The 142142-nt window shown below is 50.8% G+C and overlaps 5 protein-coding genes across 5 annotated transcripts; 2 read left to right on the top strand and 3 right to left on the bottom strand.

The window, feature by feature from the left end:
* Positions 1–23748: 23748 nt before the first annotated feature.
* On the bottom strand, positions 23749–24564 carry UBXN10 (UBX domain protein 10; the record flags this gene model as incomplete). Its single annotated transcript, XM_080801909.1, has 1 exon — positions 23749–24564. One exon carries the CDS (start codon positions 24562–24564, stop codon positions 23749–23751), a length of 816 nt encoding a protein of 271 aa, XP_080658035.1.
* Positions 24565–36189: 11625 nt separating this feature from the next.
* On the top strand, positions 36190–48432 carry PLA2G2C (phospholipase A2 group IIC; the record flags this gene model as incomplete). The annotated part of the gene is made up of 4 exons (XM_080802532.1): positions 36190–36229; positions 38137–38281; positions 39949–40052; positions 48263–48432. The coding sequence occupies 4 exons, from the start codon at positions 36190–36192 to the stop codon at positions 48430–48432; spliced, it is 459 nt and encodes a 152-aa protein (XP_080658658.1).
* A 17266-nt stretch (positions 48433–65698) lies between these two features.
* On the bottom strand, positions 65699–73170 carry PLA2G2F (phospholipase A2 group IIF; the record flags this gene model as incomplete). The annotated part of the gene is made up of 5 exons (XM_080801735.1): positions 65699–65910; positions 67998–68107; positions 69048–69192; positions 72331–72383; positions 73055–73170. 5 exons carry the CDS (start codon positions 73168–73170, stop codon positions 65699–65701), a joined length of 636 nt encoding a protein of 211 aa, XP_080657861.1.
* A 16106-nt stretch (positions 73171–89276) lies between these two features.
* On the top strand, positions 89277–94518 carry LOC308342230 (group IID secretory phospholipase A2-like; the record flags this gene model as incomplete). Its single annotated transcript, XM_080802531.1, has 4 exons — positions 89277–89364; positions 91966–92110; positions 92758–92864; positions 94373–94518. The coding sequence occupies 4 exons, from the start codon at positions 89277–89279 to the stop codon at positions 94516–94518; spliced, it is 486 nt and encodes a 161-aa protein (XP_080658657.1).
* Positions 94519–113902: 19384 nt separating this feature from the next.
* On the bottom strand, positions 113903–122507 carry LOC308342233 (phospholipase A2 group V-like). The gene is made up of 5 exons (XM_080802535.1): positions 122275–122507; positions 119536–119594; positions 118264–118408; positions 116024–116130; positions 113903–115320 (listed from the first exon to the last, which is right to left on the bottom strand). Exons 2-5 carry the CDS (start codon positions 119582–119584, stop codon positions 115199–115201), a joined length of 423 nt encoding a protein of 140 aa, XP_080658661.1. The 5' UTR covers positions 119585–119594; positions 122275–122507; the 3' UTR covers positions 113903–115198.
* Positions 122508–142142: the final 19635 nt, after the last annotated feature.

The raw sequence follows: 142142 nt of genomic DNA on the forward strand, positions 1-142142 counted from the left end.
ATTTTTATTTTATTCTTTATACATCCCGTATTTTTTAACTTTGCATAATACACATTAAAAACTTCAATGTAAATTTTATTGTTATTGTTATTGTAAGTTTCATTATTGTTATTGTTAAATGTTACTTAACAAAGATTAGGACATAATCTCATAGCTTCATGGAGGTGATAGCGGTAGAATTTTTAAATTCAAAATTGGTAGCAAGGGATAGCCGTTGGGTATTAATGTTTAGCACTTACATAACATTTCTTGGGAGGCTTTTCGGGTGTTTTATAGCACCTGAGCTCTCATTTTCATACCATCCTGTATGGTAGGCAACAGGAGTTGTAATGATTTTGTGCACTGAAAAAAAAAAAGCAGGTGCAAAATGAAGACTGCATTTTGCTTGCTTCTACAGATGTTTTTAAGCTGCTAGATTGGACCCTCTGTGAGGACATATGGCCACTGCTCCTTGTTCACAGACCCATAGGTGGTCAGGATCTGCAGGAGACCTAGAAATAGCATGTAGTCCCCTACCTCGAAAAGAGGAGACGGAGATAGAAGAGTGAGCTTGCCTAGAGTTTGGAAAGCTAATTCCCACGCCTTCTTCCTCAGCATGGAGAATGTTCTAGAGCTTTTGGTCTCATATATAATGTTATTCCTGCTGAAGCCCTTTAAAAGAGAAAGGGGTGGGGCATCTGGGTGGCTCAGTTGGTTAAGCATCAGACTCTCCCAGTGTCGGCTCAGGTCATGATCTCAGGTCGTAAGAGCGAGCCCCTCATTGGGCTCTATGCTGGGCATGGAGTCTGCTTGGGATTCTCTTGCTCTCCCTCTCCCTCTGCCCCTCCCCCCACTTGCTCTCTAAATTAAAAAAAAGAGAGAGAGAGAGGGAGGGAGGGAGAGAGAGAAAGGAGGGACACTGAATGATTGAGGATTGAATTGGAGGTGGGGTAGAAGGAAGGCTCTTGGCAGCTGGAGAAAGTGGCCCTAATTCCTGCTGGTTGAATTCGAACCAGGTCCAAGCGTCTGGCGCTCTTCTGGTCCTCTTGTGACAGTCAGACGACCCGAGCTCCTCCTCTATGCTCCGCCTCCCCCACCCCTGCTGTCCCAGTCTCCCAAATTTCTCTGTCCCTGGTGTCTCTAGGACACTGGCCCATCTATGATAACTTTCAACTTCGGGGGTCAGGGTATAAAAGAATTTGAAGCCATTCTCCCTCCCAGTTCCCAGAGAGAGTCCTCCTCAAATTCGGAGGAGGCAAATACACACATTCCCGACAGTTACCATCTCTGACATCTCCATCAGTCCTTACGGGAGGATGGACTTTCTCCCATCGCACTCACCCGTTTGCAGGGACTCCAGGGAGGGCAAATGTTAGTGCAGTCATGCTGCTTTGGGAGTTCAGTAAACACCTGGTTTTGAATGGAGGTTCTCCCTCCTGACTCTGAGTTTCTTCGGAGAACAAAAGAAGGTAATGGGAACAGCAGTCACTACGTGAGTCAGGAGGGGGTATGCTTTGTGGCAGTAACAAGGAAATCTGGAAATCCCCGTGGCTTAATGAGGCAACCATGGATTTTCTCCCACCTTCTTGCAAAATCTGTGTATCATCTGGACACTTCTCCATCTGGTGACTCTGGGAGGCAGGTGCCCTCCATCTACCCTCTCAATATGTGGCTTCCAGGGTCACCGGGTCAGAGAAGAGAGAGCTAGAAAGTCATGGACTGGTTTCTGGACACATGTGACTTCCATTCATATCTTATTAACTCAGACTGGCCGCGGGGCTTTGCTTAACTGCCGGGGGATTGGCCGTTTCGGACACATGGACTTCTGAGTGAGTGCCAGGTGTCTCTGCTGCCTGCCTGCCCTCAGCAGAGCTGCTCCTGTGGGCCAGGCAACGTTGTAAATGCTTCACCGGTTCACCCCATTCGATCTTCAATCTTAGGAAGTAATCGCTAATACCTCCATTATACGGATGAGAAACTGAGCCACAGAGAGGTCAAGGCAACCAGAGCATCCCAGCTGGTAAGGGACGGAGCCAGGACTTAAAGCCGGAGTCTGACTTTCAGGACCTTGAGTGCTGAACCTCGGCACTGATTATCTCCCTAATAATATTTCTCTTGGAGGGGAGGGGGGATTTCTGTACGATTATAGGCGATGTCAATAAAACGCAGCGTCTGACATGTGATAGTTAATCACAGATGGCAGCGACTTCTGTCATGACTACTGTGGGCTACCTCAAATCCTTTCTGAGTCAAGGCAGGTTATAAATAGATGACGACGGGATAGAGCTTTATTAAAAGGTATCTCGTTCATCCTGGCATCTGGGGTTGCAGGGAATGCTTTAATAGAACCTTGCAGAGAAGTATCAAGTAATTACCATTGTATGGAAGTATTTTAGCAAGCTGTGCCCATTCTTACCCTGCAAGGGCATGAAAGCAAAGTTTACATTTTAATTACTGGCCTGCCATGTCTCATTACTGGGATCTGCAAGGCTGCTCTGAGCAAAATTTAAGGACACAACAGTAGTTTACTTTGTATTTGTTTTAATTAACCGTCAGGGCTGGTCTTGACTTGTCCTGTAGGTAGTTACAACAAAAATATTGTGTTGCAAGGTGATGTCTGAATCCCTTTTGCGGCCAGAAGTATATTTGATGTTGAAGTGACTCCCCTGTCTCATTCCTGCCCTGTGTTAATTGATGGCACCCCTGCCCTTTATCAGGAAGCCCCAGCCGCTGGAGACAGCCGGGTGTACAGTGAGCAGGAAGCCCTGCCCCGAGAAGAGGGACGGTTTGGAATTCTCTAGATTTGCACAGACCAGTAAAGGATATTATTGAGATTATAGAAGGACTGGGGCAGTGAATGGCGTGCATAAAGCCGTGTGGTTACGGCAGGTGGGACCATTCCTCCCTGCCAGGTGGGAGACGGAAGGCAGACTCTTGGTACTTGAGAAAGATTTCTAATTCTTCCCTAATTCTGGGCACTGGGCGATGGCCCCTTCTTATTTCTCAGCTTCTTTCAGAGGCCCAGGTTCTGCCATGGATAGCAGCTCACCGTCTCTGACAAAGGAAGGTGCGCCCTCCTGGGAATCGCTCACTCTCTGAGTTTAATCCCTGTGCTAGGCAATGGGCCAGGAGAGGAAGGTAAGGAGACACCGCCCCAGCACCAACCACACACAGACAGGTAAACAATAAGCTAAGTGAGACTGAACTTCAAATGTGCTCCATGGAGACACGGGGGGGGGGGGGGGGGGAGACATGCAGAGGCGGGGACCAACTAACTCTGAGGATTGGGGTAAGGATCGCTGAATCATGTCTGTGGGTGCTTCCTTGCCCTTTGAGACTAATCGGAACCCGACGATGTTACTATTTCTAAGAACTAAATGGGTCGCGTTCGGTAACGTAATTTCCCAGTATCATTTTAGTTTAGGCTGAGTATCCTTCTTCGGATCAGGTAGTGACAATTTTGGCATTGGAAACTATGTGAGCCCGATATTGGAAAAATATCGACAGGTTTCTTGAAGGAAGAATTCTGCAAAATAGCATGAATTCTATGCCTGCAACTACACCGAATTAGCCAGGTATATGGCCAGCATCCAGGTGGGAATACGCACGGGGAAAGTACATATTTTATAGTGGTAAGATTATGAATTAATATTTTATGAAATGGATTTCCTATGTAATATGGCCTTCGACTTGAGGAGAGAAGAACCAATAATTATTCTGTTATATCCCAAACATTGCATCTTTTAAAAATCAATGGGAAAATCATCAATGGTGAGGTTCAGAAAGGGAATCTTTAAATACAACTCAAGAACAGTCACTCTTTTTTTTTTTTTTTAAGATTTTATTTATTTGACAGAGAGAGATCACAAGTAGGCAGAGAGGCAGGCAGAGAGAGAGAGAGAGGAAGAAGCAGGCTCCCCACCTAGCAGAGAGCCCAATGTGGGACTCGATCCCAGGACCCCGAGATCACGACCTGAGCCAAAGGCAGAGGTTTAGCTCACTGAGCCACCCAGGCGCCCCAAGAACAGTCACTCTTGATGGAAATTCTGACCTTTGGGCAGAGGGCTTGAAAAAGGGTTTTAGAAAACCGAAACACCTTTTTAGGGAAATGCAGGAAGATTTTTAGGTATCAGGAGCTCCTGATCATCAGGGATTTGCTATTGATATATTTTTTAATACATCAGAACAAAACTAAGAACACTCTAACTTTAATAAGAAAGAAAAATTCCCCCACTATGGCACAAATGGCATACACAAAACTATGTTTCTATTTGTTCTTTATCTCATAATATTTGCCCACATACCTGCACAAAATTTAACATAGCTTTAGACACTGTACTGGTTTTGTCCTCCTCCCGCAAAAGACTGTAAGTAATTTTATCCGATACTGCATTGTTTCAGATTCTCTAGAAAGGACTTACTGGCTACATTTTAAAACGTGGTTCTCCTGGAACATTTGTTGAATTAAGCTATTTGACATCTCTTTAAAAAAAAAATAAAAAGCAAGTTTATAGTTGAAAGAATGTCAGTCTTATCTTTGACTTGAACAGATATGCAGGAAGGTGCTGGTCACAGGGGACCTGGACACTGTCAGCTCAGAGGGGATGCACCCTAAGGTTCTTTTTAAGCGGAGTCTTTGAGCTGCGAGGCTGACATTCTAGAAGGCAGAGCCTCAAAGGGAGGTCCAGCACAGAGTTTGCACCAGAATCCTCTGGGACTCTGTCCTGGCAAAAACAGCAAATACATGTGGGAACAAGGGCGACACTGTGGGGATCAGAGGCTTGGACCTGCCTAGCCTGCCCAACCCTAACCAGAACATTTTCCCTTTAAAACCAAGTTGCTTTTTGAAATACAAGCTCCGGACCAGTTCCTGTTCTGTCCTGATTCAACCTGCAAAGCCCAATTGCACCATCTCTGCCTGGTCCTGGCAGAGCAGTACCACCCTTGCCTTTGCAGGGCTCCCAGAGTGAAACTACCCAGCAAATGGATTAATACCCACCAGACTGGGCCAGGTCCAGCAACAGCAATTGGAGGCACAGTGCCATCTAGTGGAAAAGGGAAGAAAAGCCCCTCTCTGGTGCTTTTTTTTTTTTTTTTTAATTAGCAGAGTGTCATTGAAATAGACCAAAGAATCAGCTGTCCTCCTTTGATATCAAAGAAGCTTGAGAACCAGAGAAGGAAATGGGCTTCCCAAATGTCACACAGCCAGCCAGAGGCAGCTCCAAGATTACAGAATCTCGTCGGTCGAGCCTTGGTTCCGCCCTCTTGTAGCTGTAGATAACCACAGTAAAGAAATGAGAAGATAAACGAGCTTCTAGTGTCTGTTAGGTGGCATTTGAGACCTCTGCTGAGGTGGAAGGGAACACAGGTGGGGACCTCCGTTATTTTCTGTCCTATAGAAGCCTTGGCCGCACTCTCTCAGGGCTGGGTGCAAGGCTAGAACAAAGTCAGTTGTCCATCTTGCTGGCCCTGCCTCCCCAAAATCTATCCTGAAACTCTGCACGGAATAAGGCCACAACCATGACAATGTGTGACGGAGTAGGAGATGCCACAGGTTACCTGTACCCCGAGGGGAGAAGAGAAAGAGGGGAAGGCAGCCATCCCCATCCCTTCCCAAGCTCTTGCCCTCCTGTCCACTCTTTTGAGAGCCCAGGAAAAGCTTGCATCTCTGATCTCAAGCCTACTTCCCTCTCCCACCTTTTAGAAATTCCCTGCAAGCCTGTGTTCCCGGGTGCCCAGATGCACAGGCTACCCAGATCCCAGCAAAGGGATGGGGTGGAGGAGGGGGCGCAGGACCCCTGTTTCCTGTGCTCTAGGGACTGCCTGACCCCGGTTAAAGCAGATTGCCAGGAGGAACCACACACCATGTGGGCTTCTCAGCCAGTCTCCAGCTAAAAGGCATGTACACGGAGTAGCCTGTTACCCACGATTGTGGAAACCGCACGCTGCATTATTCAGTGTCAGTGTGAGGGATGGAGGGAAAGGTGAACGCCGATGCCTAACTTCATTCCCTCAAAATAAAATCCTAAATGTTGACTCGAAACATATGGCTATGCCTTGGGATAAATCTTTGTCTAGTTTCTCATCCTAAAACAGCAGAAAGATTTCTTGACTGTATTCTCTTCTTTCTGAGTCTGGGCCTTCCCTAGACTCCTGGACTGTCATCATTCCAGCCAGAAGGTTGAGCTTGTCCTGCTCCGAACCGAAGATTCCTGGCAGAGTCCTGAGTAGTGAACGTGAGTATCAAGGGTGCGCTGTTAACATTTAAATGTGTTCCTCTCATTTAATTTCTTTTTTTTAAAGATTTTATTTATTTATTTGACAGATCACAAGTAGGCAGAGAGGCAGGCAGAGGGAGAGGAGAAGCAGGCTCCCTGCTGAGCAGAGAGCCCGATGCGGGGCTCGATCCCAAGACCCTGGGATCATGACCTGAGCTGAAGACAGAGGCTTTAACCCACTGAGCCACCCAGGCACCCCTCATTTAATTTCTTCATAGTCGATTAGAGTAGGGGAACTTTTCATGCTGCTTTGCTTTTCTAACCCAGGGCATCAGACTCAGGGAATTTTGTGGACTGGAATGCCCCAAACTGGCCAGGATCCGACAAAACCTTCAGCGCCCAGGGCACTGGCTGAGTCCCAGTGCGGCATCGCATGGCCTGGTTTACCCCAGGACAAGGGTTCTGAGGTCTCTGGATGATGGGACAGCCTCTGGACGCGAGCTCCGAAGGTCTGCTGCCTGGCGGCTCCCGGAACAGAAAGCCCTCCCCGCCCCCACCCCCAGGGAGGTCCCGCTGCCACCTGCTTCTGCAGCCTCTCCACTGTCCCTGTCCTGCCCTCCATCATTAATTCTCTTCCAGAGCGCTTGGTTAAAGCTGGCCTTTGTTGCAGCATCCAGGACTCTGTTGAGATGCAGACGCAGACAGCCCTTGCTTTCCAGCCCGACACATCCCTGCCAAAGAGGCTGTAAAGAAGACCTTCATGATGCAGACTGTATTTTCCCACAGGAACACTTATAATTGGGGTGCCTTGCTCGCCAGAGGCCTCGCACCAAACGGATCGCAGTGACATCCGGCAGCCTGTCCTAAAAGCCAGTAAGTCCCCGAACCTCTGTAATCATCCACCAGAAGAGAATCTCTGACTCGACTTTTTCTATGGATTCTGGCGGGGCCTCGGCTCATTACTCAATGTTTCTGAACTGACCTGTCCCTCCCCAGCCGCACACGCCGCAGCCCCTTCCTTTCCTCTCCTGGCCTTGATCTTGAGGCCGCGAGCCCCCTAGTTGTGCCGCACGGGGCTGGCTCTTCTTTCTTCACTGAATCCCTTTAACAAAAAGGCCTTTGAACACTTCACAATGTCCTCTGCCCTCCTTTGCCTCCAGTCCCGCATTGGCACTGTGCACATGGCGGCGGGGAGCCCTCCAGCCGGTCACAACAGTGTCCCTCCCCAAGGTGTTGAATTTGGACCATGATTAGCATGTAAAAAAAAAGTTCCTACATAATGCACATATAGGTCAGAGCCCTAAAGCAGCCGGATATACCCCAAGTCCACGATGCCTGAAGGTCAATAGGACGCATTCGTTTATTCCAAAGATGGGATTGATTTCTTTCTGTGTGCCAGGCATTTCCCAAGGCACTCGGGACATAGCTGTGAATAAAGCAGATAAAAACCCACATGGGGCTCTAGAGGGGAAGACATAAATGACATTTGTCCAATGAGTCGAAAGACCGTTGGCTCCGGCGTCAGGAAGCCTCGGGAGCCAGCCAGATGCTGTTTCCACTAATCAGCCAAGTCACTTCTCCCTCTCTGATCTGGTCTCCTCCTCCGGAGAAGGGAAAGACTCAACTCCGTCCTGAGTAAGGACTTGCACCTGAGACTTATCTAAAAGCACTTTGCTTTGTGACCCTCCTTATACTGGAGAGTTTTGGGCTTCCCAGCCGAGAGAGAAGAGCTCCCCTGCCTCTCCTTAAGTGAGGCATTCAACCAACTTCCCTTTCTGCCTCGCAGAGTTCTTTCCTGCTTTGATTGTTCTTTGGTCTTTAGAAAGCACAGAACCTCTCCATCAAGTTCACCCGCCTGCCCCCTGTCTTACGCGCCCCACCGCCGTATTCTCCCTTCTCCGTGACCATGGGGTCGCAAGCATTCGTCAAGAATGATCAAAGGATCCCATCTTCAAAGATGGTTTTTGTGAGTGGGATGCCTCTTTGGGGCCACTGGGATGCCTTTGGCGGGGGGAGTGTCTGTTCCCCCTGAGCATGCCCAAGGAAGCCAGTGAACAGATCAGAGGGAGGCATGCAGTACAGTTGGTGCAACAGAACCACTGGAAACCAATTAACAGCCTGGAAACCAGAGGAAGGATGGTGGCCAAAGGACAGGCCCCCCGCAGTAAACAATTACCAGTGTGGGCAGGGATGGCAATGTAGGTCAGCTCTCAGCCAGCAAATAGTTTCACCAGTGCAAACTGTGAATCCCTTCTGGAAGCAGAATCTAGGTAAAGGTTTTCTTTCTATATTTGGGCAGATGACCACCTGGACGCCTTGCAACTCCCCTTGGTTTCGAGACAGCTGGCCTTGGCTTCCACCTCCCCTCCACAAGAAAATGGCTCAGGGGCCTTTTCAACCTTGACCTTCTGGTTGGTGATCGCACAAGAGAGAGCTAGATTTTGCCTTAGAGACCAGGTCTGGACAGGGGGCCCGTATTGCACTCCGGGAGTCTGACCACACTGGATCAGAATACGGGCCTGGTGGATCCTTTCCTGTGTTCTCCAGAGCATGCCTTTCAGCGTGTAAAGGCGTGGTAAAGATTTACCAGTTCTAGATTAATGTCTGGGGAACCCTAAAGTTAACAGCCACACTCCAGCTCTAAGGCCAATTGTGGCAGGGGTTTGGTCAAGCAGAAACAGGAGATGCTGGGGTTCAGGTCCAGTCCCACAAGCAGTTCGGGACCCACACGCAGGGGCTTGGGTGCACAGGGTCCCTGAGACACTGAGCTCCTAACTTGGCATGTACACAGGCTTCTACGGTATACAGAGTGCTCCTGCATTTATTTACTTTCTCTTTGGTTCCTCAGATCCGTTCTGGAAAGCGGGCAGAGCAAGCGTCAACATCAGCCCCACTGTGCAGAGGAGGCCGAGATTCACAAAGGCTCTAGGCATCTGTTTGCTGAGCTGGTACGTGATGGTCAGGACTGGAGGGTGGGTGGGGGGGTCTCCTAGGGCTGAGGCCAGGGGTTCTTCTAAACACCGCAGTGTGTTGGGGTGTCTTCTGAGAGCCCTGGGTCAGGCATTTCTGCTATCTCTCTCCGCCTCACGTTAGGCAACACCTCAGGTTTACCAGTAAGCCGTGGAGGCTGATCTTGACACTACTTGGGGGAGGCACATGGCCCAACTTTCCCTCGGAGGCCAGAGCCACAGAATCCCGATGGGCGTTTTTCTCAGCAGTTCCTGACTCTGCTTCAAGACCAGAGAGGAAACTTCTTCCCCTAAATACCCAGGGCTCCCCAGGGAAGCCAGAGTTGTCATATGCCAAGGGCCTCAGAGACTCTCCTCTCTGGTCCCCACTCTGGCGTAGCTTTGCCCTGCGGCCATTTTCCTCACTGACACCCTTTGGCCTCTAAATCACGTGCAAGGGTTGACCGAACCCCGAGATCCTCTCATTCTCAGGCACTGGATGGGGCAGCTCTCTGGCATACGGCCCCAGAGACGGTTGGACTTTCTGCTGGCCTTTTCACAGAGGAACAAAGAAATGTTCTCCTTCCCCAACTTGGCAACACAAGTCTCCACCCATGAAGACACCTGCTAACGGCGAGTCGTGCAGCATTTCTTAAAATGGTACATGAGAAAGTTTGCAAAAGTAGTTGTTTAGAATCCTTCTGCTCTTAGTTAACTTTGCTGGCTGAGACGTCTTCCTAAGTTAGTAACAGTAGAATCGTGCAGGACTCACCTCCAATTGGCCAGACCAGCGGTAGCTCACACCAGCTCCCCTCCCCCAATACCGTTCCGTGCGGCAAACGCTGGACATGAACCAGTTTGCTTCCAAGTCACTCTCTAGGGCCTCAATAGAGAGGGGTGAATGTTAGGGGGGAAGGAATTCATTGTGCACCTGTAGAGTTCATTGTCTTTTTAAAACCACGACTTGGGGGGCATAACCAATGAGCGCACTGTGAAGACCACAGACCACCTCATTCAACATTAGAGTCACTTCTCAGGTTGGGCACAAGTGAAAGTCCCCAAAGAAAGGCCAATTAATGAAAAACTTTAATTTTTTAATATGACAAATATTCAGCAGATATTTTTGGTAGACAAAGAGCATGTACTAGAGGCCTTCAGAAAAGCCACTCTGGGGACGCCTGGGTGGCTCAGTGGGTTAAAGCCTCTGCCTTCGGCTCAGGTCATGATCCCGGGGTCCTGGGATCCAGCCCCGCATGGGGTTCTCTGCTCAGTGGGGAGTCTGCTTCCTCCTCTCTCTCTGCCTGCTTCTCTGCCTACCTGTGATCTCTGTCAAATAAATAAATAAAATCTTTAAAAAAAAAAAAAAGAAAAGCCACTCTGATTTCTGGTGGGATGCGGAGGGATGTGAGAGAGGTGGGAGGAAGAGATCTCTCTACGTGATGTACTCTGTTATCAAAACAGAGCAGCTGGTTGGGGATTTCAGGGTTCTGATGATTCTGAACTGGTTCTCCCTTCTCTGCGGGAACTCTTTTCTGTCAATCTGGCTTTTGCTGGCCCTTCTAGAGCCTGTCTCTAGGATGATCATGGGGTTAAAAGAAAGAATCCACCTGACTAAGCTTAGCTGTTTAAGGTAGTCATTGCCCGCCTTATTCATAATGTTGGCATCAGGGGAGACGTGTCCCTTTCTGCGAATGGGGAAACAGAGGCAGAGGTCAGGGAGGCCTGCTGCCGTGACCACACAAGGTCTCAGCCGCACTCAGGCTTATCTTCACAGGCAGGTAGGGTCGGCATGACCGTGGTGGATTAACCCGTGCTACAGGGAGGGCGGCTGCCCTGGGGGTCTGGTTCCACTGCCGCCCCGCCCCCTCTCTGTGCAGGCTGGCGTCCAGATTGTGCCAAGACAGGGATGCTGACCCGCCAGCATGGCTATAAATGCAGAAGCACCACGCTGCCCATTATAATAAAGAACCTTAATAACTGCCTAGTGGCTTGGAGTAAGGCCACGTTTGATGCTGCCACGGCCTTGGCTCAGACCTTCCAAACCCACGCTCCTGCTTCTAGGCTGTCTGACCCTCAGCTACCTTTCCTATGGCCACCAAGAGGTCCTTCTAGAACCAGCTTCTGATCTGGGACATGATACACTCCTGTTTAAAGGGCCGGTTCTCCTTTGCCTGGAGGGTGCAGCCCCCCCCTCCTCAGCAGGGCCTGTGGAGCCCTTTACCACCCCCTCACCTCCCAGTGTCCCAGGAGGATCCTCCAGGCATGCCGATGTCTTCATTCCCGGCAGAGCAGGCCCTTCCCTGACTCCGAACTTCCGCACATGTTCTTCCCACTGCCTGAAGGCTGTTCCCTTCCTGCTTCTCGGCCTGGCAAATACCTCTTTGGTCCTTCAAGACTCAGCAGCAGGGCGAGCCCCTCTGTGTGGCCTTTCTTGACTTTCTCGGGCAAAGGTTCCCACACTCTCCTGGGAGCAGGAGCCTCCTGCCTGGTGTAGGCAACTAGGTGTTCAACGATTCACTCGAGAGCGGGCCCCTGGTTCCCGCCACCCGGCAGGTCAGCACCAGGCTCAGGCCCCGCGGAACGGTGTAGCCCCGCCGTGGAAAACATTCTTCCAGATGGGGCACAGGCTCTCTGTGTCAGCCTCCTTAGGGGACATGGTCAGCCTTGGCACCAGAAATCGTCCTAGACATGGAAATTGTGGAATTGATTAGGAGACATTAAATGTCATTAAATGTCTCATCATTGCTGTGATGACAACGCGGAGAAACACCCAGAAGGGAATGGAAGCGCTGTCTGAACTCGGGTAGGGGTTCCCGGGGCAGGGGTGGGGGGACGGAGCGAAGGTGTCCTTCCTACCAGACTGGAGACCGGCACCCTTCCTCCCGCAGCCCACCCACCCTCTGCCACCTCCGTCCCCGGTCATCACTGAGCATGGGAGCCACCCTGCACTGGCCAAGGTCACATTCTGAATTCCCACCTGCCTCGTCCAGGCACTGGCTGGGATGACGTCTACCTCAGAAGAACATCCCGAAGATCAAAGGAGGGTCTACCTGTGAAGCTCTTAGTGGACACAAAGCAGGGCTCAGTCCCATCCCTCCCCCCACCCCCGCCCCGCCCCGCCCCGCCGCGCCCCGCCCCATCCCAGCTGCAGCAGCGACGGGGGAGGAGGTTCTCAGCCGCAGCACAGAGAGGGGTCAGGCCAGAGGCGGGTGCGCTTGTGCTCCTCAGGAAAAAGCTCTGCCCTCAGACACCTCCGAGCCAGGGGCTGCGGGAATCTGAACTCACGTCGGTGTTCCGGTGTTCGGGGACGATCTGCAGGGGCGGGGCCTTTGCCGCACATTTCTGGTCGGCGTCCAAGTGTCCACCTGATTTACTCACGGAGGGGGGGCGCGGGGGAAGCCTGGCCTGTGACCGGCGGCCCCCCTCTTCCAGGCAGCTCGGCAGGTGGCGCTGTGGAGTGACAGAAGGGCCTGCGGCAGGGTGGGGGACAAGTTGGGAGGGGGGAGGGGCGGGGCAGGCTGGGGATAGACCCCGCCCCCTGCTGGGGGAGCATCCTTCCGCTCCAGATGACATTTGAGCTCAGGCCGGTCTCCGCCGTGTTCTTTGCTGTTGACAAGAGGGGTCACCAGGCGCCACATCCAGTTCTAGGGGCTTCGTGTGTCAGTCTGCTCAATTCTCACAACACTGGGAGTTCAGTACACTAAAAACCCTGGGAAACTGAGGCAGAGAGGGGCGCAATCCTTGCCCCAGCTGTCCTGGCCGGCAGGTGGGAGGGCTAGGATTGAGCCCAGGGGATCTGGCCCGAGGATGCCTGTTCTTCAACACGCACCGCCCTGCACACAGAGCTCATTTTGCCCCAGCGGTGATATAACTCTCGTGGCGCCGGCTACCTCTGGCTGAGGTGAAGTCAGCGGCTCTGGCGTGCAGAAGAGACTCCGGGAAGCCGGGGGTTCCACTCCCTCTGGTACCTTCCACTTGCCATCTTCAAGACACCCTAACCCAGTGGGCCGGGGGGTGCCCTTGGATGTGGGACATCCATTCATTTATTCAATGCACGTTTAGCAGTCAGGCAGGGGGTAGCAGGGATCCAGATAGGCAAGGTCCCAGACCTTGTATTGGGGTTGGGAAAACAGCTAATAAACAAACAAGAAAAATTCAGGTAATCCTAAAAAGGGAAGGAGAGGAACGACAGGTGAATGAGGCAGAGATTGAATGGTATTGGGTGGTGGGCGGGGGGGGGGGAGGGGAGGGCTGACAGCCTGGCACAGCAGGGAGATCATTCTGTATGGGTCGTTCGGTATAGATTTTAAACTAAATATGTCCTAATTCTGTGATCTTCGGGCTGAGAAAATGTCATCTGCCTTGTACAGAGAGCTCTATACACACCCACCTGTCCAGCTCCCTCTCTGGTTGTAGGACCGGTCTGGGCACAGGCTAGGCATTAAATAAGGGACGACTTGTACCTGGGAGGGTCTGGAGCTTGGTCAGGCTGTCTGTGCGCCTGCTTGCTCACCTGGCCCCAGGTGCAGATGCTGCGGGAACGCAGTCCCATTCAGGCTGGGTCACTGGGCTCAGCCTGGGCTCAGAGAGCTCAAGGGCAATCACTAACCTTGAACCTCAGATTTGAGGGGTTTGCAGGAAGGAGCCTGTTCATGCTTTCAGTTTGGCAGCTTTTAAATCTTCAGTTATAAGTCATCAAGCCCCCACCCCCGGTGCGCTGTGGAGTCGGAGAGTTGGAAAGATCCTGAAAGATGGCCCAGCCTCTGTCTTCAGACAGGGAATGTGTGAACCACCCCGGGCCCAAAGCCCCATTTCTCTTCTTGGATATATCCAAAGATGGAGGTCACAGGTGGCGGGGGGGGGGGGGGCTCTAATGTTACCAGGGTTACACTCTGCTTCAGGTCGACTCTTTAAGCCCAGGTCACAGTATTTTCATTCATTCAAAAACAGAGTTCCTGAAAGAGGCCTAATGAAGGGCCACTAGAATATTTGATGACTAATATGGTGGCTGTCTCAGCTGCAGACCAGGCTTCTGTTCTTGTGAAAATGCGAAATATTTAGAGAACAGGAGCCCACCTGTCTCCACGGCCCTTCCTGCTAAGAATATATTATCTCGATTAAGGCAAGGAGAGGCGTGGGCTGCTCTATGTGCCTGAGGACCAAGCAGATGGACTGAACCAACCTGCGTTGGCCAGCTCTACACAGAGCACTCGTGAGGACACTGTAAATTCTGTCTCGTTCACTGGGGACGGCACGATGATGGGACACATCGCCGTGAACCAGCTGAAGGGCGCGGATGAGCCAAATGACCCAAGTTAGCCTAACACCTTTGATGCTAAGCGGTTGTTTGGTTTCAAAAGCAGGATCTTCCACGGTTTCATCTGGGGGAGGTGGGCACCCACCATGTGCAGGGCCCGTTGCCAGATGCCCAGTGCAGGCCGAGGTGGAACGAGTCGTGGGCTGCTGTCGAAGGGCCTCGCGGTCTGGAGAAAGAGGCCAGCTTTGTGCCCATCCTAGGAGAGAGCTCCTGCCTTGGCTGGTTCTCTCCTACGCATCCCTCTGAGCCTCAGCTCCCTCTTTCCAGAACCTTCCTCCATCCTCAATCTGTGCTTCCCTAGCATCCTTTCATGTATTCATTAATCCCACAAGCACTTAATGAGCGCCTGCTGTATGTCCATTGCTGCGGAGACTGGTGCACTCATCCCATGAGGCTCTAGTTTTCTGGACGACTGCCTGGAGGTCCTGGAGGCCAGGGAGCACGTCTTCACCCTTGCGCCCCCAGGACCTGCCCAGAGCAGCTGCGCAGTGAACATCTGTGGAACACATGAAGACAGCAAATAGCAAGGATATTAGGTGGGTGGTTCCTAGAATAAAGACAAGCATTTGCACATGTGTTTACAGATGTCACCCTTTCTCAGTAAACATTACGTCATCTGATTCTTCTCAACAGCCCCTTGGGAAACAGTTGTTTGCGTTTGTGGTTGGGAAGGCTGAGGCAGCGAGTGACCCACTCCGTGGAACATGGCACTTTTGGTGCCGAGTCCTGTGCTCTCTGAACTCCACACAGGACTGTTTCTTCTCTGAGAACCTGAGGGGGGTAATGAGCTGGGACAGCTCAGGGCAGGGAGAAGCTTCCCTTCCCGCAGAAGCTGAGCTGACGCTGGGACCGGGCAGCTCCTAACAAGTCGGGGGGTGGGGGGTTGGCTCTGTGAGGAGGAAGCCCCAGGGGATATTTGAGAGCAGGCCTGCCCTGGGGCGTGGGTCCAGAGGCCTGGCCTGCTGGAACAGAGATGAAGAGACTCAGAGACCATAGGTGTTAGCAGGGACCTGGACACACCTAGCCCCTCCCAGCAGTTCTGAGACTGCTGACCCTTAGCACTGGGGGAGTTTCTAAATCCATGCTTCCTAGCTTCCAACCCCCGAGTCTTTAATTCAGAAGATCTAGAGCAGATCATTTTAAAAAGCTCTAGAGGCGGGGGGATGGAGGGATGGTGCTGGGTGGCTCAGTTGGTTGAGCATCTGCCTTCGTCTCCAGTCATGATTCCCGGGTCCTGGAATCGAGTCCTGAGTCAGGCTCCCTGCTTCTCCCTTTCCCTCTGTCCTCCCCCCGCTTGTATTCTGTGTTCTCTCTCTATATATATATAAAATAAATAAATAAAATCTTAAAAAAGAAAAAAAAGGCTCTAGAGCCTTCTAGATGCTGAGTCCCCCATTTCCAGTCATGCTCTCTGTAGGTTCCCAGTGCTCCCAGTCTGGCCTTTGCCTCAGTCTGCCTCTCCCACCTCTTCCTGCCCTCTTTTAAAACCCAAATTAAAAGACATTAGGAGACAGTGGCTGACTAGCCCAGGTCCTCAGATGGGTACCCAACAAATGGGTAGCTCCGTTTGTTGTAAATCAGTAAGGCCATTTTCTGCCACTATTGTACTCAGTGGGTTTCAGACTATTGCGAAATGAAGTAAAAGACTAGTATAGTACTTACTGCATATGGTGTATGTATTTCTTGTTTACATGATTCTTCCCACTAGATTGGAAAATCCTTGAGAGCAAAGACCTATCTGATTCATCTTTACGCCCCACCTCAATGCATGTGCGCGGCTAATTTGCTGGCTCAATGAAAAGATATGCACTTAACTAAGATTTGATTCAGGAAAATCCAACATGCACAGAGTTCTGTTCATGACTATATGTATTTTTTAAAAGTGTAATACTTGTATCAGGTAAATGCATTTATTAATTAACAGGAATATTGAGAACAAAGAAATTTATCTCTCTGCCCACCATCAGCTTGGCTTTAACTGCCCCAGGTTATGACAACAAATTCACTGCACCTTGGGTTTTTCGCTTTAATGTCAAAATTATGCTGAAAGACACGTGAGATGTTTAATATTAAATAGCAATCAAAAATGTGCAAAATTAGAAAAAACTTTTTTTTTAAATTTTCAACCAATAAAGGTAAGGAACATTATATCCCAAGCAGTAGCTGGTGGTACCGTGATGAAACGTAAGATGCTTGTTATATGATCCTTTGAAAGCAATGTAAAATCCACAAGGTGTTGTTTTGTTTTCTTTTGCTTTTTGGGTGATTTGACCTACCAATCCTATTTCGGGAAACTGTCCTAAAGAAATCATTCAAAAGATTTTAAAAACATAGATGCAGTTTCAAGCATCGATTTCTATAGCAAAAGCTGGAAACATAGAAATGTTCCACAACAGGGAAATGGCTTAATAAATTACAGTACAGCGACATGTTGAAATATTATTCAGCCTTAAAATAATTAGGGAGACTGGAGAAATTTGAAGAAAAAAAAAAAAAAGAACCTAAAACCGCTGTGTTTGTTCGGGTTGCAAATGTTAAATGTATGTGCACCTGCCAGCAAGGGAGTGATGTGCAAAATCAATTTCATCCTTAGGAAAGAAATAACATATGCCAAAATATTAATAACAATGGATCTCTGACTGAAAGAATTGTCGGGGACTTTTATTTTCCTCTTCAATCTTCTCTATATTTTCTAAGTTTTGCATTAAAAAAAAAAAAGAGGTATGTGTTTTGTTTGGGGGACAGAGCGTCATGGATTCTGTAAGAGCTTCTCCTGCCTGGAAAAATGATTGAGGGTGATGATGATGATGCACATTATGGGTTAGCATTTCCTTTAGTACTGTTTTTGCAATAAAAGTAAGTACTACTTCCTTTTAAGATCTGTTTATTTGAAAAAGAGAGAGCACAAACAGGAGCGGCACAGGGAGAGAGAGCATCTCAAGCGAACGCCATGCCGAGTGCGGAGCCCGATACGGGGCTCGATCCCGTGACCCTGAGATCACCACCTGAGCCGAAATCAAGAGTCAAATGCTTAACCAACTGCACCACCCCGGCGCCCCGAAAAGTAAGTACTCCTTTTTTAAAAAGTGAAGGGATGATCCTCCCAGCAGCTGACGGCCTCTCGTGACATCTGCGGCTACCCCTCTGGTCTTCATGCCTCCCTTGGATGACAGAAGTTGTAGCTTCTACTTGGGCTTCCACTGGCACCCTTTGCCTGTTCTCAGCACAGCAGTCAGATTGCTGATTTGAAGACACGTCCGGTGCCGACTCCTCTGCTCAGCACCCTGTGGTGGCTCCCCATTTTACCCAGCGACGGTGCCTGTGAGGTCCCCTGTGATCTGTTTCCCCACCCCCATGTCTGATGGCTCCACCTTCCCTCACTCCAGCCACCCTGCCCGGGACCCTTCCTCTAAGAGGCTGGATGTACTCACTCCTTAGGGCCTCTGCAGCCCCTCTGCCAGGAACAAGGTTCCCCCACCTTTCCTCCTCCCACCCACCCCCCACCCCCTCACCTCCTGCAAGTTCTGCACCCAGACGCCATCGTCAGTTAGGTCGACATTGACCACCATGGGATGTCTCGTCCTCTACCCCACCCCCATGCTCTGCAGATCCCCCTTACCTTGCTCTGTTTTTCATCACATGTATCCCTTTCCACCACATTGCATTATTTATTCCTTATTGTTCTTTTCTGTATCCCCACATTAATTAATGTGTAACCTCCATATGGGCAGGGACTTTCGCTCTGCTCTGTTCTGTTCATTGATAGACCTAACGGGTACCTGGCATATAGATTCTTAGTATATACTTGTTGAATGAAATTGTTACAGATGATTTGAAGAAGACAATTAGGACCCGCTGGGAGCTCCATTAAGACAGCAAAGAGTGGGGCCCCCGGGTGGCTCAGTCGGTTAAGTGTCTGCCTTCAGTTCAGGTCGTGATCCCAGGGTCCTGGGATCGAGTCCTGTGTTGGGCTCCCTTCTCAGTGGGGAGTCTGCTTCTCCTTCTGCCCCTCCCTCCCCCGCTCTTGTGTGCTCTCTAATAAATAAATCTTAAAAAAAAAAAAGTAGAAGGCAAAGAGCAAGGTGAGGCCCAGGCTGGTTTGGGGAAACTCATAAACCCTCCAGAGTTTAGATCCAAGGCTTCTGGACATGGTATACTTAAATCTGATCTAGGTGGGCACTGCAGGGTCCCAAAGCTGGGTGCAGGGCTGGAGAGGGGGGAGGCAGGTCATTCCCAGACTCTACTTCCCCGCTGGCAGCAGGAGAGTTGCTGCCGTTTCCCCATGGTTTGTCGGCAGTGGCTGGCCACTCTGGGCACCAGTGCGCTGGGGCTGGAGCCCAACTCAGGGTGTCGTCAGTGGCACCCGCCAACCAGAGCAGACCTGGCTCTCCCTCACGGGGCAGATGCCAGGACGCGCCGCCGTCCTCAGCTGCTCACAAAAAGGACCAAGGGCGGGGAGCCTGGGTGGCTCAGTGGGTTAAAGCCTCTGCCTTCGGCTCCGGGCATGATCTCAGAGTCCTGGGATCGAGCCCCACATCGGGCTTTCTGCTCAGCGGGGAGCCTGATTCCCCCCGCCTGCCTCTCTGCCTACTTGTGATTGCTCTCTGTCAAATAAATAAAATCTTTAAAAAAAAAAAAAAAAAAAGGACCAAGGCCTTACAGCACAGATCTCCTCATTGTAAAAAAAAAAAAAAAGGTGGGTACGAAAATCTTGAAATTTGGAAGCTTTGTTAATTAGGTTGGAGGACAGTGGTTTTCTTTGCCCTCCCAATGCATCCCAAGTCAGCTGCTGGGTTTGAATAAACAGAATGGAGGCAGGCAGGAAAGGGAGGAAGGGGATATAAACAATGCATTTTTTTTTTACTGGAACCAATTGAATAAGAAACCTTGGTCAGGAATCATACCCCAAGAGTTAGATGGTGATTCATTGACATTCAGCGAAATAATATCTCCAGTTGCATCTCTTCTCAATTAAAGCAATCAGTGGCTTTCGGATTCTCTGTACACCTTCTCCAAAAACACTCACACACTTCTTTCCTATGGATATGTTTGCTGGTCAGTGCTTTCTCCCGGCCCAAGCACATATTCCCGGCTGACGTGTCTGTCTGCTCATTTTTGCAGGAACGGCCCCCCGTGGTGATATGGTCAAGTGATGTCCACTTGGGTGAATCCCCAAAACTATCTTGCCTTTTCTTCCCCCCTTAACTGATAATGTGTCCAGAATCTGACACCTCCCACGTTATCTACGGCTGCTGTTCTGGCCCAAGTTAGCTCCGTCTCTCCCCTCGTCACTGGCAATGGCCAGAGCTGGTCTTCCGTCTCCCACTCTGATCCCCACGATCAACTCTCAACACAGCGCCCAGAGTGCTCCGCCCTCCCCCAGCACAGCAGACCTTCTGAGCGAGACTTGCTTAATTCTGCCCATGAGCAGTTGTCCTATCCGCGGTTCAGCCTCCTGGGATAGGATTCAAGTGTGTCCAAAAAATACCTCCGGAGATTTGATCGTCCACATAAATCACTCGGGACCGTTGCTGCTTCCTCCGTGGCTTGAAGGTCTAGGAACACAGAGGGGCATCGGAGAGGGCTGCCGGACCCTGCCCTCACCAGGGAAGGAGAACGCCGTATCACCAATGTAGACCCAAAACAAAACAGCCAATTTTATTTGTACAACGTGAGTTACTGTCTTGTGTGTTGGTGAGTCACCCCAAGTCTGCTCTGCTTGGATTTTGCCAACTCCTCCGCCTTGGCCTCTGACCTTGGCTGGATTTGGGCTGGTTCTGGCTCGGGGCGAGGGTGAACGGGGTCCAAACCTTGCACTTGACAGTGGTGCGTTGCCTCGTGCACAACGGAAACTGATGTTCCTGCGCTTGCTTGGCAGACTGACTCCAGATGGAGGCTGAAGTTGAATCATCTAGTTTCCTTTGCAGCTCTGTTTAAAAGGTAGGAAAGTAGATCCTCTTACCATGTGAAAGTCTCGTCTGAGATACACTTCAGACTACAGGAAACCATGCACCCTTTTATCTCAACTTACTGAAAAACTGTGTAAAGAGATTCTTTTTTTTTTTTTTTTTTTGCCACTTGGGTCAGCGTGGTTTTATTTGACACGAGAAACGCACTCGAAATGGTGGTAAAGTGCTTGGACAAAAGCAAAACTTAGTTCCCGGTACACCTCCTTTTGTAATGCATGCCTGGGACAGTGATCGGTCACTAGACTTTAAGGTTTTTCATGGTAATGGAAACCTCGAGGCTTGTCTACGTTTCTTCGCTTCTGGGGTATTTCTGTGGGATCTCTGGAGTGACTACCGGCCCACGGTCACGTTCACCTGCACCTCTTCATCAGGACTGCCCTGCCTTGCCGGCTGTTGGCTGGGTCCCCAGGTACTTTCAGGGCAAGGACTGTTGTGTTAAAACCACCTGCCATCTGTTGGTGAAAAGTTTTTGGATTCTAAATGATGAGTCACTTATGTCTCCTGCTGTTCCTTCTGCTGCCAGAACTAATTTACCTCTTGGACTGTGTCAGGGGAGATGCTGGGAAAACTGGTCTTGAAGCTTTGTCCTACGCAAAGTTCACGTCCCTAATGACCACTCTTCCTGGTGCCATCGCTAGAAAGGTGGGGAGGACTCGCCTTTGCATTTCCACAAGGCGACGGGGAGACAGCAACAGCCTGTTTGCTCCTCACTCCAGGGTCCTTCGTGGGTAAATCTACAGCCCCTCACTTCGGTCGGGCTCTCAACTCCCGAGATGGTTTTACGCTTCCTTGTTGATGGTCCCTTGGTGGGACGCCAATGCCGGTCACCCGTGTGTGACACAGGGTAGGCCCTCAGTGACCACTGGTTCGATGAATGAGTAAGGTCTGTGACTACAAAGCAGTCACCCAAGGCCACCCATTAGACAGGGGTGCCCACGTGACAGTGCCACCTGCAAAGTCACCTCTCTGATAGAGAGGTGGCTCTTGCCAACTTCCAAAGGAGAACACTCGGAATGATTCAGGAGACTCTTGCCATAGAGAGCTTGCTGCGATCCTGTAACCTGAAAGCAAGAGCTATGGGAAGGGTGGGGACCCGGGGTGCCTGGGGACGAGGACTTGGATTTAACAGCAGAGCTCAGTGTTTTCCCAAGAAGGTGAGGTTGGTGAGCCCCTCTGTCCGCTGGAGCACAGGGGCCGGAGTCCTGCGTGAAAACAGAAGGTGTTTCTCCGCTGACTTGGCTTCACACAAATCAATTTTTATTGTGTCGTCATCCTTTTGTCCAAAAAAAAAAAAAAGTTTATCAAGGTGGCTCAAATCTAGCTCTATTCTCATGTCCTAAGATACCCTAAAATATTTCTATGTTTCATGCCTTCCACTTTTTTTTTTGCCACCCCCAAATTCCAAGCTGAATTACAGCAGCAAAGCCCTAAGTGCAGAAGATTCTAGCTCTCTCCAGCATGCTCTGTTTCACTGAAGTTTTCTACAGATTTCCTGCCTAGAGAAATTACCGAGTCCCAGGTGGGTGGGATTTTATTCTTACCACAGAGTAGGTGTGATTTTGCGGGAGGCTCTTCCCCCAGCCTCCTAGGATCAGAGGCAGATATGCACCCAGGTCCTGGGTGGGAGGTAAAAAGCTCCTGTACTGAGAGTACCAGGCTCGACGCCGCCCCCCCCCCCACCAAGTCCCTTCCACCATGGTCGCTGGTTGGGAGAGGTGGTCAACTGCGTGGGCCTGCCCAAGGTCCAGCAAGTCCCAGCTGACCTTTGCAACTGAGTTGGTATTAGGAAATCGGACCACACGTTCTGAAAGAACCCACTCTTGAGTGATCTGGGTGGTGTGGGATGTAGAAGGACAAGACGAGCCTTCTTTAGAGGAAACGATGTTGGCGTTAATCTCTGCGGCTGAGTATCAAGTTGCTGGATGTAACATTTCCAGCCGCCTTGCTTATCTAGGTACGAGGCGCACTTGCTGCTGAGGCCACCACGCTGATAGCCTTCTGGAACTCCTGCCTTCTCTGTGTACCCAGGAGCAGGGAGGGCGCCTCGGTACACAGCACTCCGTGATGGCAGAGCTCTTGAGGGACCGGGTCCCCTACTCTGAATGGTGGTTTGGCCACAAAGAGGATCCTGATGAGAGCTGGAGGTCTTGCCGAAATCCCAACACAAGAGGACTCTGGCAAGTTGTCCACATCACCACTTCAGAGTTGGAAAGCCAAGACCCCGTGGTCTTCAGCCCGGCTTGGGCTAAAGCATTCAGACGTACCACGTGCCAATCAGACAGACACGTGGGCACAAGGTCTCTCGGCATGGATGCAGCCAAGTGAGGCCCAACAGAGGAACCCTTGTCTTCCCTGAGGTTCCAAAATCACAAAACAGGGGCACCGCTGTCCCCGCTCCAGGGAGTCTCTGTTGGAAGGAGGTGAAACACTGAGACCACGTCTCCACACCCCGATAAGCCAATGGGGCCTTCAGTGTAAACTTGTACTGTTCGTACGGTTTAAAAACAAAAAGATTCCATGAGTGACAAAAGCGAAGGAAATCAGAGTGCACTGGTTTTTCTCAGTTTGGGAAGACTGTGGCATGCAGAGAGTAGCTACCGATGTTTGCAAACCTACTTATTCTCTATTTAAAAGTGGCTACTTGGCTAATCCATGGTTGTGGAAGCTATGCTTTCTAGCTCCCGGACTATTTCAGAAACGTTGATGTGTTGGGGGATTTGTATTAGCGAAAGACCTGTTCTCTCCTCTGAAGCCACATCACACATACTGTAATCCCCAAGAAACTCTAGCCGCCCGAGCCCAGCAAAGAGGCTGCTTCCAAGATAGTGTCAACTGCCTGTTTCTTAAAGATGTTTGCAAGAAATACAAATGCCAGTTCGACATTTCCTGAGCCCTGGTTATTTACCAGACTTGAATCCTCTCTGGGAAGTATTTAATCCTGCATCAAATACAGAAAGGCAAACCATTGGCTTCAAGAGAGGGAGAGTTCATTTGTAAAGGCAAGCGGGTGCTCCAGAAAGGACCCAGACCTCGGGGAAGGGGGAGACCTGGTCACGGTGGTTTCAGGAACAGCCCTGGTAACTTGCCAGTTCACTCCAGTGCTGGAGGGAATTTAACAACTGGAAGAGAACCTTCTCGGTGTGCTTGGCGCATGTGCAAATTTCACTCCTGCAGAGGAGAGGCTGTGAAGGTGGGTCGCAAGGATCACAGCCGCCCCGGGTTCACTCGGCACTTGGGACTGAGCTGCCTGGAAGGCCACAGCAGCCAAGCGTGCTCCTTGCTCAGAGACCCAGGACCCCAGCTAGGGGGCTGGGGACTCAGGGCTCCCCCACCCCTTCTTCCTGAGAGATGCCCAGCACCGACTTGTGGGGGATTTTGCACTCCTGCAGGGATCTGGTGAGGTCAGAGAACCGTCTCCTGGGCACTTCCATGGTTTCAATGCTGCAGGGCTGGTAGCTGGCCTGGTTCTTGTCCTCGGCCACAGCGACAACCGTCTGTAAGGCGTCGGTGGGCCGGAAATGGTGAACGAACCTTCGGCCCGATGGTGACCTGACGGCCAGCAGCAGCCTGGGCTCTCGATCTGACGGCTCCTCCGGGTCCCCCGCCCTGGGGGAGGTCTGTCTCCTGGTCCTGACGACGACTTTCCTCTCTGGGGAGCAAGCTGGAGCTCTGGGCTCTTCTTCACTCGTCTTCATGGTGCCGCTCAGCTGCAGAGAGCCGGCCTGTTTCACCACTGTTTCCACAGACCCCTCCTCCAGGGTCCTCCTGTTGATGGAAGGGAGGACTGGGTATTTATTGAGGGAGGAGGAAGCGCCAGCCGGCACCTGCTGCAGCAGCTCGGGGATCTCGCCGGGAGCTCCCTGGTTTGGAGACCTGGGTGCGCAGGCTCCCGGCCTCTGGCCGCCGGGTGGCTCGCAGGGGATGGCTGGAGGCAGGGAGGCCAGCGCGCGGTGAGGACCCGGCTCTGTGCCCTGCGGTCTGTGCGGGCTCGGCCGCGTCCGTCCCTTGGCGGACTTGGGCCTGAGGACGTGCATGTTCGCCGAGTCTGGCTGCCAGATGAAGCCGTCAGCGGCCGTGCCGCCTGCAGTGCTGTGTTCAGGGGGGGCTATGTTCACAGGGGCCTCGGTGGCCATGGCTTCTCAAGACCCCTAAGGAAGCAGGAGAGAAGAGAAGCCATGGGTTATACTTCCCGGGACTCCCGCCTCCAAGCCGGTCACCCCCGGGGCCAGAATCAGTGCCAACTGGCCGGGAGTCTGGGGCTTGTCTCTGGATTTCCGGCGTGGGCGAGGGGCACCGGGTGCCACACATTCCTTCACAACCTCAGTCATTTCAACCACTCGGAAAAATCAGTGAACCAAGAGTGAGGGGAGACAGGTGTCAAGCCCACCAGTAAAGAGATATTTTCAATGAGGAATAATTGCCATGAGGAAAATAAACAAAATAGGCACCAGCGAGTGACTTGGTTTGGGGGTGGGGGTGGATGCTTATTCTTTTGGGTTCAGGGAGGGGGCACCGTTGCTGATCTCAGCCCTTTGGCCAGAACTCACAGGGAGGAACACAGGTTCTAGACCAGGGGTCAGCAAACCTTTTCTGTAAATGGCCAGATAGCCAATATTTTCAGTTTTGCCAGCCACGGGGTCTGTCACACAACTCCACAACTCTGCCCGCGGGGTGTGACAGCCACCACAGACAGCAGGTGAATGAACGGGGGTGGCTGTGTGCCCATATGTCTTCGTTTGTGGACACTGACACTTGAATTTCGTATCACTTTCATGGGGATCAAAAGATTCCTCTTCTTTCCATTTTCCCCCCAACCATTAGAAGGTACAAAATCTATTCTTAGCCCACAAGCCACACAAAACTGGCAGTGGGCCATCGTGTACCAAACCGGGTCTTAGACCAGCTCCATAGGGGACGCTGGGCACGAGGTCATCCCACAGGTGTAGGAACCAGATCACTTGCTCTGTGCTCACAAAGCCACCTATTGGCAGAGTCTGGACTTGAACCCAGGTCTTGTGACCCCCGGTCCTGTTCTGGAGGGCCGGGCTTCACATTCTGTCTTCCTAGCTACCTGGAGAACCCTCTGAGGGCCTCTGTATGTGCGTCTCCCCCTGGGGGTGCTCGTGCATGCTAGCAAAGTCCCACAGAAGCCCCGGGTTCCCAAGCTCAGGAGGAGGTGTGGGCACTTCTCTGTGCAGGCCCCAATGGCCAGATCAAGTCTCCTTCTCCCCTCCTCACCATCTTGGTGGCCCCTTCATTAACCCGGTTGCCACCACCTCCCCCTTCCAGGCCCTGGTGACATCCTTTCCCGGACACTGCAGGGCGTCTCGGGCTCCCCCCACCCTGGAATCCTGACCACCACCGCATAGGCTGACCAGGTGTCTCCTTGCCCTCGAAAGACCTTCTGGTAATTTCCCCGAGCCTCACAGTCCCCAAGGAGCAGCACGTCTGAGTGCAAAGGAACCAGGACCTGATGTCCTAAGTCCTGGTTTCTACTGCAGGCTCTGCCGGGAGTTAGCTGAGCAACCATGGGACCGTCATTCTACCTTCCTGATACATCCCTTTCCTCACCTATAGAATTAGCCATAGGGCCCTGAAGACATTATTTAAATACCTCTAAGGTCAGTCCCTTTTTCCGCAACAGGAAGACGGTAATACGAAATCACGTAACCGTGGCCATAAACACCGGGCTCGGGGCATGGGTAGTCAAGGCTTAAGAAGAGGTAAGGTTCTTCTGCTTTTGTGTTTGGTTTTCTGTTTGCTTAGTGCTTTCTATTCTTTTAGGTCCAAAAACTTTACCTGTTGCTGCAGAGTTTTTTCCTCCAGGGGGCCCTCGGTGGTTCTGCTCCTAGCCACCTCTAACCAGCAGGACAAACCCTGGAACGTGCCTGCCCCGCCCACTGCCCAGAAATGCCGGAAGGTTGATTTCAACTGCCCGTGAACTTGGCTCAAAAATGCAAAATCATGTTTTCCTAAGAAATGCCTTCTGACGTCCCACTTTAATTGCATCCTTACCTCCAACCAGCTTACACCAAGCTACCTTCGTCCCACAGTCCTGAGCAATGCAATTCCAGCCCCGTAGCCTTGCATTCTAACCTTATCGTTCTGTGCCTTTACCCATGTTGCCAGATATTAGAAAGTATCCTCTTCCTCTCCATTAAAACCATACCCAAACAAGACACAGTCTTCCCCTATATCCGCCAGGCACTAGCCAGTTCGAAAGCTATCCTCCCTTTCTTAACTTAAAGGCCTCTATGTTTGCTCCCTTCTGTCCACAGACTGGGTCTTTCCACACTTCCCATCTTCTACTTCTCGCTAGGCTTTCACACCCAATCTGGCTGCTGGGAGTTCAGGAACCTTCTCCTTGGCATGAAAAAAAGCCGGCCTGTCTCCTTGTTAATTTAATCTGTTTTCTGATCAACTGTGAAGAATGTGGTTTTTCCCCTGTTGGCTGAGTTCTAAAGTCTTTCACTTGTAATTAAGCAGCTCTGCACTTTAACTCAGGGTGACACGAGAAGGTCGTGATTGTCCAACTGTTCTGCCAAAGATAAGCACAATTTGGGAACCAGCTCCCCTTCTCGGTCCTCCCTCCCCCCTCCAGCAATGGCTATTAATTTGCCACAGCTTCTACAGAATTATCACAGACTTGGCTTCTAACTCCCACACATGCCTCAGGAAGGTTTAACTGTCAGTAAGTTTGGTAACTTAGAAACCTCTTCCTTAACAACTTTGATGAGGAAAGTCATGTGTTCTCGCAGGCTCTCTGCTGGATTATTTTTAACAGTAAAACTTGACTATGTGCATGCACTTTCTATACCTTTTGGTACTATATAATTATCCATGTTCAGGGGGTGTCATATTCAAGACACCCTGGTCATAAGATAACATGACTGCGAGCTATCTCAGAGAAAAAAACCTCAATTATGACTAATTCCTATAAGCCCACTCATGGTTATTTAGAGACTAACACCTCCTTCAGGTAAAACCGTTCCATCGAACCTGCTTTCATAACCCACTGCCTCCTCCCGAGCGCAGGGACCATCTGTTACACGGAGGGAACACCAACTCTCCCCAGCATCTATCCCATAGAAAGGGGAAGCTGGGGAGGTGGTGGTGGGGAACAGGTGTTTAAGGACCTGGGCCAACCATGCTTTTGTATCTACACCTTGGGTCCCGAACCCTGTCCACTCCTCTGGGTCTGGGAAGGCTTGGGCAGTGCTCATCATTACCTCCCGCTTAGCTCATTTCCCCACTTCTAGTCCTGGCAGATGTTCAACCACAAAGTGATTTGACAAGATCTTGGTGTAGGCATCCATCAAGCCACCAACCAAATAGGCAAGTGGCCTGTTTGCTTAAACAGAATAGCTACACCCCAGAGGCCTGCTAGGAGTCAGGAAACAAACATCAGTAACGGTTTCCAGGGAACTGCCAAAAGGGCAGGTACCCATTGCTTAAGATGAATTGTCCAATCGACTGGAAAGGAAGAACATTGGACAGGAAAGGTGGAGGCCATATTCCTGCTTTCCAAAGGAGCCCACCTCTCAGCACAGGGTCAGACCATCCCCCTTCACTGGCAACCCAAATCTAAACCCACAGCAAATGCAGTAAAATACACCCACCCACGTACCATCTGCTGGTATATACCGAGCATGCATACATTTGAATTGGTCTTTTAAAAATGTTTATCAGTTAATACTATCCCCTGCCAACAACCCCACTACCCCCCAGCCCCAGTCCACCACCCCCGCTCTGTGAGGCTTTCAAGATGAAAGCACTCAGAGGAATCAACAGGAGATGGTAGTTGGCCTGAGCAGGAGAAAACTTTGGTACCATTCCCAGTTCTACCCCCGGCTAAATGATTAGAATGCACTGTCCCACGCAGAGTGCAGAGTGCCACGTTTACAAGGGGGAGTGGAGAAATTGGACCACAAGCCACCAAGTGATCAAAGGTTTGGAAAAGGCAGTGGGGATGGTTGCAAGAGCAGCGTGGGGGAGGGGGTAGGAGGAGGAGGAGAGCTTAATGATTTCCAAGTAGGGACAGCTCTAAAAGGAAAGGAGCTGAGCTGGCACAGCAGAAGCAGACATTTGGGGGAGGGGCAAGAAAGAACGTCTAGAAAGTGAGCGGTGCCTTGGGTGAAAGCGCATGGGTCTGGGGGAGGAGTGCAGGACGTCCTTTGGTCCCCGTGGGTCTGTCCGTGTCCCAGTCCGTACTGCCCAGCCAGGAGCGCATGGCCCGGCGGTTTCCCAGCCCCCTCGGCTTCCGCGGAGCCCGGGAGCTGTCCCATCCGGCAACGGTGAGCTGGGCCGGGCTGGCTGGCTTTGCCCCGGAGGGGCCGCTTCTCCCCGGGACCCCTCCTGTCCCCCGGGGGCGGCCGGTCCCAGGGCGGCGGGCGCGCTCACCTCGCCGCTGCTCCATCCGCCCCGCAGTCGCCTGGCTCAGTCCGGCTGGTAAACAGCCGGTGTCTCCGGGGCAACGGGCTGGAGGGGGCCACGTGCTTCCGGTTGGTGGGGCACCCCGCCCGCCCCAGGGGCGCGCCGGTGGGGGGCCTCCTGGGTCCTCTCCTGGGCGGGGCTGGGGAGCATCGTGGGCTGTGACCTGGGGGCAGGCCCCAACCCGCTCAGTGTCCCCGGTTTGGGGAGAGGCCGCTGGACTGATTCCCCGGGCACCCTCCAGGCTCAGTGGTTGGTTCTAGGGCTTGTGTTGAGTTGGGGCCTCTCTCAGCCTTGTCTGCTCTCAGGGCAATGTCTTTAACACCAACCCCACACTCCCCGCCGCTTCGGGACCCTTGGCATCAACTACATCCGCCCCGTTTTGCCTCCCCTAACCACGATCCCTGTACTTCCAGCAACCCCATCCACCTCCACCCCATTTGTCTTTCAAGTGGAAACCGCAGCCCATTGCCCTTTACGCTTTCTCACTGCCCCCGCCCCCCAAACCAGCTTCTTTCCCGCCCTGACCAGCCCACAGTCCCGCACCCAGGCCATTCCCTTTGGAGAATCCCCCACACCCGTGTCCCGCTGCCACTCCGTCCCTCCCACCTGATGAAACTCCATCAGTCCACTTACACCCAGAGGCTGAAGACACCTTGACCAGCCGCAGACCTTGGCATAATTTATGGAAAGGTGTGGTCTCCAACATCTACTGGACCCTTAACCCCAGGCAGAAATCCTCCCACTTCCCCCGGTTCAGTTCTGTCTCCTCTCTCCTTTGGTGGTTATTTCAAACCTTGTCCTCTCTCCTGAAACCTCTCCTCTCCCCCCTGCCCCTCCTCCAAAGCAGAAGAATCCTTACTTCCCTCTTCAGAGACAAAAGAGAAGCCATCCTATCGAAGCCTTGTTAGTATTCTGTCATCACACTACACACTTGCCTGCTTTCCTCCATCCCTCCTACTCGAATGGGAGGGGACATGTCCTCTGTCTCTGTCCAAGACCTACTGCTCCTTCAACAGCCCCGAAGCCAGTTCCCTGCCAAAGGCCACACACATACACTCCAGACCTTTGCTCCTGCTATCCCTGATGCCTGGAAGATTTTTCTCCATCCTCCCCAAATTTTGCCTCCTCTCTTCCTTTGCCTAATGCCCATGTAGCGTTCAGATCCCAACTTGTATGGATGAAGGCTTTCTTCCAAAATGGAATTAACATAGCTTCAGAAGGAGCTCTTACTGGACTACTATTGTGTGCCAGGCACAGTTCTAGACTCTTGGAATATGCAGATGAATAATTTCATGACTATATTATTGGAAGGTAATGTTAGTAGACAAAAACCAAATTATCACGGGAAAGAATCAGGGTATCCTAGCATTGTGGCCAGATATCTGCTGTCTTGTGTGTCCTGTACACACGGACATGGGATTGCGCTAGGGCACAACTGTGACCCTCCTCTAAGATGGTCACAGTCTGGTTGAGGAGGCGTGTCACATGCCCCTCAGGAGTTATAAATCATATTGTTTGAGCCAAGAATGGAAGAGCGGGCAGGGGTTGGACGTGGTTATGTGCCCCTGACACTGACAGGAAGGTCTTTGGGCCCCAGGAGGAGGGGATCATTTCAGCAGTGAGGTTCCCTTCTGTCTCAGGAAAGCTGTGCCTGACCTGTGGGAGCTGCGGGTGGGCCATGCCACCTGCTGGGGTCGCCTCCTCCCCGGCCCTGGACATCCAGGGTGGCACCTGGGGCCCCAAGGAGGTGCAGGAGGTGACCATCTTAGGAGCCATTGGCTTCGCAGCTCTGTGCTGGGTGGCTTCTTTCTTGTAAATGATTCTGTCAGAAATATCTAAGCAATGCTCTTCAGGCCTTTGACGCCCACCCAAAAAGGATTAAAGTAGATTCTTCATCAGCTATTTTAATAGCACCTAAGGATTATGCAATCTTTTGGAAAATCAAATCCGCTTCTCCCCCTACCATGTGTGTGTGTGTGTGTCCCTACGTGGGCACGCAACAAAATGGGGCTGATGCCTGGGGTCTGTTTAATATTCAGCAGGACGTGTCCTTTGCTTCCCAGTGCTATGTAACACACAGTGCCGGGGGAAACTGGAAAGAAGGAAAGAGAGCCCACCCACCAATGGCTGTGCCTTCCTGCTCTTTAAAGAGAGCGCTGACTTTGCCACCTTTGTCTCCCCTTTCATTAAAGAACACGTCTTCAAAAGACGAACCCTATAAGGCCTGGTCTCTGACACGCGTGCAAAATGGATTCGCAGTAAACGTGGCCAGAGGCACCTGCTCTGCCAGGTTCAAAGTGGGACCACCCTCCTTCCCAGCTGTGGTTTCCTTACTCCCCGGTTTTCTCCATGGGTTCCAACCAGCTCATTCCCCAAACGGGCCTTTGGTCTTCTCATCTCTAGGGCCGTTACTCATGCCTGCCCCACCCTGCTTCCTTCCTCGAAGTCAATCCAAATTTACTGATCCTCCAAGGCCCCTGTGAAAAAGTCATCTCTTTCATGGAGGGCTTTCCTGACCACCTCCTCCCCAAACCCAAACTACATGGGCTTTTGCTGATCCCTTTTGGTCCAGTGGAACGTGCCCAAGATGGCGCCACCCACCCTTACCTGGTCAGTTCCTCCAATCTTCAGTGCTTTCTTCCAGAAAGGCATCATTGGCCTCCTTTGCAAAAACAAAACAAAACAAAAACAAAAACAAACAAACAAAAAAACAACTGACCCTTGGGGTCCCTCAAGTTCTTGAGTGGCAGAGCTGTTCCAGAACTCCAATCTGGCTGATTCCACTCTGTACTCCAGAGCCCGCTCCCAGCCCGGCATTGCCACATGGCACCTTTGCCTATACCCGCCTATTGCACTGGTCGTGAGGTGGTGGACATGGCCCCTGGAATCCAGGCTTGAGTTTAAATCCCGGCCCCACTGCTTGTTAGCTTGCTAGAGACCTTGGGTCGCTGATTAGTGTTCTCTGGACCTTGGTTTCTAACTCTGTAGAATGTAGATGGTTAAGAATGGGAGTGCGTTGGGTGTGAAATCAGATGCTACATGGAAAGGTCTTAGCATAGTGCCGGGAATGTGTGACTGCTTGGGGAGGGTTAGTGCTCGTTATCATGTTGGTTTCACCCTCTGTGTGCCCCTCCGTCAGCAAGACCTGAGCTCCTCGAGGCTAGGAACTTGCCTGTGTCTAAGTCCCCTGCTTTGCCTGCACGGTGACCACTTCATGATAGGTGCTCAGCAAATGAGTTAAATTAATGAAGAGACAATGCCGATTCCACAGCTGGCTTTTCCACCGAGGGACCCAGCTGGCTGCCACTTGGCATCCCCCAAGGATATCTGGTTTGAAGTCTAAATGACCTCCCCCAGGGCTGGGCTGAAGGCAAGAGCTTCAGTGTCTCAGCAGCTTGTCCCCAAAGAGCAGGTGGCCTCTTTTTGAACTATCAGCTTCCAAATTTTGGAGTCTATACCCAGTGTGCTATTCTGCCCTCGATCCCATTAGACGTGTTGATTGAGACCATGGGTAATCTTCAAGCAGAAGTAGGCCGGGGTGTGTGCCCTGGTGGAGAGGTCAAGACGCTGGCACAGTTACTATGCGTCCTGATGCCTGAGCATCCCAACAGGACCTGCAAGAGGGAAGTTTCTAGATAATGAAATCCACCTCTTGAAGTGCAGGATTCTACTGTTTCCCCATATTATTAGAAAACGTCCATTAACGTTGTGCCTCCTTCCCTGTCTTCTTAAGCAGAACAGAGCAAACATGGTACTTCACCTTGGCTACTGTTGGCCAAGTGCTTTCGACCTCAGGAACTTGTTCAGTCTTGCTGGCAATCCGTGGGAGGGGCAGACTCATTGTTTCCACCTTGCGGATGATGAAGGGAAGACTCAGGGACTTTCAGTGCCTCTGCCAGACAGTGGGGGAGCCCCGCTCCTGCCCTCTTCTCCAACAGAGAATCCGGAGCTGTTTGCCCTGCACCGCAGTCTCTTACACAAGGCAGCCTTTTCTTGACGACTTGAAGTCAACAACACTCCAGGTGCAACGGTGTTGCTGTAGTCAGAACTATCCGTCCCCACACTCAGTGGTTCCAGGTTCGCAGGCTTGGTCCATTACCATTTTCATCACTCCCGTCTCTCCCTTGCCTGCCTACTAAAAGCCACCATTTAACTCCCTTCCCGTTCAACTGCTGGGTCTGAGAAAAAGAGGCTGACCCCTTGCTGGAATTGTGTCTCAAGTAAGAACGTTCAGTGTGTTTTGGGTAGGTAGAGCCCTGGGCACCGTGCCCTGCAGGGAAGCAGGAGAATGGCTCAGGGTTAGGGATGCCAGTTTTGGGGTCCACACACCTGGGGCGAGTCCTGGCTCCATCGGTGTGCAGGACAAAATCCCTCACTCCTGCCGGCCTCTGTTCTCCCATCTAGAAACTGGGGTTGATCATCTGGGCCACAAGGGGAGTCTTGAAAGAGAATTAAGGGAGATAATCCACAAAGAGTGCTTAGTCCGTGCTGGCCCTGGGGGAGGGGATAGTTTTGTTCATGTTTCTGTAACTCAAAGCATCATCAGCCTCTGATCATTCCTTCCTTCCTTCCTTCGTTCCTCAAATATGGATTTACTTCTCACCTCTCCGTGCCTGGCTCTCTCATCTGCACGATGAAGGTGACAGCGGTATTTCTTCGGCCGAGGGCTGTGCTCAGAAGCCTCGCAGGGTGTGGAAGTGTGACACAAAAGTGACTCATCCTCACCATCATACTCGTGTGTGCCAGGCCCTGCGTGTGCCGGGAGGCACTGGGAACAAAGAGGTGAGCAAAATAGAATGAGCTTTGATCATGGAGCTCGTGGGTTCTTTCCTCCTCATTTTCTCTGCGGGGAGAAAAGCCAGCCGACATTTCAGCACACTTCAGCATTGTCTGCATCAGATGAATTGACGGGTCTGAGAGTGTCGCTCACCGGCACCTGCCGACCCGCTGGCTGCCACGCTAGGGGCTGGAGCTGGAGTCCGTGCCATGCTCCCCACCGTACTCTCGCCCTTCGTCACGTCCCTGGGCCTCCGGCCCTGTGCCCCTGCTGTCAGTTCAGTGCAATCCAAAGCACCTGCAAGCAGTCAGTCAAAGGAGAGGACCGTGCCCGTCTCGCCTCAGTCCCAGACGTAGAGGCCAGTAGACGTCTGTGAAAATGCTCTGTCACCCTCAAAAGGCCACATGGGCAAGAGGTCTAGGCAGGGAGCCTGGTGAGGTGGAAAGAGCGCTATATTGGGAGGTCGGGACCAGAGGTTCAGTTCTGGTCCTGCCACTCGGTAGCTGTGTGTCACTGCTCTCTGAGCCTTGCTTTCCTCAACTGCCAAACAGGAAAGTGACAGGCTTTACCTGTCGGATTGTAGGAGGAGCAAATGGGAGTGGAATGCAAATTTAAGGTAGTTCAAGGCCCCCTCCAACTCCTCCTTTTGAAGGTGAGTTCACTGTTTATCACTCTACATGGGGCTAAGTCGGCCTCCCTGGACACAGATTCTGAGATGGAGAAGTGCATTCTCGTGAGGCTCCCAGGAGAGACACCTGTCGGGAAGTGAACAAAGATAGATTGGAGAGAGGGAGAAGCTGACACATAAAGGGAGAAGCTGACAGAGAAGGAGAAGTTGATACACAGAAGGAGAAGCTGCACACACGATGGGAGGTTGACAGAGAGGGAGAAGCTGGCACACAGAGGGGAGAAGCTAGCACACAGAGGGAGAAGCTGACAGAGAAGGAGAAGCTGGCACACAGAGGGAGAAGCTGACAGAGAGAGAGAAGCTGGCACACAGAGGGAGAAGCTGACAGAGAGAGAGAAGCTGGCACACAGAGGGAGAAGCTGACAGAGAGAGAGAAGCTGGCACACAGAGGGAGAAGCTGACAGAGGAGGAGAAGCTGGCACACAGGGGGGGAAGTTGACACTCAGAGAAGCTGACGCATAGATGAGGAGTTGGCGCACAGAGAGACACTGATTTCATTACCAGTAACACACCCGAGTCCCTTTCTTTGTCTCTCCAAAGCGTCATCACCTGCTCATCTAAAAGACGTGCATGCCTTCTTCTTGGACTACACCATCGCACGGTTATTTTTGCAGACTCAGAAGAGGAAAGGGAGCCAGCCTGTAGAGACGGAACCTAATTTAAAAACCTCCCTGCAGCACTTGGAACGGAGGCTGGCTGAGACCAGGCCTGGTCCAGGCCGAGCCTTACATCCTCCAGCAGAACCAGGCCAGAGAGGGGCAGAGGTAGCAACGACACCTGATGCACTGGCCCAGGGCCCTGCAGCGGGGAGCTCGTTCCGAAGTTTTCCTGGGTAACTTTGTCATGGAGAGTAAAGCTAGCCAAAGCTCAGTGCCTATCAAATTCTCTGGGCTCAACAGAGCTACTGTTTGTACTCCGAGTCCTGCTGTTATCAGATCGAGCCTGATTCCTGATGGGCCACATCAAGGCCACTTGCACTTAGAGCTTGTGCCGGAACGGGGATGGGAAGCTTCCTTGGGACAAGGGGGGTCCCTGAGCCCTCCTCTGTTGTCCTGTGGCAAGCGAGCCACATATGAGGACCCTTAGTGTTGCAAATAGTACTAAGAAGGGTGTGTTTCGCTGTCCGAGCATTTTTCGGTACCGAGCAGCTTTCCCTGCCTTGTTTCCATTGGGCCCCCCAAGTCTGCGAAGCTGGGGGCTCTGGGGGTTCAAGGAAGCTCTTCTGACCCTCTCTGTCTCTAAAACAATGGCAGAGCCTCTCTGTTTGTGAGGATGAAATCATGGAATGCCCGCAAAGACCTCGAAGAAAACAGCACGTCGCATTGAGGAACTCCTTAATAAATGTTTGAAATTACTGACAGGTCTTTTAGACTCACTTGATAGGAGGGGAAGCCCAGGTTCAGAGGAGTCAAGCTCCTGAATGAGATACCTGATACCAAGGAAGGAAGGAAGACACGGGTGGGGGCCCACCTTGCTAGTGGGGCTGGACTTCCCGGCGTGGGATTTCCATCACGGACACCCTGGATGCCTTTAAACTTGGGAACTGTGGAAATACCGACTCCTCAAAAGGAAAAAAGAGGGGACGATTGCCAGAAAAAGAAAAGAAACACTTGTACTCTTCAGACAACGGAGCCCTTCGTATCTTTATATTTAGGTTCTAAATACCAGAAAGGGTATCATATTCAGAGATAATTAGGTTTGAAAAAGATCCCTTTGCTCTGAGCCCTGAGCTGTGATTGGGATTTGGCACCCACATGGCCTCGCCTCATTTTGGTTATTTTCAGGAGTTCGGCTGGCAGACCCCTCATGAGCAGAGAAAGGTGTGATCGCCCTGCCCCCGACCCCCTGGTGTCCTCGGGAATGAAGGCCATTGGGGTTCTCGTGGTCTTTGCCTCCTGCCGTAAGTACTATGGAGCTGGGAGAGCTCTAGGGCTCTGTCCTCCCATCTGGGTGTCCGTGTCTCCGGGCAGCCCCTTCTGACGTGTCATCGGGTTGGGGGAAAATCAGGTGTTACTCAAAAGAGAATCAGGAGAGGAATAGGCTCCCACCAAAGTCCTGCTCCTTCTGTTTCTTCTACAAAATGGGCCGGTCCCAGCATTGGGACCTCATGAAACTTCGAGAAAAATCAAAGGTTGCTAACCATTTGCTAAGGAAAGGGGCCCTGACTACAGTTTTACCCCACACCCCCTTTGGAAGCCTCTTATTCTTTCCTTCTTTGCCTTTGTTTAAAGTCACGTAGATTCCAGAACAAAAACGCAGACGTATATCTAGCTAATTTAGGGACAATTAATTCTCATCAGAAAGGCTCTCTTATGGTGACTTATGGAATAATGGATAATTATAAGTCATTGCTACCAAGAGATCAGATAACACACCCCTGCACGGTGAGAAAGAACTTGCTAGCAAACTGTGTTGAGTTTGTTGGAAAACTCTTTGACTCGGATGAGTTTGATTCATAGAATTTCCTCCAGATCCGTTTTTCTGTCTGTTTCAGCTTTGTAGCTGTCAGGTCTCTAAGTCAAAATGTCAGAAATGGAGCTCCCATTTTCCCTTTAGTCCGGGGTGGAATTTACAGTTTTCAAGATCATGAGTTGGTGGGGGTGGGTGGGGGGAGATACGCAGGGAGGACCACATCTGCAGCCCCCGTGGTGGGCCCTCCCCAAGATCAGTGCCTGTCCTCTCTCTCGAGGAGCTGCTGGGGGACAGCAATGACTACCTCAGGCTTCCCCACCCCTTCTGTGGTGCTTTAGGACAACAAAACCACAGTTTCACATGGGGAGTCTCCTGTGAACGTGTTCCAAACGCCTCTGTTTCTGTGTTTCTTCCCCAAGTTCATGTTTTTATGTTATTTTATTGCAAAATTAATATATGCAGGTAATTAAAAAGTAAAATAAATGAATATAACAAGCCGAAGCCACTTCTCACCCTTCCCAGACCCTAGTCCTTTTCCTATACCCAAAGGTAACCACTCTTCAGAGTTTGGTAGACATGCTTCTAGGCTTTTCCACATGTACATTTTAACCATTTTAATAGAAAAGTAATACATGGTCACTGTAAAAAAAAAAAAAAGTCAAACAGCATAAAAGTATATAAATGGTGTCTATCTTCTTCTCCACCTACTTCCTCAATCCCACTGCTCAATCCCTGAGAGATTGCTATTAAAAGTAGATGTTTTCAAGACACAATTTAGTTACTCTCCCTCTGTTAGTGGATATGTGGGTGGTGTTCAATTTTTTGATACCACAAGGGACAAGCTGCAGCAAACATCCCTGTGTGTGTGTGTGTGTGTGTGTGTTTTCTACCCCCACTTCTGTAAATATTCTGTAGAAGTAAAAATTGCCAGGTCCCTGTATATTTGCCATTAAAAAAAATAAGATCGAGGGCATCTTTTCTGCCTCTTAAGAGATTGTACATGCCTGAGGATGTTAGTAGGAACTGGCATCTCTGGTTTTAAACTTTTCCTATTCATGTTGCATGAGACCCAAGGGTGTTTCTGCCTGGGGTGGTGGTTTTCCACTTGGCGGGGTGGGGGGTGCGCTGGGGGGAGACATGGTTGACGGTAATGTCCCAAACATCATGGAAGCTGGGTTCTCGTCCTGGGCTGGCAAGAAACTGGCTGTGGGACACAGTGTTCTCTGATCCTGTTCGTTCCTCCAAGAAAGGGGCTGATCATCCCGGGCCATGCCCATGTCTGGGGGCATGTTTCGGGGTCTCCTGATGTCCCAGAGGCCAGCGGTCTCGGTACGGGTTGCCAGGCTGGCATGTTCTCACTACCCAGTGTCTTCTTTCCCGTGTTCTGGCCGGCAGTCATGGTCCCTGCCCACAACAGCTTCTGGCAATTTCAGAGGATGGTCAAACTCATCACAGGACGGAATGCCTTCTTCTCGTATTACGGCTATGGCTGCTACTGTGGCCTTGGGGGCAAAGGGACCCCCGTGGACGACACAGACAGGTGAGTCTGGGGGCTCCGGGCCTGCTCTCCTTTCATGTGCACTGAAACCCAAGCCTGAGACGAGGCAGGGTGTTAGGATCTCACACTGCGAGAGACAGAGGCCCGTTCGCAGTCCCGCAGCCACCATCTTGAAACCCTTGTGTCCAGACGACATGCCCCGAATTCTCGTGCCGCACCAGGCCTTGAAAAATCATCCAGTCAGTCCTGCTCAGAGCTCGAGAAACGTCTTCAGCTCTCAGACGTCACGGCAAACGTGATCTTCGCTCAGCAACCCAGTTTTTAGGATTAGACCGCAGCAAGGCCGCCCTGCTGTCTCCTGGGCCTAATTCCACATTCCGGGAGAGAGAATCCCAGTGGCCCAGTTTGGAAAAGTTGTCCATCTGGGCGAGGCCACATGGCCCAGCGTGGCTGCCAGGCCTACTCTTCAGCGTGGGGTGGGGCGTGTGAGTCCTGAGAAGAAGTGGAGGTTGGCGTAACCTGGCGAGGGCATGGGGAGGGAGGAAACAGGAAAGCTTGTACATCATTCATGTGGAGAAATAAGACGTTTCTCACCACTTTGAAGCTCCTGTGCGTAAATATATTCCTGCAGTGGGACCCGAAATGTCACTCTTGGAGCTTAATTCCTTGGGGCTGGGCTCCTGAGAGCCTGAAATATTCCATCCAGAGGAATCCCCGAGCACTACAGGGGAGCAGACACAGACGGAACCCCCATCCTGTGCCGAGCACTGGGGTCGGGGATTGGCAAATGGGACCTAACTTAATCCTTACATATCCGGTGGCCAAGGCAGTGGTCCCATCCCTAGGTGACAGGCAGCAGCCGTGAGGACCCCCGAAACCACCATGACAGAGCCTAAAGACACACCAGCCCCTGAGTGGCCAAGTTAGGATTTGAATAAGAATTTGCCTGTTTCCAAATCCGGACCCTTGGACCCTCTGTCCCTCCCCTTCCAAGCCCAAAGGCTGATGACAATTTTAATGCCATGAGACAAAGATGACAAAGAGCAAAGAGCCCGCTCCCAGGTAGGGTTGGTGAGAGGAAGGACGGAAGCATCTGGCCCAGAGCATTTGCTTTTGTGTGTCTTAGAATCCAGTCCCCGGTCCTGCCCCAGCTGCTTTCTCTTCTTCATGTTTTCCTTTTCCGCCCTGGGGCCACTCGGAGCACCATGAGAACATGGTGCTTTGGGTGTTTTGGTGAGCCCTGTCTTCTCAGGGACTATCACAGTGCTCGGCACATGGTAGGTGCTCAGGAAAAATTCATTACGTGAATGACCGAGTCACATGGACCTAGGTTTGAGCCCCGTGTGTGTGTGTGTGTGTGTGTGTGTGTGTGTATGATTTTCCAGCTGTATCATTTAAGGAAATTCCCCTCTTGGGAGCTCATCTCCTCCCCTACAAAAATAGAGACAACATTCACACTTCACAGGGTTACATGGAGGAACTAATGAGGTAGCAGAAGGTACTAGAAAGGGCTCACGAAATGTGAATGGTTATGCTTATATTGTTAATATTTTCAGGAACTTACCTCCTTGTCATCAATGCTTTCTCGCTCTGGGGAGGAGGCAGGGGCGTCCTTTCCAGGGTCCGCCCATGGCTCCCCCTGCCCCTCCGTCCCCCCTCCCCGATACCCCGAGGCCCTCCCCCATCACCTGCTCTGGTCTGGCCCCCAGATGTTGCCTGGCGCACGATTGCTGCTACAGGAAGCTAAAGCAGTTTGGCTGCCAACCCGTGCTGAACAGCTACGAATTCCACATCGCCAATGGGACTGTGGCCTGTGAGTAGCCCTCTCTGCGGGGGCATGACCTTGAACCTGAGCCTCTCCTTAATGCCTGCCTCCTGGTAGAGGAGCTCTTTGAGATGGAGATGGACGATTCTAGGAATCGGAGCTTCTTGGGAGTGCTTGCTTGGTCTCTGGTCTCACCTGTCCATGGCTGCATCTCCAGCACCTTCCGGGAGCCTGGGGTATAGCACCTGTTCCATAAGTAGTTGTTGACTTGAGATTACATTGAATCTTGCAGCTTTGCTTGGCAACTGTTGCCGTCGAGAACATTCCTCTGTCTGTCATGTGTTAACAAAGCAGCTTAGCTGTCTTTCAGTTGAATAAATATTTGTTAAGGGCGAGGACATGCCAAGCCCTGGTAGGTGCTGTCGGGGGAGGCGGTGGGGGGCGCACAAAAGTAAATAGGAGGGGGTTGGGGAAGGGAACTCATGTGTCATCAAGGCTATTCAAGGAGGAGAGCAAAGAACAAGGGTGGGCAAGCACTGAGTGTCCAGGAGGTGGGGAGTGGCCCCTGCTATCCCGGAGCATGTTTGGGGGCTCCTGGGGTGTCTAGGGCAAGTTTGATCTAAAGAGAAAGCACATTCGAAGTCCCTGGCTGTAACTTTCTCATAAATGTCATTCATTCGGGGGGAGCCAGTGATTTGAGTGTCCCTTAGGGCAACTGGCCTCCCACCTGGCCTTGCAGAGTTGCACAAACCACTTTCCTCCCTACGTGTATTTGTGCTCAGCTGTGAGTATATCGGAATTCACTTGCCCCCCAAGGTCAGGGAACAACCACCTCCCTTCCTTTCACTTCCCCCCTCCTTAGAATGGGTGCTCAGTGCCCAAACCCTAGGGCTTCCCAGCACCCCCAACCCTGGAGCCCTGGCTCAGGACATACCAAGACTGACCAAGCATTAGGACTATGCGCTGTCCCTGACCCATTGGTGAGACCTGAGCTGGGCGGGGGTGGGGGATGAGGCTGGGGTCTCAGAGCCCCACAATGGGAGGACAGAAGGTCTACGTCTCAGCCTCCACAACCCCCAGCCCCCAGCCACACTGTCAATGGGGAGAACCCCCATTTCCCAAGTGAGCTCAAAGACACTTCTGTGCTAGAGCTCTCTGGCCATGGCGGTGCTCATACCTAAAGCCGTGTGTCTCCTGGGAGATCCTGCAGACCATGTGCAGGGGCTGGGATGGGGTCAGGGCCTGGTGGGTGGGCAAGGGAAGAGGGCTGGAGGAAGTTGCTTACTTTGACATATGATGCCCTCAGAGGCAAGGACCAAGCTTCTGGCTGCCTCTTCTCACCCTTCCATCCCGCCCCCACCCTTGCAGGAGTGAGGGGGGCAAGCCTGGTGGTTGGCTGGAGCAGGCGCACGCAGAAAAGGTGCCCCTGACTCTTCTCAGCCTGGCTCGTGGTCTCACTTCCATATGGTTTCTTCTCATTGCCTTTCCTCTTGATCATAACATCTGTCATGTCAAGTGTTACCTTAAAGTGCTTGAAAAGTTGCCACTTTTAGAGAAAATATCCTCGAGGAGCTCTGTCCTCTGGTGCCCCCATAAAGTGCAGGGACTGAAGAAGAAGGGAGGAGGTGATCTGAGAAGGGAAGTAGAATTTCAGCCGGTGCAAAGCACCTGCCTATACTGTGCTGCCAGATTTGGGGTGAGCTTCTGCCCTCTGCACCTGGAGCAGCTTTTCTTTTCTGTTCTTTTCTTTCTTTCTTTCCTTTTTGTGCAGCTGCTTTAGCAGTCCTCCTCCCTCTCCCATGTAGGGCCAGAGCCACAGCCTGGGACCCCAGGAGTTGGGGAAGACAGTGATCTGAGTGACAAGAGGGACCCCTCCCCTCCCCCCACCAAGGTGGCACACGGAAACATCCTCTGCTTGACACCTGCTGGGTGGTGATGGGAGGTGCAGGCCCGAGCTGGGAGCTGGTGAGGAAAGTTTGCAGCCTGGGCTGTGCTTCCCACAGATCCTGCCAGGCAGCCAGTTGCCCCTAAAGCTTGAGAAGCCCTCCTGGAGTCCGGCCCCCTGCTAAGGGTATTAGCATGGGGAGGGGGGCGGGTGCTTCCCAGACAGTGAGTACCAGGCCAACCCCCTGTCCTCCCCACCTGACCTTGCCGAGCCCCAGCTCCCAGGAGCAGGGCCAGGAGCTGGTGATCTGGGTTCTGATCGTGAGTCTGCTGCTGGTACCTGCTGAGCCCACAAACCAGACCCGGGCACATGCATTTACTTGTCCAGTATTGCCTGAGCGCCTACTGGGTGCCCATCCAGAGCCAGTGCTGTGCAGGGGCTGGGACGCAGAGCAAGGCAGACTCAGGTCCTGCTCTCCTGGCGTTCTCCAGAGCCGAAAGCGCCCTTGGGGGTCCCTTTAGACCAACCCCTCATTATAGGGACAAGGAGACAGGCCCAGAAAGCATAAGAGTTTGATCTGATTAACAGGCAAGACTAAAACGCATGTGTCTTTAGCTTTTCCAGTGCTCTGGAACGCACTGCTTGGCCTGAGTTTTCTGGGCCTCAGTTTTTTTTTTTTTATCCATAAAACAGGCACATTAGTGACAGCGGCAGTCTGTGAGCATCTGTGATAGGTGCTTTACACAAAGCACTCTAACCCCTGGGATCCACCTTTGAGGTGAATGTGGTTTTCAAGAAGGACCCTGAGGCTCAGAGAGGTTAGCTGAGATGGTCACGGTCACACGGCCAGGGAGAGAAGAGTTCTGAGTCGGACCCAGGTTGTCTGGTCCCAGAGCTGGTGCTCCTGCCTCGCACTGCACCACCGCCCCCGCCCATGGCATGGGGCTGCTTAGAGGGTGTTGGGGGGGTGCGCTTGGTTGGAGGGCTCCCACAATTGCAAGTCTTGTTGGACTTGCCCTCCTTGTCGGCAGCATATTCATCAGAACGCTCAGACCTGCCCAGCAGACAGAGAAAGACAGATGAATTCGGCTCCTCTGTGATGCCCCAGATCTTTCTGTTGTAGCTTTCTGTTCCCTGTTAAGAGGCCCAGAGAGAGCACAGACTTGGAAGTCAGGCTTAGAGCTGGGTCTGAATCCCAGCTCCACCACTTCTAGCCAACTAATTGCATGACTACCCTGGGCCTTAGTCTCCCCATCTGTAAAATGGGGCTAATACTCTGCACTTTGTAAAGTTGCTAAAGTAACCGCACTAACGGGTCTGGCCCTTAGCAGGTGCTTAGGCAACGCTTTTCCTTTTAGAAGCCGGGACTTCTTTTTGCCCCTAAGTTTTCTTTCCCCCCTTACTTTTGCAGAAAAGCACCGGGATTTTCTTCATGACTGTTAGATTTCTCGGAAGCCTCTCCTCTGCCCCTGTATCCCCTCAAGCTATCGTCATTAACTCCCTGGAGAAGAAAAGCTCTTCCCACCCCAGTTACACTGCGGTTCAAAGCGCAGCCCTGTAAGGGTTAACTGCCTCCCCCCACCACCAACCCCCAACCTCCAAGTTCTGAAATCCCTACCCAGAGCCTGGCCCCGGGTTGCCTAGCAACCTGCTGCTGATCCGGGATGCAGTCAGTGAGCAGGGAAGGGAAAGGAGAAAAACAACTTGGCCTGTCCATGTCTTTAAATGTCACTGGGAGATCAGTGCAGAGAAAGGCCTGTAACCCAAGCCCTGGGGCCAATTTGCCAGGTGGGGACGGCCGCCCTCGAGCAGCAACCGGGGGACCAGGGAGGTTGTTATCCCTCCTCTGAGTGGGCTTATGTAAGTTCTTGGCATTTGCAAGGGACTTTAAGATTAGCCAGCAGAGACACCCACCCCCTCCACCCACACAGCCGTGTATGCGTTGTGCAAGGGGCCATGGGAGGCAGAGACCAGGTTCCAGCCCTGGTCCTTCTTCCACCTCCGTGTCTGAGAGCCTCTGACTTCTCCCTCCGCCGACGAGGGAAGGTGAACATGGCAACCACTGGGATTCGTGGTGTGCAAAGCTCTTTCTCCTTCATTACTGGATGTATCCCTCACAACACCTCACCCGCTGACACATCACCCTTTTTTTCTCTCCTAACATTTGCCTCTACCTGAAATTGCCTTGTTTGTTTATGCATCCGTTCTCCCAGTCCACCAGAATGTGAGTTCCAGGAGGGCGAGGAAAGAGCCTGTCTTGTGTGGGGGGCATTGTCCTCGTTAGAACCCACAAAGAAGGACACCCTGAAAGCTATGCAAAGCAGGGTCTGCGGGCTCAGACCTGTACCTCCAGTGCCTAGCCAAAGACCAGGCACATGTTCAGAACTCAATACCTGTTTGATGAGTGAATGAATGAACTCATAAAATGGTCAATGCTAATGTCTGTCTCCCGATTTGAAAGCCGAGGAAACAGCCTTGGGGACAAGCGAGGTGCCTGAAATCCTAAAGCGCGCAGGGGGCGGTCTGAACGGAGAACGCTGCTTCCCGTTGCCCGGATGGGGATCTTTCGCTGCCACACAGAGGGTGAACCTCCAGCCAGTGGGGCAGCAGCACCGAGGGATGCAGTGCTCCCTGGATGTTTAGGGTGGAAGATATGTAATGAGAAGACACACTCCCTGGCCAGGGAGCTGGCCTCCAGGGAGCGAGTCAGTATTCCCAAATGTTGAGAAATGAAGTGTTCCCACAAGGCAACAGGATACAGAACGATGACGACGGGGAGAGGGAAGGACAGCTACTCCAGGGGGCCGAAGAAGCCCTTGAGGGAAGCAGCATTTAGCCAGTGTGGCAGGAGCAGAGGCGATAATGGGCATCGGGACCTCGGTGGCTGGTGTTGCATGGGGAAAGGGTCCGCAGGGCTGGGCTGGCAGGGGAGGAGGGCGTCTTCTCCTTCCGTTGCAGGGAAAGCCGCCAGAGCATTTGCTGCAGGATATGGTCTACTCTTGCTTTAGAAAGATCACTCTGGCCACTGTCCATGGTGGTTGGGGAACCGGGGAGGAAAGAGGGGGAGCCATTAGTGAGCACTGGGAGAAGCTTCCAGGTTGATTGTCAGGAGTTGCTGATGGATAAGATGCGGGGTGGGGAGGAAAAAGACAGAATCCAAGGTTCCCGGACCCAGCAGCTGTGCGGAAGGTGTTGTCTGAGCTTGTTGTGTTGTGTCTGAGCTTGTGCAGGTGGGGAAGAACAGGCTACGGAGACCCAGCAAGCACTTGGCATGAGGATTCCTGACTTTCAGATGCTTATCAGAAACCCGATGGGGAAGTCAAGTGTCCAGGAGCATACGGGAGTCTAGACCTCAGGGGAGACACCTGGCTGGGGCAAGAACCCAAGAGTCATGGGCATTCAGATGGCATTTATTTTTCTTTTATAACTAGATTGTATTTATTTGAGAGAGAGAGAGAGAGAGAGAGAGAGCACAAGCAGGGGGAGAGGCAGAGGGAGAAGCAGGCTTCCCACTGAGCAGGGAGCCCGATGCAGGACTCAGTCCCAGGACCCTGGGATCATGACTGGAGCTGAAGGCAGACACAGAACCGACTGAGCCAACCAGGCATCCCTCAGATGGGATTTAACTCCCTGAGACCAAACCAGAGGCCCAGGGAGATAATTTAGAGAGCAGGGTGGAGGCCTGGGGCACAGGCAAGTGGAGGCCTGTCAGCAGCCTGAGTTCTCTGTGGTGAACATTCCTGTACAGCGTCCTGCTTTGTCCCATTGTGGAAGTCTACTCCATGGGCTGAGAAAAACGGCCCTGAAGACACCAGGTCCTTTCGTCTCAGTTCCTGTCTTGGCGTCTCCACTAGCAAACTGAAAGATCCGGGAATTGGATTCAGGCTGGTTTGGAAAAGCTGGCAGGCAAGGAGGACATTTCTCGGCCCAGGCTTCCTCTCCTTCCAGGTCTTGAGGGGCCTGGCCAGGCCATGGCTGTGGGATGCCCCGGAAATGATAGCCCACAGCCGTTGGCCCCGGCTCAACAGTTCCAGTGGGCCTGGGGCCCAGGTGAGGTGTTCAGAGGTCGCGCTGTGTGTCAGGAGAGGGTCAGAATCTATGTGTATGAAAGGACCAGACAAAGCCAGAAAGGGACAGCGAAGCGAGAGAAAGAACAAAGGACGGTAGAGATGGAAAAGAGGAAGAGAAGACAGATGTAACCAGAAGAGGACGAGAAAGAGGAGGAGATCGAAGCAGAGTGACAGGGGTCTGGACGAGTGACAGTGGCCTGGACGAGTGACAGGCCCTTTCCCGAAGATAGCATGGTTGAAGGGGGGCAGTGCCCTGCATCCAAGTAGCCCCCCGAGGACACCAGCCATGAGTCCAAGTGGGCCCCTTCAGACCACGGCAGGAAGCAAGGGGTGTGCTGGGTACGAGGGAGGCCAGAGACACGGAGGGGACAGGGACTTGAGCGGGGCTTCTGGGGGGAGCTGAGGCTTGATGGATCCTGAAGGATTTTCTCAGAGGGAAAGAGGGAGTGTGAGGGCAAAGGTGACCCAGGTGTCGGGAACTGTGGGAGTGGCAGGGACCGAGAGCCAGGGGCGGGAACATCCTTGGCACACTCCAGGAGGGCACACGGAGGGCACAGCTGGAGTGTAGGATGGCTGTCGACGCGTCTTGAGAAACAAAGTCTCTGGGGAGGTGTGGGAGGACAGCTTGCTGCCGGAGTTGGACTTCAGAGGGAGAAAGGCAAATGAACAGAGGACGGCCAGCGCTGGGACCGACTTCAAAGGGCTCCTCTTCTTCCCAGAGGCATCACCATCGTCATCACCGTCAGCACTTACGGAGCACGGTGGGTGTGCCTGCCACGTGCAAACCGCTCCCTCCGTACCCGGCGGCCAAAACCCTTAGAACGAGCCTGCCCCGCAGACGCCATTATTTATTTTTGACACTTGTAGTTCTCATCATCATTTTGTAAATGTGGATGCTGCAAGTAACTTGCCCATGATCAACAAACTGGTGAGTCTGGCTGCCTCCCTTCCTCAGCCCCAACCCTCAGAAGAGAGCAGAACACACACACACACACACACACACACACACACACACACACACAGAGCACTGCAGCTCTGGCAACTAAATAAAAGATCCCCATCTAGTGGTGACTTGGCCAAAGGGCAGACACTCAACCCCAAAGGCCCAGAGCGAGGCTGGCTGCATTCATTTATCTGCGACCCTTGGTTGAGCACCCACTATGCACTAGCATCTGTTCTGCACGCTGGGGATGCTGTGATGGACAAGATGGACAAAACCCTGGCCTCGCAGAGCTCACACTCTGTCGAGGGGAGACAGACACATGCAAGCAAATGCATAAGAGATGCATGGGTTGTGCGAAGCACAGTGAATGAGATAGACGGGAGAGGGGCTGCTGGATGGCGCTCTAGGTCAGGTGCCCAGGAGGGCCTCTCTGAAGAGAGGAAATCTGACCACGACCCAAAGGAGGAGAAAGATCCAGTCACTTGAAGATCCTGGAGAGAAGTGTTTTAGAATGGTGAGAATAAAGGCCCTGGGACAAGAGGGAGCCAAGCATGTGACAGGACAATGTGCCCAGAGCAGAGCAAAGGACAATGGGGATGGAGAGGTTTGCAAGGGCCAGATCACAGCAAGGCTGCTCTCCGGCCCCTGGTGAGGATTTGGATGTCTTCCCGCAGTACTAGGAAACTGCACTGGGGCTTGAAGCAGGGGAGTGGACCTGATAGGGGTGACAGTCTAAGAAAGTCCCTGTTCATTTCCTCCTGTTAGGTAGGAAGAGCTTGTGGGGACAGGGAATGCGGGAGTGGCCAGGAAGGTGGAGAGAAGAGGGCAGAGCGTGAGGTACTCTAAAGAGAAATCAGTGGCGTTTGCTGTGGACTGGATGTGCAAAGTGGAAGGAGGGGAGGAACCCAGGCTGCTGCTCACTTTCAGGCTCAAGTAGGAGGCAGTGCCGTTTTCGAGCCTCGAGCGTGGGTGAAGGACAGGTTGGTGGGTGGAGGGAGCACTACATTGAGTGTTCCCTTCTGAATGCCTTAAGCTGGAGATGCCTGAGACATCCCAGCGAGATGTCAAGCAAGCAGCTGGATATATGAGGTGAGTTCTGAGAAAGTGAGTCCCATGTCCTTGGTCTGCGTGCCCACTCAGGGCACCCCCATGTGCAGCCTAGCCTCCCCCTCCCCGTTTCCTTCCAGGCTTCTCTTCACTCCAGTCCTTGTGCCATGTCCAGGTGTGACCAGGGACCCAGAAGACAGACTCCAAATTTCCTCCCTTTCTGTTTCCAACCCTTGACCCCTTGCAGCAAGCCCCCATTTTCCCAGACCTTAGAACCAAGCGGAGCCCCCAGTGACCCCTTCTCTCTCTGCAGGTCAATGTGCCCTCGGCCCCAGCGTCAGCTGCCTCTGTGGGCTGCGGGCATGTGAGTGTGACAGGCAGTCTGCCTACTGCTTCCGAGAGAGCCTGCCCACCTACGAGAAAAACTTCAAGCCGTTCTTCTCCAGCCGGCCCCGCTGTGGCAGGCATAAGCTCCAGTGCTAGGCAGCCATGGGCCCCCTCATCAGTCAACATGGGATCCAAGGTCACCTGTCCTTCGTGAAGCCTTCTCATGCCATCCCCAAGAGGCTCTAGTTCTGCAGTCACCCTTCAGCACATGGCCTAGGGTACTCCTTTGTCACTCAGCACCAGAGGGCAACTGATCAGCAATGGAAAAGATAAAATCCTGGCATGCTACGGAGGGAGAATAGCCCCTACATATAGACAAAAACAAATAACACTTTCCGATAGTCGTACGTGCTCAGAAGCAATCAACTGGTGGTAGGATAGAGAGATATTCTGAACCCCAACCCAGGAATTTCTAGGAGGAGAAGAGGATACAGGATCTACCCTAAGTTCTCCCTCCACCCTGATCCCCAAATCAGGATGCAGGGTGGACTTGGGAACGGGTCACGCAACCTACATCCAAGTGTGGGCAGAGTAGGGATCTTGCAAAATACAGTCTTGGCACACAGCCAAGGATCTGAGAGCTGCACTTGGACTTTGTTTCTCCTCTGTTCCAGTTTTGCTCTCCAAAATCCCTCAGGTAGGAAAGATTAATGCCATTTCCATCTCTCCGGAGACAGAGCATGAGGATATCCACACGCACCATTGCCACATGTGTGTCATAGCCAGGAAAATGTCACAGAGATGGAGAAAGGACCTGAAAGGGGGCATCAGAGGGACCCAAAATTTCTATCCAAATTCAGAAGCTCCTAGTGCTATCAGACTTAGAGTCTAATGAACACCAAAGTGACCTGAACTGAACGGATTCTGTTCTCTTTAATGCCCCACTGGCATGGCAAAATGCACAATTGGCCACAATTGTCCTTAACCTCACTGCATCCTTGCCTCTCATGAAGCAATGCTCAGCTTTGTCCATCAAGAAGTAGAGTTTATTTTTCCCAGGGGCTGAATCTGAACTCCACGTCGGCCCTGTGAGTTACTTTGGTCAGTAGAATGTAGTGGAACGTAAGGATGGTCTGCCAGTTCCCGAGCCTGGGCCAAGGAGACCTGGTGCTCTACTCTCTCAGGATGCCAGGCTCTGCCAAGAAGAAGCCTGGGCTGGCCCACTGGCAGGTGGGAGCCAAAGTCCATCAGCCCCGCTGTGTCCACTCAGACATTGGACATATAAGAACTCTTGGCAAAGTTCAGCAAAACCCATTCGTTGTTGACCATGACCCACAAGAGAAGCTCGCTGGGACCAAGAAAACTTTCTGGCTGAGCCCAGGCTAAGTTGCCAGTTGCAGAATTGTGAGCTGAATAAAGCCTGCCATTTCAAGTCGCTAAGGTGTGGTGTGGTCTGTTACACTGGATAGCTCACCAATATAACGGGTCTTTGTTCCTGGAGACTCCTGGGTTCTCAGCACTGTGCTGCCCTTGGAGGCCAGAAAATATTACGGATGTGGCCTCTGACCCATACCTTGAGGTCTGGGAGGAGAAAGGCCATGCTCATATAATAAGGGAGAACATGTAAGGGGCTGTGATCACACAGTCATCCAACAAGCATTTAGTGAGCCCCCACTGAGCATCGGGCACCCCCACCAGTGCTGGGAAGTAGGGATTCAGAGATTTTTAAGAAAACAAACAAAATCAGGGCTCAATATCCTGGGGAGAACTTCAAGAGCCATAGCATCCTTTAGAAGTTCAAGTTCAGACACTTAGAATCTGGATTGAGTGATGCTTCCCTGATGTGAAGACAGTAAGGGAAGCCAGGGGTGGTTGGCAGAGGGTCTGGGAGCTGGTGCTCTGGGCTCTGCCTCATTCAGCAGGCAAAATTGAGTGGTAAATTCATCTGCCCTTCCTTCCTCCCTTCCTTCCTCCTCCCCTCCCTCCCTGCCTCTCCCCTTCCTTCCCTCCTCCCCTACCCACATGCTCTAGTCATTACAACCACAGAAGAGGAGCTTGAGGTCAATGCGTATCTATTGGCGATGGTCCTAAAGGTCTGAGGTAGGCGGTTGCAGAGAGGCGGGTGCGGACCTAGTGTGGCCGGGTCCCAGCCAGGCACCTCGGCTCCCAGCAGGATTCAGACCACAGCAGAGGCCAGCTCAGGGCGCTGGATGTATTGGGCCATCTGCCACCAAGGAAGAGGCAGGCCATGGGGGACAGAGGTTCCAGTGAGAGATCCAGGCCACCTTGCTTGGGTCTGAGACGTGGGACTGCAGAGGGATGTCGTTGACTTTCCCTGGGAAAGCCTGCTCTCCTGGAAGGACAGCCATTCCCCTACCCACAGGTGCACTCCCAGGGCTGCTCCAAGCCAGGCCCTGTGCTAAGAGCAGAGAAACAAAGAGGCATCAGACTCCAAGTGGCTCTCAGATCAGGGGACACAAGTCCACAGGCAACCACAAAGCAGGCTGCAGAATATGCTGGGACAGGGGCAGCGTGGGGAGCAATGACTGCCACCCAGGAGGGCCAGGCCAGGCTTCCCAGAGGAATACTGGGGGTCTGACATCTCACCTGGGGGCCAAAGCACAAAGTGGGCTCTCGGGGTGGCCCAGCGGGGTGTGCAGAGCTTCCCCGTAGAGGGATGGAAGGTAATTCAATATGCACGCGCGGGAGAGCCTCTGCCACCTGCCTCTCTCCTTCTCGCTGGGGGGGGGGGGGGGGGCTCCTCCATCTTTGCCCTCCCCCACCCAGGGCAAAAATCTGCATGTCAAATTCTTTCTCTCATATCTCACATCCCACATCCAATCTGTTGGCACTCCTTTCAAAATAAAACTAGATTCTGTATGTATTTATAAAACACTTAGTAAAATGCACACATTAAAAAAATAAAACGAGAGAGGAAACATCTAGAATCTGACCACTTCTCGCCACCTTCAGGGCTGCCATGATGGCTGGTCCGAGCCGCCGTTCCCAGGGTGGGCGAGGGCAGCCGTTCTTCCTCATCCTCTCCGCCCCCACGCTGGGCCTCTGCTGTCTCTTCTCCACGCAGCAGCCAGTCAGCCAGCACAGCACCTGGCGTCCCACCAGGTCCCTGCTCTACTCATGCTGGGCAATGGCTCCCCATTTCCCTGTAAGTGCCAACGTCCTCCCGGGACCTAGGAGGTCCCCATAACGCCCCATCCTGCTTCTGGACCCAGCTCCTAACTCTCTCCCTGCAACACCTTAGCTACTTGGGCCTCTGAGCTGTTTCTCGAGCACACGGGCATGCTCCCTCCGGAGGACCCGGCTCTTCCCTCCTCCTGGAATGGGCTTCCCCCACCGCTCACTCCCTACTGCCTCCAGCTGCACTGGGATCTCCCCGTCTTCATAAAGCTGGTGCCCACCTGCCTGCCAGATGCTGCCCACTGGCCCCAGCATTTCCTTTCTCCCTGGTCTGGCCCCTTCCAGCTCTGCTCTCTGCCACTTGACACCCTACCTCTGTCTCCCGCGCCAGAGTGTAAGCTCATGAGGGCAAGAATCTTTGTCCTTTTTTTTTTTTTTTTTTTTTTTTTTTTTAGTCGCTGATGTATATGCTGAATGGGACATGGTCAAGAGAGAATGTGGAAGGTAAGGGATGGCCAGGAGCTCAAGAGTGGAGAGCAGGGAATGCAGGGAGGGGCTTTCCAGAGCCAACACAAGTGAGGCAGCGGGCTGGGCTGCATGAAGGAGAGCCTTGCCGCCCCGCTGAGAAGCCTGGGCTTGGTCCTGGGAGCAGTGAGGGTCCCCCCCCACCCCATTCTCTGCAACACGACCACTCTCTGCATGTGTGAACTTGGGCAGCTCAAGCGTCTTGAGGCCTAGGGGGCAACCTAGATGGCCGAGAGCGTGGCCTGCGGTGATCGGGGGAGACCCACAGGGAGGTGACAGGGACCCCATAAGGTTCAATCACTTCACCACTGGGCGCTGTTGGAGTGAGAGCCCCGCCTCCAAGGGGACAGCCTTTGAATGTGGATGCATTTTTACAACAGCTCTCTACAGATTTTCACCAGCTGTTTCTTGCTGCCTGGGGAAGCCGTCAGTCAGCGAGGGAGGTGGAGCGGTGGGCACACTCTCCACCAAGGTGCCAGGCTCAGTGCCCTCCTGGGGAGGCGCTCCACAGTCGCCGCTTTGGGCTGACTGTGCACATGTGGGCTGAGTCTGGAGTCACTGTCCCGCATTCCCACTCCCGGGGTGTCCGTGAAGCTGTGAAAGTCTTGACGAGCAGATGTGGGGACCGCGGTGTACGACAGTGGGGGTGTGGCTGTGGGTCTGAGAAGCAGGCGGTGTTGGGGCGTGGTGGGGAGTGAGGTGACTGGGTTTCTGGGTCAGTGAGTGCCTGGGCTGGTGGCTCCTGGGATGGGCCAGGCATTGCTGGGCTGGCTGGGAAACGGGGTCCCATCCAGATGAGAGAACAAAGTAGGACATTGTCCGAGACCCTGAGTGGGGAGAGGGGGAGTCCACGTGTGCCCCACCCCCCCCAAGTAGTCCCCCGGGTCCTGAGTGCTCCCCTTGTCCAGACACAGAGTAGCGACCCACCTTCAGCCACGGGCTGTTAAAAGTTCCAATTTACTGCAAGACCACACATCTAACATGGCCAGAGCAGGGGACCCGAGCCAGGTGTTGTCAGACTCTGCCCCCATGACCCCATGGTTCCCCTCAGCAGGCTTGTCCCAGAAGGAATCCAGAACTGGAGAGTCTCGGGGGTGGGGAGGGCAGTGACCAAGGATGTTACTCCAAGGGTTTAAACATCTGCCCTAGGGGGAGGCCTAGGTTCTGGATAAGCCACTAACTCATGGTGTGGGTTCATCCATCCATCACACGGATATCCAGGGTGGTGAGACTGGGCTGGGCACTGTGGATTCAGTGGGAGCAGCAGGGGCTCTCCCCTCCACCTGAGACTTGCAGTCCAGGTAGCGACACACAGACACCAACAGGTCAGTGAGGAGCAGGGAGCCCTGAGGCAAGCAGACCTCGGGACCCGCCATCCAGACCTGCAGCTCTGGGAAGCCTTCGGACCTGCCTGAAGGATAAATGGGTGTTAGCAGGCAAGGTAGAGAGGAGGGGAGCGGGTGATCCAGGAGGGAGGCTGGTGCGGGCGGGGAGTTGGGGGGGATGGACAGGAGCAGAGTTGAGTGCAGAGCAGGGGTGGCACGGGAGAGAAAGCCCAGGTCTTGATGGAGGCAGCTGGAGGAAGGATGACCCCGCACAAGCCCCTCCTCTTTCTGAGCCTGATTTCATCCTGGTCCCGAGAACACAGTATTTGTGTAGCTCCGACCGGTCCCAAGGCTCTTTCTCATCCATTGTCTTACTGATCACCAGAGGGTCTCGGCAATGATTCATCCTCATTTCACAGATAGAAATAGAAGGCCCAAGGGAACAGGTTGTCTGGAGTTGGAGCCCGTGTCTTCTGATTCAAATCTCGTTTCCCACCCCCTTTCTCAAGAGGAGGGGGCTGGACTGGCTGCTCTCTGAAGCGGAGGTTCCGGAATCAGGGTTCAAACCCTGTTTCTGCTGCATGACCTTGACCTTCTCTGGGCCCCCGTTTGCTCCTTCTAGAAATAAAGCCATCACTAGCCCCCACCTCATGGGGTCCTTAAGAGGATTAAATGAGATAGCAAACACAAAGCCCTGAGCACCTGTTTGGCATACAGCAGGTGCTTAATACATCCCGTTGTTCTTACAGAGCCCTGACAGCATGAGATCCTGGATGGGTGGCCCGGGCAGAGGGTGCGAATTCCAGCTGGGTAGCTGTTGGCAGGGCCCGGGGCCCGCACCCGAGTAGCTGTTGGCAGGGCCCGGGGCCCGCACCCGAGTAACGGGCAGCCCTGCCTCCCGAACTGTGTTTCTTGTCACACTTGGTGGTGTCAGCTGCTTGTTAGAAAGCCACAGCTGGGTAGCTGACAGCCCGCATCACTGTGCCAACCTCTGGGGAGGAGAGGGCCGCCTCTCTGCATTCACAGTCTGATCCTGAGTTGGGGGGAGTGGTGGCTCCCAGGCCCAGCAGAGCAAGCCCAGGGCTGGACAGATGCCAGGTGCCCACCTGTGGGCTCACGGCCATGCATGCTCCACGGAACCTTCCTACTGCCTCTCTCCCCTCCTTCTTCTCTGCCGCTCTCCCTCTCCCCCTCACACCCATATGCAGGGAGCCAGATTTTCTTGCGAACCCACAGCTTTGCATTTGCCAGGTTTCCATTTTGGGGAGAAGGTCCCCCATGAATGTTCCATTAGCTCCTTCTTCCTTCTACCCACTGCTTTTTGCCAATCTGGCCCTGCAGACCTTAGGTCCGAAACGTCAGCCGAGGGCACCAGTCCCCGGTGCTGACAGTTTCCACTCTCCGCTCCAGACTCCGTGCTGGGGCATTCCCACCCACGGCCTCATTTCGTGCCCACAATGTGCTCTGCATTAGGACCCTCATTGTGCAGGGCAGAGGAAGGGAGGAGGCGTGTGCATGGGTGGGAGGGAGTGTTGTGCTCAGGGCCACTTGGCCCCTTCTGTTCTTTGCAGGAGACGGTGTTGACAGCAATAAAGGATGACAGAGGCGATGCGGATCGCCAGTTGGTTGTGTCCTTGTGCTCTCCGGGGCATAGCCAGTCTGCGACAGGATCCAGAAGCAGAGGGGCAGGGGATGGGGGGCATAGCATGGGCGGTGTCCCAGAATGACCACTGGGTGTCACTCGAGTCCTGGAAAAGAGCTGGCAGCCCCTCCCTGGAGCGCTCTGAAGAATGGGGTGGGGGAAGCTGTGCTTCTAGAGGATGCAGAATTCTGACCTAGATCTGGGCAGAGATGCTGACATGGAAAACTAGAGCTGGACGGAGGTGCAAGTAAAAACAGATTATATTCAAGAACTATGGCAACGAGGGGGAAAAAGCCTCAGTATACCCACGGCACTCACCTGAGACAGAAAAATGGGGATTTACAGCCAAATGAGCAGGGCAGGGGGAGGCGTCTCTGGGTGGAGAATGGCTAAGATAGTGAGGGGTGAGGGGCTCTTGCTAAACTGACCTAACAGGAGTCTTGCTGAAGGCAGGCCTGGTGACCACAGAGGCGGTGGGGGGTGGGGGTGGGGGACGAGCGAATTTGACCAGATGTTGAGGACGGGTGGGCGCTCTTGCCACACAGACATGGCAGATTTCTTGCCACATGCCAGTGATGCTAGAGGGGCACGGAAGCCCCACGGTCAGGTCTGGTCGAGGGGACAGTCTTCGTCCTTCCCCGTTCTTGTTCGAGGAAAGAAAAAGATATTCTCCGAGTCCATTTCTCATCAGTCATTTTGTTCAGAAGTGGCCCGCAGAACCATCTGTGAGGCTTGGTAGTCGAGGATGTTTGCTGGATGTTGCAAAGCACCAGGCATTTCAATGAGGGCGATTTCCATGCAAATAAAAGAAAACCAAAGATGAATGGCCGGACCCTGGATGAAACCCAGTTTCTGAGCCCAGAAGGCAGCCGGTGGAGATTTCTAGAAGTTGAGCCTAGAGCATCTTTGGATGGTGAAGTGAGAGCACCAGAGGAAATCTAAAGGACCTCCTGGTTTGTGGCTTGAATGTCCTTGGCGATGGCCCAGTCATCAGTGTCACGGCCATGTCTATTCCTCCGAGAAGAGCGTGGAAGCGTCAAGCCTCAGCTCCCAGGGCTTCTTCAGATGCTCCCCCTAAGGATCTGGGCAATGGGGTTTAGTTCTCAGTGACTGCAGGTCCGCAGGAAAATTGGAAACGTCAGTTTGGAGAGTTGTAGCTAGATCTCCAAGGAAACCAGAAGATCCAACACCAGGTGCAGAAGGCAGAACCCAGTCCAGCGTACAGGTGGACATCGAAGTAGAGAGGAAAACGGAGTTTCACCAAGGGGCAAAAACAGCTCAAAAACAATGAATAGGACTATCATTTAAAAAGCCAAGTGTAGGGGCACCTGGGTGGCTCAGTGGGTTAAAGCCTCTGCCTTTGGCTCAGGTCATGATCCCAGGGTCCTGGGATCGAGCCCCGAATTGGGCTCTCTGCTCAGCAGGTAGCCTGCTTCCTCCTCTCTCTCTGCCTCTCTCTCTGCCTGCTTCTCTACCTATTCGTGATCTCTGTCTGTCAAATAAATAAATAAATAAAATCTTTAAAAAAAAAAAAAAGCCAAGGGTATGTGCCATAGTTTCCCATTGGAACACTGAAAATCTGTCTCTACAGACACCTCTCTTGTTGATTCCCGTTTATACAATACATCCAATTTCATTAGATTTGGCATGATTTTTCACACAAGGGCAGTGAAAAAGGTAATTGACTACATAGGCCTTTTAAACTTTGCTTCACTGGAATCCTTTGTATCCTTACAGGCTAGCCTTTTAAGAGCCTCTCAAGGTTAGGAAGCAAAGCTAAAAACTCACCACCCGATTTTTCTGGCAATGCCTATAGATTTGGGTGAATTCCTCTCCTTTCAATGTCCCCGGTATAGCCAAAGGTCGCTGGGTCTGCCAGGAAATGACCTTCCTTACTCGCCTGCAAGGCCGGGAGCCCTGCAAAGCCAGGTCCCAGGCTGGTTTTTCCAGAAGGGCTCCATGAATCAATCTCAGTTTCTTCCATTCTGTTCTACGCACATCATTCTCAAACACAACATTCCAGCCAAGGCCTTGGGAATATAACCAGTTTCCAATGACATTCTGTCATAAGGAAATGGATTCTTCTTGAACTTATGCAAATAATTATATTGCCATGAAAATAAGAATACTAAATGTAAGTTTCCAAATTCTGGAGGGATCAGGCAGGGAGAAAAGATAACCTGTTATGTTTCTGCTTGCAAAAGTACCATCTACTAAATTGTTATGAATTATAGACAGCTTGAGATAGAAGGGAAAGCAGTTCTGTAAACCCAGAAAATAGAACATTAAAAAAAAAAACAAAACCCAGCAACATTTGAAGGGAAAACTAGAATCATCCTTCACTGGTTAATTCAGTCCCATGTAATTAATTCTTGTTCTGCTTGATCTTGGGTTTGAAATTTGATGAACCCGTCAGCTTCTCTACTGGTTCTGGAAACCCTTACTCAGGTCAGCAATGTGATCTAAAGGTCATTGAATGTCATCAGAAGCCTGTTCCCCACAATACCTGCCCTAGTCCTTTCCAGGGGTCTCTGAAATTCTCCTTGCTAATGAAAATGGAGCATTTTGGCTGCCAGCTGATTGGCATGACCTTTCAGGAAAGCATCAGAGGAAAGCTTACTATCTGTAAATGACAAGAGGCTTAAAATAGCCGTGGTTAAAGATCTGATGAGAGCTCATTATAAAACAATTAACCAACAAAGGAATGTAATCGTCTCTGTGACATACAACACATTAAGATAATAACTAGAATTATGACTGATAACATTATACCAGGACATTTCATAAGCAACAAAGCATGGACAAATTTCTACGAATTTCATGCAATTTCTAAAATATTTATATATTTAATTTAAAATATTTACCCATTCGAGTATAACAGGAAAGTTAAAGTACTTCTGATTTGACAGTGCCGTCCAAGCAATACAACATGTCAAATAAACCAGATTATTTTTAACATCTCTCCTTTTACAAGGTGAAAGAACAAATCCTTGGAGATTTTCCAGGGACCCAGTGCAAGGTCAGTTTAAGACCAGGATTTCATTTAGGAGTTGATTTCGGGGAAGGCAAAATTGTAAGAAATGTAAAAATGAAACAAACTGTAAACCCCTAGCTCTTCTCAAAGTGAAAAGTCTGGGGGGGTGGGGGTCGGTGCCTGAGTGATTCAGTTGTTTAAGCATTTGACTTTGGCTCAAGTCATGATCTCAGGGTCCAGGGATGGAGCTCTGCTTCTGGGGCTCAGCAGAAAGCCTGCTTCTCCTTCTGCCTCTGCTCCTCCCCACGGTTGTGCATGCACATTCCCTCTCTCAAATAAAGATATTTTTTTTAAGAAGTGAGAAGTCTGTGTTCTCTTAAATAATCACTGACATGGTATGGTTAATGTAAACACAGGAAATTGTTTGGATAAAACATAATCTTTGTTTTCTAGGCAGTTTTACTTAAAAGATAAAGAAAAACTTTCTACAATCTCATAGAAAGAGCAGACCAGTCATCCAAGAAAAGTTTGTTGTTTCAACAGAAAAAAAAAAAAAAACCAAATGTTAGTTTTGCATCTTACACTATCAGGCTCATTTTTAGAACTTTATAAAATAAATCAATTCAAGCTAAGCCAGCTTGACCACACATGAAATTCTTTCTCCACAAACCCTCTACAACTTTCTATATCCATGCAATTTTTTTTGCCCTATATTTTCCTCTTTTTCATTCTGAAATAACTTTTATTTTATTTTTTTAAAGATTTTATTTATTTGACAGAGAGAGAGAGAGATCACAAGTAGGCAGAGAGGCAGGCAGAGGCGGGTTGGGGAGGGAAGCAGGCTCCCTGCTGACCAGAGAACCTGATGTGGGGCTTGATCCCAGGACCCTGAGATCATGTCCTGAGCTGAAGGCAGAGGCTTAACCCACTGAGCCACCCAGGTGCCCTTAAAATAACTTTTAATCAACCTCTAAACAATTTTACTTTGAAGACAAAATTATTCTCCTTTTTCCTTAGCAGAAATATGGCCCACATTCTTGCATAATTTCCATGCAGTTTTTTCTTTACCCTTATTATTCCTAGAAGTTTCTAGCAATTCACTTATACATGACTGAGATCTTTAACCCACAGGAATCTCAATTTCCAGTGAAAACAAGGAAGTAGACACTTGTTAACTGTCTGCTATATATCAATATTCTGTAGTAAATTAGTAAATTTTATGAATATGCCATCTCACAATTCCTGGAAATATATATATTTCTTCTGGTACAATTTTTCCTTTTTATTAATAGACCCAAAGGTATTTCTTCATACCATATAAAAATAAAAAGCCAAAAGTATATAAGCTTACACTTGTGCTTAGTAATTAATGTCTTAGTGGTTTATCTGCCTTGGAAATGATTTAGATAGTTAATGACTATCTATTACTTAATTTAATTTAGTATAACTGTTAAGATGGCAAGCTACTCAATGTCCACAATAGCCAAACTATGGAAAGAACCTAGATGTCCATCAACAGATGAACGGATAAAGAAGATGTGGTATATATACACAATGGAATACTATGCAGCCATCAAAAGAAATGAAATCTTGCAATTTACGACGACGTGGATGGAACTAGAGGGTATTATGCTTAACGAAATAAGTCAATCAGAGAAAGGCAATTATCATATGATCTCCCTGATATGAGGAAGTGGAGATGCAACGTGGGGGGCTTGGGGGGTAAGAAAAGAATAAATGAAACAAGGTGGGATTGGGAGGGAGACAAACCATAAAAGACTCTTAATCTCATAAAACAAACTGAGGGTTGCGGGGGGGGGGGTGCGGGTAGGGAGAGGGTGGTGGAGTTATGGACATTGGGGAGGGTATGTGCTATGGGGAGTGCTGTGACGTGTGTAAACCTGGCGATTCACAGACCTGTACCCCTGGGGCTAATAATACATTATATGTTTATGAAACATTAAAAAATTATTAAAAAAAAGAAGGCGAGCTACTAAAAAAATCTTGGAAGCTGTTCTTAGGCGAGCATATAAGAACATCAAGCAAAACTCTAACATCTCAAGCTATTTCCATTAACTATATTAACAGTCCCTGCACGTTAGGCAAACACTGTAGAAACAAAAACCTAAAAAACCTAAAGACACGGGTTTTCTGTTTTCTGCAGTGCTTGATCGACACAAATGAACGGATATCAAGCAACTCACTTTTACTGCACCTTGACTTAGACATTTTTTCCTTAGGTTCAGTTTATAATTTTTTATAATCTTGAACACCTAGTCAGTATGACATTATCTTATTTAACTACTAAACCCCAGTAGAACAAAACACAGGCTCACATTGTCCTTTCCTGCTGGTAACTCAGAAGACATTTCTGGTTTTGTTCCACCAATGCCACTAAACCAAGATTTGCCCGAATCGTATGGGCTTGGAGAATAACTGGGTTCTTGTCTAGATTTGTGTGATTTAGGAATACTTAATTAATAAAGTGCTGATTTCTATCCAAGCCCCTTTGAACAGAGCTCTGTGAAGAGATGTCGTGAATTAATCTGGCAACGCTATCTTGAATAGAATGATATCCCATATATATTACAGACATTCACACACACACACACACACTCACTGACAGGCAGACAGAGATCTTACCAGTTTCTCTCTAAAAGTTTAGCCACGAATAGCAAAATCAGGGAGCAAAAACGCTCCCTGCTTTATACAAAATAGTTGGATCTCGTCTTCACTCTGTTCTGTATTTTTAATCTGAATTGTGTTTCTGGCAGATGGGACAAGCTGAGGTTGTGTATTCAGCATGAGAGCTAAGCTTTTCACTGGTGTTTGTGGCGGAGACTTTTATGCTTTTCAGTTGCCCCGATATGTAATTTTTTTAAAAAGAGGTTATTTATTTATTTGGGGGGGGGGAGCACAAGCAGGGGGAAAGGCAGAGGGAGAGGGAGAGGCAGACTCCCCACTGAGTGGGCAACATGACGCGGGGCTCGATCCCACGACACTGAGATCATGACCTGAGCCAAAATCGAGAGTCGGAAGCTCAACTGATTGTACCACCCAGGTGCCCCCAACCCCAATATGTAATTTTAAGGAGGCCATGGAATACATTTTAGGGGAGAGATTTGAGGGGACGTCAAGCAGCTGCAGGGATGTCTCCAAAGCCCTTCTAAATGAATAAAATATCCAGTCTGTTTCCAAAGAGCATTTTCCTTCTTAGCTTTAGGTGGTTGCTTCTAGGGGTCCCCGAGTCCCTTGAGAAACAATTACAGAGACAGAGAGCTAAATACGCAAGGACCCAAAGGGCTGGCCTGGGTAGGGAAAAGGTCTGGCAGGGGCAGGCAGAGGGAGGGAGGAGGCAGGGGTTCGAAGGCGTCATATCAGAGGATACAAGGGAACTGAAGGGAGGATCAAAGAAAGTGGGGGTGCGGGACATGGGAAGGGAGAGGTCTTAGAGGAAGCAGTGAGTTTCCAAATTCAGCAGAGGATCAGGAAGGGGAAAGGGGGTGCTTGAGTCAGCTGAGAAGTTTCCTTGGAAGAAGCAGGATCAAATAGAACAGAGAGGCATCCCAAAGAGCCAGGAAAAATATTCCAGCCTTGGGAGTCAGGGAGTGAATCCCCACTCCAAAGAAAGGGCCAGGAAGAAAGACTTCCAGCCCCGCAGGTCTCTGTCAAACAAAGTAGCCTCTACCTCTCATCTGGCTTCACAGAGTGTACTCAGAACCTTAAGAACCAAAACCTATCCTTGCCGGGCCTCAGTGAACCTTTACACAGAGCCCCGGCTCAGGAGTGGGGCTCACAGTGGATCCCCCATCCATCAGTCAGGGCTGTAGACAAAAGCTTCAGGATGTCCACTTGGGGTCCTGGGTGACACGGCAAGGGGCCCAGTGATGATGACTCTGCTCTCACATGAGTCATGGCACCATGGAGGTTAGAAAACCAGAGCCAGGGGCGCCTGGGTGGCTCAGTGGGTTAAGCCTCTGCCTTCGGCTCAGGTCATGGTCTCAGGGTCCTGGGATCGAGCCCCTCATCGGGCTCTCTGCTCGGTGGGGAGCCTGCTTCCCCCCCTCTCTTTGCCTGCCTCTCTACCTACTTGTGATCTCTCTCTGTGTGTCTAATAAATAAATAAAATATTTAAAAAAAACAAAAGAAGAAAAGAAAACCAGAGCCAGACAGTCGTTTTGGTGGTAGAAACAGACTTTATTCAAGAATGATCGCAACAAGGGCCCGTGTGGAACTGGGCTCTCCATTCTCAATACGACAATTATGAACACTCCCTTTTCTCAGATGGGGACGTATAGCCGAGGAGCAGGGAGAGAGGCTGGTGGACGGAAGACCACCCGGGAAATGGGGGAGGGTAAGGAATTTGATCAGATACTGGGGGCTCAACCCCTTCTTCCGTGGGGGACCCCTTCTGGAACTGCCACGGACACACTTGGGGCTTTAGTCTCCATGCTCCCCAAGCTCCCCATGACACTGCTTGGCCTCCTATGGCCAGGTTATCTCATGTTGCCCCCACCGCCAGCCTCTGGGCTTCCTCGGGTAGAGTCCCTGTCTGATCAGAGATATCCCCCCTGGTTCCTGGATGACCATCGGTACAGGTCCATTGAATGAATGAACCAACAGACAGTCTTGTCCAGGAGCTTTCAGGCTTCGAAAGAAGTTACTGAAGAGTGTCTTTTTCTTCTTACAGTAATTCGTGTGAATGCTCAGTACATAATAGAGGCAAAGCAGAGCTGTACAACTGAAGATTGAGGTGGGGGGAGCAGAACCCCAGAGATCATTCCAGATGTGCCCAGGAAAACACATGGCTTTGGGGAACAGCTTCTCTGGTCCCCCTGCACATGGGGAAACTGATGCCCACAACAGGGAAGGGACTTAAATCAAAGAAGGGGCTAGGGCGGGGACCAGGACTTGGTGTCCTGTGGGTTTTCAGTTGCTGGCTCCACTGTCCCCAGCTGCTCAGGTCATCATTAAGAAAGTGCAAGGAAGGGCAGTTAAAAGTCAGATGCAGGGGCGCCTGGGTGGCTCAGTGGGTTAAAGCCTCTGCCTTCGGCTCAGGTCATGATCTCAGGGTCCTGGGATCGAGCCCCGCATCGGGTTCTCTGCTCAGTGGGGAGCCTGCTTACTCCTCTCTCTCTCTCTGCCTGCCTCTCTGCTTGCTTGTGATCTCTCTCTGTCAAATAAATAAATAAAATCTTTTTTTAAAAAAAAAGTCAGATGCAGGGTATCTGGCTGGCTTTGTCGGTTAAGTGTCCTACTCTTGGTTTTGGCCTCAAGTCATGATCTCAGAGTCATGAGATAGAGCCCCAAGTTGGGCTCTGTACTCAGCTCTGAGTCTGCTTCTCTCTCTCTCTCTCTGCCTCCCCCAAATAAATACATAAAGAAAATAAATCTTAAAAAAAAATTCAATCCCAAGGAGTCAGATCCAGCCCCATCACTGACAACCTGTGTGACTTTGGACAAGTTACTTTCCCTCTCTGGGCCTCAGATGTTCAGCAGTAAAGGACGGGGTGAAGATTGATGCCTGACAAGCACCCAGCCCAACAGTTATCGTTGTCCAACGCTTGCAACACACTACCCTCCAGCCTTCCTGACACTCACCTCTCTGCTAGAGCGGGACCACTGCATCCAGGCCCCGGGGCAGGAAGGGGACAGGCCATGCCAGATGCTGGGTGTCAGGGCACCTGCTTTCCCCAGAGCTGCAAACCCTGGGGGGAGTCTCTGTGCCCTCCCCTGATGCCTGGCCAGTACGCACCTAGCCAAGGAGGATGAACAGGGGGAAGCTGAGGCAGGAGGACTTTATTAGATTGAGGAGGGTATGCTGAGTCCAAGGGAGTGTCTCTGGGATGCAGCATCCTGGACAGGCCGGGGCAAGGTGGGGGGTGGGGCAGGCAAGACTGTTGGGCAGCAGAACCTAGTCCCAACACATGGGCCCAGACTCTCTGGGGTGGAAGGGTGTGCAAGGTGGCGAGGCACAGCCCGAAACCTGGGCCCCCACGGGGGAGGAGCGGAGGCTTCTGCAGACCCCAAGTCCAGTGGGGACACTGGGTGCCCCATCGTGGTCCCACCCCTGGCTCGGTGGGGGCTTCGGCTCAGAGATAACGGGCCCTCCCAAGATGGCCGGGAGAGGGTCGTTTGTTAACTGGAAGATGCCAGCGATGAGGCTCACAGCAGACCACAGCCACCACGCCACGACGTCAGAGGGAGGTGAGAGGTGGAAGGACCTCCTCTCACGCACAGTGACCGCTGATGCCAACCGCTTCATCCTCAGTCTCCGAGGCCGGTGTTCTAGAAGGTGCCACTGGGCAAGGCGTCTGCCCCGTCCTGCTATTTGAGGGGTGGGCATTCTCTCCCTACCCCCATGCCTCTCTTGCCTCCGGCTTTCTTGGCCATTCCTGCTGACAGCGGCCTACGGGGTGCTGGCAGGGCAGGGCGAGCTCCTGGCGGCTGCTCTCGGTGTCCAGGTGAGTCAGAGTGCTGGGCCAGGGGGTCATCGGGGTGAGGCAGGGCGTGCTGGCTACTTGGAGGCCGCTGAGCTCGAGGTCAGGAGGCGAGGCGGGCAGGACAGGGGAGGGTGCACCTGGAGAAACAGCAGTGCTGGCGCAGAGTCAAGAAAGCTGCACCCCGCCCCCCGCCCCGAGGCTGACCCTCCTCCACCTCGGCCCACAATCCCACGGGCTCAGTGAGAACCAGGCTCCTTTACCCCACTCCCCTGCCCAGACCGCTCAGGTCTGGATGCCTCTGGACCCCACCTCTCTCCCACTTTCTCCCCCCCCATCCCTCTGCATGCTGCTCCCTCCCCACGGCCTTCCTGAATCTTCCCCACAGCCTCCTCCCTCCTGTCTTTGTTTCCCCCTTCACGGAGGTGGGTCCCCACCCTCGGCCTCCTCCCCATTGAGAGGACTTCTGACCCCAGGGTGCAGCCTCCCTGGGAGGGAGAGAAGGGTCTGGGGTCTCTCCACCTACTGGCCTGGCTGCTGCAGGAGGGGAGGTGTGGGGATGGGGGGACAGCCCTGTCGCCTCCACGTCTGCCAGGGTCCCAGGAGCCTGGGGTTGGGAGCTCCTCTGGGCCATGCCATATGGCAGGCCCGGCTCAGCAGGGAGGCAGGGGAAGAACTGTGAGTTCTTGGGGACATATCTGTGCCCCCATCTAGGTCACCCTGCACCGAGGGGAGTGCCGCTAGGAATGTGGGTTCTGTAGGAGCCCTGGAGACCGCTCTGAGGCCAGACTTTGGGGCTGAAACGCTAAGCACTGTGGCCACCCTCTGATGTCCGGGCCACCTCTGACTCCAGGCCACCTACCCTGGGGCTCCAGGGAGAAAGCAAGGGTCACCCTGAGTTCTCCTAGGGGCAGCCAGGAGGCCTCCAGAGCCCAGGCCTTGGGACCAGCCCGCCATCAGTCTGGGAACCTGTCTGAGAACACGCCAAGCTCTGAGGTTGTGCCGGCAGCTAAGACTCTCAGTCTGTAAGTCCCCGGGGTCTAACCTGGAGGGTCAGGCTGAGCGAGTCAGGCTGTGGCCAGGAGCAGAGGCCCCACTCAGGGGACCTCCTCTCTCTCAACCTTGCCTTCCACACTCAGGAGAGGTCCCAACAAACCGCACATTCCCCGCCAAGTCTAGGACCAGTGGCGGAACATGGCCATGCCCGGGGCTGGGCTGGACCAGCCTGGGGGCCACAGTCAGAGCCCAGGCCTTCCCGAGCCCCGGGGGGCCAGTCTCATGGAGGGGCTCCAGGGAGAAGCAGCCAGGCAGTCCCCGGGCTCCCAGTCTCCCCCCGCCCCAGCTCCCCCTGCTCAGTCTGTCTGGTCCCCAGAGGGCACTAGGGAGGTGCATGGGGAGTGGAGGCGGTGTGTCTCCAGGCCACCTCCTCAGGCGGCGGCTCATAGATGCTGCAGTTGGGTGTGGGGCCCTGACAGTAGATGTTGAGGTAGTTTCGATACTTCTCGTTGTACGGCTGGTTCCGGAGACACAGAACCACACTCTTGTCACATTCGCACGTCTGCTTGTCGCACTCGGTCTCGTTGAGCTCGCCTGCACGGGGCAGAGATTCTAGTGGGCCTCAGAAGGTGGTTCCATGGAGAGGGGGGCGGGCAGCAGAGCCTCACTGGGGGTTCGCCCCAGGCCCGAGGCTCAGTGGGCCCCACCGTCTGTGTCCACCGCCCTGCCGGTAGCTCTGGGGCAATCAAAGAAGCCCTGAAGTCCAACAGGCCACTTTATAGCTGGGAAAACTGAGGCAGGCCCAGAAAGGGGTAGGGGCTGGTGTACCCAAGTCACCCAGCCAACCCAAGGCAGAGCTGGGACAGACGCTCAGGGGTCAGGAACTCCCCGGTCTGGGGCCTCCTCTCTTCCATCGTGGAATCACAGGACCCCGGCCCTTGGAGGGAGCTGGTGGTAAGGAGCCTCAGGGGAGGGCCGGCTTCCTAAAGAACCTGGCGCAGGGACACCCACGGGCAAAGGCTTAAGACCTAGTCACTGTTCGTTCGTGCTGCCGCCCCTGCTGCCAGTGTTGTGAGCACCCAGAAATCCTCCAGCCTGGCCATTCTAGACCTGAGGGCTACCTGGGGATCTGCCGGGAACTTATGGAAACAGAGACTGCTGGGCCCAAGCCCCATGGCTTCGGGTTCAGTTGGTCTGCGTGGGGCCCGGCAATCTGCATTTCTAGCAAGTTCCTAGGTGATAGCGATGTTGCCGGGTCAGGAAACCCTCTTTGAGAACCACCCCCAGCTTAGTGGTGTGCACACTTCTCAAACTTTGCGTCAGCAGAATCCTTGCTCTTAAATGAAACTCTTTGCAGGAGGCTAATGTATCAAATGGCCTAAAGAGAAGCACTTAGGCTATCAGATGGGCTAACGGGGCCAGCTGGACCACTTAGAGGACCCCCATCACCTGACTCCCCGTGACCCCAGGAGCCCCTAGAACCCAACGCGAAAACCACTGCTTAGGTTAGTCCACTGCCTTTGGGGATCCCTGAAATGTTTTAATGAGGGACCACCCCGCTCTCCCAAGCCAGCCTCCCCACTCCACTGTTTGAATAGCAGAATACGGGGACCTCAGTGTCCTGGGCTCCCAGAGGGCCCCACCTGAGCCCAGTCCCCCACCAGAGAAAAGGAGACTTGGGGTTTCTTTGCAAAGCTGGGCTTGCTGGTGAGATTGAAGGATAGTGAGCAGAACCTGGTTAAGCCAAGGAGACAAAGGGAGCCCAGGGCTGCCCATGGGACCGGGCCAGGAGGCACCTGCTACCTAAGGGGAGACAGGGCAGGGACACTTAAGCCATTAACTTGGATGCCACATCCCTCAACTGAGCAATGGCCTGGAAAGTCCATGGCAAGGGAGGGAATGTTGCCAGGCCTGGTTCTCATCGCTTAAATCCTGGAAACACTGAGCATCCTAGGATGAAACCACCTTCCAGCAGGGTCCCAAAGACAGAATTAGAAGGGAATAGGTCTGCTCTGATCCAAACTCTTGCAAGGACTCATGGAGAGACTGAGGCCAGGTAAGGGAACACCTTGGGTAGGGTTACACCCAGCAAGAGATTCTGGCAGAATCCAGGTTTGAACCCAGGTCAGCATGTCACAAAGTCTCACCATCACCAAAGGATCTGGTTAAAAACAGATTTCTGGGCCCTCACCCAGACCCACTGACTTAGAACCACTCCTTAAACCCCGAGAAGCTGAGGAATCAAGGACCAGGAAATGAGGGTGCTCGTTCAGGCTGAGCACATCAGGATGAGGACCATGGCTGGGGTTCTCAGATTTAACGACCAAGAACAAGAGGCCTGGCTACTTTGAATTTCAGACAAACAGGTAATATTTTAGTATAAGTATGTCCAAGATATTACATGGGATATACTTATGCTAATTCTTAAGTTTACACTAACAGTAATTGATTTTACGCTATCATTGAATTTTTTAGTATGAGTATGTCCCGCGCAATATTTAGGATATAATGATGTGAAAATAGTTTTCATTGTTTATCTGAGACTCAAATTTAACTGGGCACCCTGTCTGTTGCCTGGCAACTGCGTGCACAGCCTCAGCACGGGGTGGTGGGGGGAGGGACTGGCAATCTAAGCCCTTCTCCTAGGTTGGGGAGGAGGGAATGGCAGGGGGAGGACTCACTGCAGACGATCTCAGTATTATTCTCGATGGTGTGTTCATAGTGGTCCACATAGGGGTGACAGCCCAGGTCAAAGAGCTTCTGGTAGCAGCAGTCATGGGCGTGGCAGCACCTAGGGACAGGTGGAGGATAGCAGGCCATGTAGCCAGGCTTGGCCTGTCTCCCACTGTCAGAGACCCCAACTCTCTGTACCAGTTCCTTACAGATCAGACCTGCAGACTGAGGCCCAGACAGGGGCAGTCACATGACTGAGGTCACACAGCCAAGCAGAGCCCGGCCAGTGCCCCCGTTTCTTGCTCATGATCCTGCTTCCCAGCTCTCCCCCTGAGAGCCCTGAGTGCAACCGCAGGAGGCAGGAAGTGTCAGGCTCTCTGGCAATGCCGTCAGGATGGGAAAGAGGATCAGGGCTCAGTCAATGTCCAAGGAGCCTGCCTGGCTATAAGAAGGGGCCATGCCTGGCTATGCGGGATGGCCAGGGGGAGACAAAGTCTGCAGGGACAGGAAGCAAATGTAGTGTGGCCAACCCCATCCCCTCTGGTGGAGGAAAGCAATTAGTCAACATGCATTTATCAAGTCTCCCCCTCTCTCCTGCCCTGCATGATACCAGACTTGGTGCTGGCTGCTTCTGGGGAGATAGGAGCAGAAAGTAACCATGGCTTCAGTCTGCAGTCTGATGGGGGAAGCTCAGCCCTCCATCAGAGCCCCCAGGGTGATGGGGGCGAGAGGGGTCATAGCCCTTGCTTTTGCTGGGCATGAGCTGCGTGTTCGTTGCTCCCATGTGTTTTGGGGGCAGGTCAATGTTTCCTTCCTGGCAAGAGTGCAAGTTCAAATGTCTCCAAGCCCAAGACTTGGAGAAGGACAGTAGAAAGCATCCAAGACAGTTGAGGAGGGCATGGGTCAAGGTCAGGCTCCCGGTCATTAACTCACTGAACCAGCCTCATCCTTTGGGGAAAGAGTCCTCTCCCATCTATCAGAGATGGAGACCAGTCCAACCCTCACTGTCCCCCCTCCCAGCCCTGACAGAACAGCAGCACAGGTGCTCCGGGACCTACCAGTCCACCTCATCCATGGGCAGCCCACGTCCTCCCAGCCCACAGTAGCAGCCGTAGCCCACGAAGGACAGGATGGCGTTCCTCCCCGTGATGGCTTCCACCATGGACTTCAAGTTAAGCAGGCTGCTGCGGGCCTCAGGCAAGACTGCAAGAAAATCAAGGGGTGCTGTGAGTGTCCTGCCTGGTGGGTGCCCTCCCCTGCTCCATCTGAGTGACTGTCCTCCCCACACCCCAGGGCCAGGTAAGGGGGGGGGCGGGAGGGAAGGTGAGCACAGCGGAGAAGGGAAGTCATGTATAAAAAGCTGTGAGAGGGGGTGCCTGGGTGGCTCAGTCTGTTAGGCGTCTGCCTCTGGCTCAGGTCATGATCCTGGGGTCCTGGGATCAGGTTCTACATTGTGTTGGGCTCCCCACTCAGCAGGGAGTCTGCTTGCCCCCTCTCCCTCTGCCCCTCTCTCCCTGCTCATACTCTCTCTGTCTCAAATAGATAAATGAAATCTTAAAACAAACAAACGAACAACCATGAGGCACTAGGGCCCTTAGAAAGTCATCACTGTTGCTATTTGCTGAGGGCTCTGTGCCAGGCTCTGTCCTAAGCCGCTCCCATGCATTAACTCACTGAGTGGTGTTATTATCTCCACTTTATAGATGAGGAGACTGAGGCCCAGAGCACCCAGCAGCTTGCCCAAGAACATTATCAAAAACGGTAGGGATAGAATTTGGACCCGGGCAGTGAGACCCCAATGCCCAGTCCACTCACTATAACGGGCTTCACAAATACCATGTGCTCCCCTGAACACAGGGCTTTGATTCTGGGCCCTGGGCTTGGTCTGGCTTCTCTGCCTCCAGCAAGGACTCAGTGTCCTTGCCACAGTCCTGGGGCTGGTGCCATTCACGATGAAGCCAGAGACAATTCAGCGCTCTGGCCGTTCAGCAAAGACAGATGGACAGACACACAGACAGACACACACACACACCCTTTCTCCTTTGGTCTGTGTCTCGCAGGAAGCAATAGCACAATGACCCCTTCCCACACCAGCAAACTCAGCAGCTTCCCCACACCTGCCAGGCCAGCCCACCCCGAGGGGACTCTCCCCTCCTCTGCTCCCTGACTCCTGGGCCCTGGGCCTGTGCTGACTCAGCATCTCCTCCATGCTAACCGCTGAGTCAACCCCAAGCCAGGTGCTGAAGTTTTTACGCTGGGGAAGCCGCCCCGCACACAGGCAGGAGAGCCACTGCAGCCCCATTTAATGGGTTTGGGGACTCCTGCTCTTCCTGAGCCTCCCTGTCTGCTGGCTGGGTGATTTTTGTCGTTACAGAAAATAAGGAGCAAAGGAGAGAGGAAATGGGGACGGAGTTGGGACAAGTGACTTTAAGAGGATGGTGCAGAGCAAAGTACACGTGTCAGCGGGATTTGGGGCAGGGAGAGGCAGGACCCCGTGTCCCGTGGGCCTGAGCCCATCCCTGAGCTGCACAAGGGTGTGAGGGCTGATGGTGAGGGGAGGGAGAAACGGGACGCTAGCTCTGTCCCCTAGGCCTTCCTCCCGCTGTGTGGGCATCCTGCTGCTGGAGCAGGGTGGGCATGCCGGGCAGCACGGGGAGTCCAATCTTGAATCTGACCTTGGAAGTCAAACCCAGACACCTGAGGGTTTGCAAACAGGTTTCTCCCTGAGTGCTGTGGCACCACAAGCAGGTTGCATAAGCTCTTTGACACCATGGTCCAAGCTAGGGGGAACGCCACACTCCTGCAGGGTGCCCTGTGTGGTCCTGACCTCCTGGCTCCCTGGCCTGAAGCCCCCGCCTCCTGCTTCCTCAGTCTGGCTGTGCAGGTGTTACCCTGGGGTTGGGGGGCGTGGAGCAGCTTCCCTCCTCGGGGTGCCCTGACCAGCAGCTCCATACGAGGTGGGCATTATCACACGAGCCCTCCACACCTCGTGCACGGGGGACACACCCCTTTACACTCCCACAGACACACACACACTTCAGACTCTCCTCCACGCACCACACTCTGGGGCACACACTCACCCGCACGTACCTCATACACAGTCACGTGGTCATGCCCAGTGACCTCACGCTCAGACACACACAAGTCACCCAGCCATGCATAGTGCACGTAGAAACACACTTCACTTGCACACATTCTCCCACCCCACACACAGCACCCTCAGGCGAGATGCACACTCACACTTGCCCCTACACACTACACGTGTGCCGAAGCACACACCCGTGACACACTCACAGACATCCCCCACACGGATACACACTGTTACATACACTGTCGTGCTCACACCCACCCGCAAACACCTCACACATTCACACACCTCACACCCGCAAACACACCCATGATCACACGTACACCTCACACACTTAGGCGCACGCCTGCACACACGCACACACGCGGCCCCTCCGACCCACACTTGCGTTCCCAGCAGAAGAGACGGAGTCCGCGCTCCGTCAGGCGGGAGCGGTCCCCAGCCAGCGCTTGGGGCTCAAGGCAGACGCTTGTTTTCTAAACAACAATCACGTTAGCAGACTTTCAAGCCCCCCCTTTCTCACATCTGGCCAGGTTGAACCCTATTTTGTACCTGGTGTCTCTTTCTTTCCCTCAAACCAGGCTGCGTTTGGATGCTGTATAACAGGCTGGAGGAGAAGTCAGTGAGGGGTCCGGCCACCTCCCACCTCCCCAAGACACCCAGTTGTGTGTGGGGCCAGATTTGTGTCAGGAGCCTCAGCTGTCCCCGAGCGGTGTGCCTGGGAACAGCAGTCCCAGGAAAGGAGCTCCCAGGCCCTTCCCCCAATGGCTTGTATGTTCACAGACACCAGCTATGCACACCTCATGCCGGTTCAGGTGTCCCAATTAACATACACCTACACGTTTTCCTGACATGTGCTGAGACACACCTCTGCACGCAGAGATAGACATGCTTACAGCCACACACAAACTCATTAGCTCTTGTCTAATGTACACATGTACACAAACACCCAGGCTGTCCCGGGGCGGCCAGACGCCCTAAGCAAACACGACCGTTTTATGACGCTTGCTCAGCTCTGGGCCCTGCCGCCTTGTAGGCTCGTAAATGCCAAGCCAAGGGCCCCTGGTGTGTTGACGGCTGGCCAGGGGACCAAACAGCCCCAAGACAATGAAGGGCTCCCTGGTGGCCCAGACAGGCAGCCCAGGCCACAGGCTTGTTGCCAGCTGGTGGCTCGAGAACCTAGGTGCCCAAGGTCACAGGAGAAAGTCTGGGAGCAGGGGAGAAAGAGGAGTCTCCCCAAAGCCTTTACTCACCGCTGCCGGCCAAGATGACCATGGTGAAGAACTTCTTCATACCCAAGCTAGATCTGAGAGAGGAGAAAAATCCAAGTCCTGGGTCCACCCCTTCCACTCTCCTGCAGCCCAGGCTTGCTGCTCCCTCCCGGGCCTCATCAGAGGCCCCATCAATGCTGCTCCTTCAGGCCTCTGTTCCTGCTACCCGGGCTCTGTGGGGAGCACCCCCCCCACCTGCCCAGTATCTGCTGAAAGGACAGTCCCCAGGATGGCAGAGCCAGGAGGCACCAGGAGCCTCCTTCTTACCCTGAGTAGGAATGCCCTTCCTGCACCAGCTTCCAAGACAGGAAGCTCACTGTCCCATGGGGTCAGGCCACTGTCACAGATCAGAACCAACCCCCTTTCCATACACACTCCAGGAAGTCACATGACCCAACCTGCTGGCTGGATCTTGCACTTGAAGCCAAGAGACCTGGGTCCCTAGACTCTAGTCCTGGCTATTCTTCCAAATTGCTGTGTGACCTTGGGTAGATCTCTTACCCTCTCTGGGCCTCAAGTGCCTCATGAGCATTGACTAGATGATCCCAAGGCCCTTCTGGTGCTGAAAATGCAGTGACATATCTCAGCCATCACTCAGAGACTTAGAGCTCTTCTTTCTGGAGAAATGAACTCTAGGCGCCAGTTCCCCAGCCCCATCCCTGCTGCTCCCCATGGAGGATTTCATCCCAGGGTAGTAGGCACATACCTGGAGGTTCTCCAAGGAGAAGAGGCCCTGAGGCTTGGGCCCCTCCACCCAGAGGGATGCCTAACCAGCACCTTCTTCCTGAACGCTCTGGGGTTGGCCTGTGCCCCATCTGCCATGTTCTGTATTCTGGGGGTCCAGCAACATAGGGTTTGTAAGGTCTGTGATCTCTCTGAAGGCTCCGGGGACAGGCCCCAGCTTCACACGGCCACACGCACTGGCAGGGTAGCGCTGGGGCAGTGCCCCTGGGCAGGAGGCAGGTGACATTGCCCTAGAAAAAGGAGACTCCACCTCCTCCCTCCCTCAGCCACCGCCCTGCCCACAGCTGCCTGGTACGGTCCCTGCCCTAGGGAGGGTGCAGGTGGGGGTTTGCACACCTGCCCAGGAGCTGGTCCCTCCCTGCACATCTGGAAGGAAAATCACCCGGAGGTTTCCCTGTTCCCACCTGAAACGGATATGAAACAAAAAAACATTCAGTTACATTTGTTAAAGCACAGGGGAGGGGGTTTGACACAAGGGGACACTGGAGAGAAGTGAGGCCACTTCAGTGGGGGACAGACACTGTGTCTGACTCCAAATACAACAAAGAAAAGGGGAATTTGTGGCCAAGGAGCAGGATGGGGGTCAGCAGATAGAAAATTACTAAGGTGGTAGGGGGAATCCTGGCAAAACCCACCTAGCAGGACTCCTGCAAATGACAGGCCAGGGTGACATCACCTGGAGGTGGTGAGTTGATGGGGAACCCTGTCAGATATCGGGGGGCAATCAGATATGGAGGGTGGGGGCTCCTGGCTGAGCCGGCTCACAGAGGTTCTTGGAGAGAATGCAGGTCAGCGCAGAGACGAACACAGGAGTCCGAAAGTCCAGCCCTCTTTGAAGAAGAGCTCAGGGGAGCCGGAGCAGGGTTTGGTCAAAGAGGAAATCTCTGTCAGGGGTTCTCTGTGTGGCTATGCCCATGTCTGTAAAGCATCCATGCACAGCTGGAAGGGTGCTGGTCCAGAATCTGTGGGGAACGCTCTACCCACACCTGCCAGCACATCTGCCAAGACTTGAGGAAGCCCCCAGCTGGCGTCTGAAAGGGCAGGCCCACGTGCTCTGGGAGCAGTCTTCTGCGCCACAGCACCACTGGGGCACACGCGGCCTGATGCGTTTCTGTGGTGGGGGCCGTCCTGGACATCCAGAGTGCTGGGCAGCATCCCTGACCTCCACCATGAGACCCAGCAGGGGCCCCCTCCCCATGCTCCTCTCCCAGAGCCTTTCCAAGCTGTACAACCAAGACTGTCTCCAGACATTTCTAGAGGTACACTTGGGGGCATAGCTGTCTCCATCTGAAAGTCTGGTGGCCTGTGAGTTGCTGCCATTCGCCTCTCGTGGGAGTGGCAGGTGTGTGGGAGGAGAGGGACAGGAGGGAAACAGAACGGGGCTGGAGCCCTGGAGCCCCCAAAGGTTTGGACAGTTGCACCGACGGGGGCTTCAAACTCAGCACCCCCTCTTCTTGGCTCTGAGAGCCCAGCAGGAGAGTTCCCTTCCCTGGCTTCTGAGTCCGCAGCTGTAGAATGGGTATAACCAGGCCTCACCAAGTCAGTATCACACGGACAGGTGTCCAGTCATCCGGGACATGTAGCAAGAGCCCAGTTACAGATCTGACTGCTACCGAGCAGAAGCCTGTTCTCCAGCCCTTGAGGTGAGCTGAGATGTTGGGAAGGGGAACAAGGAAGAGGGAGAGAAGAGTACTCTTGGAAATTAGCCCATACAACCTCCCCCACCTTCACGTCCGCCTGTGTCCCCCAGTGTCCCCAAACTTGCTGACAAGGGACAGAAGTAATCCCCTGGGGCTTCCCTTCCCACCCTTCGCTTTTCCAACTTCCTCTTCTGGTTCTGCCAAACCAGGTGGCCTTCGTTCCCCTTCTCCCAGCCTCCACCTCCCCTGGCCCACTTCCTCTCTGTGGATGCCAGGCCTCCTCTTTCCGAGAAAGTTACTCTCCCAGAACCCCACTGCACCCACTCGCGTGTCCCTGCACAGAAGGTAGTACCTCGCACTTGCTTACTCATTCCTTTGTAGGTACCTGTATGTGTTTGGACTTGTGGATCTTGACCCTTGGCCTGGGAACCCCAGAGAACAGGGGACTATAACTTTATCAAGATGTCCGGGCTTTCCTCATGGGACAGGGGCTGCATCAGCCCCAGCAGACTGGGAGATCCCTGAGGACAAAGTGAGATGGGAGGATGAAGCTGGTCTCTGTCTTCGCATGTCTGCACAAAGCTTTTTTTGCAAACACCTCTTAATGATATCACTCGCTCAAGGAAGGAAGCAAGAACCAAGAAGTAAGTCCCAGTACAGTCCACACACTGAAGATACAGCCTCCAACCTGCTGATCTATGCAAGAGGCCATGGCCAGAGCGGGGGACTCCTGAGAGCCTCTGAACCACCTTTTTGCCATTTTCCCATCTCACGTTCCCCACTGGCCGTGCTGGTTGGACTGTTCTCTAGAGACAGTGAGTCCCTGGGGGTTGGGGTGAGGGAATGGGATGGGATGGCTTCTTCCCTCCCCCTACTTCCCCTGAAGCACAGGGTACTCAACACCAGAAGTCAAGAAGAAACCGGCCAACCCAGTAATTCCACTTCTATGCCTGTAAACCAAGATGCACACCTGAGTTGTTCCCAGCAACAATGCAAAGAGTACTGACTGTGACATTCTTTGTGATGCTCCTTCCACAAATCGGAACAAACGTAAGTTAGGGGGTGAGTTAAGCACATTAGTAGACATCTCTCTATAATTGTGTCTTCAAAAACTTGGTGATACAAAAAACAAAAACCCTGGGTATTAAGAGGAATAGCAGTTTTATTAAAAAAAAAAAAAAGTGGTGGCAGGGAGAAATAAGGAAGTTGGTGTGCCCATATATAAAAATTATCTGGAAGAATATACAGCAAGACATGAGTAATGGTTATTTTTAAAGATTTATTTATTTATTTATTTGACAGACAGAGATCACAGGTAGGAGGAGAGGCAGCCAGAGAGAGAGGAAGGAAAGCAGGCTCCCTGCTGAGCAGAGAGCCTGAATGCGGGGCTCGATCCCAGGACCCTGGGATCATGACCCGAGCCAAAGGCAGAGGCTTTAACCCACTGAGCCACCCAGGTGCCCCAGTAATGGTTATTTTTAGACAGTAGGATAACTGGTGGCTTTGTTTTCTTATTTGTGTTTTTTTAATTAAAATGAATGTAAGGCAATATATTCGATAACCAAGATGGAAAGGCCAATTTCCTTGAAAGACACAAGCTCACACGTCTGGAAATATCCCTGTATCTAATAAAGAAATTAAATACATAGATTAAAACATTTTCATAGGGGCGCCTGGGTGGCTCAGTCATTAAGCATCTGCCTTTGGCTTGGGTCATGATCCCGGGTTCCTGGGATCAAGCCCCGAATCAAGCTCCCTGCTCCATGGGGGGCTTGCTTCTCCCTCTCCTACTCCCTCTGCTGTGTTCTTTCTCTAGCTGTGTCTCTCTCTGTCAAATAAATAAATAAATAAATAATTTTAAAAAACATTTTCATAAATAAACTCCAGGTTCATAATAACTTCACTGGTAAATTTGACCAACTACATAAAGAAGAAATAATACAAATTGTATGAGATTGCTAGAGCTACTGTAGCAAACTACCATGGACTGAGTGGCTTAAGTAACAGAAATTTGTTTTCTCATAGTTCTTGCATCTAGAAGTCCAAGATCAAGGCACTGGCAGGGTTGGTTTCTTTCTGAGGGCCTCTCTCTTTGACTTACAGGTGGCCATCTGCTTTCTGTGTCCTCATAAGGTCTTTCCTCTGTATAGGTACATTCCTCTTGTCTCTTTGTATGTCCAAATTTCCTCTTCTTTTTTTTTTAATGTTCTTTAAGATTTTATTTATTTATTTGACAGAGATCACAAGTAGGCAGAGAAGCAGGCAGAGAGGGGGATGCAGTCTCCCTGCTGAGCAGAGAGCCCAGTGCAGGGCTCGATCCCGGGACCCTGAGATCATGACCTGAGCTGAAGGCAGAGGCCTAACCCACTGAGCCACCCAGGTGCCCCCAAATTTCCTCTTCTTATAGAGATACCAGTCTAGGGGTGACTGGGTGGCTCAGTCATTTAAGTGTCTGACTCTTGATTTCAGCTCAGGTTATGATCTCAGGATGGTGAGATCCAGCCCTGAGCCGGGCTCCACACTCAGCAGGGATCCTGCTTGAGATTCTCTCCCTTGCCCTCTGCCCCTCTCCCATTTTGTCTCTCTCTCATAAATAAATAAATAAATAAATCTTTTAAAAAATAAAGATACCAGTCCAATTGGATTAGGTATCACTTAATGACCTCATTTTAACTTAATCACCCATTTAAAGTCATATATCCAAATACAGTCATGTTCTGAGATATTGGGGGTTAACATCAACATATGAATGGGGGGAGGAGGCAAAATGCAGCTCATAATTACCAATTTTAAACAAATTTTTCCAGGGAATTTAAGTGGAGGAAATATTTCCACTTAACTTGTTCTGGTAACCAGGATTATTCTGATACCAAAACCAGATAAAGACACTACAAAAAGAGAAAACTACAGATTAATATCCCTCATGAAGATAGATGCAAAAATTCTTTGGGGGTTGGAGCCCAACATGGGGCTTGAATTGATGACCCTGAGATCAAGACCTGAGCTGAGATCAAGAAAGAGCTGGACTTATAACCAGCTGAGCCCTCCAGGGTCCCTAGATGCAAAAATTCTTAACAAAATATTAACAAAGGGTCTGACAATATAAAGAAGGGAAAAAGACCATGAGCAAGTGGGGTTTATCCCAGAAATGAAGGTTGGTTTTACATTAAAAATCAATCAATGTAATTAACCATATTAACAGACTAAAGAAGAAAAACTGTATGATCTTTTTAATAAATACAAAGAAACAGCCCATTTGACAAAATCTGACATCCATTCCTGATTTAAAAAAAAAAAGTCAGCAAACTGAAATAGAAGGGAACATCATTAGCTTGAAAAAGAACATATACAAAATCCTTTGCAGCTAACATCATACCTAATGGTGAATGACTGATTGCTCTTCACCCAAAGATGAGGAACAAAGTGAGGATATCTACCCTCACCATTTCTATTCAACATTGTACTGGTGGTTTTAGCCAGGCAAGAAAAGAAATAAAAGACATTCAGATTGGAAAGGAAGAAGTAAGATGTCTCTACTGGTATAAACATGGTAGTCCATGTAAAAAATACTGTAGAATCTTTAAAAAGCTACTAGAACTAATAAATGAGCTTAGAACATTATGTAATAGAAGATGAAAATGTAAGAAAATTAGTTGTACTTCTATATATTAGTAATGACCAACTGGAAATTGAAATTGAAAAACACATAATAATATCCAAAAATATGAAATATTTAGGGATAAATTTGATAAAATACATGGAAGACATGAATACTGAAAACTATAAAACAATGTTCAGGAAAATCAAGGAAGACAAAAATAAATGCAGGGATATACCATGTTCATGAATCAGAAGACTGCATGTTGTTAAGATGTCAGTTCTCCCCATTTGCTCTATAGAGCCAATGCACTCCCAATTAAAATCCTATAGAACTTTCTTATAGAAATTGCCTAGCTGGTCCTAAAATTCAAATGGAAATTTAAAAACCTTTAGAATATCAAATCAACTTTGAAATGAAGAACAAGGTTGTTGGACTTACATCATCTGATTTTAGGCTTGTAACATTATATAATCAAGACAATGTGCATTGGTTTAAAAATAGACAACGAGACCAATGGAACAAAATAGATGATGCAAAATCAAAGCTACACAGTTATGGAAAAAATTTTTTTAAGATTTTACTTATTTGAGAGAGAGCGAGAGAACATGAATGGGGTAGGGGGGTGCAGAGGAAGAGAGGGAGAGAGAATCCCAAACAGACTCCATTAAGCATGGAGCCTGACACAGGGTTCAATCCCTAGACCCCAAGACCATGACCTGAGCCAAAATCGAGTTGGTCACTTAAATGATGAGCCACCCAGACACTCCTGGAAAAAAAATTTATTTTCAACAAAGATGTAAAGACAATTCTATGGAGGAAGAATAGATTTTCAATAATAGTGCTAGAATAATTAACTATCAATAAGAAAGAGAGAGAGAGATGAAGAAAGGAAGGAAGGAAAGAAGGAAGGGAAAGAGAAAAAGAATGTCCATTCATACCTCTGATTATATACAAAAATTTATCAGAATGGATTATAGTCCAATGAGGGTGCCAAGACAATTCAGTAGGGAAATCTTTCCACAGAGGGTGCAGAGACAACTGGATATCCACGTGCAAAAGAATGGAGTTGAATCCCTTCCTCACACCATACACAGAAGTTAACCCCAAATGGATGACAGGTCTAAACGGAAAAGTTAAAACTATAAAACTCTTAGAAGAAAACATAGGATTAAAACTTTGTGGCTTTGGATTGGGTGACGTTTTAGATACTACAACGAAAGTACAGTGGGGAAAAAAGATAAACTGAAGTTCATTAAAATTAAAACCTTTTCCCTGCAAAGTATGCTATCAAGAAAGTAAAAGGACAACCCACAGAATAGGAGTAAATATGTGCACATCCCTAATAAGGGACTTGTGTCCAGAATATAAAAAGAACTCTTACAACTCAGCCATAGAGAAATAACAACCCAATTTGAAAATAGGCAAAGGCTTTGAATAGACATTTCTCCCCAAGAAGGAAACAAATGGCCAAGAATCCCATGAAAAGATGCTCATCATTAGTCAGTAGGGAAATGCAAATAAAAACCATAATGTGATACCACTTCACATCCGCTAAATGGCTATAATAATAAAAAAAAAAAAAGACAGCAAGCAATAGTGAGGATGTGGAGAAATTGGAACCTGCATACATTGCCTCTGGGAATGTGAAACAGAGCAGCCACTTTGGGAAAACACTTCAGGGGTTCTCAAAGCGCTAAACATGGAGTCGATGGACTGACACATAAAATGTGTCTTATCTGTACTGTGGACTATTATTCAACAACGAAAAGGAAAAAAATATTGATGATACATGTTCTCACATGGATGAACCTTGAAAAAGTATGTGAAATTAAAGAAGCCAGTTACAAAAGGCCATATAATACATCATTTCATTTACATAAAATGTCCAGAATAGGCAAATCTGTAGAGACACAAAGTAAATTCATGGCTGCCTAGGGCTGGGGGTGGGGGGTACGGTGGGGGTTGGTGGGGAGGGAGTGTGTGACTGAGGGGGTTAGAGAGTGACTGCTAATGGGTAAGGTTTTGGGGGGGGGATGTAGTAAATTAGATTGTGGTAATGGTTGCATAACTGAATATAGAGAAAAACTACACCAAAGTGTATACTTGATATGAATGAATGGTATGGGACCAAAATTATATTTTGATAAAGGCATTTTTTATTGGATCATATTATTCAGCTTTAACAAGGAAGGAAATTCTGATTCATGCCATCTGGATAAAACTTGAGGACATTATGTTAGGTAAAACAAGCTAGTCACAAAAAGGACAAACGCTGTATGATTCTACTTCTATGATGTTCCCCAGAATAGCCAGATTCATAGAGACAGAAAGTAGAATGTTGGTGGCCAGGGACTAGAGAGAGGAAGGAATGGGGAGTTAATATTTTTTTTGAAGATTTTATTTATTTATTTGACAGACAGAGATCACAAGTAGACAGAGAGGCAGGCAGAGAGAGAGGAGGAAGCAGGCTTTCTGCTGAGCAGAGAGCCCGACGTGGGGCTCGATCCCAGGACCCTGGGATCACGACCTGAGCCGAAGGCAGAGACTTTAACCCACTGAGCCACCCAGGCGCCCCGGGGAGTTAATATTTAAAGCGTGCAGGGTTTGTTTTGCAAGATGAAAGTCATTCTGTGGACGGACAGTAATGATGGTTGCAAGAGTGTGAATGTCCTTGGTACCATTAACTTGTACACTTGGAAATGGTGAGGATACCAAGTGTTAGTTTTGTATATATTACTAAAATTTTTATAAAAGTAAATATTTAAAAATGGATCATAGACCTAAATGTAAAAACCTAAGCTTATAAAATTTCTAGATGAAACATAGGAGAAAATCTTTGTGTCAAAGGAGTCAGATTTCTTACTACAACACCAGAAGAACAACATATAAGAGGGAAAATAAACCCAATAAACTGAACTTCATGAAAATTCAATTTCTGCTTTTTAAAAGAGGCTCTTAAGAGCATGGAAAGATAAGTCACAGACCAGAAGAAAATATTGCAAAAATTTGATTAAGGACTTATATCCAGAATATATAAAGAGCTCTCAAAGCTCAATAAGAAAATACCATGATTTTTTAAAATGAGTAGATGATTTGCACAGACTCTTCTCCAAGGAAGGTAATAGTTGGCAAATGAGCATATACAAAAGGTACTCAGGCTCATGAGGCATTAGGGAAACGAAAGTTAATACCACATGAAATTCTACTACACGTTTATGAGAGTGCCTAAAAGATAAAAGACTGACCATACCAAATTGGGGGATGATGTGAAGTAACTGGAACTTTCACATACTTGCGGAAGGAATGTAAAATGGTATGGCCACTCTGAAAAACAGTTGGGCACTTTCTTACCAAATTAGACATACACCTACTATATGACCTGGTCATTCCACCTCTTGCTTTTTACCCAAGAGAAAAGGAAGCGTGCATTCATACAAAGACATATACACAAACATTCATAACAGCTCCCAATTATAAACGATCCAAGTGTCAACAATCAGAAAAAGGAGACTGATACAGTCATACAATGGGATACCAGATCTGCAGTTGAAAAGAGGGGACCCCTGTTCCATGGGACAGCACAAACTTGAGGGGGGCCCGAGGGAACTCTCTTGGGGAATGGAAGTGTTTCCTGTGGTGGCTGGGGGTATGGTTCTACAGGTGTGCAAATCTGTCAGAACTCATCGACCTTGACACATTTATCGGTACATTTTATTCTATGTAAATCGTACCTCAGTAAAGTTGATTTTATTATTTATTTATTTGACAGACGGAGATCACAAGTAGGCAGAGAGTCAGGCAGAGAGAAAGGGGGGGGGGAAGCAGGCTCCCCACTGAGCAGAGAGCCCGACATGGGGCTCGATCCCAGGACCCTGGGATCACAACCTGAGCTGAAGGCAGAGGCTTTAACCCATTGAGCCACCCAGGGGCCCCAGTAAAGTTGATTTTAAAAGAAACAAAGAACATTTCTAAGAAAAACAGACGGCTTCTACATTTATAACAAAAATGTTTTATATATCTATATCTATAATGATTGCTTTGCCAAGTCATCCCTAATCATTAGGCAGTTGACTGTGGAGGAAGTGAGGCATCAAAGGACATTGCTCCCATTTCATGGAGGCGGACACCTGAGGCAATAAACTGGAGGGCCTTATGAGTCAGGGAAGGCCCGTCTACAGGCAGTGTCTGGAGGACCATGCCAGTCCCTCAGATCAGATCCCTGCACTGCAGGCATTGTTTGTGTGTGTACACTGGGGGTGGAGAAGGGGAGCAAGCAGAAGAAAGAGGATGATGGCTAACAGAAGCTCACCTCCTCCAGGGAGCCTACCAGGACATCTCTTCTCTCTGGGCTCCCTTAACACCTGTGTTAGTCTGCTCCAGCTGCCATCACAAATCCCACAGGCTGGGTGGCTTCAGAAACATTTATTTTCTTATACGTCCAGAGGCTGGAAGATGCAGATCAAGGTGTCAGCTGGGTTGGTTCCTTCTGAAGTCTCTGTCCTTGGTTCACGGATGGTCATCTTCTCCCTGGGTCCTCGCATGGTCGTTCCTCGCTACCTGTCCCTGTCCCAAGCTCCCCTTCTTAAAAGGAGTCATATTGAATTAGGACCTACCCTAATGACTTCATTTTAACTTAATTACATCTTTAAAGACTCTCTCCAAATATGGCCACATTCTGAGGTACCAGGGACTAGGATTTCAATATGTAAATTGAGGGAGGACACCATTCAGCCATTGTCCACATGGCCCACAGCTACAGCCCACTAGAAAAACCAGACTTGGGAGTGACATTGGGTCTGATCAGCCCTCTGTTTGAGTGGTCTGACCCTTTAATGTCCCGCTAACCCCTCTGGAAGGGAGCAAATAGTACCAGCTTCTGAATTGTGCTTTGAGGAGAGAGTGAGAGCAAAGGCTTTGCCCAAGGCCAAGCGTTGTTATATTCCACGGAGTTAATGGTGTATCCCTCTAAGCTAACCCTTTTACCAGGGCTCACAGGGCCTGTGGGTCATATCAACAGTAAGAAATGCCTCTGGCTTATTATCCAGCCCATGTAAGTCAGAACCCCCTTGAGCTCCCAATTCCCAAATAAAGTCTGGCTGTTATTTCTGGGAGTCTCTGTAGGAGCCTTGGGAGCCCCAGGCTTCTCCTAGTCTTCTCTTCTGCTCCCCCATGTGACCTCCACAGCTGTTCATGGAGGTCTCAGCACCCCAAAGCTGCAGGCTCTCAGACACTCGTTGGGGTCACCCCACCTTCCAGCCTCAGAGCCACTCTTGCTCTGCTCAGAGGAGGGGACATGCCTCCAGCTCCACACTGTGCCATGTCTGCTCTCCTCTGTCCCCTGGGACCCACCCCATGACTGTAGCCTAGGCCTGAAACTTCTATATGGCCCTCTCCATGGGGCTCCAGCCAAATCCCCCAAGCGAATATCTTGGTGTCCACAGTCATCCCCCCATTCTGACTCCTCAGGCAGATCAACTCACCTCCATCCAAATCATCGCATGTAAATTGGTAGGAGATCTCTATCCCCACCCGGAGTTGGGGCACCAGGGGTTGGCACAGCCCAGGTTCCAACCAGCTCCAAAGTGTCTGGTTGCTCTGGGGACATCATGAGTTCCTAGTGGGGATCTGCCTTACTCCTTCCTCTCTGCATCCTACCCAGCGTGCTGCACATGCTGGCAGCTAGCGTGTAGTGGGTACTCAGGAAATGCCTATCAAATGGAGCCATTTGCTGGTTTCCCACAGAATTTCTTGGAAGTGTGGTCTTTGCCTCCCCTAAGCTAATATCAGTAACAACACTGGCTGTCATTATGGAGAGCTTACAGTGTACGAGCCAAGCACCACATATGCCCCTTGGAATCCTTCCAGAAACCCCAGTGAGGAGCTTTCTCCTTTCCCTCCACCTCATTTAACAGATGAGGAAACAGATGAGCCGTGAGAATCCACATCAGGCCAGGCGGTCTGGCCCCACTTCCTTCTGAATGCCCAGGCTCTGCCGCCTCCCAAATTGGGGTGGTGCTGGAGGAAGGCAGCAGGGGCAAGCCTGGGGCTGGGAATGGAAGAACCTTCTGGTAATGACCACCACAAAGCTGCTGGCGGTGGGGATTTCAAGTGATTCTGAAAGTACATTCCATGGCCACTAGTCTGAGTTTAGGTCACTCTGAATGAACTGAGAGGTCAAAGTGGAAATCCCCCTGCTATGTGTGACCAGCCCTGGGTCATTTAGACACAAAAGACTCTGGGTCTGAGACGTGTGGGGAGATCAGTTTGCCCAGCTCCTTGCTGGTCAGAATTTTAGATTCTTTCTTCCTACGAGGAAGGGTCACCAGGTGCCGTACATTTACTGATCACCGCCTGTGTGCCTGTATTCCCCGTCATTCCACCTGAACTCATGACAGCAAGCCAGCAGGGGATGCATCGCTGGCCCCATTTCTCAGATGGGAAAGCTGAGGCTCAGAGAGATGAAGTAGTGGAATCAAGGTAATGCCATTGTTAAGCTGGAGTTCAAAGCCGCAGCAGTCTGATTGCAAAGCTGTTGGAGGAATTCTCACAATGTGAGCATGCCAAGGTAACCAACACCCAACCAACACAGGAGATCAGAGACAAAGCTCAGAGCCTCCAGGGAAGCACCCTTTCCTGCAAACCTTCGGTAACTCCGAGCTTCCTCTTTGATGCCTTCTGCACGTTCTGGTGGATGGAACCCAGGCCACGGGACTGTGGCAGTGAGTGGAGCTTTGAAGCGAGGGATGGGTCGAGGGGAGGATTCCGTCACTGGCTAAAAGGACAGGCTCTCCCCCTTGGGGATACCCCTTAGGAGATGGGGTCCACCTTCTTCTCTTCTGCAGTGAGGTGGGAGAAGCCAGTTTCCAGACTCAGGCCAATTCTCCTCACTTCCACCTCCATCAGTGTGGGGAGGGCAAGAAAGTATGGTGGAGCCCCTGGGTCCAATGGTTCATCTGTAACATGGAGATTAGGGCAGTATCTACCCTTATGTTATGATGTGTGAACCATTTAGAGCAGTGCCCAGCTCACAATAAGGGTGGCTCTGGCAGATCTGTGTTCAGACCCAAATTCCCTGTGTACCAGCTGTGTGACCCTAGACAACTTTCTAACCTCTCTGAGCCTCACTTTCCTCACCTGTAAAATGGGAATAGCGTATCTTCCTCAAGGTGCAGTTGTGAAAATTAAATGAGACAGCAACCCAGTGCCTGACACACAGTAGAGTCTCAGCCAATGGTAAATATTCCTAACAGAATTTGCACGCCAGCATCTAAGCCACTCCTGCTCCTTTCCACCCGCCACCAGGAGGTCTTGACAGGTTGCAATCTAATGGTATCATCAAGTGTTTTTCGTATTATTTCCAGGGAAGTAAAAGCACACAGAACTTGCTAACAAGTCCTAAGGAATGACCAGACCCAGTGGAAACTCATATGTGCTGATGGGGACAGAAGCAAGAGAGTTTCTAAATTCCTACAGACTTCAGAGAATGGAAGAGGCTTAAAACCTTGCTCTGTTCCGCCCCAGCGATTTCACTTCTGGGTATCTATTTTATTTATTTTATTTTTTAAAAGATTGTATGTATTTATTTGACAGACAGATCACAAGTAAAGAGGCAGGTAGAGAGAGAAGAGGAAGAAGGCTCCCTGCTGAGCAGAGACCCCCGATGCGGGGCTCGATCCCAGGATCCTGGGATCATGACCTGAGCTGAAGGCAGAGGCTCTAATCCATTGAGCCACCCAGGCACCCCTGGATATCTATTTTAAAGCAAATACCCTTTGGGGCACCTGGGTTGCTCAGTGGGTTACGCCTCTGCCTTCGGTCGTGTCATGATCTCAGGGTCCTGGGATCAAGCTCCACGTCAGGCTCTCTGCTTGGCAGGGAGCCTGCTCTCTCTCTGCCTATACTGCTCTCTCTGCCTATACTGCTCTGCCTACTTGTGATTTCTCTCTGTGTCAAATAAATAAATAAAATCTTTAAAAAAAATAAAGCAAATACCCTTTAAACATAGACAAAGCTTTAACATCCCAGTGTTAATCATAATAATGAGTGGGGGGTGACCTGAAAGTCATAATAAGGAAAAAAACAATCAATAAAAAAAGACCCAGAAATGACCCCAATGACAGAATTAGTAGATAGAGCTATAGAACATTTACAATAACAATATTCCTTATGCTTAAGACAGGAAAGCTTGAGTGGGGTAAGTAGAATCATAGATTTTTTTTTAAAACCCAGATCAAATTTCTAGTGAAAAACAAATACACTCAGAGGAAAGGAACAGTGGATAGGACTAAGGCAGATTTGACAACACAGAAGAAAAGGCTAGTTGTTTTCTGTTCATTGAAGCAGGGATGGTACTGATAAAGATGATGGTGATGGTGGGAACCATCATAACTACCATCTGTTGATCTCTAGCTTTGGACCATCCCCATTCACCTACCATGTTGTTTAATTCCTGCAACAGGCCTGTGAAGTAGGTACTGTCATTGTTCCCATTTTACACATGAGGAAGAGGAAGACATGATGCTCCAGGTGAGGCAGCTGGAGCTCCAGGGAGTTTAGCCTTAACCCAGGTGGTCTGGATTTGAACACCACCTCCCACCCTCTTCACCTCCATGAAATGCTACACAGCCCGAGCTGTGGTCACTGTGGTGGCTTTCTTTCCATAGGTGGGGCCCAGTACAGGGTGCTGGATGCACATGTTCTCTAAACCCCATAGCGATCAGAGAAGGGAGGGACTATTGTCCTCATATTGTCCCCACCAGTGAATGAGGAAACCAAGACTCATGTAGGGCGAGCGATTGGCTCAGAGTCCCAGTGTTGGTAAGAGAAGGAGCCAGAATTTGAAGCAGGTCCCTCTGGCCCCAAACCTAGCCTCTCAGGAGTGCCCTGGGGTCTCAGGACATGTAAGGGACAGTGGTTCTGAGGCCTCTTTGTAGCATGAATGGTATGTCTTCTCTCTCATTAGGGAAAAGCCTCTGGAATCAACAAAGTACCTGTGGTCCTTGTTGGTTTTGCTCCTACCCAAATGATAACTAGATCAAGAGAAGCTGGGATTCTGAGAGGTACCCACATGCCCCATCAGGAGCCCAGATCTGGAGGACAGTATGGTGAAGTCCCACACTGAGAGCAGTGTAAGGGAATGACCACAGAGCCCATGATAGAAAGGCATGTCGCAGACCATGTCCGGGACATATGGTGAGCTTACTGCTTGCTTATTTTGCATGAAGATTATTTTCTCACAGATGAAGTGGTCGGTTGGTGACTGAATCAAAGAACAAAGGAAAAAATTAGACTCAAGAGAAAGAACTCTCAGCAGTGACTCTTACTGGGACACTTTTTTGGGTGAACTGGCAGCAAGGTCAGTCTGTGGACTATGTCCTTGAGAGCCATTTAACAGGTATGGAAGAAATCCAATCTCTACTACCAGTGGACCCTCTATTAAAACTTGAAAGGTTACCAGTGGAGTGTTTGTGGGAGACCATCTCTACAAGGCCTGCCACCAGCACCCCCACCCTAGCTAGGCTGAGTCCACACCATCGGCCGTGTTAGGATTCTTCTACACAAACGGAGACAGACCCGCAGAGTAAAATGTCAACACCCATCAACTGCCTTCAAATTGTGCCCATGCTGTGACGCTCAAGTTCACTTTAGGAACAGATCCTACGAAATAATTCTGGACACAAACTGAGATCTAGCCTCAATGATGTCTCTCACTGTACCACTGTATGGACTAGTATTACAAAATTACAAAAATAAATGAGTGGAAACAACCCATATGTCCATCAATAGGGGATTCATTAAATGTACAGCAGAGATGTGTAAAGGAATACAGAGTTGCCTTGCCAACTGTTAGCACAGAAGAATCCTTAATGACATGGAAATAGGTTCAAGCTATATGGGTCAGTGAAAAGACCAAGGACTACTTGTAACATTTTTCTAATCTGGAAAAGGAAAAGTATGGAAAGGTCCATAGAACCATAGAACGAGAAGAACAGACACAAAAGGTTAATGGTAGAAATAACTCAGGTGCCTCTCAGTGGGTGAATGAAGTTGATGGAGTAGAGATACCAAGATGAAACAGGACTTAGCCGTGAAAAGAAGGCCATCCAGCCATTTGTGACATGAATGGACCTTGAGGACATTATGCTAAGTGAGATAAGTCAGAGAGAGAAAGACAAATACTGTTTGATCTCACTTATCTGTGGAGTCTGAAAAAGCCAAACGCAGGGGGCACCTGGTTGGCTTAGGCAGTAAAGCATGAAATTCTCAATCTCAAATCCAGGGTTAGTAGTTCAAGCCCACGTGAGACATGGAAACTACTTTAAAAAAAAAACAAAAACACTTCATAAAAACAGAGAGTAAAATGGTGGTTACCAGGAGACAGGGAGGAGCGAAAATAGGACAGGTAATGTTTATGACCAAAAGCTTGCAACAAGCAGTAAATAAGTCCTAGAGATCAAATGCACAGTCTAGCGAATACAGACAACAATATTACATTGTAATCACTCAACTTGCTAAGAGATTAGATCTTTATTCCAACCACTAAAAAGAAATTATAATTCTTTGACGTGACAGAGGTACTAATTATTGCTAAATTGGCAGTCATGGTGTAATAAATGAATGTATCCACTCAACATGTTGTACACCTGAAATTTACACAATGTTATATGTCAAATATATTTCAATCCCAAAAAAAAGGGAATGGTGTATACCGGGTTCACAAGCGATTTAAGTTGTTTTGTCTATGATTTTCAAGTCTCCTCCACTGAATGTGTTCATTTTGCAATCCAAAGGTTTAAAAAAAAAACTGGTATTAAAAATAAAAACAATAAAATTCCCCTGTTGCTAAAAACAGGAAATGGAAAGAGTGTGCCAGATGCCAGAGCTGGGAAGGACAGGGGTGGGCTCTGCCGGGTGGGGCGACTCTGATATAAAAGGCTGCCTGTATGGAAAGGGACTTCCAGCAGCTGCGTCCACTGCTCTGTGCTGGGACCATGGAGCTTCCCCTGCTGTGCACACTGCTGGTGTTTGCCGGTGAGCTGGGAAGGGAAAGGTGGGACGTGAGTGGGTGCTGTATCTTCTTCCTCAACTGAGCCTCTGCTCTGATCCCCTGCGCTGGCCCCCCGTCCTCAACCGTTCTGCCCCTGCAAGGAGCCAGCATCAGTGGCTGGTCCCCTAGAACGCTGGCTTTGGCCAGGGAGCTCTGGGCTGCCACACCGTGCAGCGTGCCTCTGGTCTGCCATGAGGCTCAGACACTGGGGCTGGCTAAGCAGGTGCCTGCAGGACTTTGGACACAAGTTACACAAGTCCCCCCTTCACCCTGCTCCCCTCTGTCACCTTGACCAGATAATAACAATCTTTCACTTGCGCACAGCACCATGTACTTTTAGACCCCTTTCTTTCATGTTCATTGTCTCCCTCGAACCTGGGAAGAGGGTCCTGTTAATGGTGGTGGGAGAGCGGGCGGTTTCCATTCAATCTTGTGCAGATCAAATGTAAAAATGTGCTTGCTAGCGAATCGGTGTTTTTGTTTCTCAACCCATCCAAGTATCCAGTGTTAGAAAGGATTTGTACTTTAAAGTGGGGTTTTATATAATCCTGGGACTACTAAATTTTTTTAGAGGAACACATCTCCAGGGCTATAGCAAAAACCATTGGGGAAATTGCAGTCAAGCTACAGGAACTCATCTCTCAGACATAAAGAAGCAATACACTGGAGAGATAAAATACACAGGCGAGCCTGCATTCAAATGCTGTCTCCTGGCAGGATGACCTTGGCCAAGTCACCCCATCTCTCTAAATCCTCATCTATAAAATGGACACAATAACACCCTCTTCATAAGGTTGTTAGGACTTTGAAGAGAAAATGTATCCAAAAGGTTTAGCAAGTGGGATTAATAATGAGCAAACAAGGGGCGCCTGGGTGGCTCAGTGGGTTAAAGCCTCTGCCTTCAGCTCAGGTCATGATCCCAGGGTCCTGGGATTGAGCCCCACATCGGGCTCTCTGCTCAGTGGGGAGCCTGCTTCCTCCTCTCTCTCTGCCTGCGTCTCTGCCTACTTGTGATCTCTGTCAAATGAATAAATGAAAAAAAAATCTTTAAAAAAAATAATGAGCAAACAATAGCTTCACACACGGCATGTGCGTGATGAGCTGATAGCCGTGTAACTCTTGAGGGAGGGGCGCCCATCCCCCTTGGTGGCAGCGGATAGAAAGAGCTGCCAGGACAGGAATTACTGACAAGCTAAGCCAGTTCACCAAAGGCATCATGACCCCAGATGGAGCTCCTCTGTGTCTCAGGGCTGGTTTCTCCTTACTGTAAAATTATAAGAAATAAGACGACCAAACCAAAGCATTCTGAACCAAAGCTCAACTTATAGCTTGCCTGGCAAGGGAAAACTACATCATTCAAGTGTGAGTTTATTTGTGTATTGCTAAGCTGACATGGAAAGAGCCAGACTTGGGGCAGAAAGAGGGACGAGGTAGACCAGAAAGGCAAGATTCTGAATTCAGGTCCCTGGTTGGCACACAAGGTGGGTGGTAAGTCCGCTATGGCTTGCCTCCGGTTTCCTTAGCACAGAAACTGGGCTTCCGGTGGGCCTGGGATGCGTCATTAGTCCCCTCAAGGCTTAGCAAGGGTGTCCAGTTGGAGCCACCATGTCAAACAGGAGTAACAACATGGGTTCCTGTACATTGAGGGGACACACCGGGGACAGAACAGACCTGCAAGTACCAGACACCCCTGGTCACTTTTAGCTGCAGCCCTGGGGATCTCACCATTGGCCCATTGCACAATCCCCTCCCAAATCCCCTCTTCCCACCTCCCCCTCCCCCAACTTAGGGCTCACTCCCAGGTGAGCCACGGGAGTGCTTTTTTCTGTAGCTTTCTCTAAGGGAGGTGGGGGAGGGGGTGTGCAGGGCCGGGTGCAGGGAGAAGGGTGAGCCTTCCTGTTCCAGACTGGAAACTCAGTGCAGAAGCAGGAAATGGCGCCAAGTCGCCTGGGGTTTCAGTCCTAGCTCCTCCATGTACCGGCCACTGTGACCCAGTACGAGACTCGAGCTGCTCATCTCTAAAGTGGGCATTAAGCATAGTTCTTGTTGTACTAATGTCAGTTTCTTCGTTCCCAAAAGTACACTGTAATTACGTAAGCTGATCATAACTTCAAAGGGAAGTGGGCGAGGGGTGTATAAGATCGCTCTGTAACTCCTTGCAACTTTTCTGTACCTCAAGAAAGTACCAAAATAAAAAAAGTGTTTATTGGGTGGGGAGGATGAGTATTTATCTCACGGGTTGAATGAAGTCAGTAAATGACTACATGAGCACCTGGTTGGCTCAGTCGGTTAAGCAACCCAGGGTCCTGGGATCGAGTCCCACTTTGGGCTCCTTGCTCAGCAGGAAGCCTGCTTCTCCCTCTGCCCCTCCCCCTGCTCATGCTCTCCCTCTCTCTTTAAAAAAAAAAAAATGTAATAAGCATTCACTGTTGCTGTATTTTTAACAGCCATAGTGCATAGTAGCTATTGTCATTTTATTATCCAAGGTCACTGGTTTGGTCCAAGCGGGCACAAGTGCCAGGCCTGTGGTCCGCTGGCCACCTCTGATGTTCATGTCCTCTCTTTGTTGATGGACTCTTTGGCAGGTGTGATTCCAACCCAGGGCGGGATCTTGAACCTGAACAAGATGATCAAACAAATGACCAGGAAGACACCCCTCATCTCCTACTGGTCCTATGGCTGTCACTGTGGACCTGGGGGCAAAGGTCAACCCAAAGATGCCACAGACAGGTAATCCCTTCACAGGCAGGGCGGCGGGTGGCCGTCCTGTCCTGCCCACACCCCGGGACTCTCCCCTTTCCTGTTCCCCCCTGTATTCACTCTATGAGTTCATTTTGTGGTCTGTTCTAGCAACCCTGCCGAGGCCCGGTACCGTCCAGGCCCTCCTGGAGCTTGTCTTCTGGCTGGTTCTGCAGAGTCTCTAAAGACCCCCTGCCCTTGCGACCCCGATCTAGTTAGAATACCCACATGCACTCCCTGCTGCCACTGCATGCCGTTTTTTAAAAAAATGCCTACTTCTTTTTTGCCACTGTCTCGTGCTATCTTCACCAGGCCCCCTGGGGAATGGGCCAGGAGGGAGGAGAGCCATCCAGACCCAGGGTCACTTCCCTCATCCACCACTTACAGGCTGTGTGGCCCTGGGCATGTGGCTTGACCTCCTTGAGTCTGTTTCTTCATTTGTGAAATGGGGATCCTACTAGTGCCCCCATCACAGGGTAGTAGTGAAGATGAGGAGAGTATTCACACATGAAACACATGCCTGGCTCACAGGAAGCCCTCAATAGGCCTTAGCTAGCGCACCCTCCATAGTGTGCCTCAGTTTCCCCCTCATGCAGCTGTGCTCCCTGCCTGTCCCTCCTCCTGTCCTCTCTCTCCAGGTGCTGTCAGAACCATGACTGCTGCTACGCTCACCTGAGGCAGCACCAGTGCCATGTCCACACAGACCACTACAACTACACCTTTTCCCACGGGGACATCCAGTGCCGTGAGTGCCTGGGGTCTCGGGTTTGGAGTTAGAGGCTGAGGCTGCCTTCACGTGCTATGTGACAGTACACAAGCCATTCAAGCTGTCTGTTTTTCTCATATGTCCAGCGACAGTAGCAGGGCTCTGGAGGAATGGGGCTGGGAGTAGGGAGAGGTTCAATGGGTGTTTGGATCTGGAAGGGTGGCAGACCTCAGCTTGGATCCCAGAGCCACAATCAACCAGCTGTGTGACCTTGAACACATTTCTTAACCCCTCGGAGCATCGGTATTCTCATCCACAAATTCAGGATGATAAGAGCATTCTACTCCCTAAAGTTAATTCCAGAACTAAAATGAGAGCAGACAAGATGAGCCTCACACATGTCTGCTGCCAGGCACATGCTCAGATAAATCCCTTGGGCTAAGTACAGTATCACTGTTACAGCTTACATTGTTACTGGTCCTCAGAGCAGCCCGGCCAGGAGCAGCATCACCCTGATGATCTCCATTTTACAGACAAGGAAAGTGAGGCCAGAGGGAAGAGGTGTTTGTCCGGGGTCACCCAGGTGACAGAGCCTGGGCTAGACCTCGGGTCCCCCCCGGCCCTGGGCCCCTGCCTGGAGACAGCAGGCAGCTCCCAGGGCTGGGAATCAAATGGGCTCATCACATCACTGCCTATTCATTGAAGGCTTAATAATAATAGCAACAGGGGTGCTTGGGTGGCTCAGTCAGTTAAGCATCTGCCTTTGGCTCAGGTCATGGTCTCGGGGTCTGGGATCAACCCTCATGTCGGGCTCCCTGCTCAGCGGGTAGTCTGCTTGTCCCTCTCCCTCTGCCCCTCCTCCCCTCATGCTCACTGTCACTCTTTTCTCTCTCTCAAATAAATAAATAAAATCTTTCAATAATGATAATAGCAATAATAATAGCCAAGATTTATTGAGCACCTACTGTGTGCGGAGCGCTTTGCTTCTCCTGTACTCTCAGCAGCCCCAAGGCCAGCCCTTACCTTCATCCCAAGGACAGATAGTGAAACTGATGCACCGAGGTCCGTTCAGCCTTAGTCTCTGCACATGCTGTCCCCTCTGCCTGGAGCACACCCCCTCGGCCACCGCGGCTTTCCACAGGGGGAGCAGACCCCTCCCACCTCAGCTCAAATGGCTCTTGGTGCTGAGTCCCCTTCCCCCATTTTACTGTCTTGTAGCCCCTGCGTCATCCCTTACTTCCGCGAGGAACAGGCTATGATCCCCATTTCTGTGCTTCTCGAATATCTGCTGCCCCCCAGGAGTTCGGGTCAGTCCTGTCCCCCTAGGGCCTGCCACAGGATGCTCAATTGTCTAGTAAATGGATGAATAAATGAATAAAGGAGCAAGGCACCCAGGGGGGTCACCATACGTGCCCAAGATCATGCGGCTAGAGCCCAAGCAGCTGGGCAGGGTACTCTAGCTGAGCAAGGACAGGGCTGCCTTCAGAAACTCCCTCCAGGCACCCTAAGGCCAATAGACACTGATCTCTGTTCTCCTCCACCTGCAGCGGACAAGGCGAGCTGGTGCGAGCAGCAGCTGTGCGCCTGTGACAAGAAGGTGGCCCTCTGCCTGAAGCAGAACCTGGACACCTATCAGAAGCGCCTGCGTTACTACTGGCGTCCCCGCTGCAAAGGCCAGACCCCCACGTGCTAGGAGTAGCCCAGCCCGCTGCCCTGCACTCCCTCCTCCGTTCCTTAGCATCTCGGGCTCTGGAACTCCACCCCTGCCCCAGCGTCAGACCCCCTCCACTGGCCTGGGAGGGTCTCAACCACGCCCCCACCCTCCTTCTTGTTCTTGGACCTTCCAAATCTTTCCGACTGAGGCAGACGCTCTCTTCTGAGCGTGGATTAAGATCTGAGAAGAAGCCAAGTCCAGGACGCCCCCTAGGGATGGTGTTTGGGCTGAAGCTGCAGGTGTTAGGGGTGGGGACTTAGGGGTCTTGGTGTGGCAGGTCCTCCCTCCCACTGCCACTGCCACTTGCCAGCCCGAGTCTCCCCCTGTCAGACACACTGTCCAAGCTGCAGCCGGAATGGCCTCTCTGAAGGGCAATGCTGGTCCTTCTGTCCACATGGCTCTACTTCTTAAAACCCAAAGCCCCACCACCACCACCCCAGGGAGGACTTTTCACAGAGTTTGGGGCCCACATTGTCCACCACTATGTCGCTCTCCCAAACTAGGCTGGGCGGTCCTTGTGGGAAGCACCCATGACCGTTTTGGACTTGTTGCATCTGTGTACCCAAAGTCATGCCCAGGATCAAGAAGGAACTCCACGAATCTCTCTGGAGCTAAAGGCCAGATGAAGCTGCCTGGTCCTCTTGCTCCAGACCCAGGTCCGCACGCACACCTGGTATGTCCTCTCCTGCTTCCAGGAGCTTTCTCAGGCTGGAACTTTGGCTGAGCTCTCCTCCTGCCACCCCCAGGTGGCCAAGCCCCACCGAGGCTCCTCAGGGTCCCAGGGCCACGTGCAACAGAAGCCTCCCCTGGCTGACTCCTCTTTGGCTCTGAGGACTTGTTCCGTCCTCCAAACCCACATAGCACTTTATGGGTCTGTAATCTACCAGGTTTGATCTTAAGTGGGATATAACATCCGGCCCTTTCTGATCCCCTCCCGCTGGACTAGAGCTCCTGGAGGACAGGGGCTTTGTCTCTCATCTTTGTTTCCTCTGCTCCCTGAAATAGCAAAGGGGCTCGGTTAATGCTCATAGACAAATGAGCCCATGAGGGATGGATGGAGGTTGTGGTAGATGCTGCTGGTACCCCACCCAGATCCCCACCTGGCCCTTTCCCCAACCCCCAGCAAAGCCGGATGTTTGGCTGCTGTGTGCCCACATCTGTCTCCTCCTCCTTGTCTGCTGGGAGCTACCACCCCTCCCACCCTGCCCACCTCTAACCAGTGCCTAGAGAGTGTAGTACCGGAAGGATGTAATTGACCAGCCCCAGCCTCCATGCAGGACCACCAGGCGGCATGGAGGCAGGCTGAGGCCGGACGTCTGGAACACCTCTTTGCTTAGCTTCATACCCTGGTCTGGCCTGTTTCCCTTGCTGCCTTACAGGTTTCTCCTGAGAGCATGCCCTCAATAAATCATTCACTTGCACAAGAATCCTGTCTCAGGCTCAGCTTCTGGGGAAACTCACTTGTGATGGGTGGATGGATGGATGGGTAGATGGATGGGTGGGTGGGTGGGTCGGTGGGTGGACGGGTGGGTGGATGGATGGATTGGTGGCTTCTTCATATAAGGATCTGTCATTTATACATAATTAGCTGTGTCCCCAGCAACAGGGCTGGAGCACCAGGAGCTACTGGCCCTCCAGCCTGTGACACACATAAGCGAAACAACTGTCAAAGCACGTTTCCTACTTCCACATGAAGCTCAGTGGCTCATGGGAGGCAGGTAATTGGAATTAAGAACCATGGGCACTGGGTTCAAATACTAGTCATACCCCTGACTGGCCATGTGACCTCACCTAAGGAATCTTGGATTTCCACGCATGTAAAGTATAGACAAAAGCTAGAAGAAAATAAGACAAGGTCAGTGGATTAAACAAGATTTATGTGTATGTAGCTGTCAGCACCATGCCCCACACATGGTAATGCCTCTTTATTTAAAAAAAAAAAAAAGATGTATTTATTTTAGGGAGAGAGCAGAGAAGAGGGGCAAAGGGAGAGAGACTCCCAAGCAGACTCCACGCTAAGCATGGAGCCCGTCTCCGGGTTCGATCTTATGACCCTGAGATCATGACCTGACCTGAAACCAGGAGTCCATCGCTTCACCGACCAAGCCGCCCAGGTGCCCCAATAATGCCTCTTTAATGTTACCTGTAGAACTCTTGTTCTTGTTGTTATGTAATGACCACATCTGAAATCAAGACACATCAGGAGAAAATAGTTAATCAATGTCCCCCTTCTTTCCACCCAATTTCTCTCTCCCTTCCACGTGACGGTGCAAGCTGTGTCAGTAAGATCCTGGTGCACAACGTTCATTTATTCAAGAGCTGGTGACCCTGCTTGTCCATTAGCACTCCTGTGTGCCAGGCTCTGGGATGGTGACAAGATCAGTCTTGGCAGGCATGGGCATTACTGTCCTCATTTTACAACCTGAGGCTCAGAATGGGGACAGCAACCTCCGAGGTCCCACAACCACCAAAAGGCAAAGCCAGGATTCCACCCCAGACTCTCCCCACTCGGCCCCCTGGCACCCTGTCCCATTTGTACTGGTCAGGAAGCTTCCTATGACTTGATGGGCTTCAGCAATGACCTCACATGACAAGAAGTCCAGGGGTAAGGTGGCTTTTCGGTGACTTGGTGATGTCATCAGCACTGGGTGTCTCTCCAGCTCATGGACCACTTTGGCCGTGCTGCTTTGCACCCCCCCCCGCACCCCAAGTGGCTCCTCCCAGCTTCCAGATCACAGCTGTGGTCCAGACCCCAAACCCGGACATGATAACATCCAGCAGAGAGCATACGGTCCCTGTTGTGTCTGTTTTCAATGAGCCCTACCACCACCTGCAGGACTAGTGCTTGAAGGTGATGGGATTACTCCGGTTGGTGTTGATTCCTCAGGTTTTATTTGCCCTTGAGAGGAGACTGGGTCAATGTCCCAGAGTTGCGGGTAACGGCTACAATGAGAGCGGTTGGGGTTGTTGATAGGATGGCCTTGGGTGGGCAAGTCCAAGGCTGGGTCGGGAGCAGGACCGTGCCTGTAGCTAAGCACCTGGTGCAGGGCCTGGTGGTCACAGTTGCTTCGTGATCAACGGTTGTTTATTATGAATGAATGAATGATGAATGAATGAATGAATCCCAGGTTGGTAAAGACATGGGACTTTGGACCAAGAGGTGGGACGGGCACATGGGGTCTCAGGGCAGCCAGTACTGAGTCCGCAGAGTAAGGTAGGACCCCACTCCCTCCCGTGCATTCTCATTCTGGGCCAATTTCTAGTTCCTGGAATTGTTCCTGAATTGGGTAAGAGACATGAAGGAAGGAGAGACTCACCGGCAGTTTCTGTTCTCCGCGCCCATCTCTCAAGGAGCCTGGACGCAGGAGGCAGACAGGACACGAGTCACCGTGCTTCCCCGTCCCTTCGGGGGTCAGACTCACAAAGGGACAACCACGGGGCAGGAATGGAGCCAGCACAGAGCTGCCGACACTGAACACCTGGGGTGCCCACTCCCCCACTCCCCACCCCTCCCTGGGGCATGGTATTGCGTCTTCCAGCTGCAGAAACTGAAACTCGAGGGTGAGTCACTTGCTGATAAGTGGCAGAGTCGGGACTCGAACCCAGTGCGCTCTGGCTCCGGGGCTGTGTCTCACCCTACCTCCCACTCTTTCCTGGGACAGTTGGTGAATAAGGGCTCTGGGTGCCCCTTAGTGGGTAAGAGCCACACCCAGGGATGAGGAGGTAATTGGGGATGTGGTCAGGCAGGAAGCAGCCTGGGGAGAGGGATGGGGGTAATATTGTACTGAGAGGAGCCCATCACAGCAGGGCTCACATAGAGCCCTCATGGTGGGAGCCCTTAATCCCATGGGTGGCTGAATCCCCAGGCCACCTGGACCCAGGTGCCACCTCCAGGGGGCAGGGGACCCAGCCTGGGGCATGAGGGGCAGCTGCCTTCTCCACAGCTCTGCCTGTTTTCCCAGTAGGAACCTCTCCCAAACATCCATGCTCCTTTCACAGGTCCTCTCTGTTGCTGTGATGTGAAGGGGTGGGGGGTGGAGGGGGTGAGGAGGTTGGGGGGTGGCTGAGGCTCCTGTGTCAGTGCCCCCTGGAGGGGGCTTGGGGGTGTTCCCTCGGGGTGCAAGGTGTCCATCCTCACTACTGAGGTCAGCTCGGAGCCGACCTCACCGGGACAGCCTGGACAACAGGGAGTGACGGCCTGGCTGTCTCTAGAGCTTGCGGGTGGGGGAGGTCCTCTTTTTTTTTTTTTTTTTTCCACTTAAAATAAAGGAGAGATTTTAAAGTAGTCTGTGAAAACTCAAAGCAGGTCAGAAACAGCAAGGCGGAGAGGTTCCTTCCTCTCTCTGCTTTAGGTTCCTGGCCAAGCCTTGCTTTGGGGCCTCTCCTGGATGGACTTTCCCTGGCTCTTTGCAAGACCGTCCCCACTTCGGTCATCCAGAGCTCAGCCAGGAGTCACTCCCTGAGAAAGATCCGGGTCCTCTCAACCTAAAGCAACCCCCTCCCACCCTGACTTATCTCAATGCTCTGCTTGCCTTTTCTGTTGGTTTTCTTAATCACTCATCCAGCCATTTGTTTATCTTAGATTGGAAAGCTGGCACACGTTTCCCCTCCCAGCCCCTCCCTCAGAACGCTCAGAAATCAGCCCCCTCCCTCTGCCCAGGACACGCCCCTCCTCCCAGGAGACCTTGCTGTCAGAGATCATTCTCCAGGCTGCCTATCTCTTTTGGAGCCCCTCCCCCGGGCCCAGGCTGGCCTGGGGTGGGGCTCTGCTCTCCCCTGAAGCCCCAAGATGAGTCTGCCCCAGGGCCTGGCTCGACGGATCTCTGCTGTACAGGAGCCTCCTCGGTCCCCCAAACCCCAAGTCTGGGAACCACAGAGCAGCAGGAAGAGGAAATAATTAAACCAGGTGGCCTCTGGCTTCTTAAGAGGGACATGGGAAAATGCCGTTTTTCAGGGTTCCCCGGTGCTAAGAACCTTCTACACATGATCTCATTACGCCTGCCCCCAGCCGGGTATTTTGACCTTCTTTTATAGGGGAGGAAGCAGGCTCTGATAAGTAAAATATCTCGCCCGAGGTAATTCAATCAGCAAGAGCTGCAGAGGCTGGGCCCGGGAGGCCAGACCACGCCAAGCTCGGCGTCCCAGGGCCGCTCTCTCCAGCCCAGAAGGTGGGCTCCTGAAGGGGGAAGTTCTGAAACCTCACAGTGGACAAGAATTCCCAGGAGGGCAGTGTTTAAAATGCAGGTTCTTAGGCCAGAACCCAGACCCAGGAGGTCTGCTTCTATAAGTCTAGGATGGGACCCAGGAACCTGTATTTTTACCAACTGCTGCTGGACATTTGACTTCAACTGGCCCAGCATCATCTTTCAAAAAGGGTGCAGGCTGTCACCTCTATCCCCAGGTCCCCATTGCCCACTCCCCCATATGGCTAGCATCCAGAGCAGGCAGAGTCTGTCCCCATGGTCAACTGTGGGGCTGACCAGCCCGTTCATGCCAAGGTTGGTTCCTCCTGTACCAGCACAGCTCAGTGAGCTGGAAGACTGGAGACCCACCTTCTAGATCAGACTCCATGCAAGCCCCGTTCTCTCGGCCTCCACTTCTTCCTCTGCCAGGTAGGAGGGGGCAAGAGCCTGCTTCTCAAGCCCCAGCCTTTCACACACCACCACCCAGATGTCTGGTTTAATAATTCAATTTCCTTCTTCTCTTCTTTTTTTTTTTTTTTTAAGTTTTCTTAACCTAAATAAATGTCTTTAAGAAGGAAGTTAATTCCATTCTGGTATAGAGAAAACCAGTATCACTTGTCATCCACAGAAGGTGACCGGAAAAAAAAAAAAAAAAAGGCAATGGAAATAAAACTCTTATTGGAGAGAGAAACGCACGACCAATAGTTGGGTCAACTAGCATGCACGGGATAGGTGCTGAGGATGCCCGGGCTCCACGCAGAGACCGCCTTCAACCGGACGTATTCTGAAGGACTGGAAGGAACTAGAGAGAGAGCAGGTCAGGTGCTCTGTGAGCAGCACTGTTTGTCCTCTTCTCTGGCGAGTCCCAAGCCAGGTGGGGTTGGGGGGACACCAGCTGGTTGATGCTATAGAAGGTCCTGTAGACAAGGGAGGAGGAACACAGGATCTGCTCTTGGGGAGCACAAGCACACAGGGGAAGAACGCGGTCACGGAGTGCTGGACCGGGAGCTAGGAGACCCCCGCGCTAAGCCAGCTTCTGGGATGCTCTTGCTCCAAGACCTCAAAAGGGATCAGAATATGTCATCCCAGAATATGCCACTTTGCATACAAATTATTTTGAGCTGAAGACAGTTGAGAATGCAAAGACGCGGGAAGAGTTCTCTGCCCATCCCTTATCTGCCTCAAAGCAGGACACAAATTTCCTTTTGAGGAAACTGCCCCCAACCTTGCACTTGGAGAGAACAGCAGCTCTTATCATCAAAGCTGGGGAGTCAACACCCAGATTGGTTTGCATAAACAGACTTTTCTAAAATAGCCTTTCTTCCATTAGTTTCCCCCATACAGCTCTTAGTCATTTCCCCACAGGTTATGTTCCTTTAAGTCCAAACTCTCTCTCTGCTATAAAGGAATCCTCTGGGTCTTATCACTCAGAGTTTCACTTCTTTTCTGTGAACTCCTGTGCATGTCAATATTAATAAATATCATGTGGCTTTTCTCCTGTTAATCTGTCTTTTGTTAGTTTAATTCGCAGGCCCCCATGGACTACGTCTAAGAGGGTAGAGAAAAGTTTTCTTCACCAACACTGGCCTGCAGTTCCCCGTTGACACCAAAGCGGTCAGGGTGAAAAGGCTCCTGTTAAATGGAAAGGTGAATAAAACAAGATGAACAATTTGACTCTATGGGAAAAATGCACTACATGAAAAGTTGGCAGGAAAAATGCTCTAATGTAGTGGTCAAGAGTGTGGGCTCAGGGTCCCACATATAAGGTCTGCCAGCTTTGGGGGTCTGTAGGATCTTGGGCACAAGTCACTGGACCTCTTTGAGCCTCAATTTATTTATATATAAAATGGGAATTATCATCCTGTCTTCACGAGGTGTTGTCAGGGGTGAATGACAGACCCCTGGAAGGCACTTGGCACCCTAGAGACCAGCCTGTGGAACCCATAGCAGTCGCTGTCAGGCTCATTGTGGCAGGACTGTTAGCAGCAGTGGTCGTGGGTCCTGGTGGCGGCATCCCCCTCATTTTACTGTTGTTTCTTTCCTTCACCCCAGAGTTCGTGCTCAGCCAGGCCTGCTTGTTGGAGCTCTGTGGCATTCGCAGGCAGGCGGTGGAGAAGAGACCCCTCCTTAGCCACCTCACTGGTGGCTGTCACTGTGGCTTGGGAGACCAGGGTAGCCTGCGGCGCCAACGACTGGAAACCCATCCCTCCTGGGTCAGCAGGCGTCCTGGCCAAGGTCTGAACTGAAAGCTTGTCCGGGCATCATTTAGAGCGGGGGGCCGCCATATTGATTCAGCATAGCTTTCCTGGGCGAAAAGGGCAGACTCTGGGGTTCATTCCCTTCTGCACTGCTTACCAGCTCTGGTTCCTGGGGCAAGCTCCTTGACCTCCCCGTGCCTCAGTGTCTTCACATACAGGATAGGATGTTTGCTGCATTTCCTTTGTAGGTTAATATGAGGATTCAGTGGAACCATGGCGAAGCACACTTAGGATACTGTCCACACTGGGATCTGCCCCCATTGTGTCAGACACCAGGCAAGGCAGTGGGCGCTCATGAAGAAATGCCAGTCCCAGCCCCCAAGAGGTCCCTGTTCCCATGACGGGGAGACTCCCCCAAACTTCGGCTTCTGAGAAGCTGGTTCAAGTCCTGACACCAATAACTTGGGTGGGATCTCCAGCAGGACCTTTTTCTCTCTATCCCTCAGTTGCCCACTCTGTAAAATGGGGTGTTTTGAGGTTCTGTTGGATCATGGATTTGACACACTTTGCGAAGCATAAAATATTAAAGGGTTTTTAATATGGAGAGTTTTCTATGGAGAGTTCTACATAGAAAGGAAGTGTGCAAGCTGAAACACATTAGAACTTGGACTGGATGCACAGTATGATAGCACAACCGTGTCCAGATACAGAGATCCTTAGAGAAGATAATAAGAGGTTGGAGGTTTACAATCAACACGTTTATTTGAAACCTGAGTAATCTCGGCGTCCGGCAGGAAACCAATTGTGCAACATTCCAGATTTATTAAATCAGCTGTTTAGAACTGATGATTAAAAGAGTTTTTAGGCACGGCAACCAAACAGTTTTCAGATTCTCTGCCTCAGGGGTTCTCAAACCTGATAGATGAGTAGTTTGCCAATTCCCAGAATCTATCATTTTGGTGTTGATGGACTGATGAGTCGGGGATGTGGTTTTTTTTTTTTTTTTTTTTTTGGCTAGAAGATCCATCTCCCTTTCTCTCCAGCTCCTTGCTGGAGAAAGGGCAGCTGAAGTAGCATGAAAACATCAGTGCAGAAGAATTCACACAATGACCAGGAATCTTCCAGGAAAAGATAAAGGCAAAGGAAAAACCAGAGCGGGGCAGCAGTTAAAGGGGTAAAAGTAAATTCTAACCAGGAATGATTGCAATGGGAGATAAGAGCCTTCCCATACAATGGGGCTCAGTTCAGAATACAGGATGGGCACGTGGGGATTTACAACCACCGAGCAGGTGGGCCTGGAAAATAACTAAGAGAATATACATCAGAAGTAAGGGGAGGGGGATTCCAGCTAAGGTGACCAAACAGGATTCTTGCCAAAAGCAGCCCTGGCTGATCACACGTCACCTGGAGGATGATGAGGGGTGAGGAACCTGATCAGCTATCAAAGTGATCAGATATTGAAGGTGAGGGTTTTGGTTAAACCTCCTTGGCAGGATTCTTGCTCTTAAGGATGTGGCTGAGTCAAAAAAGGTCTTAGAAGAGCCTGACTCAATTTGGACAAGGAGAGCTTTCCTCCGTCCTCTTCTTGTTCAAGGAAAGAAGAGGAAATCTTTCCTCAGAACACCACGAGTCCTTTTATTATTTGGCTGCCTTTTGTTCATGAAGGATCAGATAACCCACTGCGTGGGGCCTGGTCCTAGCAGCTACCTGCTGGATGGTGTGAGCACTCAGGCATCAGATAGGGGAGTTTCCTATGAAAATAATAGAGAGACAAAGATTAGTCACGGAGAGCCCAGTTTCTGAGACCGGAAGGCAGCCAGATGGAAGATTTCTAGATGTTGGGCTGGAGACATCTACGGGATAGAGGGAGGACAGCAATGATGATCCAACGACCTTGCCGGCTTGCAGTTCGAATGTCTTTGGCGATGGCATCGGGCATTCCAGTAAACTTTCTGAGTGGCTCACACGACAACAGACATCATCTATCATGAGTTCTCTTGATTTTTTTTTTTTTCAAGTCATCCAGCTTCTGTTTATAGGGCATCGGGAAAACGGCAGTTTCAGTTCTCAGTGATGCGAGCCAGGGAGGTGGGAGAATAATTAGAAACTTTAATCTGGGGAATTATAATCAGATATTGGAGAACCCCAAGGGTGAGCTGTTGTTTTCCGTCAAAACACGGAATTTCTCTCAGTCCCCCTTTCTGACCAAAGATAATCTAAGCGCAGCTGATCTTGTTTACAAAATTATTCTGGTCTCATCCAACTGGGCATGATTATTTACATAAGGATGACAAAAACAGATTTTGACCACATATCCCTTTTTTAGTTTGCTCTGTCCTAGAAGTTTTCACAGGGAATCTCAGATTAGACACTTAACTCTGGAGGCTGGGAAGCCAAGCTGGGAAATCTTCACCAGACTTTTCCTTCTGTATCCAGAGATTTGGGTGACTTCCTCTCCTTTCAAGGTCCCCAAGATATCCTATGGTCCCTGGGTCTGCCAGAAAGTGACCTTCCTTACTCACCTGCAAGGCTAGGAGCCCTATAAAGCCAGGGATCAGAACAATTTTTTTTCAAGAGGGTTTCATGAGCATTGGTTCCATAAAATCAACCTTAAGTCCTTAAAACTGCCTGGTCATATCTGATCCTATGCACATCGTTCTCAAATAGGACATTCCCATCAGAGCCTCAGTTATATAACCAATGTTTCCACTGAGGATCTGTTGCAGGGAGAACTGATTCTTAGTGAACCCAGGCAAATAATTATATTGCCATGGAAATAAGAAGACTCACTAAGAATTTCTGAATGTTGGAGGGAGCAGGTAAGGAGAAGACATAAATATTTCATTTCCATTTACAGAAGTACAGTCTACTAAAATGTTATGAGCACAGACAACTTACAAGACAAGAAAAAGAGGTTCGTTAGAGCTGGAAAATAGAACGTAAGAGACCCAGCAATGTTCTAATGGTCCTCGCTAAAGTGGCTTAACAAAATTCTTGCCGTTGGGGACGAGACTCAGGGACAGAGCCCAGTCAAACAAGGGCTTAAAGAAGCCTGGGTAAAAGGTTGGGTAAGGAGAGCCTTTGTCAGTAACAAACTTACAGGGGTGTTCTTGGTTTAAACAGTGGAGAGGTGAGTAACACATTTTAAGAAAATACTCTATCATTAAAAAATGAAATATGTTTTTAAGATTTATTTATTTATTTGGGACAGAGAGAGAGAGATCGGGGGAGGGGCAGAGAGAGAGGAAAGAATCTGGAGCAGACTCCCCACTGAGCACAGAGGCCCATCTCACGACCCCGAGATCATGACCTGAGCAGAAATCAAGACTCAGACGCTTAGCGGACTGAGCCCCCCAGGTGCCCCCCCAAAATGAAAAATGTTTTAAGTAAATTTTTTAATTAAAAGGGGAAGTTATGAAATGTACATGGGTTAAGTGGACTAGGATGATCACCTATAACTCAGTATTGTTAGGAGGGCACACCTCCTACACCTTTACCCCTGGAGGCACCGTCTAGAATTTAGAAATGTACAAAAATAGGGCCAGGACTACAGGTCATCCCAGTCTCTGTGGATGTCAACAGGCTCTCCCCACAGGTATATGCGAGTGTACCAAATGGGTTTTGCTCATCGTTAGTGACCTGCCCCTCCTCCCGCTTTCCCCACACCTGGCTGCTTTGCACATCTGGGTGCAACTGGGAGCTTGTTTACAAATACAGATTTCTGGTCCCCAGCCTGAAAGTTGGGACCCAGCCTGGGGATTTGTTTTTGCAACAACAGGTAATTCAGAAGTAGGCCTTCCGCCTGCCAGGCCGGAAGGCAGCCCGAGAGCACATCAGGTACCAGGGCCGGGGGTGGGGAGGGACGAGCTATCCCAGCTCCACTAGAACTAAACTCCTAACCCTTTCTATCCCAGCAGAGAAGATGCACAATGCTAGGAGGTCAAGCTAAAGTCACAGGGTCCCCTGGCATGGTGGTGTGGCTCAGTGACCTCGCCAAGCCTGAGCATGTGTGAACTGGGGCCTTCGTGTGCAAGGAGCACTGCTCTTCGCTGCTTTGGTGGAGCCGTCCGTGCTGGACCAAGAGGCTCTGTGGGGAGGGAGGCTGGTGGCAGCGCCACCCACCACCTTCTTGCTTGAACAGTAGCCTCTTGGTTCGACGCAAACTCCTTCATCGAGCATCTCATTCTTGCCACGGTGGGGAGTGGCTGTCTCCTTCCCCGAATGAGCATCTTGAGGGAGAGGTTGATGTCGTGTTGTGATGGCTATTCTGTGTCCCCATGCCTCGCCCAGGTGGGCAGTGAAGACCTGGTGGACAGCTTGAGTGGACAAATGACTGGTACTCCACGGGAGCCCTGGACAGGAATGGTGACCTCTGCTGGAGACACTGGGACAGATGTCACCTGGCAGGAGCACATAGCTGGCCTGGGCGGGTGGGAGGGATTTAGCTGGTGGGATGGGTGGACAGGTGGCCCGGGGTAGTGGGCAGACAGAGGCTGGAGGTGCAGAAATGCATGGCCTCTGACCGGATGCAAGGCTCCCTGCCCCAGGCCCACAGGTGCGGCCTCACCTGTAAGTGCTGCTATGCCCGCCTGAGAGGTCACTGTGCTCCCCGTGGGGTCACCGCACCTGTGATGACAACATCACCGACACCCACATCGAATGTGGTAAGCACTTCATGGGGCAGCCTGGGGCCAGCTTCTGCCCTGGACACCAACCTCAGCCTCTAGTGCTTGTGTGTAGAACCAGCCGGTTGCAATCAAACTCTTGGGCTTGGGTTTGGTGGTCCTCTCCCACAATAGGTGCCATTATTGAGTGCCTACTGTTTGCCGGGCACTGCAACAGGTAATTTACATGCATCATGTCATCAAATATTCCCAACAGCCTAGTGAGGAAGGTATTATTAGCCTGTTTGACAGCTGAGAAACTGAGGCTTGGAGAATTAGAATCATAGGCCTGGGGTCACTCGGTGAGGAAAAACACAGAGCTACCACCTTCAAGCCAAAGCCCCTGAATGCTGACTCCCCAGGACTTAAATTCATGGCTTAGTTCTCTGCGTCCCAACCAGGAGCCAAACACCTGTGTTTATGTCCAGTTCCTCTGCTGTGTGGTTCCAGAACGTTCAGGGACTCATGCCATCATGAGCTTGGAGATCCATGGCCAGAAGCCCCATTCTGATCTAATGCTTGAGGAGAAGGATGAGGGAGCCCAGGGATGCCTTTTGGGGTTTGTGCAATTAAGGTTCAGAAGGATGCTGTTTAGTCTCCATGTATTTGCGTTCTTTCCAAATTTCCTCTTGTGATTGAGTTCGAGCTTCAGAGCATTGTGGTCTGAAAATATGCAGGGAATGATCTCGATCTTTTGGTACCGATTGAGACCTGATTTATGACCCAGGATGTGGTCTATTCTGGAGAATGTTCCATGTGCACTAGAGAAGAATGTATATTCTGTTGCTTTGGGATGGAATGTTCTGAATATATCTGTGATGTCCATCTGGTCCAGTGTGTCATTTAAGGCCTTTATTTCCTTGTTGATCTTTTGCTTAGACGATCTGTCCATTTCAGTGAGGGGAGTGTTAAAGTCCCCTGCTATTATTGTATTACTGTCGATGTATTTCTTTGATTTTGTTATTAATTGGTTTATATAGTTGGCTGCTCCCATGTTAGGGGCATAGATATTTAAGATTGTTAGATCTTCTTGTTGGACAGACCCTTTGAGTATGATATAGTGTCCTTCCTCATCTCTTATTATAGTCTTTGGCTTAAAATCTAATTGATCTGATATAAGGATTGCCACCCCAGCTTTCTTCTGATGTCCATTAGCATGGTAGATTGTTTTCCACCCCCTCACTTTAAATCTGGAGGTGTCTTCGGATCTAAAATGAGTTTCTTGTAGGCAGCATATGGATGGGTTTTGTTTTTTTATCCATTCTGATACCCTGTGTCTTTTGATTGGGGCATTTAGCCCATTAACATTCAGGGTAACTATTGAGAGATATGAATTGAGTGCCATTGTATTGCCTGTAAGGTGATTGTTACTGTATATTGTTTCTGCTTCTTTCTGATCTACTACTTTTAGGGTCTCTCTTTGCTTAGAGGACCCCTTTCAATATTTCCTGTAGAGCTGGTTTGGTGTTTGCAAATTCTTTCAGCTTTTGTTTGTCCTGGAAGCTCTTTATCTCTCCTTCTATTTTCAATGATAGCCTAGCCGGATATAGTATTCTTGGCTGCATGTTTTTCTCGTTTAGTGCTCTGAATATGTCATGCCAGTTCTTTCTGGCCTGCCAGGTCTCTGTGGATAGGTCCGCTGCCAATCTAATGTTTTTACCCTTGTATGTTACAGACTTCTTTTCCCGGGCTGCTTTCAGGATTTTCTCTTTGTCGCTAAGACTTGTAAATTTTACTATCAGGTGACGAGGTGTGGACCTATTTTTATTGATTTTGAGGGGCGTTCTTAGCATCTCCTGGATTTTGATGTTTGTTCCCTTTGCCATATTAGGGAAATTCTCTCCAATAATTGTCTCCAATATACCTTCTGCTCCCCTCTCTCTTTCTTCTTCTTCTGGAATCCCAATTATTCTAATGTTGTGTCGTCTTATGGTGTCACTTATCTCTCGAATCCTCTCCTCGTGTTCCAGTAGTTGTTTGTCTCTCTTTTGCTCAGCTTCTTTATTCTCTGTCATTTGGTCTTCTATGTCACTAATTCTTTCTTCTGCCTCATTTATCCTGGCAGTGAGAGCTTCCATTTTTGATTGCACCTCATGAATAGCTTTTTTGATTTCAACTTGGTTAGATTTTAGTTCTTTTATTTCTCCAGAAAGGGCTTTTATCTCTCCGGAGAGGGTTTCTCTAATATCTTCTATGCCTTTTTCGAGCCCGGCTAGAACCTTGAGAATTGTCATTCTGAACTCTAGATCTGTCATGCTACCTATGTCTGTATTGATTAGGTCTCCAGCCTTCGGTACGGCCTCTTGTTCTTTTTTTTGAGGTGAGTTTTTCCGCCTTGTCATTTTGTCCAGGTAGGATTTGCTTTCTCCTGCTGTGGAATTCCGCTGTTCTTGGTGACTGAAGTTGGTTTTGGATCGGTTTCTTGTTGATCTTCTGGGGGAGGGGCCTGTTGTAGTGATTTTCAAGTGTCCTTGCTGCAGGCGGAATTGCACCGCCCTTGCCAGGGGCCGGGCTAAGGAATCCGCTCGGGTTTGCTTTCGGGAGCTTTTGTTCCCTGAGCGCTTTCCGTAGAGTTCCGGAGGACGGGAATGAAGATGGCGGCCTCCCAATCTCTCGGCCCGGAGGAGCCGAGAGCTTGGGGTTCCGCTCCTCAGTGCGCTCTCAGAGCAAAGCGCCCAACAGTCCCGCCTCCCTGGCTTGCGGTCGCGCCTCGAGGAAAGCAGTCAATTGTTGGAGCTGGAGAAAAGCGCCGGGTCGCTTTTGTCTCTGTGGCCTCCGGCCGTGCTCCGAGCCCACCCAGCCTGCGACCGGCACAAGGTAACCCTGGGCTTAGAGCTCACTCCTCGGCTTTGTCGCTATAGCCGGCTTCCCCGCTCCAATACCTGCGAGCTCTGTGGCACTCAGACACCCCCAGTCCTTCTGTGACCCTGCGGGTCCTGGGGTTATGCTGACCCCGCCTGGGTTTCCCCCCAGTTTAGCCTCTGGAGCGATGTCTCCCAGTGGAGCCGACTTTTAAAAGTCCCGATTTTGTGCTCCGTCGCTCCGCCGCTTGCCGTGTGCCGGCCCCTCCCCCCGGGGTCTATCTTCCCGTCGCTTTGGATTCACTTCTCCGCAGGTCCTACCTTTCAGAAAGTGATCGATTTTCTGTTTCTGGGATTGTTGCTCTTCTTCTCTTTGATTTCCCGTTGGATTTGTAGGTGTTCACAATGGTTAGATAAGCTATCTAGCTGATCTCCTGCTACCCGATGTCGTCTCAGCCTGCTACTTCTCCGCCATCTTGACTCCTCCTCCGCAATTAAGGTTCAGACAGGGAAGCCACCCAGATGCCCGCAGCTTCAGACCCAGACCAAGGGTCTCTCAGATCCTTTTGATGGCAACCCACAGAGCGTGAGAAATTTCACACCTGGACCCAGCCAGCCCCCAGCACACGCGTGCACACACACACACACACACACCCCTCCCAGAGAGACACAATTTGCTGAAGCGGCACTTTACAGCTTGTGATATATTAACACATGCATAAGCACACACACATGGCATACACACACACATGCACACACACATGCACATGCACACACCAGATGCAACCCTCAAAACGGATTTCACGACCCACTCATGGACCAGGGCTACCGTTAAAATTATCTGTCAAATTGCTCTTGTAAAATGAGAAAGCTGAGGCCAGCCAAGGGGCGGCCCAAGGTCACCCAAGATGTTTGCAGAGTCAGGACTAGAACCTGGTATCTAATTCCCAATACTTCTCATTATTGAATTCTGATTAATAGAACGCTAGCCCAGTTGAGTGAGGAGGGAGCGTCTGGATGGTCCGGGTACAAAGTCGCTACCGCTAGTCAGGGTGTAACTGCGCATTTCTCCGAGTGCTCAGGAGACAGAGCAGAGGCTCTGGGTCCCGGCTGTGGCCATCAGTTCTCACTGAGCCTGTGGAGTCTCAGGTGGCCAGGCTCCCCTCACGCCCAGGTTTTCTGTATTCACCTAAGTCTGTCTCCTGGCTCTGGTTCCCAAGAAGATGCAGACATGAGCCCTGCTCGCTCCCTGGGCGTCTCTGATCTGAAGCAGTGCAGACAGACACAGCAGCGTGCCTGGGGTCTGACACAGGGCACACTCACCGGGCACTCCCCCTGTGCCAGACCCTGTGCCAAGCAAGGAAAGGCGAGCCGGCAGCAGGGAGGCACAGGCCCCCCGCACGGGGGAGCTCAGGCTCTGGATCTATACGGTCCCAGGTTCAAATTTCCACTCTGTTTCTCTTGGGTGCGTGGCCAAGGTTTCATGCTTGGCCGCAATGGACTTGCCCATGAAGCGGGATTGTGACACCTGACTGTCAGGTTGTTGGGAGGATGAAGCGACATAACCCGTGGGAAAGTCCCTGGCGCGTGGCAGGTGGTCAGTAAGGGGTAGCTTTCATGATTATTATGACTGATAAGAAAAAAAAGCAACTCACAGGTAAAGGAGAGGGGACAACATCCCAGAAGGGAAGCGGCAGCAAGAACAGAGGCAGAGTGGAACCCACAGGGCAAAACGGGAGGCGTGGAGATCCGGGGAAGTGGGAAATGGTTGGGAGATCGAGTGGAAGGGCAGCACGGCCAGCCTGAAGAACCCAGCAATGGGGAGCCACCGAGGGCCTTAGAGAGAGGGGGTGGCACAATTTGGAGTATGTGAAAGAAAAGGTGGATTAAGGACCCTTGACTGATAGCAACAAACCTCCACCAGGGCTTGACTTACGCCATGGTGGTGAGCTTTCTGTGTTCAGCAGGGAAGGGTATGGTCACGATCCTAACAGGCCTCCAAGAGGTGGCAGGACTTCAAGGGAGGCTCTTGCCACCTGAGTGGGATAGGATGGTTCTCTCTGACGGCAGCAGCGGGGAGCACTCTCGTGCTGGCACAGGTCCGGGGAGCAAGTGTCAGAAACAGATGTGACAGGGTGACCAGAAGTTGGCCTTGGGTCTGGTCAGATTCTGGACACATGGAGCAGTCTGGAACCTCGTCCCAGGGGCAAGCCAGATGCGGGAAGACCACACCCCCTTGCTAGACATCAGGGCACCGAGCTATCTCCCTTGGCCCCTGACTGTGTCTCATTCATTCATCTGATCATCCAGCCCCTTACTCAGTCAGCATACACTTGTGACGCCCCTGCTGTGTGCCAGGCACGCCACCCGCCCCGGGAAGCCGGCTCTATCAACCAGGGTTTGATCGGAGCCCCAGAACAGCGAGGAGATTCGGATATAAAAAATCAGGAACATTTTACGGGGATTGGACTTCCATGATTGTGGATGCCAGTAAAAAAAAAACCAAAAAAACATTTTATGAGAGGCTGTTTCTTGTTCTGCTGGTAGCTGCTGCTGGAATCCTGTGGCCCAAGCGACAGGGCGAACTGAAACGGCAGGGATGAGTGGAACCCGTGAGGATAGTCCCGGATGCCCTTCACCATCTCGTCACCTCCAATGGGAGGAGCTGAAGCAGGTGACCCGGCAGGACCTGGAGCAGCTGCGTTCCTGGTGCTTCCTGACACCGGCACAGTGAGGCAGCCCATACAGGACAACAGGTGTCAGCCGCGACACGTGTTCATCTCACGCAGAACGTCTCCGGAGACCCACACCAGCCTGGGATTCTGCGGGGATGGAATTTCTGGGAAATGCAGTTTCCACAGAGCCAAGGGACATATGATAGATCTTGGGGGGGCCTCGCGGTTTTGAGAGATGACTTCCCGGAGGGTTCTCCTGTCACCCAAGAGCTAGTCAAATAAGAGAGTCAGAGAGAACACTTCCTCCCAGGTTTTGGTGATTCCTGGATTTCCTCATTTCCCCAGAGATGTTCACGGCAGCGAGACAGGGTCTGGACCAGTCACCATGGAGGACCCCACCAGGGTCCCCCTCTCCAGAGGATTAAGCTAGAGCTCCAACTGGCCTAACCACCCAGGGACAGCCTCTGTTATCCAAGACAGTTAGAGCAGAGAGGAACCTGGCCCTCCGGTGGAACCCAGGGGATCATCCTGAGAACCCCTAATATGGATGAGTCCCCGAACCACCGGAGGTTCTGTGTTCTCTCTTTGTGGGTGGGAGTAGAAGACAGTGGAGTTAGCGGTCAGAGTCTAGGGCTTCGAACCAAGATCTAAGGTCTAACTCTACCTTCCACCGTTGATGCGCTGTGTGACTTTGGGAAAGTCTCCTAACCTCTCTGCACCTCAGTTTCCTGGTAGATAAACAAAAGTTCCTCCCACGGGTCCCTCCCGTTCAAGCCCATCTCAGCCTGTGGTGTTGTGTTCCTAACCTCGCAGCCTCCCTTGTTCACGAACACCTGCCTGTGCCCATCTGAATACTGGTGCCCGGAGCTGGGATGCCCAGAGACGACAGCCTGCAGACAGCCTGTCCTGCACCTCGCACCAAGGCCACCCCCCGCCCGCCACCTGATCCTGACGGGAGACGGGAGAAGCCAGGGCTGAGGTCTCTTCTCTATCAGCCAGGATATCGCAACTGGGGAGAGATGGCATCAGAGCGAAGTTTCTGACTCTCCAACAGTCTTCTTGAACGTTGGACTTAGGACGTGGTTTTGATTAAAAAAATTATTTTTTGATGATCAAATGGGACATTTGAGCCCCATTCCGTGAAACTCTGTCAAATACAGACACAAACTTTTCTAAGACATTAGGAGTCATCTCATAAAATTAAATTTTATTTTGGAAATGTTCAGCGTTGGAATTTTTAAATATAGATCCCATTTATCATACGGTTATTTTGGGGTTTGTCGGTGTAAGGAAGCCAAAGGTCCTTCCTTGGAAGGGACTCTCCTCTGTTTTGGAATGTGCGCTTTCTTCCTGCGATCTTGGCATTAGAACATCCTTTCTTTTACAAATCAATAGATGAGGTGGGGTTTTTTTTTTTTCAGAGTCCTTGCTTGGTAAAAATAACCCCCTCCTCTGAACCCTATTTTTTTTTTTTTAGCAAGAAACAGATTCTTTTTTTTTTTTTTAAGATTTATTTATTTATTTGACAGACAGAGATCACAAGTAGGCAGAGAGGCAGCCGGGGCGGCGAGGGGGGTGGGTAGCGGTGGGAAGCAGGCTCCCTGCTGAGTGGAGAGCCTGATGCGGGGCTCGATCCCAGGACCCCGGCATCACGACCTGAGCTGAAGGCAGAGGCTTTAACCCACTGAGCCACCCAGGCGCCCCCCTATTTTTTTTAATGTCCTTCTCTATGACATTCCAGAACCTCAGGGTTCCTGTGTCAGCACCCAGGTGGCCTCTGGATTACCCACTTACATTACGTGAAACGTTCTCATTTCTTTCTTTTTTTTTTTTGATTTTTTTATAAACATATAATGTATTATTAGCCCCAGGGGTACAGGTCTGTGAATCATCAGGGTTACATACTTCACAGCACTCACCATAGCACATACCCTCCCCGGTGTCCATAACCCCACCACCCTCTTCTGACCCCCCTCCCCCCAACAACCCTCAGTTTGTTTTGTGAGATTAAGAGTCTCTTATGGTTTGTCTCCCTCCCGATCCCATCTTGTTTCATTTATTCTTTTCCTACCCACCAAACCCCCCACGTTGCATCTCCACTTCCTCATATCAAGGAGCTCATTTCTTTTTTAAAGAAATTGGAAGTCAGACAGGTTTGGTAACAAGCCTGAGACCACACAGCTGGAGAAGCCAGTGCTGGGATTTGACCGTGACCCTCGCTGGCCCAGAAGCCCAAGCTGGCATAATTGCCAAGCATCTTCTCCCCACCTCCTCAAGGAAGAATGAAACACAGTGCTTGGCTGGAGAGGTCTCCCCTCAAAGGTGTAAGGAGATGAACTCCAAAGGAGACTTGGATCTGGTCCCCGAAAAACTTCTCTCTTTTTTTTTTTAAAGATTTTATTTATTTTTTTGACAGAGAGAGAGATCACAAGCAGGCAGAGAGGCAGGGGGAAGCAGGCTCTCCGCTGAGCAGAGAGCCTGACACGGGCCTCGATCCCAGGACCCTGAGATCATGACCTAAGCTGAAGGCAGACGCTTAACCCACTGAGCCACCCAGGTGCCCCGGTCCCTGAAAAGCTTCTATTTATGAACCCACACTCTCTGTTCCTGAGAGTCTACGGCAAAGTTGGTGTCCAGAGCCCCAGTGGCAGAGGGAGAAGATGTGCGGGCAATTCCCCGGAGCAGAGGAAAATGCCTGTGTGGTTTTGTCTTAAGAATAAATTTTATTTAATATCTGTATGGCAGACTTAGAGGGTCAACTTGGCTTCTGCCTTGAGTAAACATTCTCTAGAGGGTGGTGGTGAGAATCCAAGATTGCAGGAACTGAAAAGCAAATGCATCTTCCTGGATTGGGGGGTGGTGCTGTCTTCAGGGTAAGGGGAAGACAGCCAGCCCAGAGCTAGGGGCGAGCTCACAAGCGGAGGTCAGGAACCCTGACCTTACCATGTCCTACCAGCAGATTTCCTCTCCTGGGACTCTGTGCAGCATGAAGAGTGGCTGTGGGGCTCCTCCGAGCCCCGTGGGCCATGGAGAAAGAAGGTGGGCCGAGATCAGGAGCCTCTCTCAAGAGCCCAGCAGCAAAGAGCCCAGCAGCATGAGTGAGGTCCGTGGTATTGGAGAAGGGGAGAAAAGCCTCGGTCAGCAGAAGATTTGGGGAAAGTATAAGTAGCAAGTGTTGTAGCTCCTCAGGTTCCTCTTTAGACAGTAGGCGAGCTTCTGGTCACAGGTGCAGAGCTGCTGTTGGCAGAGGGACCCGGACCCTGCAGACAGGACACCAAATGCACAGTGAGGAAGGGAAGGTGGGCTCGACCAACAATGCCCCTCGGGCTTACTTCCAGTCTGAGCGGACTCCCCAGTCTGCTTCCTGGCCCAGGAAGCTCTCAGTCTGATGAAGAAAGCACAGCTTCCAAACTGGGAAATGTGGGATCTGATGGAAGAGGCACAGCTCCTGCCCCAGGGGGAGGTTTTGGCCCCCTGCCCTCCGGGAGTCCCCAGTCTGATGGTAGAGACACTTTTTCTGCCCTTGGGAGTCCCCAGTCTGACGGTGGAGTCAGCCCCTGCTCCGGAGGAACTCCAGCTCTCATAGAGGAGACACCACCCCTAGACTTAGCTCTGAACTCAGATGGACGTGAGCTTGAATCCCAGCTGTGGCTGTGTGCACTGGCAAGGCTCTGAGTTCCAGTTTCCTCATTTGTAAAACAGGAAGACTAAACACGCTTCAAAAGTTGTTTGGGGGAGCAAGTAAATGGAGGTATGCAAAGCATTTGGCACCTGGTGAATGCTCAGCCTGCGACATTTCAGCCCTTCCCCAGAGGTCAGATGCGGCTGCAAAAGTCCTGCCTCCCTTGCCCCCCAACTCTGCCCTCCAAGGTATAGGCTGGCTGATATCAAGGGGCAGCTGAACTCGGAACCAGCAGAGACCCAGGTTCTATCAGTGGCCCAAATGGGAAGCCCCAGGCTTACCGCAGGTGACCAGTCCCCGTGCAAATCTGTACGTGTATGGCTGTGTCCAGATTTGGCAGCCTTTCTCCTCCAGCTGCCCATAACAGTGATCATGCGCCCAACAGCACCTGTCATTGCAAGAGGCATAGATCCTGAGCAGAAGGGGCAGGTCACTTTAGCAGGGGCCACCTAGGTGGGTGTGGTCTGGCAAAGAAAGAATCTAGGGATATGGCTAAACACTTCTCTGCTCTTCCGCTGAGGCTGCCTGCCATCAGCTAGGGGTTCACTGACCCCCTCTTTCCTCCAGGAAAGCCTACGTGAACCTACGGTTCCCAGCCTTCCTTGCAATTGGGTGTGGCCACATGACTAGGTTCCCACCAGGGCATCACTGGCAGAAGGGATGCCCACCACTTCCAGATCCACCCATGAAACCCTCCCACACTGCCCTCCATCTCTCAGCTGGATGACGATGACCCTGCAGGGGACCCTGAGGCCACAGGGGATGGCAGAGCCACAAGATGGAAGGAACCTGGGTCCTGGAATTCACACGTGATTCACATGGAACTGTTATGTGAGCAAAAAACAAACTTCCAGTATGTGAGGTGTGGCCAATTGCATTTTTTGTGTGTGTGTTGATTTACAGAAAAATAAAGAAGGTCGTACAGAGTGTTCCCTTTTACCCCACACCCAGTTTTTCCCATCATTAACATCTTATACAAAACACTTATTACAATGAACAAACCAATATTGATGTCACTGACTAAACAATCAGCTAAATCATAACACATCATTATTGATTCATTAATTATAAAAAGTTCATAGTTTATTTAGATTTCCTTAGTTTTTACCTAATATATTTTCCTACGTGAGGATCCCATCCAGGATGCCTCATTACATTTAGTGGTCATGTCTCATTAGGTTCCTCTTGGCTGTGACAGTTGCTCACACTCTCCTTGGCTTTGATGACCTTGATGTTTGGAGGATGCTGGGCAGCTATTTTGTAGGATGCCCCTCTGTAGGGTTTGTCTGATGTTTTTCTCATGATAAGACTGGGGCGATGGGTTTATTTTGTTTCTCTAATTACTCCAGCTTTGACCAATGGGAGCCCTTTCGGTTGGCTCCTGCGCTCCCTCAGGTATCTCTATCAAGGGGGAACTTCCTTATCTTTTGGCCTTATAGGAGACTCCAGACTCATCCTGTATATTTTCTGCCCTCGTCCTAGAACCAGTCAGGTCTCCAAGGAGCCTTGGTTCCCCTTTATGGCGGATAGTATTAGAGACCACGTCTGGGCACTAGGAGTTGCTTACTGCTCTTGGGATGTTGTTTCATTTAGTCCTCTCAGCTGCCAGAGCAAAAAAAAAAAAAAAGTGTCCCTATTAACCCATGTTTGTACACACATCTGTACCTATTTCTGTATGCAACCACCTGTGCCTATATTAGGCTAAACAGGAGTTCATACTGACATCCCCAACTCCAATCCATTGCCCCAGGAAGCGAACTCCAGCAGGGGAAAACTTGGCTCCCACCATCTGCCATCCATTTGCTCAATGGACCTATGCCATCATCCACATCAGGGGTCTCAGAATTTTCCAAAGAACCGTCTCTCTGTCTCACATGTTCTAGAATTTGGACACTTCCCAATCAAGAAATGGAATCTAGGTCCCTTTCCTCCCAAAGTCTTTGTGACTGCCTCCACCAACGGACACCATAGAATTTCTGAGGTTAAACCCTTTTTCATGCAGTCTTGGGACACTCAGTCTTGGAACCCCATGGTCACTGTGCTGTGGGGAAGTCCCAACAGCCTTGGAGAGGCCTAAGTGACAGGAATCGAGGCCCCCAGCCCACAGCCTCCACTGAGCCCCCAGCGGCCAGAAGACACGGGAGCGAGCCATCTGGAAACTGGATAGTGCAGCCTTGTTCGAGCTGCCCATGCAGAAGCCGGGTGGAGCAGGGACAAGCCATCCCACCAAGGCCTGCCCCAAAGGCAGATTCGTAGCAAAAAAAATGGTCATGGTCACTTGCAGCCACTACACTTTGGGGTGATACGCTATGTAGCAACGGACCAACTAACACACGTGGTCACTGAGAAGCATGACGTTTCTAGATGTGTCTTGGGCAAGTCAGTTAACCCCCCAGATACACAATTTTCTCACATATAACATGGCCCTTGAACATTCATCTTCCAAAACTGACACGGAATTACACGAGATCATGTGGGCACAGAGGCTGAGCATAAAGGATTATCATGGTAATCAGCTCACCAATCGGTGCCGTCCTTGGGGGTCCCCTGACCGCCCAAGCCGCAGTAGCAGCCGTAGAAACCATAGCTTGCCAGGGCGTTCTTCCCGGTCACCTCCTCAATCATGGACTTGAGCTCCAGCACGCCCCCGGGCACAGCAGGAACACCTGGAAGACAGCCCCCGGCCCCCGGGAAACACGCTTATCATCAGGCATGCACCTGCCCCTGCCCCCACCCTGGGGCTTATGGGGACCCAGGCATCTCCTTTTCCTTCTCCCCATTAGTGGGACAGGAACAAGAAGGGGGAGGCAAGCAGTAGAGCTAAATGTCTGGACTTGGAGAATGGGAACCGTGGGTTCAAATCCTGCCTCTGCCACTCATTTCACAGCATGAGGTTGAGCGTGTCACTGAGTCTCTCAGAGCCTCTGACTCCTCATCTGGAAATGGGGTGCGGGGGGGCTAAAGTGAATGCCTACATTTTAGAGTTACCCTAAGGGTTAAAATGAGAGAGAGCATGTGTCTTTTCTAGTCAGAGAAAGTATGTGAATTTCACTAGGCAGACACCTAGTGAACGACCAAGAAATGGGAGGTCTAATTAATAGGGTACCTTTCTCTCCTGATGATGCCATGTCCCTCCTCACAAATATATCATTTAGGACATAAGGCCCAGGACCTTAGCAAGGTGGGATCCCTCCAGATCACTGAAGCCAGCTCCCTTGCCTTCCAGATTGGGAGACAGTAGTTTGGAGGGAAAGGTTCAGGGTTTCACAGAGAGCCAAGTGTTCCCTCCCTGCACTAGATCTCCACCCTCCGCCCTCCGGCAGTCTCCAGGGATCTGGCAAGACATTAAAGATTAGGCCAGCCTGTCGGGGTGCTGTGCACCTGGTAACGGGGCTCCCCGGTGCTGTGTCGGTTCTCCCCGGCTGGGAGGTGGTAGCAGGTGGGACCAGCCTCTGCAGAGAATGACCCAGGACGGAACAGCTACAGAAGGGTCTTGTTCTCATTTGGGTTTTATTTTGTTTTGTTTTGCACTAAAGGAAAAAATATGCCTCCCACATTTGCAAGCCACCTGTTGTCCCCGTAGCACAGTCTTCACCCGTCACCACCTAGAATCATGTGACAGCCCCATCTGGGGGCTGCATATCACCCTGGGTCACAGAGGAGGACACAGACGCTCAGAGCCGAGATTCAAACTCAAGCCTCCCCGACCTCAAAGACTAGCCTCCTTCCCACTACCCTATTGTTCCTAGAGGTGAAAGGTCACAAATTCAGAGGTCACGGGGCCAGCACTTACTACAAATGAGGAGCCAAGCCAGTGGGAGAAAGCCGTTCATGCCGTTCATCTCTGGGCTTCTGGAAAAGAAAACGCATCCCATGACATGTCTCTCAGGAGACGCATTCGGACCCTACCTCTGGGTCCCCGCCAGGCCCCACACACTCCTGTTGGGCTGCATGTGGGCGACCTCAGTCAGGACAGAGGTAAAAACCTTAAGGAGTTGATCCCAGGGTCCCGAGCCCTCATGGGGTACTGTCCCCTGTAGAGGCAGGAGAGGACTTTCCCACCACAAAAGCCCCAACGCAGCGGCGCGCTCCGCAGACCCTGTGCCCACCCTTCGGGGCCTTGTGGTTGGTGGGTCTCGGGCACTTTTGCCTTCACGGGCCCCTTCCTCCAAAAAAAAAAAAAAATTCTTTCAAGTGCTATTTTACAACTGTGTTGGCATGGAAACGAGCCCAGTGCGGGCTGCATGTGGTATTACCTATTTGTGACTCTTACATTCGTTTTTTTTTTTCCTCCTGATTCGAACAGTTCAAGTTCAGACATTTCCATGGGCCCCAGGCACTGTGCCTACCTAAGAAATAAGTTGACCCGAGGTACGCATGAGGGCTCCAAAAGGTAGGTGTCCTTGTTCCCATTGAGAGCTCCTATGGAGCTCGTGGAGAAAAAGGAGGCTCAAAGGGCTCATGGAAAATGCCAGAAGCCATGCAGCTAGTAAGAAGCGGAGGAAGGGCTCAAAGCCAGGCCCATGCACCTCTCATGGCAGGACACAGCCTCCTGTCATGGAGGGTGAGTTGCCCTTTGAGCCATGGAGCCTGGAGACCCCAGCTTTCCTCCCCAGCACCTGCCTTCGGCAAACATATGAATCACCCACTTGAGTCCCGAAAAGTCACACCCAGAAGGCAGAAGAAATTCCATGTGTCTTGGGCCAGTGCCTGATTCAAACTTGGCCTCTCAGAGGTTCTTTACCGGCGACTGCCTGTTTCCCTTCCCCTTCTGGATCCCAGAATCCTTGTTTATCCACAGCTGCTCGTTTGGCTGATGGTTTGCCAGGATTTCCCCTTCGGTGCCCAGCTGTCTCTGATCCCTGAGTCTAGCGGTCACTTGTGCAGTGCTCGGCCCCGAGCCCCTGGCACCGCCCGAGGCCTGGCTCCAAGCACAGACAAGCTTCGGCTCCCCGGGGCTCCTGCCTACCAGGCTGGCCTCTCCCAGCCGCCCTTTGTCCAGCAGCACCTCTGAGTTCCAAGAACATTCCTCAGGGTTCTGTCCATCCATGGCCTCTGGCCCGAGAGCTCTAACCAGCCAAGGGAAAAGGCTCTAGCCCCTGTGCTTCCACACCAGTCTTCCTCGGCTGTTTCCCGAGCAGCAACAGGCGGAGGGGGCCAGCCCCCACGCACGGGGCATCCGCAGCGTGCCAGCTTCTGTCCCCTGTCGCTTTAAGCCTTCCGAGGACCCTGCTAGGTGACTATTGTTAAACCTTCTGGCACAGTGTCGGTCCCTTCGACCGTCACTTGTTGAACGAAGGGATAGCAGTCGTTGATCCCACGGATGGGGAAAATGAGGCTCAGGCAGGAGGACGTGAGCTACCCAATGACTTGGCCCAGGACTGTGAATCTACTCTTCTCACTGCCTCTGAGCAACCCCTGTGTACTATTCACGGTGTCCCTTTTCCATATTTGATGATGCTTTGATGCCCTGGGAAGACACAGTCCCCCCCCCCCCCGGGAGTAGCTAGTTCCTAGAGGGAACAGAAGACCCCTGGGAGCATGGCTTTCATACAAGCAAACCAGCCAGTCCGCAACTCACACCCCAACCCCTCTATCGAGCTCTTCCACTCCCAGCCAGCATTTCCGCTGCCCTAAATCACCCCGCGGCCAGAAAGCAGGCAGCTAGGGATGCCCCACCCCTGCAGCCCAGAATCCGCTGAAATCCTTCGAGCCGGCCAGTCCCGAACTGTTTCCCCTGCCCTGCCCTGCCTTGCCCGTGGAAAACACAAGAAAGGCTCTGGGCTGAGCTTGCGCTCATTTCTTCTGCCTTCTGATCAGCGCTGGTGCTTCCCCGTGTGGCCCTGACCATGCCGTGGGTCCCCTTCTTTCAGAAACCGTAAATAACAGACTGTCTTCTAAATGGCGCCCCGCTCGCGATCTCTTGGCCTCACCACACCTGAAAGGAACCAAACTCCCGGGCAGGTTTTAGAGCACCTTGGGATGGGGCCACGGGTGGAGGGAACAGCGCGAGGCCCCGTGGCAAGGGGTCTGCTGCAGAGAGGTCTCACTGAGGAGGCCACCGAGGCATGGACACAGCAGCCCCAGGAAAGTGGCCCATCTGTGGAGCTCAGAGCCAGCCCCCAGGAGAAGGATGTGGAGCTGGCTATTTTTATCAAGCGACCACAGAGGGAAATGAGCACAGCCGCGAGATAATTTTGGAGTAAAGTGGTGGCTGAGGTCATGAGAGGTGGAGAGAGTGGAGACAGACAGCCTAACAGAAGCCCAAAAGCGTGGGGATCGGAAGTGGTCGGGTCCCTGGAAGGAGAGGACGGAGCAGCTGTCCCCACCTCCCCCGCCACGGTCAGGTCTCTAACCACAAAGGATGGATAGCCCCGAGCCCCACAGCACAGCAGACATGTGAGAGACCTCACCTCGATCTGGGGGGCTGCACTGGGGGGTCAGGGGCCTCCTCTCCCAGGCCCTCTCCCTCCCTGTGCCCTGCCCACCACCCCACCTCAAGCAAGGCAGCCCCCAGAATGAGATTCCTCACCAGGGAGACCTTCTCTCCGTCTCAGGCCTGCAGAAGACACAGGGGCTGGGCCCTCGGGTTTTAAAGGCCTCTCTGCCCTCCTCCCACGCTCTGGCCTGGGCGGGATCCAGGAGTCCTGACGGCTCAAACAGGAAGCCTTGTTTCTGCCCCTCGAGACCCCCGAGGACTTTTCGCCTCTCTGTGTCCCGAAGCTGTGATTCCCTGGAGCGTGTCACAGTGCCCGGGCGATGTTCAGGAGAGACACCTAGGAGGGTCTAGCTGGGGCCACCCGAGGTCCAGGGCTCTCCAGCAGGGATAGGAGAGCTGGAATCACCCTCCCAGGGGAGCCTCCCTCCTCCCACTACCCTGCGTCCCCGTGGAGTCCTCAGCCCATGGCTCCCGCTCGTATTTCATTCCGTCTCCCTGGGGCTCAACTCAGGGACAGCCACGGCAGCCAGGCAGCAGCCCCCTCTCCCTGTCATTCCTGACCTGCCAACCCCCGACTCTGGCCTGCTCCTGGGGTGGGGCGACCCAGGAGCCTGTGAGAGCCCCTCTCTGGAGATGCTGGGAACTGTCACCGGTGCCTCCATTTTGGCACCGGACTCCTTATGGAATTCCTACACTCCTTCTCTCTGGGAAGGAGATCCCACCAGGCTTGCGGTCAGAGCCATGCAGGCCACCATCCCCACTCAGCTACCCAGCAGCTGTGTGACTCCGGGCAAGTTACCACCCTTCTCTGTTCCTGTGATCTCGGAGAATAAGGGCTCCCTGCCACCCCAGAGGCTCATGGTGTGGAACAAACTGTATGAAATAAGGCCGAGCGGGGCACCTGGGTGGCTCAGTGGGTTAAAGCCTCTGCCTCCGGCTCAGGTCATGATCCCAGGGTCCTGGGATCGAGCCCCACATCGGGCTCTCTGCTCAGCGGGGAGCCTGCTTCCTCCTCTCTCTCTGCCTGCCTCTCTGCCTACTTGCGATCTCTATCTGTCAAATAAATAAATAAAATCTTTAAAAAAAAAAAAAAAATAAGGCCGAGCGGGAGGAGTGTGGCTCAGGGGTTGACATCACAGACCCTCAATGAGCTTCTAGTCCTGGGTTCCCATCCCGGCTTCCCCACCACAAGCGACATCTCCTCCAGGCTGGCTGGACCTGTCCTGCCTCAGAGAGTCCTTGTGAGGATGAAGTGAATGAAGGCGTTGACGACAGAGCAGTGGTCAAACAATGCGAATAAGTAAATGATGAGTAACCTTCTAGAATGTTCTTGAGGAGCATGGCTAACTGTTATCATTCTCTATCCTCCATTTCCGTAAATCCCAAGTCCCGCCCCATCCCTGACCCTCAGGTGCACACACTTTTCTGAGTCGTGGGTGTGAGCTCCTCCTCCTCCTCCTCCCTCTTGGCGTCTTTTCTCCCCTGTCTCCGCAAAGCTCCCCGCAGCATCAGCGAGAAGCCCGTCCTTCCAGGCCTCACGAGACCTAACGGCCGGGCACCCCGTGGAACCCTGCGAACCCCAGTTCAACACAGAAAGGACCTACTGAGTGTCTCCCACACGCAAGGCGCTCGGGGGTTCTGCTGTGAACAAGACAGAGGCCGGGCCCCCTCGTGCCCCACCTCAGGTTGAGGGAACAGATAGTAAAGGCGTCCGGGGTCGCCAGCGGGGAGGCCGGGGAGACGCCTCTCTGTTCCGCGGGAGCTTTTCTCTTTCCCTGCCAGTTCCTTCCTCCACCTGCGGACACTCAAGGCCTCGCCGTCAGAAACTAAACAAAATGAGTGAGGAAAAGGAAATCTTGCCTCTGCCGACCTGTCTCTTCAGCATTTTTTTTTCCTCTAAAAGCCACTTTTCTGGGTATTTACCCCAAAGATACAGATGTAGCGAAAAGAAGGGCCACCTGTACCCCGATGTTCACAGCAGCCATGGCCACAATCGCCACGCTGTGGAAGGAGCCAAGATGCCCTTCAGCAGACGAATGCATAAGGAAGATGTGGTCCATGTGTGCAGTGGAGTATGGCGCCTCCATCAGAAAGGATGAACACCCGACTTTTGTATCAACATGGACGGGACTGGAGGAGGTTATGCTGAGTGAAATAAGTCAAGCAGAGAGAGCCAATTATCATACGGCTTCACTTACTTGTGGAGCATAAGGAATAACACGGAGGACATTGGGAGAAGGAAAGGAAAAATGAGTTGGGGGAAATCAGAGGGGGAGACGAACGATGAGAGACTGTGGACTCTGAGAAACAAACTGAGGGTTTTGGAAGGGAGGGGAGTGGCGGGATGGGTGAGCCTGGTGGTGGGTATTAAGGAGGGCACGTATTGCATGGAGCACTGGGTGTGGTGCCTAAACAATGAATCGTGGAACACTGAAAAAAATAAAATTTAATTAAGAAAAATTAAAAAAAAAAATAAAAATCACATTTCTGGACCGAGAAGGCTCCACTCGCTCGTCACCCACTTCCTTCTGAACGTGGGGCCACCTGAAGCCTCTGCTGTGTCCCAGAGCTGGCTCCCAGGGACCCCCCCCACATACACACACACAAAGCCTGGTGTTGCCCAAGCTTGGGCTTCACTCCCTACCCCAACCCTCTCTCTCTCTCTCTCTCTCTGGCTTTGAGAGGCCACACTCCGCCATCCGCCCTCTGCAGCTCACCCCCACCTCTGTCGGCCCCCCACTTGCAGGTGTTTTCAAAGATCTGCCCTTGGAGTCTGCTCCTGTCTCTCTCCACCTCCCCCAGGCTGAGCTCAGCCATGGTCAGGGACTTAGGGCTTATTGCTCTGCAAATGTCCAGGGGCTAGCCCGGCCGAACAGTGCCCGGCACTAACTTTGATGCTCCCTGAAATAAGTACGGGAAGGAAGAGAAAGCACAAAGTCAGGTCCAAGTGTCTGAGCATCCAGTCGGCTGGATTCAAATCTGGATGTCCCCTCCGACCACCTGCGTCCCCTGGCATCCTCAGGTCTGGCTTTTACCAGCACCTGTAGAACGGGACAGTCACGGAACCAGCTTCATTCTGTAGCTGTGATCATTCACTGAAGCGACGTGGACAGAGAGGCTCAGCACAGCGCCTGGCACCTCGTGGGTGCTCAGTGAATCATAACTATTATAAATGTGATCGCTATTATGATATTGCGCTAAACTGAGAGCCATGCCCTGCCGAGGGTAGGCACTGTGTCTGCTTCCTGTCTGCATTCCTGGTGCTTGGCACACAGTAGGTGCTAAGGTAGGTTTGCCAAGGAAATGCACGCCTCCTCCGGCTCTAGCTTCATACCCAGGGCCGAGGCCCACACTTCATATATGGTGATTAAATATACACAATCGTTACAGCCCCAATACCTGCCTGAGAGTGTAGCTCAGGGTCCCGCAGGAACACCAGGACCAAACTCACGGTCTCCCCCACAATCCAGCCTCTCCCAGCACCCCCTTTTTCCAGGTCCCGGATCCAGTTAGTCATTCACACCTCAGTGATGAAAACACCCCAAGCACTTCCACCTCCACTGAGTAGAAGCCTCTGGAGGGCAGGATCCTTCTCCGATTCATTTCTGACCCCAGCACCTAGAGGGGCATCTGACACCTGCTTGGCCCTCAAAAAGTATCTGTAGGATAGGGGCACCTGGGTGGCTCAGTGGGTTAAGGCCTCTGCCTTTGGCTCAGGTCATGATCCCAGCATCCTGGGATCAAGCCCCGCATCGGGCTCCCTGCTCAGTGGGGAGCCTGCTTCCTCCCTTCTATCTCTGCCTGCCTCTCTGCCTACTTGTGATCTCTGTCTGTCAAATAAATAAATAAAATATTTTTAAAAAAAAGTATCTGTAGGATAAATTCAACATCTCATAAACATGCTTGTTCTCTGGCACTTTCCTGCAGGCTTGTCCCAGGGCCAAAGTCCCACAGAGGGCAGCCGGAGACAGCCGGGCATTCTCTCATCCCGAGACCAGAGCTGCCAAAGTGCCCTCGGTCTCATCAGAGGGTCTGCAGCTGCCCCTGCCCTGGAGGCTGGCACATAGAGCAGGATTGCCCAGAGCTCTCTAACAGATGGGCTGTATTGAGTCCTCCTCTAGGAAGTTCTCCTTGATTCCTCCTTCCACAGGAAGCTTGTCTGTCTCTGGAATGTTGTAGAACTCATCACACATACTGCCTACTCTAGCACTTCCATCTGGAGGGAGTCTCGAGGCTGATCGATCAGGAAGGAAGGAGGGAGGAACTCCATACTTGGTGACCGTCCACCGTGCCGCCAGCACAAGGCAAGGTCACTACTTGGGATCTTGAAATCTCACAAAATCTTGTGAGGCATTAGGAGCCCAGACTGAGGGGCAGATGTTAGGTAGCTTATAAAAGGCGGACCCAAAGCCTGAAGCCTGGCCTGTCACCCTGGTCCATGTGGTTGCCACTCCACAAAGGGGTTGACCTCCAATAAAGACCTAATGATCATGATTTTCACAAGACCCCTGAGAAAAGTGTCATGTGATTTCCTCATACTCTACATGGAGAAGTGAAAGCTGAGCTATGGTCAGAGCTCCTAATCCCTGATAATTGCTTAATGAGTGGAACTGGGTCTTTGGTTATAAACTTGCAGCCCTAAGCTAGTGCTGAACTTGTTCTCCACGGTGCCTTTCAAAACGTTGGAATTAGCCACGTTTTGGCTAACGCTCACGTTAACGTGTGAGCGTTAAGAGATCTCAGACAGAAATCCAGATTGCCAGCTTCTCACTTAAGGACCTGGCAAGGGGCACCTGTCAGTCGTCGAGCGTCTGCCTTCGGCTCAGGTCATGATTCCAGGGCACTGGGATCAATCCCCGCATCCGGCTCCGTGCTCAGTGGGGAGCCTGCTTCTCCCTCTCCCACTCCCCCTGCTTGTGTTCCTGCTCTCGCTGTCTCTTGCGCTGTCAAACAAATAAATAAAATCTTTAAAATTTTTTAAAAAATGAAACACATAAATAAAAGACCTAGTGATCCCGGCCCTGGATTCCTACATGACAACAGCTGGCCAGAGCGGAGAAGGAGTTGACCCATCTGCTGGACATGTGTTTAGCTTTGCCTCGGTCCTTCCTGTCTTATCCCCCACCAACTGGTCCTCACTGTCTTATCCCGCACCAACCTCACGGTTGCTCCCTGCATGGAGCGCCCTCTAGTGGCCTCTCATAGAACTCCAGTTTGAGTCCTACCCTCTCTCCGTCCCTCGGTAATAGGGCCAGGAGTGCCTTGAGAGCAGAGATCATCTCCTGTGCAAACTTGTGCTTGAAGGGCTGAGCTCAGAGCCTAGCACACAGTAGGTCCTCAGTAAATGTACATTAGGGACACCTATCCCTGGACAAGGAGATCACGGAGGGCTTTCTAGAAGAAAAGACACCTGTAACTGAATCTTTAAAAGCAGGTTGGAGACATTGGAACCCTTGTACACCGTTGGTGGGAATGAGAAATGGTACAGTTGCTGTGGAAAGCAGTACGGTGAGTCTTTAAAAAATTAAAAGTAGCATCACCATATAACCCAGCAGTCCCACCTGTGGGATTGTGCCCAAAGGAATGAAAAGCAGGATCTCAAAGAGATATCTGTACACCTGTGTTGATAGCAGCATTATTCATAGTCTCTTGAATGTGGAAACAACCCACTGGACTGTACATTTAATATGGTTGAGATGGTAACTTCGAGGTTGTGTGTATTTTACCACAAATTTAAAAATTGGGGAAAAGGAAAAAAAAAAGTCGATCAGAGTTCACCAGGCAAGGATGCAAGGAAGGGCATCCCAGGTGGAAGGACCAGCCTATGCAGGACTCACAGGCATGCGTCACGAGGGCTCATTTGGGGAGCCATAAATGGATGAGGTGGCTGAAGGTATTAGGCAGTGATATTTGAGTGAATATTTAATAACTGGATCTCCAGGGGGGAGACAAGCCCTGATTTTTAACATCTGCCCATTGCCATGTTGTAACGACTCGAACCGTGGGCAATAGCGTGTTCTTAACAGAATGTTACCAGATGCAGAGTCAGGAAGACATGCAGGAAACTGACTGGGGCGTGCTGCCTGCTGATAAAGAGCCCATGTTCTGGAACCACCGCGCATTAGCTATGTGACCTTAAAACAAGGTTTTTAACTGCTCTGTGCCTCGGTTTGCTAAGCTCGGTAATGGGGATAATCATCGTACCCGCCTCATCCCAATGTTCTGAGCTGATGGTGGCAGGTGTTCAGAATTGTGCTGTCACATCGGAAGGGCTCAGCAAACATTTGCTATTTTTAATAGGAAAGTGGGGCAGGCCCACGCTTGATTTCTCAGAAAAAGGAACTTTCTCTATGTGTTTAGCAGGAATTGAGGAATGGCGGAAGGGCTGGCTGAAGAGAAGCAGCCGGGTAGGTCACAAAGAACCTTGGGGGTCAGGCTAAGGAGTTTGGACTTTTCTCTTGATGATGTCCCAGAATGGCCTTGATCAAGAGCAAGATGAACATGAGTTCAACAAGAGATGAATAAGTCCTACCCTGAGAACCCCCAAACTGAACCCTGCAAGGACAGGGCGGGATGACACAGCTCAGCCATCAGATCTGTGACCCCAAGCCTGGTAGCACTCACATTACAGAGGCGGCGCCATCCTTGCCATGATGGGGCGGGGGCGGGGGCAGTGTGATGCCCTGAGTGAGGGATCCTAGCCGACCTCATTGGGAGGGATGCTCCTGGTCCTGACCCCCGCTCTGAGAGTGCTTCCAGAAAACTGGGGGTGTCTGGGTCACGGGATACCTGTCGGATGGAGGGAACAGGGGCTGACTGGTGTTTGGAAGGGGGCTCAGGGTACCCAGCCTCTGTCTCCAAATTCGTGAAGGGCCGTCAAGGCTCAAAAGGGACCACAGTTGTCCCACATGGTTCCAGATCTCAGAGCCAGCCCCAGGTGAGGCTGCTGATTTGGGGTCAAGCCCAGGAAGTTTTTTCCCTAAAAGCCCAGATGTCCTGGGAATAGAATGAACAGTCTTGAGGGTGGTGAGTTTCCCGTCCCCAGAGGCACTTTTTTTTTTTTATCGCATTTTGAGAACAAGAAATATAGTTCAAAAGGTGGGGACTGAGGAGGTGGGGTGGGCCCCCACATGACTCTTCTGGGAAAGGAACTTTAAGTTTTAGGAACACGAGAGACCAGTCAAAAGCACGTGAAGTTAGCTAGGTCAATTATGAAGCAACAGTTCTAGTCTGTAAAAGTGTAAAAAAATGACAATTTAGCAAAATTAAAAAACACACACCCAGAAAAGTCAGGAACCCTTCAGCTGCATGGGGAGAGCTGTCAAATAGTCTGTGCTCCCTGCCTCGTGGGGCTCCCCACGCCCGACATTGATTCATGCCACAGTCATGTTCAGGGCTGTGGGATACGGACTGGACAAGCTCCAGGGTGCCCACCGGCTCTGACCTTCTACTGACGGTGCCTGCCGTCACATTAACCTTGAGCACTCCAAGCTTTTCTACTGAGGGCTTTGGCACTTGCCCCTCCCCCTGCCTGGAATACTAATACTTAGCATTAGTATGAGCTCTAGGTCTCATAAATGTCACCTCTTCCAGGAGGCCTTCCCTGACCACCAATCCAAGGTAGCTCTTCCTCTCCCTTCAAATTAAGGTCGAATCACTGTTTTTCCCCTTTGTGGCCCTAACCATCATCTTTACCTCTCATGTATTTATTTCTTGACTTGTTTAGGACTTCTGTCTCCTGCCCCTTCCACTAGAGGCCAGGAAACCCATCGGTCTTATTCATTGTATTTTCAGCAGCTAGCACAGAACTTAATACATAAGGGTATTTGATATTTATCTGTGGGATAAAGATTAATTGGAGGGAATGAGCCAAGACTTGAGGGAGCAGCCAGCCTCCCCAGATTTCAGTCATTGTATAAGTTGGCAGCCTGCTCTAAAGACAGACACAGGGGCGCCCGGCTGCCTCAGATCTTTTGATGTCAGGGTCACAAGTTCGAGCCCCAAGTTGGGTGTAGAGATTCCTTAAATAAAAATAAAATAAAGATACCCACAGCTAGTCTTATCTGGGGCTCAGTCTGTTCCTACATTGGTAATGGTTATTTTTCAATAACAAACTGAAGTCTGATTCCACCAAAACCTTTGCTGAAAATGCGAAATCAAACACCTAGTCCACAACAAGTACCCGCTCTGTTTTATCTTTGAGAAACCAAACTCTTCATTCTCGAGAAACATACTTTGAGCCAACCTTCCTTTCTGTCTTTGTTTCTGTTGTTCCCTGCGCCCCCAGAATGTCCTTCGTTGTCTTTTTTGCCTTGTAAACGCCTACTCGTCTTTCCAAACTGTAATGTCACTTCTTTTTTTAGAGAAACCCTAGGACAGACTCGGACTGGCAAGATCCAACGTGGCGCCCAAGATCCTAGGCTCATGATCCTGACACTTACAGTCCCGGGCCCCTCCTCTTGTCTCCCAGTCCAACCTAGCAATCATTTCTGGAGCAACTCCTGTGGGCAGAGCTGCAGCTGGGCCCTGCTGGAGACAAAGGAAATCAGCCTCTGCACTCTAGCGTCGAGAATCCAGCATCTGTCTGGTAGGATGGGGGAAATGAGACCAGGCCTTTAGAATGCCATAAACCTAGAATAACATAGGGACTCCTTCCTTGGGCCTAACAGGCACTGGGCCCTCTTTGAGAGGCCTTTCCTGATACCTGCCAGCCTGGTCTCCTCCTCTGTTCCTGGATCAAGCTTCTTAACCTCAAGGTCAGCACATATCACGTGCTGCCAAGGTCAAAGGTGCCTGTCTCCCCCCACAGGCATGGGACGCTTCATGATCTGGCCACCCTCTCCAGCCTCGCCTTATCTACCACCTGCTTCCCAGTGCCTTCCTGGGAAGAACGCTTACGGTTCCCCAACTTGTCCCCAAATATACCACATAGAAGATATAGCTTAGCAGGTGGTGATCCACGACAAAGCAGGGAAGGGAGACCAGAGGGCTGTGGGTGTGTGTTGGGACAGGGAGCTTGACAGTGGGCTCTGCCAGTTTAAATAAGGTGGCCAGGAAAGGTCCAACTGTAGAGGCGACATTGGACACAAGCCATGGAGGAGGTGAGGGAGCCGTGGGGACATCCTGGAGAGAGAGGAACACCACAGACAGAGAGGAGAGCATGTACAAATGTTCTGGAGTAGAAGCATGGCTGTGAGTTGGAGAAACAATAATGAAACTGGGTCTTCCTTTGCCCTCCCCCCTCCAAAAAAAAAGGGTTTTAGTGAGCCCAACCCCACCTCGGACTGGATGGGTTCCCTGCTCTGTCCTCTGTCCCCCCTGAGCACCCTCATCCCAGGACAATCATGTTCTATCATAGCCTCTCCCCCACAAGACTGTGAGCAACCTGGGCACGGGGACTGTGTCCTTTATTTTGACACCCCTAGTGCCCAGTATTGGGTTTAATATACATTTATTGGCTGCCTGAGTGGATCCATCAATGAATGAACAAACTGGGCCATGAATCCATGAGGATGTCCTACTTCATCTCCATGATCTAACACACTGGCTCAGACCGGGTCTGAGAAAAAAATGTTTGTGGAATGACTAATAAAAACAGCCAAGGCTCACCGAGCACAGATATCATGCTAAGCTCTTTATGTGCCTTCTCGCCTTTTACCCTTAAAGGGATCCTAGGAGGTGGCCACTGCCATCATCTGCCATTTGTAGATGAGGACAGCAAGCATGGAAGAACAGGAATGGTTCGCCCCTATCATGCAGCTGGTAAGCAGCAAAGGCTTTTGAGTGGAACCTGATGGGTCTGATCCCCAAGGCTACATTAATTCAGCCCAAAGCCGAACCGTCTTCCAGAGAGAGGGGGCGGGGCATGGGGGCGGAGGGAGGAGGGCTGCAGGGGGCCAGAGGAAGAGGCCAGCGCCATTTGCCTATTGGGCTGGAATGGCACCCTGCATCTCTGCCTTCCCACCCACGTGTACCCAAGTGTCTGCCTACAGGGGATGCTCAGAAAAGTTAAGGAATTGTCGATGATTCTTTTTCCCAAAGACGAATGTTTTCTTGTGGTTTGAGTTCAGAAGAAATCCAGGCAAAGCCTCAGATTAAAGTAAACACAGATTCCAACTCTAACCCTCTTCCTAACTGTGCTGGCTTTGCCCCCAGTGTCGGGGAAAACCTTCTGGGTGATGTCCAGCTCCCTTCAGGTGGGCCTGGCCTCCATGAGAACCGCACAGCTCCCAGGGCTTGCCACCTTGTGGGAAAGGGACCCCAAGGCCCTAGTGAGACTCCTATAGCAGGGTCGATGTCTTGCCGAAACTCCCTGGGGATCCTCGTTGCTCTCCAGACCCCACCTTCTCCCATCTCTCCCACTCCAGCTGGTCTGCCCCTTCCCTATATGCAGCCTCATGCCCGTGACTGACCTTTCTGGCCTGGCCTCCGCTCCTGCTCCTGGGACCTGCTCTCACGAGCAGCCCCATCGGGCTCCAGGTCCTGCTGGCTCCCTGCCCACAGCCACAACATTGGGGTACAGAGGCTGCAAATCCCAACAGACTCCAGAATCTTAAAGGCCCGAACGGGAGCAAGTGATCAAGACAGGTCTGGAGGTGGTGAGAGAAACTTCTGCCTGCACGAGCCAGGCTTTCTTCTTCTGCTCTGACCCCAACTGCCTTCACAGATGCAGGAAATCCAACAGAAAGCCAGAGCCTGGGGCTGGAGGTGTTACCCAGGTGTTACTATCTGTGGTCAGTGACCCAGAGAATTCCAACGGCGGTGGCTTCAGAATGATCCAGGTCACAGCCTTATCCTTTGCTAATCCCCCCAGCCTGAAGGATTCACCCCCACCTTGGCGGCCCTGAGCTCAGCACTCTCTCACGGCTCTGACAATCTGCTAAGTAACCTGGCTATTGGAGCATCCGGGGTCCTCAGTCTGGGCTGAGACAGGGACATGAGCACAGAGCCCAGGGATGGGATGCCCAGGAGCACACACGGGGAGGAGCAGGGTAGGGCGCAAGGTATTGGAACCGTTGGGGAAGTAGATATGCTGAAAGTGAGCTCTGAGAGTGGGGACCAGCGGCCAGAAATGCAGTGGTGTCAACACTCACTCAAAAATAATGTCCTGAGTACCCACTCTGTGCCAGCCGCCGGATACAGAGATGAACGGGAGCAGGAGACTCCTTGCTTGGCGTTTAAAGGTAGAGACAGCACGAGAATGAGCACACCACCCAAAACAGTACAGAAGTGCAGAGATGGATAAGCCCAGAGCAGCAGCCTAGAGAGGGACTCCCTGCCCTGGGCAGTGGGGGCTGAGGAATAATAATACAGCAGCCGCTGCAATAATAGTAGTGGTGTTAATGCTTACAGGATGCTTACTGTGTGCCAGGAGCTGTGTTAAGTGCAACACATGATTTACCCCATTGAATACAGACATTAACTCCATGGGGAAACGTGCTATTCACACAGGGGGTTCAGGAAAGTGGCCAAAGTCACACAGCTAACCAGAGGCTCCCGGGAGCTTGGAAGGACTCTGTTTGTCCAGACTGGCAACTCCTAGTTTGAGTGCTATAATCCATGACACAACACAGATATTGAATCTTATTTTTCTTCATGATCAGAGAGGAGGAAAAAAAAATCATTAAAAAAAAATCTAGAAATGTGAAATTTCCCCATATTCACCCAAGATAATCACTAGTAAGAGTAATTTTTCTTTTTCTTCCTGTTTGTTTTTGTCTAAATTGGCTTTTGTATTTGTTTGGGGTTTTTGTTGTTTCTTTCTTGTGTGTGTGTGTGTGTGTGTGTGTGTGTGTGTGTGTGTGTGTTTAGTTTAGCTCTGGTTTTGTTTCTTGGGTTTTTTTTTTTTTTTTTAGTTAATGCCTTATAGATTAAATGGAACTTCCTCATTGCCCTTTATCCCAACCCATCTCCATATCTCCTTCCTGCTCCTTCTCCTTCCACAGGCAACCAGATTCTGAAATTGATGTGTATCCAGTGCACAGTTTATGCTCCTGCTACATACATGTATCCATAAACAATATACATTATTTCTTGTTGTTGTTATTTATTTTTCTACAAATAGAATGATAGCGTACTTAACATCACACAACTTGCTTTGTTCACTCAATCCATATTGGTCCCTCTGGGTCTGATTTCTTCTCAGGTATGTATTGAAAAGGGCAATGTTGGGTCATAGAAGTTTCACATTTTTTCCTAAAATTTTATTTTGAAAAATTAAAAATTTGAAATCTACAGAAAAGTTGCAAAATTCATACAGTGAACACCCATAAACCCTTCGGTTCACCAACTGTTAACATTTTGCTACAATTGCTCTGCTTCCCTTTTATACACACACACACACATTTGAGGATAAATCGCAGATACTTTATCCTAAAGAATTCACCATCTGCCATCTAAGGACAAGACATCTTCTTAAATAACCCTATAAAACTATGGCAGATAACTGTATGGCAGGTAACACTGTTATCTGGTGGACATTAAAAATGTCTAATATTCTATTTTCCCCTATTGCCAAAATAGCATCCTTTATGTCCAATTTTTTTTTTTTTGCTTTTTTCCATACAGAATCCAAACAAGAATCAGGCATTGCATTTAGTTGTAATCTGTTGTGCTTCTTTAATCTTCTTTAATAATCTACAAAGTTCCTCAATCTTTTTTTTTTTATTTAGCCTTTTATGACATTGACATTTTTTAATCTAGGCCATTTGCCTTGCAGACTACCTTTCAATTTGGATTGGTCTGGTTGTTTCCTCATGGTTACCAGGTTAAGCATGTTTGGTAAGGATGCTACCCAGGTCAGGCAGGGGCCATGCACATTTTCCACTCTACTAGTCACATTTGTCAATTTTCCCCAATCTGATGAACATGAAGTGGTATATTAACACCATTAGGGCAGTCATGCCGTTTTGCACACTCTTAGTGACAATTTGGAGCTCCTCTTTCATGAATGGTCTGTTCATATCTGTGTTACTTCTGATGCCATCCCTTCCTCGGGCACTATGCTCGGCTCTATTTGGGGGCAGGGGTGCAGTGAAGGGGCCCACTTCCTGTATCAGATGCTTCCGGGAAGCAGAAGATTGGCAAGACATCAATCTTTTGCTACCTATGTGGCAAATACATGCTCTAAGCATGCCAATTGTCTTTCAGCTTTATTTATGGCATCTTTTATAGCATAAAAACGTTTGACTCTTATGTAATAAGTTGCCAGGCCGCTTTGGTAGTTTGTTTGCAAAGCCGCTCATGACTCTGAGGTCAAAAGAATAGTTTTCTGCATTTTCTTCTATCAGAGTTTGCTTGTGAGCATGACAGGAGGCAGGAATTGAGTGTCTCCATAAAGGTCAAAGATGTCAACCCCTTTGGTTGAATGATTCAACCTTTCCCCTCTGATTTTAATATTTCCTCTGTGACAAAAGCTTACACCTACACTTAGATCTCTTTCTGGACTTTCCTTATATCACGTTCATCTACCTGTGAATACTTGCCCTGGTATCACTCTGCCTGATGTCTACGACTGTTTAAGCCTTCATGTATCGTAAAGAAAGTCTCTTACCTTCCTTCTTCTTTAGAAAGGTTTTGGTTATTCCCAAAGGATTTGGTTAAACACTACCACCTTCACGTGAATTTTAGAAGATGGTTTTTCAAGTTCCATGACAACTTCCGTTGGCATTTTGTTGGAATTACATTGAATTTTGCATATGACTTGACGATCTTTCATCCCACCAAATCTGAACATAACATAGTCTTACTATTTATTTGGGTCTTCTTATATGTTCTTTGATAAAGTTGTATGATTTTTCTTCCAAAAAATAGGACAAGGGGATTTTTCTTCAAAAGAAAAAAATCTGCTAACTATATAGTAGATTTTCTGTAGAAATTCTGTATTTTTTGGTGTTTATTGTAAATGGAAATTTTTCCCATTATATTTCCTAAATGGCTCTTGGTGGTATGTGGATATGACTTCAGATTGTTTGGTATATTGTTATATTTAGCAACTTTGTCAAATTCTCTTAGTCTCTAATGCTAATTGTCTCTGCAAAGAGAATCATAGTGTCTGCAAACAATGATATTGTCTTCTTAGCCTAAATTTTATACCTTTTTTTAAAAGATTTTATTTATTTATTTGACAGACAAAGATCACAAGTAGGCAGAGGGGCAGGCGGGGGCAGGGTGGGAGAAGCAGGCTTCCTGCAGAGCAGAGAGCCCAATGCCCGGCTCGATCCTAGGACCCTGGGATCATGACCTGAGCCGAAGGCAGAGGCTTTAACCCACTGAGCCACCCAGATGACCCTATACCTATTTATTTTTGATATCTTATTCCATTGGCTTAGACTTCTAGTAAAATAATTGCTGTTGTGATGAATTGCTGTTGTGATGGTAGGTATCTGTCTTATTCCTGACTTTAATTGTAGTTTTAACATATATTTATTGAGGGCCTCCTTTATGATGAGAACTTCACCAAGTACGCAGCAAAGCAAAAGAGGAGGTCTGTCTTGTCAAATTGCACTTAGTTCTTTAAATTAAATTCCAAAAATTCACTATATAACTATTGCTTATACTTTGAATGATTTTAGATATGTTGAAAAAAATCAGTTATCTGAAGTTAAAAAAGCTCCTTGTCTCCTTTATTGAGTTGGTCTGTTATTTGTGATTATTCATTTTAGATATAAACTTGGGAGTTTTTTTGAAGATGTTATTTATTTATTTGATACAGAGAGAGAGAGAGAGCAAGAGAGGGAACACAAACAGGGGGAGAGGGAGAGGCAGGCTTCCCGCTGAGCAGAGAGACCGATGCGGGGCTCAATCCCAAGACCCTGGGATCATGACCTGAGCTGAAGGCAGACACTTAACGACTGAGCCACCCAGGCATTCCCAAACCAGTTGTTTTTAAACTAATAATCATTTGTGATGACATTACATCAATAGTCAGAACTCAGTCTAATTATTAATATCAATGTCATTTATAAACAAATAAGAGTAAAAATTGAGGATTAAAAACCACCAGTTTGTAGGGGCGCCTGGGTGGCGTAGTTGGTTAAGCATCTGACTCTTGATTTCAACTCATGTCATGATCTCAGGGTCGTGGGATTGAGCCTCATCTCAGGCACTGTGCTAAGCATGGAGTCTGCTTAAGATTCTCTCTCTTCCTCTGCCCCTCCCCACTGGTCTAAATAAATAAGTAGATCTTTTTTAAAAATTGATATTATTTAGGATGTAAAAAATCCCTGGATAAGAAATGACCATCACCATATCTCCTATGTTAGGTGGGAACATATGAAAATTAAGAGCAATTAAACTAAAAGAAAGAGAAAATACCAATATTTTAGCTACATACACAAAACAGAAAAACGTCTATGGCACACAGGAAAAAATGATTAGAAAAGTCATAGAACAATTGGAATGATTCAATAGACAGCGAGAGGCAGCGGTTTGCCCGCAAATGTTCTACAACCAGCTCTTGTGGCAGAAAAAAGACAAAACAAAACTTGCTGTGTAGAGTTCGCCAGCTCCGAAGAGTGGTGAGCATTCCCACTATAACCGATTTGAGGCTATCAACGTGACACCACCAAGTGTGGAATTGTTAAGTTGGACTTTGTTAATATTAAAAACTTCTGCTCTGTGAAAGACGCAAGCCGCAGGCTGGAAGGAAGTGCTTGCAAAACACACATCTGGTAAAGGACTTGTATCTAAAATACACAAAGAACCCCTGAAACTCAACAGTAAGAAAACAAACAACCCAGTTACAAAATGGGCAAAAGATCTGAGCAGACACCTCATCAGAGAAGACATACAGATGGCAAATAAGCAGATGAAAAGATGCTTCACACCATATGTCTTTGGGAAATAAAACAAAAACCGTGACACACCTATTACAATGGCTAAAATCCAAAACACGTACGACACCAAATGCTGGTGCGGGTGGTGGAAATTGATGGTGGAAATGCAAAATGGTACAACCACTTTGGAAGACAGTTTGTCTTCCCAATTTTCTTACAAAGCTAAATATAGTCTTACCATATGATCCAGCAATTGTACTCCTAGGTCTTTCCTCCATTGAGTTGAAAACTTACACCCACACAAAAACCTGCACATGAATGTTTATAGCAGCTTTATTCCTAATTGCCAGACACTGGAAACAACCAAGATGTCCTTCAGTAGTAAACAGATAAACAAACTGTGGTACATCCATACAGTGGGATATTATTCAGCGACCAGAGATATGAATCATCAAGCCACAAAAAGACATATGGAAAAGTCCTCAAGAAAGATTACTAAATGGAAGAAACCAATCTGGAAAGTCTACATATTATATGATTTCAGCAATACGACATTCTGGAATAAGCAAAACTAATGAAAACAGTACCCAGATCAGTGGTAGCACGAATGTGGGGTGGGGAGAGTGGATATCTAGGTGAAACGCGGCATGTGGGGTGGCCTTTTAGGGCATGAACCTATCTTGTAAGATATGATCATGATAGATACACAACATTATGCATCTGTCAAAACCCATAGAACATACCACACACAGAGTCCAACTTCACATAAACTATGGGCTTCGGTAATAATAATATATCAGTATTGATTCCTTCATCGTAACAAGCAACCACACTAATACAAGATGTTACCAATAGAGGAAACTTTGTGCACATCCGGACTGAAAGGAGGTATATGGAAATCCTGTGCAAATCTGGAACCGCTCTAAAAAGCACAAAGCCTATTAATTTTAAAAGAGCCATTTTTGCAATAAATACTTTTATATGATTACATGTATTCTCGATTACAACACAAGCATGATCAAGATTTTCTTTTCTTTCTTTGTTCAGAGCCTGTTTTATGTTTGACTGGCTTTCATGCTCTAGGGAAGTGCTTCTCAAATCTTTCTGTGCCTATAGATTACCCCGGGGATTGAGTCAAGATGCAGATTTTGATCCACAGGTCTGGGGAGATACTTGAGACTTGACATTTCTAACAAGCTCCCTGGAGATCCCAGTGTTGCTGGTATGTGGTCTACACTCTGCTACCTAGAGTAGCAGGACATGCAAACAGACAACTTAATGGGACCAGAAAACCCATATGTATTTTCCATTTCCAAAGGCATTGGAACTTTTTCTCTCAACTAAACGAAGCAGCTGAGATTAGAAGTTCGTATGTCTGAGGGAAACTCAACGAAAGGCCAATTACACTCTAATGGCCGCCTATAGGACCACCAGATATGCGTGTCTGCACAAGCCAAGTGCATATAACATTCTAGACGCTTCGAAGGTCACTCCTGGGGTTGCCAAGACAACAGCTACTTTGGGGTTAGTAAGGACATGCTGCTTACTTGAAGGAGAGTCTTGAGTCAGGGGGCAAACACTGTGAGAGGGAGGTGGTTGCATTGTACAAAGTCTCTGTTTCCAGCTAGCCACGGCACAGTGCAGCAACCGGGAGGACTCTGCCCGGTTCTGTCCCAGTTCTGCCAGGAACTCTCTGAGCCTCAGCTTCCGCATCTGTAAAGTGAGATGCTTGAGCTCCACCCTCATTAAGGGCCCTTCCAGCACTTCCTCTACTTTCATTCTGAACATGTTCCTTCCAAATCAAGGTGTGGCTCTCCTTTTTCCAGAGCAAGGATTTCAGACTTCTAGCTGTATCACTCCCCACTCCAACCCCATGCTGATTTCTCCTTTGGTCCGTTGCGCAGCAGTCAGACAAGGCTCCAGCCATCCAGCTGCCTGACTTCACATCTCAGAGCTAAGGGAGAATCCCTTTCCGGGAAGGACAGCCTCTCCTGGGCACCGATAGAACACCTTCTTCCCCCAGCTTCTGGCTGTGGCCTCCATTGACCTCAGATGGCCCTGGGGACAGCTGGCTGGAGACATTCCTTGCTCTTTCCTGGAGCCTAAGAAGATTTCACTGCAGTTGAAACAGATTCAGAAAGTCAGCTAAGGGGGCGCCTGGGTGGCTCAGTGGGTTAAAGCCCCTGCCTTCAGCTCAGGTCATGATCCCAGGGTCCTGGAACTGAGCCCCACATCAGGCTCTCTGCTTGCTCAGCAGGGATCCTGCTTCCCCCACACCCCACTGCCTGCCTCTCTGCCTACTTGTGATCTCTATCTGTCAAATAAATAAATAAAATCTTTAAAAAAAAAAAAAAAAGAAAGAAAGAAAGTCAGCTAAGAAAATGACTAAGTAAGTGGCCAGTACTATCCAGAGCACCTACTTACCATGAGGAAATCAAACTCTTGACCTAAACCAAACACAAACTTTGAGAAGCCATGAGTGGACACTGGCCCTTCTTAGCTGCAGGTTCTAGGGCTCTGGAAACTACAGATCACAGTTCTTTCCAGACACAAGCCAGACAAGCAGCTTATCCGCCAGTACAGTGGCTCCCAAAGATGGGGTCGTGTTGACCAAGTACATGGTGTCTGGGATAAGCACTCTATATCCACATACTTGTAGTCCATTCATTCACTCAACACACACTTACGAGCCCTTTCCATTACATTCCTGAGCCATGTGCTAGGAACAAGGTGCAGGTCAATTACTACCTTGCCCTGTCAGCCCACAGCAAGTGCCCTCTGAGTGTTCAGCTCTGAAGAGGGGAGCGGGCTCTCTTGACCTCTACTGTGATGAGATTTTCCTCTGCAGTGGCCTTCCTCGCTCACCTCGCCAGTGTCCTGGCGCCATCTGCGTGGTTTGACTTAAAGGGACAAGTTTTTTACAGCTTCTTAGAGTGTGACATGGGGTGACCGAGCTATATGAGAGGGAGGGACTTTCCTGTCTGATGGGAAAGAGATGGCACGGCTTGATGCTTGGAGAGGCCCCAGACTTTGAAGACCTCCTTGTCTGGAGGGCGGATTTGACACACAAATACTAAGATCCAAAGTCTTGCAGCATCTTATCGAAGAGCGGTGGGCTGCCTTATTGCCAAGGGAAGGGAGGGAGATGGCTTCCACCCAGGAGAGGTCCGTTGACATAAGATATGTGACGAGAAGGATTCTCTGAAGCTCTGCTCATTTCCAGCATGAAGGAGAAGCCCACGTTCATAGTTATGCTGAGAGATTTGCGTGAGTACAGCCCTCACACCAGTGTGGGGCGAGTGTGAGGAGGCCCCACCAGGTGCCAAGTCTTCATAGTGGAAAACAGAATGAAGGACGACGCTCTGGCAAAGATGGAGACGTGGTTTTATTTGCGTCCCTGGATCGCCTCCCAGAGAGAGGTGTGAGCAAGGAGATACACAGCCAAGTTGGAAGGGAAGAATGGAATCACCAGGCTGCACAGTCCACGAAGGGTCATTACAAGTCCAACCTGTACGACAGTGAAAGACTTGCTTCCAACTGGGTTCATGGTTTGTTCCTAAAGGTCATTCCAACACTAGCCTCTGGTTGCCTGTGGGTCTTAAAATTATCCCCAGATGAGGTCCTCTTTAGCAAGCCTAAACCTGCCACAATACTTTCTCTCTCTCTCTCTCTCAAAAATATTGAATTGATTGAAGATAAGGGCTGATGAATAAGAGTCCATCTTTCACAATATGGCTTCACAGTGCCAGAGGTTGAGCTGAGAAGGCTAGAATGCCTGCAGTAACCTGGACCCTTCTGACTTTCCCACCAGCACTCCAGCCTCTGGGCTCCGTGGGCCTTTTCTCACTTCCTCCAACAGCACACTTCCTCCCATAGCCGGCCACAGGGCTTACAGCTTCCTCTGCCTAGAATGCCCCCAACAAAATTCCTCTAGGGCACCACTCAGGGCTGGAGGTCCAACTTATTTAGAAGAAAATATTTACAGGAGGGCAGCAAATCCTACAGAATCCTTGGGAGTGCTGAAAGGCAGGCTGAGTTTCCAAAACAAACCCCCAGAGTCACCTCACAGAACTGACCTACCATGGGAGCCATTGCTCTGGCAACAACACAATCGATGCTCCTTCACCAACCATGAAGCTGGTGTTGCAGCTCCCAGCACAGAGTCATGCCTCTACCAGCCAAGTG

The sequence above is a fragment of the Martes martes genome (assembly GCF_963455335.1).
Source record: "Martes martes genome assembly, chromosome: 4".
In the NCBI taxonomy this organism is placed as follows: Eukaryota; Metazoa; Chordata; class Mammalia; order Carnivora; family Mustelidae; genus Martes; species Martes martes.

What these genes read in the sequence shown, in the direction of transcription:
- LOC308342233 (XM_080802535.1), bottom strand. Translation starts at nt 119,584, where the DNA reads ATGAACGGCATGAACGGCTTTCTCCCACTGGCTTGGCTCCTCATTTGT. An exon ending in CCCAAGGACGGCACCGATTG is followed by an intron (nt 116,131 to 118,263) that starts GTGAGCTGATTA and finishes TTGCAATGACAG; the next exon opens with GTGCTGTTGGGCGCATGATC. An exon ending in ACGGGGACTGGTCACCTGCG is followed by an intron (nt 115,321 to 116,023) that starts GTAAGCCTGGGG and finishes TCCTGTCTGCAG; the next exon opens with GGTCCGGGTCCCTCTGCCAA.